A 101410-nucleotide genomic window follows, 5' to 3' on the forward strand; every position below is an offset into this window, starting at 1 on the left:
TTGTTGTAGCTAATATTAGTAAATAAACAAACATGGGTTTAGAAATCAACACATCAATGGTGACTCCATCAGTCTGGCTAATTAAGCAATTAATCATCAGTTCATTAATTAGGAAAACCACCGGTTTGTGACGTCACAGACATTGTCTCATCACAAAATTGTGTCAAATTAAAATGCGTTCACAGAAAATGGTTGTCTGTGAAGTGGAATCCTGTTTTCCCAGTTTCCCTGTAACATTCCAGCATGTTTTCCTGACAGGAACCTGAACGCATCATCAAGGTCGTTTCCGCGGGAGTCTCCGCTGCTCCTGCGCTGCTCCTCCGTCTCCAACTTCGCTCTCGTGACTTTAGGCTCCTCTCAGAGGAGCTCACACCGGCGGGACCTCCCCCGGATGCCCGCCCGCCGCTGCGGCGCGCGCCTCTGAGAGGCAGAAGATGCCGCTCGCTCCTCCGAAAGAGGAGACGGAGGAGGAGGTGATGGAAACGAGCTCTTACCTCCTGCGGAGACGCTCCAGAGCAGCGCGAGCCACAGCAGCGCGGGGAGGAGGGCGCTTCGGGGCCGGGGCGGCATGGCGACGGAGAGCCGCGTCCACGGGGAGGGGTGGAGGCACGACCAAAGTCACAGAAGAGGAGCCCCCGGTCTGCGCGCGCGCTCCTTCTGCAAGGTGTAAGGAGCTCCGCGTGTCACAGCAGCATCCTCCGATCTGTCCTCCTTTCCTCCTCCGCGCGCTCTGCTGTCCCTCCCTCTCTCTCCCGCCCACCCCCTCTCGTGCACACGCACACGCACATTCTGACCTCAATGATAATGAAAGTTTTGTTGGCTCATAGATCAGGACTCCCTTACGTAAGACAAAGATCTGTGTGTGTGTGGGGGGGGGGGCTTACAAGCTCTAATCTGTGTAAATAGCTGTTTATTTTTTGCTGGGGGGGGGGGGGGTAAGGAGGAAGTGCCTCTCATTCCACAAACAGCGTGTCATCAGCATAGAGCATCTATAGAAAATAGAAAAGATCAAAGTTGGAAAAGAAAAAATGAGTCCTAGTCCTACCCCCTAGTGTTCAGAAGGCGGAACTGCAGGCGGTTACCTGAAGAAGTTCTTGTCCGTTTAAGTCAAAGTGGAACAATTTTTGAAAAGAAAAAAAACAACAAGACAAAAGATGCTAGCAGACATTTAAGAGACTGTGTTTACGCTGCGATGCGTAATCGTTTCCGACAGTTTTAGAGTCGCTGCTGTGCGCCAACGACGACCAAGCGGCATCATTATACCTCCACCACCGTGTTTTGACCTGTTAAACCAAAACTCTAGCCCCATTGCTGACGTTCATTGAAATATCTTAAATCTTTGCGCTAGATTGGCAAATTGGCCACAATGCTTGTGTCGCAACAATAATTTAAAAAAAAAGTATTTAAATGTAATTTTTAATAAACCATCAATGTTTTTTTTATCTTCAGATGACAGGGGACTCATAAATAATCGTCCCAAAACGCTCATATCAATGAGATTTTAACTTTGTGAAATCTATGACGTCATATCCGCCGTTAAAAAATAGAAAACAGTAGTGAGCGTGGCATCAGAATTGCATTTAAAATCCAGGGCATTACATCGTTTTTTTAGTAGTTAGGGGTTCGTTTGGGAATTCGGACACAGCCACGGTCTGTGAATTGCTGTGACTCTGCAACCGTTACTACCACAGACAGATTCACCATCTGTCTGATGCCGTAAACAGACGAAGAGTTGCATTATATCGTCATCACCAGAGCTAATGCGGGAGTTCCAGGTATCTGTGCTCAGGTGAACCCCCCCCCCCCCCCCCCCCCCGGTTAAAGGGCCAAAAAGGGTTTCTGACACCCGCACCTCTTCAGGATTGGGTTGGATGGTTCTCCCTCCTTCTGAGAGGCAGCGGTTCAGTCAAAGCCTTTTATGCCGCTCATCAGTCACCATGAGTGGAGGATTCAGAAGTGGGTTTTATTCAGGATGATTCATAACTGTTGCACCGTTTTAAGGTTTTTAGGGAGTTTCTACTTATGGTCAGATTTGAAGTTTGAAAAAATAAACTTCTCGACGTGTTGAAGTGCAGTTCCTCATGCTGAGCACTAGGGGGTGCCGTTTATCGCACGTATTTAAGACGCCGCTCCTTTGTGTTCCGTGAATAATGCAGCCTGTGTATAATATGTGAGATGTGAAAAGGATCCTCCGTAAAGGAACGTTGTCCAGTCTCTGACTCCTCGGTGGAACCGTCTCTGAAGTCCAGAAGCAGCTTTTTCTTTTTCAGCATCACAGCTGCAAACATGGCGGCTCGTCTACGCAGACAGCAAGACTTTCAGGTTTACCGGAATCTAACTGCCGTCATGTTTGGTATTTCCTAACGAAGGCCTCCTGATGAAAGGAGTCTTCCTCAGACCGGCGCGCCGTCCTTCATCTCTGCTTTGTTTTTATGTCTGCAGACTCCTGGGGTGGGTGGAGGGTGGGTGGGGGGCGGGGATGATGCTGCTGGACACAAACTGAGAATCTGCAGGCTGTGAAACCAAACAACAAAACACATGGAGGCAGCAGGTTTGGGCTCATCCGGGCCTTCGGGTTCCATCCGTCTGTAATGTGAAGGATCTTCATCTGTCACAGACGTGTGGGGGGGGGGGAGGGGGGGGCTGCTCCAGCTTCACTTTGCTGCAGATTCGTCTCCGAGTCTGAAATCCAATGCATCAGATGTCTGACCCCCCCCCCCTCATTAGCCGCTGCAGCAGCCGTCTCTCCTGCTGCAGGATTTTCACCTCCAACGGAAACATCCTGACATGCTGACAGGGAGGAAGAGGAGGATGGCAGGCATGTGCAGGAGCCTCAAACGGTGACATGACGCCTGTCTCAGGCCGGTCGGCGCTGAAGCCTGAGCGCGCTCAGACGGCGTGGAGCCAGTCAAGAGCCTCCGTCAGACGTCTGAGGGGACGAATCCCACTTTTTCTCTACTTTCAAGAGGAAGAACATTTTGGAAAAACACACCCAAACACTCGTGAATAAGTCTGTTGGATTCGTGGGTTTGTGCCCTCACCAAAGACTACGGAGCGAACCGAACCTTCTGCTGCCATATTAGAACTGGAAGGTTGCAGTTCCTCTAATGACCACTGGGGGCTGGTTTCAGGCTGGAGAATGTTCCCACTGACTGCTACGTTAAGACGTTGACCCGTCAGGACAATACTCAGGTTTTTCCTTAACATGTTTCTGATTTAGTCAGTTTGGTCTTTACACTTTTTGCTGTTTATATATGCCCCCCCTCCCCTTCATTTGGTTTCAAATGAGCTGTTTTAGGTCCCACTGCAGTCATCTTTGGATCTATTTTTGAATGGTTCCCATTGGTCTTTCACTTATGATGATGCCGTTTTTACCCTGGGACATAGTTTCTGCAGCTTACAGCCGCTCACACCCCCAACCGGACATCCGCGGAGCAACATCGTAACCATCCAGTTCTGATCCAGATCCCAGCTCAGACCAGGAGAAAAGACGTTCAGGGATCTGTTGGTCTGCAGGTGGAGGATCAGAAAGGGGCGGAGCTGGGAGCTGGTGGCCCCGCCCACAGTATTTTCTGCGGTGTTTTTTAGACAGCATTTTTTCGTCTGCGATTTGAATCCATAAATTCTCAGAAATGCAGTTTTTTCTTAATGTTCTTTGTCCTCCATCATCAGAAAGAACATGTTCAAAACACAAAAAGCAGCATCTCCGTCTAAATGAACCTTTAAAGGTGTCTGAGTTTACGCCTCAGGCCCACAAAAACCAACATTATTCATCAGTAAATTGTGATTTTGGAGTCATAAAAGAGACCTTTTTTCCTTGCATCGGTTGATCTTTAGGTTCGTCATGAAGGTCTAAGCTGAGGAAGAGGATCTGCCTTCCTCCTCCTGCTGGGATGAGAACCATCCGGCAGAGCGGCAAAGCCATCATTTTGGTGGTCGCTCGCTCCTCCTCCCTCACTTCTCTCCTCAAGGGTTGATCTCCATATCATGATAGCTCCACCGCCGCAGTGCAGTGAGGCACTGGTCTGTGACATCATCAGCGGTGGAGCCGCCGTTCTTGGCGTCTTTGCCCCCCCATGGAGGAGCTGGATCCAAACGCTTTGACCATCGCGTCCATGAAAGTCTTTTTGTTCCCTCGTTCTCCCCCCGATCCGGAAACTGTCGCCGTCCGGCGGCGGCGGACTGCAGAAGCAGCAGCTGAGGGGGGGCGAAGTGCAGACGGTGAAACGCTCCACCTCCTCCTCCACCCACACGCTCATGTTCTGCTGCTCCGGACATCGGTTCTGGTCGGTCAGCAGAACTTCTGAACCGCAGAGGTTCCTCGTGTGGAACCTGCTGACGCCCTCAGGAGACGAAGATCTGCCTGAAGGACGAGGGGAGCGGGGTCTGCGTGAGGACGGAGAAGACCGTGACGGATCGCAGACGGGAGGATTTGCTCATGGGCTCAGGCAGCATCCAAGAACCTGCCTTCAGTTCACTTGACTTCAGCTCATGAGGAGACCGTGGGGAACCCAGAGGCCGCCGTCTGCACACCGCACAGCGTTTAACCGGGCTTCAAAACCCAGAGAGGCTGCAGGACGTTTGGCAGCAGGGATGCAGATGTGCAGCGCCCTCTAGAGGACACAGCAGGAAGTAAAAAGAAGCAAAACTTCATCCTTCACCCACAGGGACGGAGGTGGTCCAAAGCCTTCACCTTCACCTTCATCTTCAGTTCTGAAGTTTGATGCAAACCAGGAGGAAGAAGCAGCTGCTGTTCCTAAACAGACTACAGCTTATAAAAGAGCTTCTGGTCTTTTGAGTCCAACTGTGTTTTAACAAGTTCTTGTTAAAGAAAATTCACCTCAAAATTGCTCTTCTGAGTATTCCTTTTACTCAAATCGTTGTGAATCAGGAGCAGATGAAAAAACGCTGTTTGTTGACATAGAAAATACGCTGGGCGGGGCCACAAGCCTCCTTTTTTCGTCCGGATGGCTCCAATATCGCTCGCCATTATCGCCGCACCTGTAATGTTAGGTCTGGGGTGTGAGGGGCTGTAAGTTAGCGGGCGAGCACATAAACAGAGAGCTCTCAGGAATGGGGAGGGGAAGAGGGGCGGGGTTTCTCAGACTCAACAGTCCCACCCACAACCCGGGGGTGAATTTCGAATGAAGCCGTGCCGCTCTGCAGAAACTATGTCCTGGAGATCGACACAGGTTTTTACGTTTTGGCCAAAAACAGCCTCGTCATCATTAAAAGACCCCCAGAAGATGTTCAGTTTGTGTAAAATTATATCCTATCTCCGTTTTTTTGTGTGAAAATATTTCTTTATTTATTTCTGCTTCGTTCTGTCGTTGACCTCGTTTGTGAAAATATTGTTGTTTTTTTGACGTTACAGTGGAAGTGAAACCACAGAGGAGTTCTGCAGACAAACAGAGAACGTACAGAGAACTGCTTTACTGTGTTCCTATACAAACATTAGAAAACGCCGCGGGGGCGGCGGCGGCTTGAACATCCCGGCGGTTGGAGGATCGCCTCGTCGGGACTCGCAGCGGGAGGCGGAAACACCGAGGAGCCTGGCGGGAGAGAAAAGGCGAAGAAGACGACGGTCAGAGCGGCGAGGAGGAGGACCGGGAGAGCGGCGCTCGAGTCAGAGGCTGCTCGCCTTCCGCAGACGGTCCGTCACCTCCTCCTCTGCTCCTCATCCAATCTCCCATTTCTCTGCTGACTCCATCAAAACCAGGAGTTCAGGACAAAAACTTCTGACACAAGCAGCACTTTTTCACAGCTTCACTCCAGAAAAAACAACAAAGAAACGTTTTCTACTTTAAATATCTAACATTTCCACTGAGCTGTAAAGACTTTAGATCCATTGATCTGGAAAACGTCACATTTCTGTTGATTGAGTTTTTCTTTACTTTATATCATATTTTTAATGATCAGAAGTTCATCTGTTTGTGGACTTTTTTAATCCAAAGAACATTTAGACAAATTGATCTTAGAAAACTACGTAAGATTTCAGAATTTCTTTACAGTTACAGTTACATTAACTGTTTTTTTCATTGAACATCCAAACCAAGCAGCTAAAAAAAGCTGTTCTGCCTTCATGGAAAATGATCAAAGACGAGAACTTTGTCTAAAGAAACACTAACTTCTGCCTGCTGTGACGAACGGCCGTAGAAAATACTATTTATTAATGCAAAAACAGGCCCCCATTGAAAAACGCTCCTTAAGAGGAAAAGAAATCAGAAAATGGCCTTAATTCAGGTTTTCAGTTCAATTCTGGTCATTTTCCCCAAAATAAGATTATTTTCAAATTGAGAAACATTCAACACAAGACAGAAAATAACAAAATATCACAAAGTATTTTGAATCATTTGAAGTTTGAAAACCTCCTTTTTTTAAATCAAAAACTCAAATAAAATGAGTTTTATGACTCAGAATTAACATGAAATTATGACAATTTTATCTTTCATGTGTAATTCTGTCACAATTCTGTGACATTCGGACTGTTGTAGCATTTCAAATAGAATAAACTTGTATGTATTTATATATGAATGTTAAAGATCTAAAACTTTAAGCATAAATGTTTATTTTATTACATGATATTAGTAACAGACCTAAATATGAGTTCAGAGCTCATTTCAGGAAGAAATTGTGTTTTTCAAAGTTTGATTGACAGATTTCTCTTCTTCTCCTCTTTAGGGAACAGCCTGAGGCTCAAAGCTCACCTGGGGGGCTTCAGTCGCTCTCCTTCTTCAGGTACTTCCTCATGACTGATGCCACGTCCCCCCCCTCACTGCCCTCTGCCTCCAGCCTTTCTCCCTGGGGGGTCTCCCCCCTGCCTCTGGGCCCGCCACCATGCGAGCTTCCCGAGCTGGACGACTCCGTGTCGGAGCTCCTCCTGCTGCGTGTGGAGGGGGGCAGCTCCCCAAAGTGGACGCTCAGCGCCCTCCGGCCCCCCCTGACTGAGCTGGCCAGGCTGCTGGTGGACTGAGACCTGCGGATGGCGGGCAGGATGTCTGACGCCGCGTCGTCACGATCTCCGGTCAGGCGGCGGTTTCGGAAGACCAGCGGTTCGGAGCCCAGAGGGCCCTCCCCCTCATCTGCGGGAAGCGGCTTCCTGTAACGGAGGGCCTGGGGGGAGCGCTGGGGGGGCGTGAGCGTGGAGCGGGTGGAGTCCTCCGAGTCCTCCTCTGGGATAGATAGCGAGGGAGGACGCCGGGACACAAGAGAGGAAGACAGCGAGGAGAGGCGGGGCAGCGCCGGGAGCGAGGACGGGGACTCGCCGGAGCTAAAGAGGGGGGGTTTGGCCCCCGCTGCAGGGCCTTCAGCCTCGCCATTGGAGCGTGAGGTGGCGGCGCGAGGCAGGAGTGGCGAGGGTGGTTTGAGGATGCTGGGTCTGGGACACGGCTCCTGGACGTCCTCGCCCCCCAGGGACAGCGCCGAGGACCTCCGCCTGAGGGTGGAGGCCCCGGTGGTCTGGTAAATGGGCAGAGACACGGTGCTCCCACCGCCGTCTGAGGCGTCCGCCGCTCGCCGTCTACGAAGTCCATCCAGCAGCTCGGACAGGGCTGAGGAGGACGGGGCCCGGCTCAGGTGTTTGGTACCGACCCCCCCAGGCTCAGAACCCTCATCGTCAGGTTCCACACAAGATCTGAAGAGGGAAAAACCAGAAACATCACGACGGTTAGGAACCTCCAGCTGTCCGGTTACCTCTGATGAATCTGCCCCTTTGCCCCGCCTCCCTTTGCCCCACCTCCCTTTTTTAAATTTTTTCTGAATTAGATTTGAGGGCATTTATGAAAGTTTTTCTGGCAAACTATAGAAACAAAAAAGGAAAATGCGGTGATCTCGTGTCACATTCAGGATAAAACCGAAAACGTTTAAATCAGGAATCTGTTCACCATCAGCAGAAACGATTCTCATTATCTTCTAATGAAAACAAAACATTCCAAAGACCCCAAAGGCCCCCGGACTGAGCCATGGGGGACACCTCTGTGACATGGAGATCACATTCTCCTCCTGGGCTCATCGCTGCAGCGCCGCACTGAGGGGAACTGTACCAGGGTTCCTCTGCAGGAGAACAGGGACGTTCCAGAGTTCTCCTGCTTGGTCTTAACCAGAGTTCAGGTGCAGAACCATCAGAGGAAACCAGTTCTGGATCAGACCCGGACCAGTTTACCGTCCCATACGATCAGCCCCCCATGATGACCAACACTTTTTCAGGCTTCATCCCTTAGATGATGGTGCTAGTTCTGTCGAGAACCACAAAGTCGCACACTGATGATGTCACAGCAGCGACCGGCGGGCCTTTGGTACAGAGACATTAGGCGTGTTCGACATGAACCGGCGCCTCGCCAGCGATCGTCGACTTCGCAGCAAAAAAACTACCCAGCATGCACTGGTGATCTGTGCAGCGCCGCGTCCGCCTGGGTGGTCTCAACCACGCTTACCGACGGCAAAGTGAGACGCATTTCAAACAGATGTTCTTGGGAGCAAATATTTTATATTTGAGAACAAAACAACAGCTGCAGATAAAAAAATTGATTTAATTTTTCTGCAATCAATGAACGTCGATTAACCCGATAATTTGACCTCCCTGATAAAAAGTGCTGTCTTGTTTTTGGACATAAATACAGCCTGTGGTGTCAAACGCCCCCTGGTGGCTGCCGGGTGAACTGACCTGGTTCCAGAATTCCTTTTAAATGTGGCCTCCGGGACTCACCTGAAGCTGTAGGTGCTCATGGTGTCGGTGACGGACTGACGGCCATCTTGACTGCTGTACGGAGACCCCCCGCCGCGGGATCCTCCTCTCCACTTCCGGACCCCCTCCCCCACGTCCTCGGTCCCCACGGAGCCGGCGCTGGACACGGAGTCGCTGCAGGGTCAGAAGGACACCTCAGCGAGGCGGGAACTCCTCAGCTGTTCTCAGCATGCGAGCAGAGAGCGCCGACCGGATGGCCGGCTCTGGTTCCGGTAGAGGAGCCAGAACCGGGTTTTCAGAGCCGCCGTTCGATGATTGTTTTTTCAGAACGTAATCATCTGTCATCTGCATTTATGTCCTGCATTTCCGGCCAAAGATCACAGACGGTTAGTCGCCATGCATGACTCCACTTAAAGGACAATTTCTTTTCGGGTTTTTGCTCCTTCTTTTGTTCAGAGAACAGTTTTGTACTCACCAAAGTAATGAACTATCTACTCTAACTTCATGGAAGCGTCTGTGACGGTTAGACTGAGGAGAAGAGCGGAGCTCTGGAGTTCTGGAGAACCTCCACTGAATGAATTTCAGGTGGTTCTGGGAAGACCTCAACTCAGCGGCATTGTGGTAGAGTGTCCGCCCTGTGACCGGAAGGTCGCGAGTTCAAATCCAGGCCGAGTCCCTCTAAAAATGGGACCGTGCTGGACACTCAGCATTGAGGGGGGGTTAAACGACCAAATGGTTCCCGACCTTGGCTGAGTCTGCAGCCCCCCCCCCCCCCCCTCCCAGGGGAGGGGTCAAATGCGGAGAACTAATTTTCACACAGCTGCCAGATAATTTACTTTAACTCAGAACCCAAACTTTCTAGAGGAATCCAGAGTTCTCAGAAGGTCAGGATGGATGGTTTAGCAGCTAAACCATCCATCCTGACCTTCTGAGACGGAGGCCTCATGCCGTATCTCCCCCTCCAAAGACAATTGGGTGTTTCCTCAAAAACCTGCTAACGTTCAGCCAGGAGTACAGAACGGGTTTTCTCCTAAACAAATCAGCAGGAGGAGTGTCCTCTGCTCCGAAGGTTTTGGTGAGTACAAACATGCATCATCCTTTAAGAGGCCTCTGCGTTTTACGTGACAAGCGTTCCAAATGTCCAGCCGCTGGACACCTGGACCTGCACATCACAGCAGCCCAACACCTCACTCAGAGTCGGGAGGTCCTTACAGGTCTTTCCGCCGGGTGAAGGACTCCACGGCGGTTTGAGCGCTGCGTTTAAGGGCAGAGCGTCAGAACGGCAGACGGGGGTCGATGCTTCACGAAGGGGGCGGGAGTGAAACTACCTTTCAGAGTCGCTGTCGTCGCTGGACTCCACCTCCTCCAGAGCGGCCTGCAGGTCTACGATGCGGCGGATGGACGTCTCCAGGTCGGCCTGCAGCGTCTGCCTGACGGCGGTGAGCTCCTCCACCTGCATCTCCTGTTAACAGAGGAGGGCGGAGCTGCTGCTCACCTTTAACCAGACAGCTGTTCTCCCCCCACACCCCCACCCTGAGACCTGTAGAGACCCGGGGGCTCAGTTCGCCTTCAGCGGAGCTCAATTAGCTCATCAGTCAAAGGCGAGCGCCTGACGGCGTGTCCTCTCAGGACGTGTGGCGCTCTGGCCGGGTCATTCACGGCTCAGTTGTGACATGCGCACGCCGCCGCCGCGGCAGGCGGCGTGATGGATTCATTCCATCTTTGCTTCCAGCGCTCAAAGTTATTGGCTCTGTGGGGTTGGAGGAGGCGGGCAGTTGTCATGGAGACGCGTGATCATGCCCGGGTGTGTGTGTGAGCGTGACCTTGAGGAGACGATGAGGATTAATAACTGTCAGAGTGTGAAGGAATTTGTTTTATTATTATCATTGTTTAAATGTATTTCTTTAAATGTTAACTTAGATTGACCTTTTTACCTCTTCTCAAAACAGTTGTGTGTTTGTTCATCTGCTTCTCATCCCAGCAAGGAAGAGAGGGGGGTTTACGACACACTGTCCTGAGCTGATAAGGGATACTGTTTGAAGTTAGAATCCACCAAATGGGTCATTATACAACACCCCCTAATGAACTTTTCCTCTTTGTTTTGAAACTGTTACCTCCTTCTTGTGTTCTTAATAAAAGGTGCACAGGGAGAGGCAGAACCTTTGAGAAGAGCAGCGTGTTGGTTGTCTTCTGTCACACTGGCTTCTTCTCCCTCGTGCATGAGAAACTTGATTCTTGCTGTGGTCTATTATTTCTAATTGTGTTTTTCTTTAATGTTTAGATGCATTTATCTGACATTCTTTGGTCCATTCGAGCCGGATGACAACATATCTGCGTCCTTGGGGGGAGGACCACGCCGATTGAAGTCTGTCGACAGCCCGTGAGACTAGGTCTGCGGAGGAAAGTCCGTCGTAGTGACTTCTACGCCGGCCAATCGACTGGTCTGATCCCTGGGTCCGGATTGACGTTATTCGTTAACCAGTCAGACCACAACAACAAGGCAAGTAAAGCGCTTTTACAGGGGTTCGAGTCCCCGAAGTGGCCCAGAATTCTGAGGGACAGGTTCAAGTCCTGTTGCCTGAAACACGTGTGGATTTGAAGTCCCGAAAAGGTCCAGAATTCTGTATAAAGGTGTAGGTTCGAGTCCTGCAGCCTAAAACGCGTTAGAGGGTTCAAGTCCCTAAAAGGCCTATTAAAATTTAAAAATAAATAAAAATAAAAACTTTTTTTTGGTGTGAATGTGTGTGCCTGTGTGAAAGGAGTGAACTTGTTCGAAACAGTGGGCAGCTGGAAACCTTGCGGTGTTAACACAAGGCTGCTTGTTGAAGTAGAACAAGATTTCATCTCATTTGGCTTTAGGTGAAAGGAACCCAGAGTCTAAAACGTGTTTTGCTCCTGGGAGGACCCTAAACGTGTGACCGGATCAGACAATAGGTCTGACCTAGAAGCTTGTTGCACGGGGAGTGAAATTCGGTCCTGAGAGAAATTCTCTGTTGGTTCTGATCGCACTCTGTGACTAACGTAAATAATAGAAAAATAAAAAAAACAAAAAACAAATGGGGAATTCAAATAGAAAAGTAGAATTAACAGGGGATTCAAAATACATGGAAAGAGCTCATCCAGGCTCAACTACGTTCTTGAGAAAATGGGATAAAAACTACGATTTTAAGGGGAATCTTGGAGTACAGGCATGTACTGAATTAGTTCAAAGGTTACAAATTAAAAACAATATAAAAAATAAAAAAGAAACAAAAAGTAGTGAAGAATTAATTTGTGCTAAACTGTGGTTAAATGAAGCAACAAAAAGAAAGAATGGCATTCAGAAAAGTAAAACTAGGGAAGCATGTCTGATTGCTAAAAAAGAGGATGATGAATCAGTTGTGATAAGACCAAGACCCCTGCAGCAGGCTGCAGCTGAGCTGCAGGGTGAGCAGGGACGTGATGAAGAAGGGGGGGAACAGAATCCAGCTGTTTTCTCACCCCCTCCCTATGAGGGGCCAACTGCTCCTTCCTTGACGGGTCTTTACCCACCACTGACTGATTTAAATAAACCAGAAAAAGAAAAAATGACGTTAAGAGGAAAAGGGAAAAAACTTGAATGGAGTAAAACTATGGGGGTTGGTTTGGAAGAAGCTGGAGGGTCATCTGAAATTGCTGAGACATTTCCAATGATTGAAGTGCCCAATCCCAGAGCTGGAGAAGATGGCCAGAGACCTACACTTCTTGTGTTTAGGACCTGGACAGTGGAGGATGTTAAGAAGGCAGTAGAGGGAGTTATCTCTCACAGGGAAAATCCACATGATTTTCATGAGCAAATGATGGAAGTTCAGAGAGCTTATCATCTGAATGGCATTGAATGTCAACAAGCATGGATGACTGCTATGAAAGCAGACTGGGCAAAAGTAAAGGGAAATTGGAATCCTATGAATGATGACGATCCACCCAGACCTCTTCCACATAACAGTCAAGAGTTAAATCAAAGTCTTACACTTTTAGGACAAAGAATTAGAGAAGCCTTTCCAATGAGACCTGACTATGGAAAGATTGGTCACACTAAACAAAAAGATGGAGAGTTAGTGTCTGATTTTACAGTCAGATTTGAAGAAGTTTTTAAAGCTAACAGTGGACTCAGAGATGATGATAATGATGATGGTGCCTATAGACAGCAGCTGAAACAAGCCTTACTGCAAGCTATGAGACCAGAGATTGCAGACTGGATAAGGAAGCATTACATTGATCTACCTACAGGAGCACTACAACAGTTTATGAATTTTGCTGTTCATGCAGAAAAAGTGATGGTGAATAAGAAGAAATTTAGAAATCAAAGTGTAGATACATTTTGGCAGGAGGAAAGTAGTGATGTGTTTTTTGGAAGGAACATGAACAGAGGAAGAAATCGTGGACGTGGCCAAGGGCGTGGTCGTGGAAAAGGAAATTTTAAAGGAAGTTTTAGAGGAAGGTTTAGAGAAAGTAGCAACAGAGGGTCAGAGCAGGTTGATGATAGATGTTGGATTTGTGGACAGAGAGATCATTGGCTGAGAGATTGTCCTGAAAGAAAGAAATCAGATTGACTAGATGGTAGAAGTAATGTCAAGATTAACAATGAATCTGAACCAGAAATTCAACCAATTTGTGATGAATTTTTAGATCTCACTGAAGTTTGTCTTATGGAAAAGCCAGAAATAACTCTTTATGTTCAGGGACAACCGTTTGTTTTTCTTTGTGATTCAGGGGCTTGTAGAACTGTGATAAGAAGTTATTACAATGATTTTCCTAAGTCAAATAAAACAATACAAATGAGATCTGCAGATGGTCAAATTGAAACTAAACATTTGAGTAAACCAGTTTGTTTTGAAAATCCTGACACTAATGAAACAACAAGCATTCCTGTGGTTTTAGCACCAAACTGTCCTTTTAATCTTTTAGGGAGAGATGTCATGATAAGATTAAAGTTAGGAATTTACCCCACAAGAGAAGGGGGGATGCAAGCACGACGTTGCCCAGATACAGACATCTGTGTGCTAGAAGGCAGAGGTGAACCATACTATTATTGGACTTTAGATCTACCGAAAACTGATCTTGGACAGACTGCAAAAAACTTAATGGAAAAAGCAAAAGCCAGAGTGTCACCCCATGCAGATTTTATGTCTCCAGAAAATCTGTATGTCATGTTAAGATGCAAAAAGTCTCCTGGCCCTGACAGGAGATATGACGAAGCAGTGAGTAAACTAGGTTATCAAAAATGTACAATAAATGATTTTTATTGGAAAGATGAAACTAGTTTCTGTACTGTGACGGTTACACCAGAAGCAAAAAATTTAATGTATACAGAAAGAGTGACAAGTTGGAAACAAATGGCAGATGCAGTTCCATTTATTTCTTGTACTAAAGGTTCACGAGAAAAATGGGAAGAAATGAAAGAACATGTGCAGGAAGTGACCTATACTTTGGACTGGCAGACTGATCCGGAAACTGGAATTTCTACCAATCCTGAAACTAAGTTTAAAAGGATTGCATTAAACTGGGTAGTGATTACACAGGCTAATGCGCATCTGACTGACAGAAGAAGCTGAGTGAAAATTATGTTGACAGAGGAAGAGGAAGATTCTCTTAAAGATCTTCCACAGTCACTTTGGACTAAAGGGCCAGCAGATGTAGGGTTAATTAAAGGATGCCCACCAGTGGTCATTAGAGGGAAGACAGAATATACTCCACGGAAAAAACAATATCCTTTAAAGGATGATGCAAAAGAGGGAATAAGGCCTGTGATAGATGAACTGTACAAAGCAGGAGTGTTAGTACAGTGCCCAGAGTCACCTTGTAACACACCAATTTTCCCAGTTAAAAAGGCTCCTCCTTCTACATCTTGGAGGATGGTTCAAGATCTGAGACCAGTAAATGATGCAGTTGTACAAAGAGCACCTAATGTACCAGATCCACACACTTTGTTAAATACCTTAGATCCAAGAGCAGAATGGTTCTCAGTAATCGATCTAAGCAATGCATTTTTTTCAGTCCCCTTACACCCAGATAGTCAATATTGGTTTGCATTTACTTTTGAAGGAAAGAAGTACACTTATACAAGACTACCTCAGGGCTATGCAGAAAGTCCTACCATTTTTTCTGATGCTATTTCAAACTGTTTAGCGGGATTTGAGCCACCTATGAAAAGTCAAATCATAACTTATGTAGATGACATTCTCATAGCATCAACCTCACAGGAGTTTTGTAAAAAAGACACCATAGCTTTATTGACTTATTTGGCAGAGACTGGAAACAAAGTAAACAAAGATAAATTACAGCTATGGACCCCACAAGTTAAATATTTAGGCCATACTTTAACATCTCAGGGTAGAAAATTAAATGAAGACAGAAAAGTGGCGATTTTATCAGCACCACAACCCTTAACAAAGAAACAAATGATGTCATTTTTAGGGTTATGTAATTACTGTCGCATGTGGATTCCAAACTATGCTGAAATAGCAGCCCCACTACAAGAGTTGATTTATGAAGCACCTATGGCAGCTTATGATAAAATTAAATGGACAGAACAAGGTGTAAAAGCATTTTGTGAATTAAAACAAGCATTAGCCAGAACAACAGTGTTAGCTCTTCCAGATTACAGTAAACCTTTCAGTCAAACTGTAGACTGTAGAGATGGATTTATGACGTCTGTTTTGTTACAAAAATATGGAGATAAACAGAGACCTGTGGCATTTTATTCTTCAAAATTAGATCCTGTAGCAAGAGCAACACCTCCTTGTGTTCAAGCAGTGATAGCAGCAGCAATGGCAGTGGAAAGCTCAGCTGAAGTAGTGCTTTTCCACAAGCTTACTCTGTATGTGCCGCATGCAGATGCAACAGCAAAGCAAGCTGCAACAAAAGATGTAGAAATATGCACAAATGAGGATGTGACTGCTGATGTTTTAAAGGAAATGCAACACAGCGCACCGAAACAAGAAAAAGATTTTTGGTTGAAAAAGGGAGCAAAGTTGGAACAAGGTCTTTATATCAGCACAGAAGGTAAACCTATTTTACCAAAATCCATGTACAAATGGGCAGCAATTTTGAGTCATGGTCCTTGCCATGTCTCAACAGGGGGGATGATGAACTTATTAGAGAAATATTATACAACTTATGGATTTATTCTCTATTCAAAAAATTTTTGTAAACAATGTGTAACATGTATGCGTCATAATCCCCAAGGCAATGTTAGACCTAAGAGAGGAAAATTTCCTGAACCACCTTTTCCTTTCCATACAATCCATATGGATTTTATTGAATTGAATAAAAGCAAGGGATTGAAATATTGTTTAGTGATTATTGATGCATTTTCCAAATGGGTTGAAATTTTTCCATGTGCAACACAAGATGCTATTACAGTAGCTAAAGCTATTTGTAAAAGAATAATCCCAACTTTTGGCATACCACAAGTGATAAGAAGTGATAATGGTACACATTTTGTAAATCAAGTGATAGACAAAATGGCTCAACATCTTTGTATTGATTTAAAGAGACATTGTAGTTATCACCCACAGAGTGCAGGATTAGTTGAGAGAACTAATGGCACTATCAAATCAAAGTTAAAGAAATGCATGTAAGAGACAAACAGACAGCGGCCTGACTGCATAGACATAGTTTAACTAAGCATGCGTATCACACGCACAGCAGGTCAACCTTTAACGCCTTTTGAAATGTTGTATGGACGTTCTTATAGGTTACCAGACCTTGATCCTACACAGCAACATTCTCCAGATGATGATGCAAATTTAGTGGATTATTTGAGAAAAATGTTTACCACTAAAGATGTGCAAAGGACAAATCAAGTGCCAGATTCCTTTTTATCTCCACAGGACACTTCACCAGTGCAGGTTGGTGACTGGGTGTTTGTGAAGGCCATAAAAAGGAAGTGTTGGTCCAGCCCACGGCGGGAAGGGCCATTCCAAGTCCTGCTGACTACACCAACAGCTGTAAAGATTGCTGAAAGGACGTCTTGGATCCATCTATCACACTGCAAAAAAAAGCATCTGGGTGAGGCTAATTCCAACTGCTAGGTGGGGAAGTCTGACTACAAAGGGAGGCAGCTGTATAGAAGCTGCTTGTCTCAACGTCAGCGAAGCCGAGACATCCACCTAGTCTTAGGGAAGAAAGCACACCAGATCTCTTTTGCACTACACGGATCCTACACTGTTAGAGGACTTGAGGAGGTGATGTGCTAGTAACCTCTCCCTCCCGAAGATAGGTACATATCCATCATGGCGTGTCCAACTGGGCTAAGAGACAGTTTATTTTGTTTACTGTTCCTGCCATTCCTGACAGGAGCCACCACATGGATTTGGTTCTTTTGGAATCATTATCCACCTGCAAGAAGAACCACCAACGAGGAAAGACTAAATGTTTCTCGACGATGGCTGAGTATTGATGAACATGATGTTTTGAATAGTCCAAAAATGAACATAACTCACCTGTATATGACAAATTCTTGGTATAGGTATGTTATGTTACTGGCTAAAGAAAGGAATAGATCTGATTGCTATGTTTGTTCTGTAATTCCAGCTTCATCCCTACATCCTAATTTGCAGGCAAAGCAATTTTCTGAGTGGAAAAGCGACTGTGTTATTGAATATAGTACCAGAGGGTATATTAGTACTGGAGCCGTCACCACTTCAAATGGTACGCTTGTAAGACCGAGTTGCAAGAGTTTGTATCAGTTTAAAAAACTGAAATTGACAAAATCATTAGCTCCATATGCTTGTGTAGAACCAGGAACTGTGTTTCCACATTGTGTAACTAACAACGGCACAGAATTTTTAGGAACTTTACCGACAAAGATGTGTCATGAACTTCTTGTTCCCTTCACAGTCCAGATAATCAATGACAGAGTTTCCCATGGTTATGCAGTTCCCTGCCCTGGAGGACGTTGTGTTGGATCTAATCCAGATTTGATGCCAGGTAACAATGGTACTTATGTGGTTGATCAAATGTTTTGGTTATGTGGGCAGGCCCTCTACCTCAGTCTGCCTAGAGACTGGAGTGGGATTTGTGTTTCTGTAAAGGTCACAGGTCACACTTTCATAGTTTCTGCAGTCCATGAGCCTCACCTCCGCCACAGACGTAACCTTATTGATGTCAAGCCACATGATTCCATTTGGGGATCAGATGTACCTGAAGACCATAAACTCTGGAATACGGGGCAAAAGGTAACTATGGCATTGTTTCCCTGGGTAGGAACTGCTAAAAACGCTCTCAGAATTGAGACGATTGATTATAGATTAGGTTTATTTTTGAACGCTACAATTAAAGCATTTAAAGGCTATAGTGAAGAAATGTCAAGCATGAGACTTATGGTTCTACAGAACAGATTGGTTTTGGACTTATTGGTTGCTCAGGAGGGAGGTGTTTGTAAAATGTTAAATGATACCTGTTGTACATTTATTCCTGACAACACCGATGAAGGTCACAGCGTCACTGAAGCATTACATCAACTTGAAAAGGTTCAGCAGGCAATGCAGGATGACAGGAAACCCCAATCTTGGGATTTCTTCTCCTGGTTTGCTTTTGGTTCCTGGTGGCAACTTTTGTTAAAAATAGTGATACCTATTCTTATGGTACTGATCATATGTTGTGTGTTCACTATGTGCATTTTTCCTTGTATTCAATCTATGATTTCCAGAGCAGTGAATGGTGGAGTACAGAGTGTTCTTCTGATTCAAGAATACAACTTGTTATTAAAGGGAGAACAAGATGACTGTAATGATTTTGAAATTGAAATGACTTGAAAAAAAAAAAGAACTTCTCATCTGAGTGTAAATTGAAAGTGTTATGAAAATGAAGATGTCACAGAAAACTGAAAAGAGATGTGATATTGGATGTGAGATTTTGACATTTATCAATGATAAACAGGTGGGAGTATGTGAAGGAATTTGTTTTATTATTATCATTGTTTAAATGTATTTCTTTAAATGTTAACTTAGATTGACCTTTTTACCTCTTCTCAAAACAGTTGTGTGTTTGTTCATCTGCTTCTCATCCCAGCAAGGAAGAGAGGGGGGTTTACGACACACTGTCCTGAGCTGATAAGGGATACTGTTTGAAGTTAGAATCCACCAAATGGGTCATTATACAACACCCCCTAATGAACTTTTCCTCTTTGTTTTGAAACTGTTACCTCCTTCTTGTGTTCTTAATAAAAGGTGCACAGGGAGAGGCAGAACCTTTGAGAAGAGCAGCGTGTTGGTTGTCTTCTGTCACACTGGCTTCTTCTCCCTCGTGCATGAGAAACTTGATTCTTGCTGTGGTCTATTATTTCTAATTGTGTTTTTCTTTAATGTTTAGATGCATTTATCTGACACAGAGGGAGGAAGGAGGATGAGGAGGCGTCATGAGCGTGTTCCTAAAACGCGGCCTTCAGCTCATCGTCATTATCGGTTTATGAGAACACGCCGTCCTGGACGCAGAGACGGACGAGTCTGAGCGCGGAGAAACCCGGAGAACGGCAGGAGATCAGCCGTGGAGACGTCTGCCGCCGACCCCCACCGCTGACGGAGGACCGGATGGACGATCCCTCACCTGTGGCTGCGGTTCTGTCTCACATCTGTTCAGAACTTTAGCAAAATTCTAGAAGGGTCCAAAAACACATGATTTGACAATGACGCCGTTTCCATTAAATGATGATTATGCGAATAAACACAAACCAGCCGACGCCATCATTCCATCAGAAACACGGTTGTGATCAGAGATTTGATTGACAGCACATACATTCACATCTCCACCACGGCGCTAGCGCTCATCATCATCATCGATAAATGACGTCGGTCAGCGTCTTCTTCAGGCCGTGGAGCGGCGAATTCCTAACAGCATCACAGCTTTTGATGAGCTGTGATGCTGTGGGACGTCTGGTGGCGCCGCTGTGCAGCGCCAGTTCCTACCAAGGCGTCCATCGCCACCCGGTTGTTGGTCACGTGACTCATTTAACTTAAAAAGTGTTTCCATTGGCGCTTTGTGAAACGTGTCCATTTGATCCTCCTCAAAAACCACCTCCTCTAAGCACAAAAACCTTTTTTCACATGTTTTTAAAATGTCTTTAGGCACATTTATGATCACAAATCCAGTTTGCACATTTTCATAGTCGGAGGAAACGCGGCGGATGTCTACAACATCGCAAAGGTTTCATCCATTTGCCCCATGGGGGGCGATAAAAGGCCGCTTCCTGCCTAAAGTCACAGCGTTCCCAGAAGTCCTTTCATTTCGATGATGCTGTGTTTTTTTTTTAGAAAAACTCAAAAATTTGTGTCGTTTTTTAGGACAAAGTTTCTCATTCAGAAAAACATCAACGTGAAAAAAAACAAAGCTACTTTGGAAAATATGGATTTTGAAAGCAGAGTTTCTGAAAAAAAGCCATAGAATTATAATAATGATTTAAATGAATATTTCAAATATTTCATTATTTTAAAATAATAAAGAGGTTTTTAAAGCAAAATGAAATATATTTAATAATATAATGGCTAATTTAAAATCTGTGTGCAGGTTTTTCACAATTTCATGATATCTTACTATATTTAGGAGAGATTTATTGGTTGATAATGTGATTGATTGCATGAGGTCATATTTACTGACTTCATTCTGAACAGTTTGGGACTCCGTAGTTCTGGTCTTAGATGTCCTCAGGAGCAGAAATGCAGATTATTTTTGGGATGAAATTTTCACTATTCAGCCTTTTTAAATCACCTTAAACTCAAAGATGTAAAAATAATAAGTAATTAATAATTAAACTAATAATAACAAATAAGAAAATAAAAAAAGTAATACAAAATAAATAAATAAAAAAGATGCTCCGCCTCTTAGCACGGATGGGACCGTTTCACGGTGGGTTGACATAAAGCGCCTTCTGCACACGGTTCTGTCTGCCAAAATCATTTTCTAGGACATAGTTTCTGCAGAGCAGCAGGACCCCGCCCCCTCTTCCCGTTACTGATTGACCTTGTGGCCCACACAGTGTGTGTTCTCTGTTTTTAAATACGATCTTTTTCAAATGTCTGCATCTGATTCACAAGGATTTGAATAAAGAAATACTCAGACGTGGGATTTTCAGCTCAGTTTACTTCATGTAAGAAAAATTACCCCAAGAACACGTTAAAAAAAAACATTAAAAACACCTTTTTTTGGTTCCTTTAGTGTGTGAATGTTTCCTGAAACAGGATCCGTTCAGTTTAGGAGCATCTTCTGAAAACCCTCATCCATAGATTTATCGTCAAAGAACGTCACAAACTGACTTCCTGAAGGTCCAGAAAAGGATCCTGCAGTCCTGAACGCAGCGCTTTTGAGTCTCACTGTTCATTGGAAACGTTTGCTGTGTTTTCTGCTCTAAGGTTGTTTGGGTTCCTGGTTCTGATCCAGTAGAACCTCCGTCTTTGGAGAAGAACCTCCCCCACTGACGGATCCTGAACCCTGATCCAGAAAATGTGTTTCCTGTCCTGTGGATGTGTGTGTGTGTGTGTGCATGCGTGTGTGGTTGTGTGTGCGTGCGTGTGCGTCTGTGTGTGTGTGTGCGTCTGTGTGTGTGCGTCTGTGTGTGTGTGTGTGGTTGTGTGTGCGTGCGTGTGCGTCTGTGTGTGTGCGTGCGTCTGTGTGTGCGTGCGTGTGCGTCTGTGTGCGTACGTGCGTGTGCGTCTGTGTGTGTGTGTGCGTCTGTGTGTGTGCGTCTGTGTGTGTGTGTGTGGTTGTGTGTGCGTGCGTGTGCGTCTGTGCGTGCGTCTGTGTGTGCGTGCGTGTGCGTCTGTGTGCGTACGTGCGTGTGTGTCTGTGTGTGTGTGTGTGTGTGCGTGCGTGTGCGTCTGTGTGTGTGCGTGTGTGTGTGCGTGCGTCTGTGCGAGTGTGTGTGTGTGCGTGCGTGTGCGTCTGTGTGCGTGCGTGCATGTGTGCGTGCGTGTGCGTCTGTGTGTACCAGCTCCATCCTCCTGCGGCTGCTCTCCTGCTCCCTCTGGCTCAGCTCCTCCATCTCCACCCTCATCTCCTGCAGCCTCTGCTGGCAGTACCGGGCGTTCTCCTTCTCGCGGGCTTCGGCCTGGGCGCTCCGCTCCAGCTCCTCCCCCAAACGGACCACGCTGTCCCTCAAACGCAGCACCAGCACCTGAACCCAGACGGAGGTGAGCGTGGACGGAGACCCGGTGCCGGAGCTCCAGCACCTTCCTCTCACCTCAAACCTCTTGACTTGTCCTCTTTGGAACTCCAGCTTGTTCTCCAGGTCACAGATGCGAGCCTCCTGTTTGCTGACGATGCTGCGCCCCACGGTGGACGCCTCCAGGAACTGCAGCCTGGACGCTCGCTGCTGCAGCTGCAGGGAAGGAGGACGGCGGGTGACGACGGGACTCGGGGAAGCTGGCGCTCCTCAGGGACTCACCTGCTCCTGCAGGGCGTGTCTGTGCCTCTTCACCTCCTCCAGCTCCGCCTGCAGCTCCCTGATCTGACTGATGTCACTGGAGGACTGAGGAGGAGAAGCCCGGTGAGGATCTTCACCTGCGGCGGCGTGATAGGAGCGCGCGGGGACGCACCTGAGCGATGAGAGCTTTGTGTTTCTTCATGAGCTCGTTCAGGTCCTCCTGGTCCTCCTCCACCCGCTTCAGCAGGTCCGCCTTCTCGTGCTGCAGCAGCGTCACCTGTTCATCCACCTGGACTCACACAGAGGCTCCACCCTCACTTTTGCAGACAGGAGAACCAGGAGCCCCCCCTCGTGGTTCCACAGTGAAGCCACTCATTCCATTTAAAAAATGCTTTGAGGTTTCCGACGCATCAGAGCGTCATCCTCGAGTCTGTGAAGGAACTCCTGGACGAGCAGCCTGACATGGGCGGAGCTAACGCGTGCTGTCACATCTGCCCGTCAGGAGGCCACGCCCACCACCTTTCTGATTTTCATCAAAGCGTTTAAAACTTCCAGGTGGTTCTGTTTTTTATAGATACCTGGCTAAGGGGGAGGGGCTTATTAGTCTGAAAGGACTCCTAACGATAGCAGACTCCAGCCGTGCTCTGGCAGCGTCGGCGGATGAACGAACGCCGCCTTTGATGCTTCCTGATGCGCTGATGAAAGCAGGGGAGGGCGGAGCTCCGACTCACCAGGCTCTTCTGCTTGCAGAGGTTCTCCAGCTCCAGCTGGGCGTTCTCCAGCTCCTGCGACAGCATCTTCTGGACTTTCTCGGCCTCCAGCCGCCTGGCCTCGCCCTCCTCCAGCTGGACACACAGACCTGGTGACCGTCCCGCACACGGACCGGCGGGCGACCTGGCGGGCGACCCGGCGGGGAGCGAAGGCGCCGGCTTACCTGGCAGTGCAGCCGCTCGATCTGCTCTTTGCTCCCGTTGGGCTGGTTGGAACCCGAGGCGTCGATGGCGGCGAGCAGCAGCTGGGAGTCGGCCAGCAGAGCCCGAGTTCTCCTCAGGTCTGTCCTCAGCTTCTTCTCCACATCAAAGTCTCGGTGTCCCACCTGCAGGACCACAGCATGTTGGTTTTTTTTTACCGTTTTCTCGTGACGAGGTCATGTGGTTATCAGGAGAAAACGAGTCTTCTGATAAAAGACCCAAGAGGCCACAGTCCCTCCATCCTGCAGCTCTCATGCATACTTCTTTACCCGTGTAAACGGCCTGATCCCCCCAGCTGATCACTACTGAGCTGCAGTCGCCTGCGCAGCTGCAGCCGCACTGATTTGAATGTTGTTAATGACGGACAACGGTAGACCGCCATTTTAATCGATCCGTTCTTCTGGCGTTTGACGTTTTCTCTGACAAACTGCTTTGTTTGGCTGTGGATTGTAGGAAAACCAACAGAGCATTGAAGCGGACCGAGATGGGCTGGGTGACTGTCTAGAGGTCAGTGAACGCACCACGCAGAGACCAGCTTCTGTTGTTGGGGGGTTTGGGCTCATGGGGTTCAGTTTTTGGCTGAAAAGGTAAATAGGGGGAGGGGCTGATGCATGAGACAGTATCAAGTTATTTTAAGGAGCGCATCTCCACCAATAAATCAAAAATGGCCTGAGAAAACCACTTTAGAGGAGCGTAGGAATCATTTAGAAAATGTTTTTTTTTTACAGGTTTGAAATCAGTGACTGGACGTACGACTGCGTGTGAACTACTTTCCTGTTCTTTAAGACCTAAGAAAGCCTCTGGATAAAAGACATCTGCAACTTCAAATAAAACAAAAAAAGCATCAAAAATCATAAAAAAATGTACATTTGAGGTAAAATCCTTGCAGTTGGTGAAATGTTACAGTTTTTACACAAAATAATTCATGTTAGAAATTGTTTACTGCAGCTTTACTAAATAAAGTCTCATCTTTATTTGAATATTTGTCTCAGTTCGAATCAGTGAAGAAACTTTCAAAGTAAAAGCAGAGAGAACTCACAGGAAAAATGAGGCATTCTTTCCAAAATAAAACGATTTTAAACCAAAACTTTTAGATGAAATAAATGAAAAACAGAAGCAAAGGTTTCTGAACGCCTGCTCAAAGGGGCGGGGCTTACCTGCTCACACAGAGTGGCTATGAGGCCCTCCAGGTCGTGTTTCTCGTGGACCACCATCTGCTTCTCCTCGTACTCCTGCTCCAGCTGCATCTCCAGCTGCCGGAGCTGTGCGGCGAGAACAGCGGTGAGCGCCAAACTCTGGAAGAAAGTCTAGACGCTCAGCAGTGAGGAGGGTTGGGCCAAAACGGCCGGAGCTCAGACCGGAGACAATTCTGGGTAATCCGGCATAGATCCCAGAGGGAGTGTAGCGGATTCTTCCCTCTTTGTGGGCAGCAGCTCCCATCAAACATGGCCTCACCCGTCTCTGAGAGGACTTGTGGACGTCCTCCAGCTCCTCCTCTTTGTCCTCCAGCTCCTTCTGATGCATCTGCTTCATCCTCTCCATCTCCATCTCAAAGCGCATGTGGACCTGTGGGAGGAGGCGGGGTTATGAGCGGCGGGCTGACGACTTGCAGCACTGGAGCGCCACAGCCACGCAGACCTGCTGCTGCTGCTGGATCTGAGCGGCCAGTTTGGCCATTTCCTCCGTCTGCTCGCCGGCCTGGCTCTCCAGGAGGCGGAGCTGCCTCTTCAGGTCCGGCAGCGAATCCGTGGCGAGGTGGAGCGGCAGGCTGAGGTCCCGGATCTGAGCGCACAACTCCTCCTTCTGCTTCTGCAGACGGGTCGCCTCGGCTTGGCTCTCCTGCAACAAACATCAGAGCTTCTTTAGGAGAGGACCGCCGAAGAAGACGCCGCCGCCGGACCGCCGTGACATCATCACAGCTAGAAACTGAACGAAGAACTTTCCTAAAGCAGGGAGGAGCTCCGACATCAACAATGATGTAAACATCAACACAAAGATCAAAGTAAGCATGAAAATAAACATAATTTGAGTTAACATCAACATAAACAACTATACAAATGTCAACATAAGCATTTATGTAAACATCTACGCAAAAAGAATGCAACAACACAAACGTCAACAAAATTATCAACACAAAATGCAAAAAAAACAGATAAATGTAAGTTTAAACATAAACATCACTGTAAACTTCAACAAACAACATTGTAAACACTGACATGAACATCAACACAAACATCAAAGTAAACATTTCCGTGAACATGGACACAAGCATCGTCACAAACACCGGCGTTCATTGCTCCGCCCCCCACAGACCTGCAGACTGCGGCGGAGGTTGAAGATCTCCGTTCCCAGGGCGGCGTTCTCCTGAGAGGCTTTCTCCTTCTGCTCCCTCTGGTTCTCCGCCTCCTCCAGCGCCTGAGCCAGCTCGCTGTCGAACCTGCGCTCACAGAATCGGCGGGTTTGACACGACAACTGAACACTCTGGACTCACAGAGGAAGGTTCTGTCGCTGCGGCGGCGGCGGGACGTTTTCTGCAGACGCACCATCACTCATTTATTCTAAATAAAGGAAGATGACCTCCCGTTAACTGACTGGGAGTCTCTCAGCCGTGATGATGTCACGACGCTGAAGTTGGCTTCCGATTCACAGCTTCCGATTCGCGAAGGCACTAAAGAAACATTCCGCTGCATTTTTCGCATTAAGATCACCTAAAACCGGGTCCTGTTCAAAAACCGCTGGACCTGGACTGCTCAAACCTGGATTAAATTATGCATTAGATACCAAAGAACACATTAAACATAGTTTCTGATTTGTGAAACCTTCCTCTGATTTGTGAAATAAGTTGATTTTTATCGCTTTTTCTCAGACCAGGTCCTGTTCATGAAATTTGGGTGGAAATGTATTTTTTTATTCCTTAACACTTTTATTTTTTATACTGCATTGTACTATTGTATTTGTTCACACAGGTACGAGCCGGTGGCCCTAACATATCACCTGGGTGACCAAAATCACTTTGTTACAATCCACAGACTTCTGCCCAGACAAAAGCTGGCACTTTTACGATGCACTACAGGAATCCAAGAAGGCTAGACGAGGCGACATCTAAATCTCAACATACAAAAGAAACTGGGAAACAGATGTCAGATTGGACAAATAGTTATGGTCATGGTTAGCATGTTCCCCTGACTTCCGCGTTTCTTCTTGGTTTGTTTTCTGATTTACTTTAAAGTTCCTGTTATGGTGTTTTCTTTAAAGTTGTCCTTCCCTTGTCCCCATTATCCTTACATTGCATAAAATGTGATAAAATGATACTATTTCCCACAGCGGTTTTTGAACAGGACCTGGTCTGAAGTGGACCAAGTGTGTAAAATGTGATAAAAATCAACCTATTTCACATTTTCACAAATCAGAGGAAGGTTTCACAAATCAGAAGCTATGTTAAATGTGTTCTTTAGTATCTAATGCATAATTTAATCCAGGTTTGAGCAGTCCAGGTCCAGCGGTTTTTGAACAGGACCCGGTTTTAGGGTGCGAAAAATGCAGCGGAATGTTTCTTTAGTGCCTTAGCGAATCGGAAGCTGTGAATCGGAAGCTAACTTCAGCGTCGTGATGATGTCCGTAAATCCGTCTGTTATGCGCTCAGTGCACGGCTGTACGTGTGGCTGTGCACGTGCAGCCGTGCACGTACAGCCGTGCACGTAGTTTTCTATGTTTTAGAGCCACGAAGGTGCTTGATGACCACGGGTGGCGCTCAGAAACACACCTCCTCTGCTTGCGCTCCAGATCGTGCGAGCGGCCCTGCAGACTGTCCATCTGGACCCGGGCGTCCTGCAGGTCAGAGGTCACGCGCCGACAGTGGCGCTTCAGCTCCACCGCCCCCCGCCTGGACTGCTCCAGCTGCGCCTGCAGCGCCGCCACCTGCAGGGCAGACAGTTTTGCAGTCAGAGGGGGAGCTGCCGCCCCACCCAACCCCCACCCCCGGCCACGCACGCCTCACCTTGGCGTCCAGCTCCTGCCGGCTCCGTCGCTCCGCCTCCAGTTTCTCCTCCGTCTGCTTCAGCCGCCGGCGGACGAACTCCACCTCCGTCTGGCAGCAGTCCAGCTGCACGGACAGCTCGCTTCCTGACAGACGGACGGAGAGGTGAGACGTTTCCGCACAGCTCCGTCATTCAGCCGCTGCTGAAATCCATGTTTCCGCTGACGAACGCGTCGCTGTTTGTCCAGAAAATCTTCTTCCGTTTCAGATTTTTCACATTTTGTAAGAAACCCCAGAAAGCTGGACCTTCTCCGTTTTTTTGCAGATGACGAGGATTCGGTGAAGGAAACGTGTTTCTGATATGCAAAAATTCTATAAAAGCAACATTCCAGTTTGTTCTTTTTTTCTTTTTTCATAGAATATTATTATAACACTGAGAACTCAGAGTCCCAGTCTCACTTTCAGAGCCAAAAGATTCTTTATATTTTGTTTTTCCATAAATCCTGAATTATTAACAGATGGACATTTTCTGTGCTAAGGTTTCTTAACAGATGCCTAATTTACCATTAATCTCCATTTTAACAGGTTTCCTCAGACCAGAAACATCTTCAGGTGGACAACATTGATGGACTGAATCTTCCTTCTCTGTCAAATGTTTGCTGCTGGTTTAAACTTAGACTTTGTGATGAAGATGAAGACGTCAAACCTGATGCTAACAACCCGACGCTAACTTCAACCACGTCAGACTTTCAAGGTGTGATGAATGAATAAAGCAAAATAAAATGACACAACCGTCGTGAAACTGGTGTTTTCTAAATAAAATAATAAATATTATCTTCTGTGTGTGAAACATTGGAGACCCAATCACCGCAGCTTCTGGTCCGTGAGAACAACTGTCTCCATAAATCTGTTATGGGAGGAAAACTCCTGGTTTTGTCCGTAAACAGCAGCTTCATGTTTCTTGAAAGTCTTCTTCAGGTTCTTCTTTTCTCCCCAAAGAGAAGCTTTGAGTTCCTAACTTTGCTTTCCGAGCAGCTGCTTAAAGTCACGCGACGCGTTAAGACGCACATACAAAATAAAACTTCCGTCATTATCGGAGAAAAAAAAAAAAAACAGAAATAATCAAAGTTAACGCGTGCATTTGTTTTCTGTCTGCGGCCCGGTACCAAGTGGCCCACGGACCGGTACCGGGGCGTTAAGGACCACTGTTCAGAAGTCTGACAGCCAGTGAAGGTGTCTTGCATCCCTCCCTTTACCCCCCAGTAAAGTCTGGGTACAGGCAGGTGTGCAGGAAGGCATCTACCTGAGGCGGCCTCTCTCTGACCCGCAGCCCCCCGCGCTTTCTGCCTCTCCTCCTCCAGCGTCCTCTCCAGCGTTTCCATGGTAACTCTGCACTGATCCAGCCGCGTCTGCGGGGGAAGGACGCCACGTTTCAAACTCGACAGGTGAGAAGCCGAAAGGCTGGTGTTTCCAAGCGGGCCGACCTGCAGGTCTCTGTTTTCCCGGCTGAGTCGGAGCCTCTCGGCCCTCTCCACATCCAGAGCCTGGCCCACCGCGTCGCCGCGGAAACGCTCATCACTCAGCTCAGAGGTCACAGCAGTGACCTGCACAGGTGGATAGGCCATCATATGTGTGTGTGTGTGTTTGTGTGTGTGCGTGTGTGCGTGCACAAACCCTGCTCTCCAGGCTGTCAGCAGTCTGCCTCAGTTCGTTCCTCTCCTTTTCGGATTTTTCCAGACGGCGTCTCAAAGCGGAAATTTCATCCTGGGGAGAGGAAGAAGTGAAGCGAAATTTGATCCGGAAACGCCGTTTAACGGCCTCAATGGCGTTAAAGTGAACTACCCTCAAATATTATATCATTATGTGATGTATCTCAACCTCAAAGATTCAGCTGGGTTCAGGTCAGAAACACTTTATTTAACAAAAAAACCCAAACAAAGTGACCTGACCCACACGAGTCACTTTATTCATTCATAGGATTTATTTCTGGTTGTGAATCCGGAGACGAAAAAATGCAGTTCCTATTTGTGACGTAGAAGGGGAAGAGGGGGCGGGGTTGCTCCACAACAACCGTCCTGCCTGCAACTCAGAGGTGAATTTTGAATTCAATCCTGCCGCTCTGCAGAAACTATGTCCCAGAAAACGACATCGTTTTTTTAGATTTTGGCTAAAAACGGCGTCATCAGAATTAACTGGGAACGCTTTGACAATAGGTCAGAAGGTGATCGGAGTGGATCCCTAAACTACAGATTCCTGATGTGGTTTGTGACCCTGAAAGCCTCAGGAGTTCAAGCATCCAGTGTCTGCGTCAGTCGGCAAACCTCTTTGGCCCGCAGCCTCTCGTTGTCCATGTTGACGTCCAGCAGAGGGCGCACTCTGCAGAACAGTCTCCACCAGCTCCAGTCCGACACCGACCTCAGGACCCGCAGGTTCCTCTGCAGACAGCGGACCGCCATCTGCTGCACCTGAACGCAACACGGGACGGAAACTCAGGAAACAAAGGTTTTTCCAGCTGAACAGGTTTGACTTTTCAAAGAAAATCTTTTAGGGAAATGATTATAAGAAGGTTTGACATTAAATCTGGACAAACTATTGTTACTTAACCCTTGTGCCACCGTGTGGGGTCAAAATGACCCCACCCTTCCATTGACGTGTTCTCCCTACCATGACAAAGGTGGAAAGATTTCATGTAATCCATGGACACCAGTGAAGATCACAAATCATTGAAGAAAAAAGGTTCAGAGCACTGTCTAGTGGGTCTAGATGACCCAACTCCCAACTAACAACATTGGGAGTTGGGTGATCTGGACCCCACAAGATAGCACAAGGGTTAGAAAAAGTAAATAAAAAGTGACCTAAATAAGGAACACAAAACTGAGATTTAGATCATAAGAAGGAGAACAAAACGACAAACACAGAACAACTGCGAGGAGCAACACTAGACAACGTGGATGCAAAACACAACAACCTGAAAGACAAACAAAAGCCGACACAAACATGGAAGTGAGAAGCAGGCGTCCTCGGACCGACCTTCAGTCTGCGGTATTTCTGACGGGCCAGGTGTCCCAGGCCGGCGGCCTGCAGGTGGACCAGCCAGCCGGTGACCTGCTGGTCCCTCTGCTGCTCCAGGTCCCGCAGCACGCCACGCCTCATGAAGACCTGAGACGCAGCAGAAGGCCCCCGTGAGCCGCGCCCGAGTCACCCGTGTTCCCCGTTCCCGCGGATGGCGTGCTCTCACCCTGCTGGAGCCCACCACGATCCTCTTCTTATCCACGTCCAGCTCCACCAGCAGCTCCTCCACCGCCTGACACACAGAGAACAGCGTTCACGCGGAGCCGAGGGCGCCGCCGAGGACGAGCGCCACTGACCTCACCTTCCTCTCGTCGTGGCTGACAAACATGGAGGCGTAGCGCTTCATGATCGGCGGGGAGAGAGCCTGGAAGTGACACCTGAAGTCGCTCAGACTCATGTGGTCAGGAAAACCTGCAGACCGGGTCAGAGTCGTCATCAGTGTAGAACTTTACACAGCAGAACATCCCGAACAGGCTCCGCCCACTGCTGCAGAAACCGCTCAGGAAGCTTCAAACCACAGTCACAACCGACCTGTGCGGTAGAGCTGCAGCGCCGACAGGATCTGGGTGGAGTTCAGCTGCACTCTGAGGGCCGGGACGTCGAACCCCCCCCCGTCCATCTTGGCGCTGACCCCCTGCAGGAAGACGGGGGCGGCCCTGCGGATGACGTTCTCCAGGGCGTCCTGCGGAGGAGAAGCCGACGCTCTGAAACCCGGACGGACGCCGGCGGCGTCCCGGTGGTCTACTCACGGCCTGCAGCTTTACGGCGATGCAGTGGGAGTGTCGGCGGACGGCCGCCATCCCGCCGCTGAACGTTTTCCTGATGGTTCCGTTCCTCTGCAGGGCGCGCTGGTTCCCCCCCTCCAGCCCGCCCAGACCTCGACAGAGAGGCGGCAGGGAGATTCTGGGGGTGAACATGGCCTTCACCTCTCCTCTGAGGAAGACCAACAGACGAAACGTGAGGAAGGGTCTTCAGAGACCCGCGCCCAAGAAAAGGAGGTTTTTGGTGTTTTAAAGTTTCTGATGATAGACGAAAATAAAGATTTAAATAGCAGAGGTGTGGACTCGAGTCACATGACTTGGACTCGACTCGAGTTTGACAACTTTAGACTCGACTTGTTCTTTAACATGAAAAACTCGACTCATCTTGGAAATAAACCTCTGACTCTTCTGAGTTCAACATCCAAAGACTAAAAAGAACGTCGACTTAAACCGTGCCTGTGTGTGGGTGTGTGTGTGTGTGTGCGTCTATACACATCTGTTTGCACAACAATCAAATCAGATGTAGGCAATCTGTCAATCAAAGAGCCAGTTCTGAATGGAAGCTAACGCTAACCGCTAGCTGCAGTCAAATCGCTGTCTGTTGACGTTACATTGTGAGGGCGGCCTCCTCACTCTTTTCTTTTCTTGATGAAGCTACATTTCATCGTTTATTTACATTTTAATTTGTGATTATTATGCGACACGCTGCAGTCCACTGATGGATTCAACTTCCCACTAAGATAAGTCAGTTTTACTTTATTCACTATGAAAACTTTCAGGGAAATATTTAAATGTTTTTAGAAAAGGACCAACAAAAGATGATGCTGAGCCCGTTCCTCCCTGCACTTCTAGGAACTATTTATCTGCTTTTTGTTTGTTTTACTTGTATTTTCAATGAACAAAGTTAACTGTTGATATTTACAATTCTACTGCAATTGAATATCCGCTCCACATATCTGTTGCCGGCCGTCTTGTCTATTCGTGTCGCCCTGAAAAGAACCGGCTGGTAGATCTCTACCTGCAGTTCCCGCCGGTTTGACTGACAGCTTCCGGCTTCAGCAGAAAACCCGGAGAAGACGCTCGCTCGCTCGCACGCACTCACACGGTGGAGTTCTGCAGCAGACTGACGGCGTTCAGCGCGGACGGGTTGTTCTGGATCAGACCGAACCACCCCGTCAGGTCGTAGCGGACAGGGTCGCAGCCCATCAGGTGGCGCACCTCGCACTGCAGCGGCTGCTCGCACTGACGCACTGCAGGGATACACATGCACCCTGCTGTAGCTCCACCTTCACACAGCTTTTCACTGCGTCTTATGAGGTTATTTTTGTTTTTTACCAGTGTTGCCGTAATGCTGGCAGACTCTCTCCAGAGCGGCGCTCTCACTGGATGCAGGCGTTACCATCTCCACATCCAGAGCCCACAGCAGACCCCTGAAGTCCCCGTCGGCCGTCCGGACCTGAAACACGAGCAGAGGGTTAGGGTTAGCAGCAACAGCTGCTGGAGATTCTTCTTGGTCTACCAAACGTTTTTTCAGCTCCTTATATTCTCCAGACGTACCTGTGGAGGCGGCTGGTCGATGGCAGAAACCACCTCAGCCGGACTGCTTTCTGGAGACTCAAAATCTACCAGAACCTTCTCCTGAAACGGCGAAAAGACACTTTAATGAAGGAATCAATGCTCTCCTAGTAAAACTATACGCTGATGATACCCTAAAGATGGCTCCAAGCAGCATCTAGGTATCATCTGCATAAATAAGCGATGATCTCGAAGTCTAAATGAAAATCAGGCGGGTGGAGCAAAGGCTGACGGTGGGGTCACCTGGGCGTATCTGTCCAGCGTCTGGGTGAAGGTGTGTCGGTGGTATCGCTCCAGCAGCCGCTCCTGCAGGTAGTTGTGGCAGAGTTCAGACCAGCCGGCCGCACGCTCGTCCCCCGAGTGCCGAGGGTTCCTGAAACCCGGCGGATCCACCACCATGACGGAGGCCAATGGCAGCTGCTCGCTGCTCAGAGCTCTGGGGGAACGGAGACGCCTTTAACGCCACCCTTACTGTCAGAGGTTACACATTTTAACCCTGTTACTTTTAACAGGATGTATTTTAAATATTATTATCCAGAAGTATTCCGATTTCAGTTTATCTCCTTGTTATAACAGTTAAGGGACAAAACATCGTTTTTCTGCTTTTTTTGTCTGTTTTGTATTATTTCAGGAATAAAAACCTGAGATAACCTCCCACCTGTTGATGAGCGACACCACGGCGGTGAACAGCTCCTCATAGAGTCCTGCAGCCATTCCCTCCACACACTGAGCGGCAGTCAGACGGGGACCTGAACGCACCACCAGCACACCTGAGTCTTGGTGGACAGGTGAGGAGCGGTTCTGCTGGACACGCTTTGACCTCCGAGGTTAACCTCTAGGACGGACAGACTCACCCTCCTCTGACTCCGGCCTCTCTCTGCTGCCCCCGGTGGCCCTCTGCAGCAGCTGCCGCAGGTGATGTTTGAAGACGGCGGTGTGAAGCTCCTCCCCCCCGCAGCCGAGCACGCTGCCGGCCGTGTGGGCGCTGTCGAAGTCTAAAAACTGCCTTCTGCCCACTGAGACAAAACAAACCATGAGACGGTCCGCAGCGGAACCGCTCCGGGTCTCCAAAGACCCGTGAAGCAGCTGCAGAGACGAACCTGGAGCTGATGGAGCGGAGAGAGCGGGAAGAACCGTTTCTCTGCTAGAATCTAAAGATTTAGTGCTGATCGGGCCAAACAGGCATTTGAAGACGTCATACTTCAATACAGGTCGCATCCACAGTTCTAAAAAAGTCTTTTTTTAAAGTTGGGGTTTGATCCAAATAGGGGTGAATAGCAACGATCGCCAAGATGAAAAAACGTGCTTCCTGCCGGAAGAACCTCCTGGAGCCTCCTTGATGTGGTTCTGGTCTTCGGGATCCAATACCCGTCTCTGCTTCAGAGGGTTTTTCACACTGAACTATCAGATTCCCCTCAGGGATGGTTTCCTCCGGCGGTCTGCTCTGTAAAAGCTCACCTGAACTCCGAACTGTGGGAAAGCGAGGGCCGCAGTTTGCTTGCAAATGAACCCTGGTGCGGTTCACTGCAGTGGGAATCTACAGTTGTTCCTGTTTAGCTTACCAGGATGAGGATCATTGCTCTGATGGAAGTTATGGACTTAAAAGTACTAAAAGTACAATGGAGGCCGTAAATTAAAACTGCGTCTTTATGTTTGTCTTTTTCATGTCTTCCTGTCTTTTATTCTTTTTCTTCCCAGTGATCTGGACTTTTTGACCCTCTAGACATCCTAATATACTTATTGATCATTTCTAGTATTATTCCTTCTTTTAAGTTAAATCAATGATAACTTTTAGCTCTGATCTGACAGTGCTGATTATTTTTATTGGTTTTGTGGCGCCCCCTGGAGGCCACACCCCCCCTTAGCATGTAACTAAGTTAAAATGGACCAGCCTGCTTTCCCCAGAATTCCATTTCCCATTTCCATTTTCAGCAGATCTGTTGATCGGTGGCTCACCTTTACAAGCCCCGGCAGCTCCCAGATGGTAGATCCCAGCCAGAACATGCCAGATGGCTTTCTGTTCACTGGGGGAGAAGCCCAGCGTTTCCATGGCAACCAGCAGCTTTGTGAAACCGACGGACGCTCGTTGTTTCTCCTCAACCTGGGAGCAGACAGACAGGGCTGCGGTGAACACCAGGGCTCCACTCCCGGCTCCAAACGACTCCACGTTTGCTTGTGACGTTATCAGGAAACAACATGAAAGTCCACTTCTATGCTGATGACACTGATTTTTCATGCTGAGACGTTTCCTTGGTTCTTGTGATGTTCCTCTGTCACAGTCCCACCAGGTTTGAAAGGGTTTTGGTTCCCCGCTGATTCTGCCAAGCCTGTTTCCTCGGCCGTCCTCTGAGCTTTTTGGTTTCTGGTTGCTTAGTCGTCTATGTTGTCACCTTTTTTTTTAATGCTCCTTCTTTCCACAAATTCTTTATTTTTTTTCTTCCCGTTTAACCCTTCAGGCTTCAAAGGTCAAGTACCGGTAGTCACAGGTTGTTGCCGCATGTTTACAACAGCTTTTCCCGTAATTTAGCCGATCACAATCAAGAAATGATAGTTCTTAGACAGAGCTGAGGACCACATAATATTGATTATATGACAGGAGCCCGCAGGAAGGGTAGAAATTTGAACGAGGGTCACATCTGACACACAGGCCGGACTTTGGACATGCCTAGAGGGACACACTGTTGTTCTTTTTTCTTTTATAAGGAAATATTAGGTTTCACAGCTGTTTGGTTTGGTCCTATGTAGAAGAAACCAAGTGAAGCTGCACCATCATTCAGGGGTCAACCCAACTCTACCCGACCGTCCTGCTGCTTCACACAAAGAAAAGTCGAGACTTTGTCGCAAAAAAATCCTGTGACACTAAAAAAACACCAACATTATTGGAGCTTAAGGGAAAGTGGTGAACGTTTATGGCTTGTGTTTGAAAAATGAGTTTTTAACAAAACACACATAAGCCTTCGGTTCCATGTGGAGGTGCAGGTGCACGACTCACCTGTGAGCACACAAAAAGCACACGCCGTCACCGTACCTTGGTGGGATGAACAATCCCAAAGGAGTTGGATCCGGGCAGTTGGTGCAGCTGCAGCTCTGTCCTGCAGAGGAACATTTTCACTTCAGACTGGAGCTCCAAAAGGCCAGAGCACGATGGTCATGTACCTCTGTAGATAGATGATCAGGAACCGAAAGCAGCTAACCCCAACATCCATACGGTCTCAGTCACTTCATGCAGGAGTTAAGAACCAAAAAAGGACAGTGTTTGGGTTGGGATGAAAGTCTGAATTGGCATAACTGGAACAAATGGAGGAGTTTCTCTGGATAGAAAGATGCAGAAGGTCCTCAGGTGGACCAGAGCATCAACCTAAAAGATGAGGATCTAAAAGATGAAGAAAGCTTGGCTTCAGCTCAGCGATTGGGTCAATAAATTAGTCAAATGGACGATAGTTGGAATTTTGGACAATAATATTTTAACTTAAAGATGAAAAAAAGTGTTTTTGGTGTTTTTAATCAGCTCTTCTAGCCTTTTTCATGATGAGGGAGGACATATGTAAAGAAAATGTAGCTGAAAATGTGCATTTATGAGTATTTCTGTACTCAAATCACTGTGAAACAGGAGCAGATGAAAAAATGCTGTTTGAAAAAGATGTTATTTGCGACGCAGAAAATACGGCGGAAGCTCCATTCTGACACATCCACTTGCAGACAAATAGATAGAATAGAGGAACTACTTCTAGAGCAGCTTCCACAGAAAGAATTCACCAAAAGACGACATCAAATAAACCAAAACGCAGCGACAACGGCAGGAAGATCCAAAGACGAGGAGGGGCGGCTTGAAAGGGGAGCCCTCTTCTGGTCCTAAAGCTGGGTTTTTGGTTGGAAGACCTCAAGGACCGGGCCGACGGGGTTCAAAGGTCAAAGGTCAGAGATGCACGCCGGGGGTTGCCCATGCAAAGTCAAAGGTAAACTTTTAAAATCAATTGGAAATTTAACAGGCAACCAATGTAAAGCAGGCAGCAGAGGAGCGATGCGTGTCCGGTTACCGGATCCGCTTCAAAGCCTTTTGACGCGTTTTGGACGAGCCGAAGACGATTTAGGGAACGTTTGGTCAAAAAAAGTCAAAAGAGAGAGTTCCAGAAATCTAAACGAGAACAAATAAAAGCATGAATGATTATTTTCAGACTTCTTCATTTTAAATCCATGAGCGTCTGAATCAGCCGGAATCAGGATCAGAACTGGACGGCTGGACAGCTCTGACATGTTAGGCAGGAGCTGTGAGCATGAATACTAGAGCATGTAAACAGAGAGCTCTCAGCTACGGTGAGGGCAAGTGGGGGCGGGGATGCTCTGTGCAATTCATTCCCGCTCTGCAGAAACTGCGTCCTAGAAAACGACACAGGTTTTATGACTTTATGACGAGAAACAGCATCATAATGAAGGAATCCAGGTGACGTCCTCACAGATCTGAAGAACTTCTATTTTGGTTTGATTTACTGAAGAAACATGGGATTCCTTCACGGACAGATCACAACCACAGACAGAAAGACATGAAACTGTGCAGGTAGAGGAAGAGGAGGGTGGAAGGTCTGGACTCTACCTCATCTCTGTGCTCAGACCCGCCAGCATCTGGCTGAAAACCAGGAAGTTGCTCTCGCCTGGAGTTTTCCGACACACCTTCCATTTGTCCAACATCATGGTCTGTGGTAGAAGAAGCAGAAACAGTGACTGTGCGCGCCTCGGCATCGGACCGACGGGAAGGTGCGCGGCGCGTGCCTGCAGGTGTCCCGCCGCGGCCTGTCCCGCGTGGTTGAAGTCCAGAGAGAAGACCGTGGCGAAGCGGGAGGAGGCGTCGCTCTGCTGCGAGCTGACGCAGCCGAAGGAGCGCAGGACGGTGAACATGGCCTGGACGCGCTCGGCTGGGGGCGGAGAACACCGGGCCGTCAGCAGAGGCCGCCGTGCGACCGCTGGGTTTGGGGGAGGGACTCACCGCTGAAGCTCCCGGCCGCCGTCCCGGCCTGTTTGAGGAGCGCGAGCGTGAAGGCTTGGCACGCCGCGGTCTTTCCTGTCCCGCTGCGTCCCAGCGCGCACACGCAGTGATCCCTCCTGGTGCCAACCATGGAGATGTACAGCCGCCGGACCAAAGCCGCCAGGGCGGGGGGCGCGTCCCACGCCGACTCCCCGCGCCGTAGCTTTGGAGTCTGAAACAGGAAACCGTCATCAAGCAGACGTTTGGGTCTTCAGGCCCGGCGGGGGTCTGACGTCACCTTGCTGTGGCTCTGGATCGGGGGCCAGAGGTTGACCAGGTTGGGTCCGGCGCGCGTGAGCGGCATGTTGGCCTTGGCCCGGCTGGTCAGGGTGTGCAGGACGCCGCTCTCGTTCACGCACTGGAGGTCACTCAGATCCTCGCACAGGTCGAGCTCCGCGGGGTTACACTGCGGAGGAAGAGGAGCAGAAGATGCAGACGACCTTCGTCGCACGACGGGAAGCTCAGATCTCTGAGGCTCCAGATGTGTGTGTGTGTGGGGGGGGGGGTCTGGACCTCAACCCAGAGTGTTCACCACTGCCAGGTTACCAAAGATTGGCCTGTTTGGTTGGTAGAGCAGAGAACTTCTTCATTTTCCTCCAAAATTTGGCTTTTTGTTTGAGGAAGGACAAAAAAAAACTAGATAAACACAGAAAAATTCATGAAAGCTAAAGATGAACTGCTGATAAACTGCTGAGTCAGCAAGGAAATCGTGCTCTGAAGCACAGAAGTTTACATTTAAATGTCATATTAAATTTAAATGTGATGATTTTTCCATAACTCTCTGCTTGGAGGGTTATTAGTGACTCATCTTTAAGATGTAAAGACGTCTTTTAAGACATTAAATCAGGAACATCTTGTTGAGTCACTTCATCACAAACTGCTCTTATTTTATGCAAAATCTCTAACAAAACGAGTTAGAGAAACGGTCGTCGTCCTTAAAACTCTCAGATTTAACACATTTTTTACCAAACTCGCCTACTTTAAGACAGAATGTTTCCAATTATCAGAGCAATAGAATATGATTGTTTACAGAAGAACTTATTTGCAGAAATCTCACTAAAACAGTTTTTTAACGTCTCACTAGAAAAATCCTTTTTTCAACTCGTTTTGACATTTTTCCCGTCTAATGAGTTGATTTTTCCAGCGGTGCTGGTTTTCGGGTTTACCTTCTCCACCTCCAGCTCGGCCACGTCGTGCAGCGAGCCGTCCGTCTCCAGGCGGACCCTCACCCGGCCCTCCGGCAGGTCGGGGGTGCCTTCATCCGGCTTCAGCTGAGTGGCTGAAAAGACGGAGACACAGAGACGTATTTGAATTATTGTAGTTATTCATTAGAAAACACTTCTGAGGTTTTGCTTCTTAATATTATGAACCTCATTTATAATTTGAATGTGTCTGTAAGATAACTAACAAATAATTTTGACTATTTTGATTCATTCAGATGTTTTCTGTTAAATTTTTAGGCCTCACTAGAAAGAAATCTGCCTTTTTTCATCATTTTTTTTTTCTTTCAAGTGAAAAAAGCTCAAAAACTTGTTTAAATAAAGTAGAAAAGTGAGAATAAATGTTATATTAAACCAATGAACCACACATTTCCATCCTAAAGCATAACACACACGAGGACAATCCTGTTTTCAGTTCTTCAGGATTTGGTTTGACACTGGTTTCCTCTGAGGAAGACTCTGGTGTCCGTTTGGAGCTCACCTCGGGTGAAACCGTCCTTGTGGACGAACCAAACGGTTCCAGCTTCGTACCAAACGTCCTTCACCTGTTGGAGATAAAGAACGCCAGAAACATCCTGCAGGTTCTGCTGAGGCGGGTTTGTGAGGAGACCCTCGCTGAAAAAAACAGGTTAGACCATGACTGTATGTGGGAACTGGACTGAGGTGTGTTCCAAACAGGAAATGGCTCCAAGAAGCCAAACAGTCCTGCTGATACTTCGTCAGAAGAACCGTTCTGGCTCTGTGACCGCCTTCTTGATGATCCTATTTTTGTTTTCAAGATATTTTTTCTCTAGTTCAAGTTATAAACTGACCAATGAGAAACCTCAATAAAAGTAGGTGGAGCCAGTTGGCCCCCACGTCCAGAACGTTGGACAGATTTCGTGTAGGGTAGGGGTGTGGCCTTCCGACAAGCTCACTCCTGAGTGGTCGCCATAGAAACGCCTACTGACGACGTCTGGCTCCAACATGGCGGTGTCCTTAGCGTGAAAATAATGGCCACTGAGCTGACTTCGTTCAGTTGGAGCCGGAAGTGAGGCGTAACACCGACTCAGTCCAGGTGTCAGATCCAGTCAGCGGGTCACACTCACCTCCTTCCTGCTGGTTTCTGTGACGGTCTCATCTGCCTGCCTTCCCTCTGGCTCCTGCCTCTGCTCCACCACCTCCTTCTTCTTCTTCACCTCCTCCATCCTCTCTTTCTTCTGCTCCGCCTGCGGCGTCTTCCTGTCTTTCTTCACCTCCTGCTCTGGGGTTCCCGCCTGCCTGCTTCCCGGTTTCCAGTCGGAGTCGGGGGTCAGGATGCGGCGCTCGGAGGACGACCGGCCATCCGGCTGGGCCGAGCCGCACCTCCTCTGCTTGCCGTCGTTGACGAGTTTCTCGGCGCGCAGGGCCATCTCTGCCTCCAGGATGGGGGGGGTCTGATCTGGGGCGAGGAACTGTTGCACCAGGTTGTCGCTCAGTTTCTGCGGCTGAAACAGAAAGGAAGGGGGTCGCCACAGCAAATCAGCTCTTACTCACGTGGAGGTTTGGCAGAGAGTCTTTAGATGGGGGGGGGGGGGGGGTATTACCAAACGTTTCCAGAATTGAGCCATTTTTCTTATCTAAGACACCATCAGCTTTGACACAAAGGTTAGCCAGGCATCAGCATCAACCCCCTTATTTATACATCAGACCTAGTTACGATAATACTTCAGAAATTGATTGGAACTTTCCACCTAAGAAAAGTTCATTTTTAGGTGGAAGTATAGTGATATGGTGGAATGAAATGTAACTTCCACGTTAGAAGAGCTGTTGGGTAAACTTCAGCTCATGTCTCTTTATTTACATTCAAATAAAGCAGAAGTCAAATGTGTTCATCTTGGGGGGGGGGCAGCACTCACAGGTTTCTCCTCTTTGACCTCGGGCTCTTTGTGTTTGGTCTCCTTCTCTGAATCCCGGACGAGCTGTTTGAGGAGGCCGCCCGGCAGGACCGACAGGGGCGGGGGCGGGACGGACGTGGTCACCGGCTTCTTCTCCTGCTGAATCTGTTTTTTAATAAATAAAACATGAAAAAAAGCAGGCAGAATTTCACAGGCGCAAGCATAGAACTCCTTCTGTTGGTTAGAGAATCCCAAAAGTCAAACTTCATGAAGGAAAAAACGAGCAGAAGTCAAGTTAAAAAACAGCTACAGGTGATATTTGAAGGATTTACCTTACCTTTACCTTTACTCCACAAGCTAACACTTCGCTCCAAATGCCAACGATTAGCTCCACATGCTAACGCTTAGCCCCAAACGCTAATGCTTAGCTAAACACGCTAACACTTTGCTCCACACGCTAACGCTTAGCCCCACATGCTAATGCTTAACTCCACATGCTAACGCTTAGGCTCACATACCAACGCTTAGCTCCACATGCTAAGGCTTAGCTCCACATGCTACGGCTTAGCTCCACATGCTAGCTTCAAGGATGCAACCATTCATTCAGTTTCCCCCGGATTCAGCTCAAACCTCGATTTTTGGGTCAGGATTTTGTTTTTGTTTGATTTGTTTATCAAAAAAACAACAACAAATACAGAAAATGACTTTGAACTATTTTCATTGAGCAATATTGTTATGAAAGCACTTTTTAGAGTTTATGCCAAATTCTGTTTAAAAAACAATTCGACCTGCTGTTTGTAAATTCAATAAAATTTTGGATCAGATTAGAAATGTTTCTTTATTTCTTTGTATTATTTATTTATTATCTAATGGGAACAGCGCAGATTAACAGCATTGATGCGCCAGAATTAGTCCAAAGGCTATTTTTAAGTTTAGACTGCGGTTGTGTCTGAATCCCCGCCCTAACCTCTAAGTACTAAAAAAAACGATATAGTATATGCACTATGTAGTGCACTGAGTTTTAGAAGCAATGCGGCCGCCACGCTCACTACTTCTTTCTTTTTTTTAAAAAAAGCACATATTAAGTCATCTATTCCAAAAAGTTAGAATGCAATTAATATGAGCGTTTTGCAACAATTATTTATGAGTCCACCGTCTTCTGAAGATAAAAACGTTGGTTTATTAAAAAAATAGCACTTAAATACATTTTTTGGTAAAAATTGTTCCTGCACAATGGTCTATAGTCGCCAACCTAGTGAGCGTTGATGCAGACTGGTTTTTCACAGAGACTTCTGGGAAATTTCTAGGGCCCTGGATTTTGGAATTGTGGATTCAGACAGCACTACTTAATGGTGAACGCGCAATATAGTGCACTATATAGTGCACTAAAGGGGTTGGGGTGGGAAATTGGACACAGCCTGTAACTTCTGCGAGAAAATAGGGATGACCGTATTAGCATACAAAAATGTTAACCATCAGAATTTTGGATAAACTGTCCGTTATGGAGGTTATAAGTCGTCTAGTTTTGTTTATTAAGCACTGTATTTTTCGGATTCTAAATGAATTCAGTGTATAAGTCGCAGCAACCACAAAATATGCAACAAAGAAGAAAAAATTATATACGGTAACAAGAACAGTCTATTGTTATCTATTCCATTCAATACTAATCAATATTTCACTAACGTAACTGTGTTTAGCCTTATAAAACATAGAAGGATCTACTATATTAGTGCTAAATATTAACAATAAAGAACATAAAGAAAATGCTAACAAGTCAAACGTTCATTTCCCTTTAAATCACTAAATCCGTTCAATTCTTGCTTGTTTTTTTCTTTAACAATTCTGCTGAGTCGGCGTCAGACTGAGTCGGTGTCAGACTGAGCGGCGCTTCTTCTGCGTTGCTGTCAGTAACATATACTGATACACTCATCGACACGCCTACAGTGCCCTCTAGTGGCTGTGGCTTTTTCCTTTCTTTTTCGAAAATCACATACGAGTCGCACCGGACATTTCTTATACTCAGAAAAAAACGGTGTTTGGGCAAATGAAACTTTTTTTTTTGATCTACGAGAAACTAAGTGTTTGTGTAATAGAAAACGTTGGCACTAAAGTATATTTTTTTTATAAATTAGGCACTTGTGAAAATGTTTTACCATTGAAAAAGTTCAAACGAAATGTGATTTGTTTTGAGGTTTGATCCTTATGGGGTCAAATCAGGATCAGCTGATCAGATTTTACACTTTAAAAAAGTTCTAATTGTAATTGTTTTCTTAATTTTCTATGTTTCAATTCAAGTTTACCTTTGAGATAAAAACTGTTTTAGTCATGTTTTTTTGAATTTACAGTTAGCGTGAAGCCGATCCCGGTTTGACCCCATACGTCCTAACGGGGAGATGACTCATCCGTCCAGATGGACGCTCGATGACATCACACACGGCCGCTCGCCACCTCCCTTCTGCTCCCACAGCTTCAAGCGTGAAGACAGCGCCATGGTTGCAGTCAAGGTGGGGGTTGAGGTTGTGGTGGTCGTGAGGGGAGGGGGGGTCTGTCAGCTGGTGGGGGCGGGGGTTGCAGGGAGGAAACCTAACAAAGAAAGGGGCAGGTAAAGGTGAGGAGGCGGTTTGAGAGCAGCTCGTTCTGACTTTTGACAGCTTCCTCAGGAGGTGCAGGTCAAAGGTCACTGCAGTCGTCCTCTCCATTCACTCTGATGATCCATTTCAGCGTTAAAGCTGACACCAGGCGGAACATCTGGCCCCAGAATGATTGAAGCAGCCCAGACCATAAGCGAGCCTCCTCCGTGTTTCACAGTCTTCTTTTCTCAGCCTCTTTGGCCTTCAGAGGTTCTTCTGGGTTCTGTGGTTCGTCTTCCGTCCTGTGGACCGTCACCGTCTGCGGTCGTCAAGCTGCTTGGAGATGATCTCACAGCTTCAACAGTTCTGGAGAAACTCTGTCAGGCCGTGGTTCATGTCCGGGGTCGGACGCTCCACCACAACAGCACAGACAGATGACTCACCTGAGTCTCATCCAAATCTCACCTGTTCCATTATTTCCATCCATCAGTTTTCTGCTGTTTGAAGGAAAATGGAAAAACTCCAAATCCTTTAAAAACGTTAGCAAACCTTTAGCTCCAGAGACGATTCCAGCCTGGAAAAACCCACCAACAACCTTGGAAGCAAATGTATGTAACTGTAACCACTTTAGGCCTCATTTCTATCCATATTATTGAAATATATTTAGAGTTTTGCAAATCTTGTTTTTGTGTTTTTTAATTCCATTTCCAGTATAATGTTAAAATGTATTTTTCTCTTTTCTACCCTCAGTTAGTTTCCTCCCCAGCTTTGGCTTTTCCTGGCAGCTTCTGTGTTTAAACTCAGTTTCTTCCTTCCTTGTTTGACTTTCTCCCACATTAAAGATCAGACGGTCAGAAATGACCTCCAGACTGGAAACGTTTCCTTTCTAAAGAACTTTTCTTTCCTCCGTCTTCATCGAAACGCCGCAGATAAAACGTTCGGAACATTTGGGTTGTTTTTCTGCCTCTGAAGTTCAGAACCGCTCGGATCAAAGCAGAACTTCACCTTCAGGCGCTTCCAGGTCGGTTCTGGATCCGCGGGGTTCTGGTTCCTCTGGATCTCCTGGACTCTCAGGGCCCACTTCAGGACCGAAGCCACACACTGGAGCTTCGGCTCGGCTCTTTCAGTTCCAAATGGGATCCTGGGTGAAACAGACCCAACCAGAACCTGACCTCGGACCGCTCTGACCCCCCCAGAACCTGACTGACCACAGAAGACACTGAAACTAAAGGATCAGATCAATGAAGGAGAGTTTTTTTACCCGACAGAGTCCGGCAGGACGACGGTCGACTCTCATGGGCCTGCAGGCAGAAATAGACCCTCATGCAGATAAGCAGCACAGACCCTCTAAAAATATCTGGGGGGGGGGCGCACGACCCTGTTTGGAGAACTGTGGGAGAGAACCTGCAGACGTCTGAACAACCGGGATCACGTCTGTAATCTGGATTAATCTGGATGAATCCGTTTCAGAGAAAAGGATCATAAACTCAGTTTTAATGTCTGAAAGTTTTATGGATCAAAGTTTGGAAAAACTCTGAAGGAGGGGGGGGGTCTGCTCCCCACACAACTGCACATGCGCAGACCTGCCGGCAGCGCGTCAGCTGTCCCTTTGATTGACAGCTGCAGCTGAGGAAGGGGGAGGAGCCTCGGTGGGTTGACGAGCACGTGCAAAATCCGGCTGGAGTTTCTTAGATCTGAGCTTCTTTTGTTGCGAAGGAAACCTCCTTTCGGTCCTTTAAATGCCGACACGGAGACGGCGCGTCTCACCGGCAAAGGTTCGATTCCCCCCAGAAATGTAAAGGCTTAAAGTCAAAAAGATAACAGGTTTATAAAGTAAAGGAGGAAAGAGGAAAAAACAAGTAGAGCAACTAGAGCAACTCCTCCTCCTCCTCCTCATCAGTCTACATGGATGGGGGCTCTTGACCCCCCCCCCCCCCCCCCACACACACACACACACACACATTTAATGGATTAAAGACACGTTTCAGCTTTTGTTCTGTTGGACATTAAATTGTCTTTTCTTTTTCTTCAGACATTCGATGGAATTTGGATTTTTCTAGAAGGTCTCATATTTGTCCTCCTTTCATGTGACGTACAGAGAACAGAAATAGCTTTGCTGCTCCTCGATCCCGGTGTTTGGAGACCAAATGTGTTCTTTATCAAGCAGTGAATAGTCCTGACAGGTCAAAGGTCACCACAACAATCCATAAAGTTAGTTTCATGATAAAGAACATTTTCTTAACTTTTTCAGTTAACTAACTCTACGGTTTTCTGTTGTTTGTTTTTTTTGTGCTGATTCACCTTTAACCTTTCAGGACTTTTCTTAGTCAGGCTCCAGGCCTGGGGGGCCTCGTGTTCTGTTTTGGTTTTTTGAACACACCTGATCCAGGTAATCAGCAGATTGGGACGTCCGTGTCACTGTGGTTTCCTCTCCTGTGACCCTCGTCCCTCAGACTGGAGCTTTAGCATCTTTGTTTGGATTGGTTGGACGGTTCAAGGCTGGTTTTTTCTTTTCCATATGTCAGTCATGTTTTTTTTTGTTTGTTTTTTTGAGTGTGAGCAGCATTTCTGTGATTTTTTTTCTCCACGTAAGACGACAAAAACATCCTCCGATATTTTCTTTTCTTACCTTTTGTTCGACGTTTTCATTTTCCCTCCGGCTGAAAAAGGTTTTCCGATCAGAATCAAATCAATTCAGTGTCAAAACTTTTCAAAGCGTCCGTCTTCCCTCCATCACATCCTGGGTTACCTCTGGATGCAGGCGGAGGTGAACGGACGGTGAAGCTCCTCCTCTTCCTCAGCAGCTCCTGTGGACCACAGAGGAACAGGACGTCCCGCTGCATCGTCGCATCATTTGTAGCTCCTGATCAAAAGGAGTTTTTCTAAAACACGTGTAGAGCGTTTACACCTTTAAACCGTTTCATTTATTTCTGTGGAATTCTCCTGAAACACAAACCAAACATGGAAAACGATTATTTATGCAACGTTGTCCAGGAAATCCCGCTTTTTTTTTGGAAAACAAACATTTTTAATCCTCATTTTAAAAAATAAATCTAATGCGGAGAAGTTCTTTTTTTTAATATCTTTTAGAAATTTCCCAGGAAATTGTCAAACACTTTCAACGTTATAATTCAGATTTCATTAAAAAAATAAATCCGGTTTTGAGCTGAATTCTTCAGGGTTTCACATTTCTGTTTTATAAAACCAGAGATCAATAGTCTAAGTTCATTACTTGAGCTGTAAAAATCCAGTCAACGCTCACACAAATCCCGCCTCTGTGGCTCCTCCCTCCAGCGCAGCGCCAACGCTGCAGAAAACCTCGGATCCTCTGGAGAAAATCTGGAAGTTTCGGTGGTCTTCAGTACATCCATAAGGAAAACCTGCTTTTTCTTCTCATTTTAACAGATGTATTCGGACGCATGTGGTCACATGACCTGTTGCTGGCGGAAAACCGACCTTTTGGCTCTAAAGGAGATTCCTTGGCCGGACACCAAAAGTCAAACTTTCCACAAAACCCCCCAGAAAGATTCGAATTAAATGGATGGAGTTTGACCTGACTTGTGTTTGGCGCCACCTGGTGGTCACGTGGTGAACTGATTTTCTCAGGTGAATCAAACTGAAGCCGTTTGGCGTTGAGCTTGTGCTGCGTTCAAGTGCTCAGAAACTGATCCGTACGTCTCAATTTACTGAAAAATAAGCTAAACCCGTTGCCATGGTGACTTTAAAAACGGTTCCAACTGTGGGACAGATCTAGAGGGGTCTTCTCCTCCTTTAAAACTCCGCCCCTTTACACTCTGACCAATCACAGGAATAGAACTTGACCCTTTGTGTTGCGGAAACACCAAAGCAGATTAAATGGAGTCTCTCCAGCACAGCCTACAAAAAAAATCCCCCAAAATAAAAGTAGGAATTTTCTGAATCGTCCTCTCATCATAGTCCAACTGTCCAAAGAAAACCATACACTTAAGCCCCGCCCCCAGGTTTCTCTACATCATTGAAGTTTGGGGGCGGTTCCTAGACTCGATTTAAAATTGAGCGACCACAGGGTCATTTTTTGATCCACCTTCCAGAGAAAAAACACATTTTAAAATGTAAAAATAAGAAAACAAACTGCAGAGGAAGTCATCTTCTATTGGCTGTTTTATTTTGGCGGGATGTTCTGATCGCCATTTATAACCTCCACTGCGAAGACGACCACGGAAGTGGAAAAAGAATTGATGATAAAAAACAAAAACAAAATAATCGATGATGTCACGCAGCTCATTAAAGATGACCGTAGACCTCAACCAATGAGAAATCATCAGTCTGGAGCTCCGCCCCCAACCTCCAACTCCTGCAAATTTAGTAAGAAAAACAGATTTTTCTGATCACGTGATTAGAAAGCCCCGCCCCCCCGCAGCAGACAATGACCGCAGACAGAAGGCGACACGGAAAAAGGATTTTATTCATGAACAGTTTGTACGAGCAGCCCGACACGTGACGTCCCACCGGCGTCCGCAACAAAACCGTCCAAATCAAAGAAACGCTGTGGTCATCACGGAATAACATAGTCGATCAAACATCAGCGCCATCGTGAGCTTCATCTCAAAAACCCAAAGCAGTAGTATCCGTGTTTGTGGCGTGACAAAGACGTCGGCGATGGATCCTCTACGGCGAGCGCCGCCGGCTCGCTCCAATAAATATCAAAGAGTCCGAACAAAAATGGTCGTCCGGGACGGGCAGAGACCAGGTCTCTAACGGGTCTTCACCACAAGCAGTTAAGGTCACACGGACAGCCCCGCCCCCCACCAGCTCATCTCCTCCTCTACGTTAAATCTTTTAAATAAGCCTAAAGCGTTTCGTCATTTCATATACACATATATTTATATATACTTCGATTTTTTTACTCTAAATGCCGTCCTCTGAGCCGGAGCGCGTGTGACGACCGCGGGAGTCCGGGGATGAGCGAGCGGGAAATGGCGTTCCAGGAACCAGGGTCTGGCACGCGCCACATTTGGTCACAGTTTGGAGCTCCTCGCCAAAAACCACCGGGCGGGCGGACGGACGGCGTGACAAGCTCCGGTTGGCCCCGCCCACTCTCTGCGACAGTTTTTTGGCACATCGACAATATTAAGTAACACATCGGGCTAAAAAGGTGCAACGACAGACGAAAACCATAAAAACCATTTTGGTTTACAAAAATAAAAGACACCTGCAGAGGTGACCGCATTTCTCTAAGACGAAAAGACCCCCCCCCCGACAGAAAAGGCTAAAACCCAAACGAACCCGATGTCGCCACCCGCCGCTCCGGAAATGCACGGACGCCACAGACGAGGACGCACTACTGCATGGAAAATGAAAAAACCCTGAAATAAATCAATGTTACTGCGTAACGCCGCCGCCCACTTCCTGTCCTTCTGAACGAACATCATCGAGGTTCTAGTGCGGCCGTAAACGCCCCGACGAAAACCATAAAAAAAAAGCTCTGCACCGAGTCACCACGGGTAAAAGCGCCAGAAAAGAAACGTCTACGGGAAACACTGAAAAGGAAGCGTTTGGCTGCGCAGGCGGGAAATATTCAGCAGACGTCCAGAAACAGAAGACGGGCGGCGAGGATTTCCTGAATCTGTTCCGAAACCAAAGAGAACGCAGTAGAAACCTGAGCGGCACGCCCAGCAGGTGGCGCCGCGCTCAGAGCAGCAGGCCACAGGTGTGAATGGCGGTCTCCACGCCGCTTCATCTTCAGCGTCCTCGCCAACGTCGCCGTGGATTTGTCTGAACAGCTGATCGTCTACATGATTGACGGCGTCTATCGGGAAAATGTCAGGCTTTTAAGTTGCAGCGTGGCCTTCTGGGTAACGTAGGAGACAAAAGAAGAGTTGGATCTGTGACTTCAAACGGCGATCGTTGAATCCTAAACCGAAGCTCCGCCCTTCCCCCTCCCCCACAGGTACAGGCGGACAAACACTGAACTGAAAAACACAGAGATGGCTGTTTATATACACCCCCCCAACCCACCCCGCCTGCTCTTCACACACACAGTTGCACCGTCCACCATGGCTGTCCAGGGTTGCCATGGCGACCGGCTGCTGTTCGACAGCCAATGCGGTTGCTGTCTCCATGGGAACTGGCTGCTGGGCAGCCAATCAGAAGCAGTATGGAATGATCACAGTCCCCGCCCACAAACAATGTCCAAGGGAGGGGGGGGGGGGTGTTTGGCAGGAGGCCCCCCTCCCCCCAGCCCCACTAAAATGTCCACATTGGCACTTTATGCACTTCAGTGTGTGAGGGAGGAACACGTGGAGGGGGGGGGTGGGGTGGGGGGGGGGGGGGTGTGTGTCCATTCTCCCCCCTCCAGGGACAAAGGTGGAGGGATGGGGGGGGGGGGGGGGGGGGGGCATGCAAAAGTTCTACACATGCGGACCGGTCCTCCCTTCATCCTCTCCGGGTCGGAAAGACAGAGTGAGCTTCACCACTGGCTGGCTGGCGTATTAGGTGGGCGTGGCCGGTGTGCAGAGTGGGCGTGGCCGGCGCATGGTGTCAGTCCTGCAGTGGTGAGGGGGTGCGTCGTGTGTGTGTGTGTGTGGGTGGGGGGTCTCTGGGTGCGCGTGTGCGTTCACAGGCCGTTGCTGTTGCGGTGTGTGAGGGGGGGTTTGGGCTGGTCCATAACGCCGGCCCGGCTCTTCCCGATCACCTTGGGGGCGCGGCGCAGCAGCTTCTGGGCCTCCGTGAACGCCTCCGTCAGCTCCTTCTTCCACTGCACGAACTCTGGGTCGCTCTGCAAGGACAGCACAGACATGAGCGCCCCGACCGGACCCGACTGGACCGGACTGGACCGGACCTGCCGCGGCGCCGACAGCCCCCACCTCGCACTGCAGCACGAACTGCTTCCCTCCTTTGATGCGCAGCAGGATGCACTTCTTGTCTTTGATCTGCGTCTCCTCCACCGTCACGATCTGCTCCATGGTCAGCAGGTTTTGCTGTGAACACAACCCACCAATCAGCTTTCAGCTATCGGAGTGGGGCGGGGTTCCAGCTGCAGCTAAACGTCCGTCTGCTCCGGAACCGGAGAAGAAAGCGGTTCTGGAGCAGACAGAACCGTGGTTCTGTGGAGTTTGCTGCTGTCTGGACTCGTGACGTCGTCAATCTGCATGGTGGGGGGGCACAGACCAACACGGACCCCCCGGATCGCAGCGCTCCGTTTCTAACAGCAGGTCTGAGCGAAGCTTTTTTATTTCAGTTTCTACGGTCAGTGTTCCTCTAATTGCTCACAGCAGGGGGAGGACGGAGGAACCCGACGTCTGCAGGCAGGGCTCCAGACTAACCTTTTTCACTAGGAGCACTGTGGCCCCCAAAAACTTACTGGTAGCACATTCTCAGATTTTGGTCTCAGTCTGGAGCCCTGGCAGAACCTCTGACAGGAAGGGTTGGTAGTTTTCCCTCAGCATCACCGTTGTGCTCCATCAAGACTTTTGTCTAAGTCACTTCTCTGACGTCTGCAGCAGCGGGTGGGGGGTGGGGGACAGAAGCGGGGAGCTGCTCTGCATCTACCTATGCAGACAGCAGCAGGACTGCGCAGACAGCAGCTGCAGACTCACCGTGTCTCTGTGCTTCTGAAAGTGTCTGAGCCAGCCCTCCTTCGGCGAGGCGGACACACACACAGACACCCGCTCAGCGCGTCCCGTGTGATCATGTGACTCCGCCTGCCCCCGCCCGGCACCGGCGGCCCGACTCACCCGCGACTCGCCCTCGCCCCTCCACTCCACCCGGTTGGGGAACAGGTAGAAGTAGCGGCGCTGCCACTGAGTGAGGAAGGGATTCCCGAGCTTCAGCATGTAGCCGTGCATGATGCAGTCCTTCCCCAGGGCGTAGTCTGCGCTCGCACACACACACACACACACAGGGGTCAGCAGCTGCAGGCACTCGTACCCGTGCACGTGAAGCCGGCCCTCACCTTCCTCGTGGCCCAGCTGCTTGTTCTTGGCCCGTTTGCGAGCTTCGATCTTGTCCGTGTCCGAGTTGACGGCCTCGTAAACCGTCTCCGCCACTTCCTGCTGCCAGCGCTCCGATATGACCAGCGGGAAGTTCTTGTACAGCTCCTGGTCGCTGTCCAGCAGCTGCGGGACATGGACCGGGTTCAGGCGGGGGCAGCTGGGCTCACAGCCGGCCCCCTCCCCATTCACTGACAGCCCACACCAACCTTTGTGCACCTAACCCCAGTCAGCCTGGGACACGCCCACCTCAGGTCTGATTCTGGAGGCTCCTCCCACTTATTAACCCCAAACAACTTCCTGTTTAACCCCTTTCAGTTCATAAAATCAGTTCTGCTTAAAAATAAATACGTCTGAGGAAGTCTTCCACACGTGCGCTCACACGTGCACGGCGATGCCCTCACCTTGATGCCCTTGGTGTCCTCCTCGTCGAACGAGCCGATGTCGAATGCGTCTGCAGCGTTCACCTCCCCCCTGGGGGGGATCAGAGGTGGGGAGTACTGTGGATGGAGGGGGGGGGGGCAAAAGGACAGGAAGACACTGGTCAGAGTGGAGTGGAGGCGACGACCACCTCCCATGAGTGATGTGGTAACCACGGCAACAGCGGCTGCAGCAGCTTTAGACAAACAGCGGACTGGAAAACCTCAAACTGTTGCGTTCATGAACCGTCAGGAGAAAGCAGCTCTCAGCAGACGCTCAGATGCTCTGAACCTGTCAGTACGTTACTCTCACTGCTTTAGTGACAGATGTAGCGCGGTTCTCGAGCACCCGCCTTCTTCTGTCCTGATGCGTACCGTGAATTGATGACATTTTATGACAGGGTCACAGAGGTCAGAGGTCAGCCTCACCTTCTGCAGGTAAACCTGCTGCCAGTCGATGCCCTTGAAGAAGGGATGCTCCTTCACCTCCGCGGCTCTGCAACAGAGACGGACGTTACAGCAGCTCAGTCACAGTTACCGTTTGATCAACGCCATCCGACCACAGGGGGGCGTCGTTGATCAAAGCGTGCGGCGCCGTACCCTCGGCCCTGGCAGCCCAGCCTCTTGGCCACGTCCCGCTGCAGGAGCCCCTCCAGCAGGTCTTTGAGTTCGGCCGTGAACGAGTCGGGCAGCTCCACGTTCTGTGAGGAGGAGGGACACACGTATGAGTGACAGTCACGCCCCTCGTGTCAGTCCACGGGGAAAAGGTCGCCGTTGCCGTGGAGGCAGAGTGGAGGCGGCACACAGCCTTTCATCTTTCATGATCGTAGAATCCCGTCCAGGCGGGTCAACGACAGAATCCTTTTAGCAGATCTGCAGCTGCGGTTGTGTTCAGGTCCTCAAAACAGCACATAAACAATCATGTGTGTGTACTACAGCTCACAAACATCACAGATGGAAAAATGACCCCAAACTGATCGACCAATCAGCACCCGTCTGCTCTCAGCAGCCAATCAGGGCACAGATCGTTGGATCTAACGGATCTCTTTTCTTAATTTTTTTAAGTGTTTTTTTTGTCTGTGGATCTTTGTGTTTTTGTTTATGTGCTGTTCTGAGGACCTGAAAACCTTTTTCCAGCTGCAGATCTTCCAGAAGCTTCCAGATGCTCCACCGTCCCCCTTAAACCCAAGCGCTTGAAAAGGAAGAACCCCTCCAGGAGGGGACGATGCTCCAGTTCAGATTCCTTCTTACAGCATCTTTTCAGACAAAAAAATATAAATATATTTATTAATCTGCAGATAAGTTTAAACTCTATCCTTTGAGTTTCTTGGTGGTGTAAAAATCTCATATTTTCTTTGCATCATTCCTTCGTTTAGTTACGTTAGTAACTCCTCACTGCACACTTTAGCCACTTTTCTCTCTTTTTTAAAACCTCAGAGTTCAAACCTTCATAGAAGACTACGGTCAGTTTGATGGAAGGAAAAAGATCAAAGGTTGTTGTACGTGTAGTAAACTACGAATGGCAGGCTTACAGCCAATCAGGACGGAGAACACAAAAACGACCTGGGCAAAGTGTTTCTTGTGAAAATGCTGACTCAGCAGGTCACTAAAGATGCTGGAATTTGACTCCACTGCAAGAAATGATTTCTGCTGAAAATGTTTCACAAATAAAAATCGGATCTGATTTTTCCAGCTTTTTTTTATCCATGTTTTTTTCCCTGACGACTTCAGGAGGGTGGAGCGGGTGGAGGAAGCTCTCAGGTGTGGAGCGGCCGGGTGGAGGTGATGCTAGGACCTCGGGTGTGTTCTCACCATGGTCAGCGTCATGCGGTCGATCTCGTGTTTGTCTTTGGTCTTGTGCTGCCTGAAGGGGCTGTGCCTGCAGAAAGGGGAGGGGGGGGGGGTTAGACAGATACTCCACATGGTCCAGACAACGAGAGACCCCCCCCCCCCCCCCACACACACACACACAGTCTCCCTTCAGAGTTAACCCAAAAACACCCAGTTTGAGGTACGATGCTTCGGTCCTGCGTCTGCAGATCCTCAGGTTTTACACATCGACTGTATATGAGAACTGGACCGAGCGACTCCTCCACCCTGGTGTTCTATGTACCAACAGCACATCAACAATGAATCCTAGAAAAACTCCAGGTGGCCCATCCGTGCTCCTGGACCTGTAGTCTGCTATCAAGTGGCGGGGGTGTGGCCTTCCAAAAGGCTCACGCCTGATTGGTCTTCCAAAGAAAACCGGACTCAGACCAATCACTGCTTACTGCCTACGTCTGGCTCCAACATGGCGGCGTCCGTGTGGCGACTGAATTGACTTCACTTGGTTGGAGCCGGAGGGAAACGCTTTTCCGTGGACGACGTCGCTCAGTCCAGTTCTCGCATACGGTCACCGGCTGGACGACCCAGATCTGCAGGATCCGCTGCGGCGAGTCGGTTCTGGGGGGTTCTGACTAGGTCTGCTGGTTCTGACAGATTCTGCCGGGTTTGCTGCTGGGAGTGGGCTCTGGTCAACTGTGAAAATGTGTGTGTGTGTGTGTGTGTGGGGGGGGGGGGGGGGGGGGTTAAACTGAAAAAGAAAATCCACTAAAACTGAATCTGAATTTGATCTGGAAACAGAATATGATGTAAAAAAGATTCTGGGAATAAAACCAACATTTCCTTCGTTTATTCCACGTCTTTTTTCATAGAGTGAGATTTATCCTCCAAAAACGACTTCAGAAAATTCTACTTAGTTCCACTTCATCTATTGATTTCATTTTGCTTAGGAATAGAAAAAAACGGTTTGACATTTCCAGTAGAAGATCATTTGATTTGATTAAAAGTTTAAAGTATTTAGAAAGAATTTAAACGTTTAGCAGAGAGTGAACGACGGCGTTCACGTCCCCGAATTGGACCCCATAATCCAGTTTGATTATTTCATCTAGATTATGCTTTTAATCCAGATTAGCTGTGAGAATTAGGTAGATTTAAATCTGCATATTCCATCATAGAGGCACTGTGACGGCGTGCTGGCTCGGCCTCGCCGTGCACGCCCACACGCAGGCGAGGCGCGTTTTCACGGCAGATCAAACAGCTGCACTCACTCGCGGGTCAAACCCACGGGAGGCCGGAGCGCCGCGCTGCGCCGCGCCGCGCCGCGCCATAAGAGGTTTTGGAGCAGACAGTCAGGATGAAGAGGCCTCTGAGGAAGAGGAGGGGGCGGAGCTTACCCTCGGAGGAGCTTGAACAGCATACAGCCTAAAGAGAACCAGTCTGCGCTGCTGTCGTACGCCGTCCCCTTCTGCAGAACCTCCGGCGCCATGTAACCATGAGTGCCGCTGCGGAATGAAAGACAGCTTCATCGCCTTCATCCTCATCCTCACTGAAAGTCTGCAGCCGGATGAAGACTTACACGCTGGCGTGCGGCTTTTTCTTGGAGAAGTCGCAGGCCAGGCCGAGGTCGGAGATCCGGACGTGGCCGTGCTCGTCCAGAAGGATGTTGGCGGGCTGCACACACACACACACACACACACACACACACACACACACACACACACACACACACCCACACACACACACACACACGTGAGGGGAGGCTGACACTCAGGATGACAAACGTCACAGGATCGAGTCCCTGATGAAGATGTGGAGTGGAGGAGGGGGAGGGGCGCGCAGACGGAGCGTCTGTATGCTGCTCCACTGTTTATTCAAACCTTCAGACCTTTGCAGCAAAATGAATCCATTATTATGGCAACCAGTCCAAACAGAGCAGGAGCAGAGTCAGCCTGAAAACGTGCACGTGCCTTCACGTGCACATGCATGGGAAGAAGAGTGTTCTGCGCTTGTAGCCGGCGTTCAGTTCCCTACAGCATTTCATGACGCCATTAATGTGAGCAGCAGTTTAGAGATCAGACCTGCTCTGAGCTGCAGTGCCTGCAGGCGGCCACCAGGTGTCGCTTTTCTCTGTCGAGCAGAAAAACTCAAGAAACTTTGGCGTCTTTAGACTCAACTGGTTTGGTTTCCTCTCTGCTCCATGTTACCTGTTAGGAACATGCTAGCCGCCGTTCTTACAGAAAACTATCAATGGAATTCCTGCTACAGGTTTAATACCTGATGCAGAATTCTAGATTTAGATCCTTCTAGAACCTCTGAACTGGTAAAGGAGGAGGACATAAAAAGCCTCTGACTGCATTTAAGGACCTGGTTTCTCCTTAAATCTAGAAGCTTCTTCCTCAAAGATCTAGCGGATCTGGATCAGGCTCTACCTTCAGGTCTCTGTAGACCACGAAGCGGTTGTGCATGTGTTCCAGTCCCAGGATGATCTCGGCGGCGTAGAAACGCATCTCCTTCTCGCTGAAGACGCCGTGCTGAGACAGATGGTAGTGCAGGTCCCCTCCTGCACACAAACGCACACACAGAGACACAAACATAGAGACACACACACAGAGATACGCACACAGAGACATACACAGAGACACGCACACACAGAAACACGCACACACAGAGACACGCACACAGAGACACACACAAAAACACACACACAGAGACACGCACACAGAGACATACACAGAGAGACACACAAGAGACAGACACACACACAGAGACATACACAGAGACACACAGAAACACACACACAGAGACATACACACAGAGAGACACACAGAGACAGACACACACACAGAGACACACAGAAACAGACACACAGAGATACGCACACAGAGACATACACAGAGACACACACACAGAGACACGCACACACAGAAACACACACACACAGAGACACGCACACAGAAACACACAAAAACACACACACAGAGACACGCACACAGAGACATACACAGAGAGACACACAGAGACAGACACACACACAGAGACATACACAGAGACACGCACACACAGAAACACACACACACAGAGACACGCACACAGAGACACGCACACAGAGACATACACAGAGAGACACACAGAGACAGACACACACAAAGACACACACACAGAGACATACACAGAGACACACAGAGAGACACACAGAGACAGACACACACAAAGACACACACACAGAGACATACACAGAGACACACAGAAACAGACACACAGAGACACACACACAGAGACACGCACACACAGAAACACACACACACACACACAGACACGCACACAGAGACACACACAAAAACACACACACAGAGACACGCACACAGAGACATACACAGAGAGACACACAGAGACAGACACACACACAGAGACACACACACAGAGACATACACAGAGAGACACACAGAGACAGACACACACAAAGACACACACACAGAGACACACACACAGAGACATACACAGAGAGACACACAGAGACAGACACACACAAAGACACACACACAGAGACATACACAGAGACACACAGAGAGACACACAGAAACAGACACACAGAGACACACACACAGAGAGGCACACAGGGTCATCACTGAAAACCACTGGACAGAAAAAAGGCGGAGCTTGCATGTGGGGGCGGGGCTTGTCCTACCGTTCATGAGGTCCAGGATGAAGCAGAGCTTGTCGGGGGTGTGGAAGGCGTACGTCATGCAGACGATGAAGGGGCAGTCCTGCAGAGACAAACACAGACTCACTTCAACGGACATCAGAACCTGGATCCGTGTTCAGACAGGTTAAAGGTCGGTGGATTTAAAAGGGATGCGTGGGGGCGGGGCTAGAGCCGGACTCACCCCGGTGCTGACCAGCGACAGCATAATCCTCTCGTTGAGCGCCAGAGTCTCCCCCTGCTTCATCTTGATCCTCTTCTTGTCCAAACACTTCATGGCGTACCTGCAGCAGAACGCCACCCGTCACAAACACGTCCGTCTAAAGTTTGGCGTCGATCCGCCGCCACCTCCTTACATCTTCCCCGTGTCGGCCTTCCTACAGCCGTACACCTCCCCGAAGCCGCCGCGGCCGATGATCCGGTGAACGCTGAAGTCGTTCATGGTCAGCTGGGGTGGGAAGGGGGGACACGTCAGGTTTGTGAAAGACGCTCTGACACATGAATCAGTTTGTGACCTCAGCGGCGCCCTGAACCCCAGAGGGCGTGGGGCGGGGACTCACGTGGATGTTTAGCTCCACGTTCTTCCACTGGCAGAACCGCGTGAACTTGTCACTGCGGGGGGGGGGGGGGGGGGAGCAGAGAGACAGAGGGGGTCATGGGTGGGGTCGTCATGGGGGGGTTGTCACGGCAGAGCCGGGGAGAGCTGCACACCTCACCTCTCAATGAACTTCTGGAAGATCTTCCCTCTCAAGCTGTCGCAGATCTCCACGATGTACGGCTGCAGAGGAGCAGAGAAAGCGTCAGCAGGTTCCCGCACTGCAGGATGAGAACGCCAGGAACTCGACCGGAACCGCAGCTCCATTCCCTTCCAGCAGCAGAACTGCAGCTGCCGTCACCTCAGACAGAAAGACTCTGGACGCCGAAGCTCCAAACGTCACGAAGTCGCCTCGACGTTTGTTCAGGTAAAAGCGACTCTAAATGCGCCGTGTGGGAACCTCAGCAGAACCGGCAGTTCCGTTTCATCAATCCTGACTACCAGAGGCGGAGCATGAAGCACTGATGCTCCTCCTCACGCGTGGATAGTTGGAGAATTTACGGACAAAAGCCTATGACCTCCCGCGACCCCCGTTAGTGTCACATGAACCCGGGAGCGCGGCCCCAAACACCTCTCACGAGAATGCAAGGAACCCGAGGGACCGGGAACTCTGACGGGATTCATAGAACTGTAGTTAAAAACGTTTGATTTTCAGCTTCAAATAGACCTGCAGTTTTTAGAACAACCTCTAGTGGGCGACAGCTCTGAAAAAGATCCTAAAGAAGCAGTAATTCTGAAATGAATGAGAAAAAAAAAAGATGTTCGGACCCGCAAGATCCTGGAATCTCTTCCAGTCTGCAAAATGTTTAAATGTCTGGATGCTCACAGGCACAGCTGTGTAGGAACACCAGCGAACAGCGGGTGGCAGCACGGCGGCGTCTCATTTCACCAGATTAAGACGCTTCTCTTAAGTCTTTTCTCGACTTTCCCTCATTCTCATGGAGATTCACGGTTTCTCCAGAAACGGAACCGCCGGCCGTCCAGAACCTCTGGAGGACAAATTCCTTCATTTATTGGAGGTTAAGGGTCACGTCTGTCTGGAGACTCACTTTTATCATCGTTTTCCTGTTTCTCTTTCTTTATGCTAGCATCTTTTTGTCGCTTAACTCCTCCTACATTTTTTCATCTATTTCAACCGTTCAACTGTTCAAATGTTCAGCTCTTTCAGCTTTTTCCAGCTGTGACTTTTGGTCCTTTAAATCCTTGAACTTTTCAAGATATCCCAGGAGTTTTGCCTCCATTGAAATACATGGAGAATCCTTGGTGCAGAGGCTCACCGGTTCGATACCCGGCTCTGGCATTTTTCACAAAGATATCTTTGTAGTTATTGTGCTGTTTTCACTTTTATGGTCAACTTTGATCTTTTCACTCTTTAACCCTTTAAGTTTCATTTTCATTCAGCAATAAAGCATCAGTCCTGCATTTTCATTCTGGTTTTTAAACAGGATTCTGTTTTATGTGAATAAATGTTGTGTAAACTTTGTTCTCTTTGGAAGCTAAAAAAACATCTCCCGTTTCTACCTACCGTGTATTTGTTTTTTTATTTCTTTTCTTTTGGGGGAACTTTGATGCAAACCGTCGTTTTGCGAGTCGTTTGGCGTTTTTACGTGACCCTGCTGAGCAGCCTGGATCCTCAGAGGCCGCTTGGCTTTTATTGAGGAAGTTTCTCCAACAGAACTTTTGATTTTCTTCCCCTCGTTTCCATAAGCAGGAATATTTCTCTCCGGAGTCTCGATAAATCGTAGCTCCTCAAATTAAAGCGCCGGTAACTTTTGGCTGGAATCATAAACGGCCGGTTAACGCGCCCCCAGAGGATTGTGGAATTGAAATTCCTCCCTCCTTTCATAAAGCGGCAGCCCACAGAGGGACCATCAGACGCCCTCTCCTGTGCGACCGTCCGGATCGAAGGAGATGCTTCCTCTGTGGGGGGGTCTGGGGGGGCCCTCAGCTAAACTCTAGCTTTGCCTGCAGCACAGGAGCTGAAGGGAAACAAAGAAATCCTTTCCGGATTGATTTCAGATGTTCTGGTTTGTTTTTAGAGTCAGACGGGTGCACCCCCCTTCAGTTTCTCTGGACGTTTGTGGTTTTAGCTCCGTCCAGGACCTCAGCAGACCTTCAGCAGACCTTCATTCAGTTTAAAGTCAGAGTGACGCGTCAGAGAAGGAAAAGCAGCTGACTAGATGAAGATCCAATAACGTGGAAACACCCAGCAGATCATTTCTGACGAGTTAAAAATGAAGCTTTGAACTTCAGTTTTAGTCTGAACGAGCCTGAAACGGTCGACGAAGATTCAACTTGAAGCCAAATTCTGAATGTAGAAGCAGCATTAAGAGAAATGTCCAAACATTTGTTATTAAAGCTCATTTCTTCGCCTCACAAACCGATTTACTGCTTCCTTCCATCCGAATTCAAATGTCAGTTTTTCATGTCAAAACAAACGACAGATTGTTGAAGAACTGCTGCCAACGACGGAGTATTAAGGTCACCCTAACAGAAATAAATATACAAAATTATGAGAAAAAGCCGTAAAATTATGAGGAAAATGAAACAAAAAAATGAAGTGAAAAATTTAAATCTTACAAGAATAAAGTTATAAGGGATTTTAAAAGAAAGGAGCAAAGATATTAGGAAAAAAGTCAAACTTTTATCAGAATAAAGTTGGATTTTATGCTTTAAATAGTCTCATCTTCCATTTATAATAGAAAAACTTGTGCTTTATTAAATCTAAGCTTCTACATTTAGCTTTAAAATGTTTAAACAAAGACAACGAAACGTTACCTCTTTTTTGTGGTCAAACCTTGAATCCGCTCTTTCCTCGTAACGTTAGGACTTTACATCATAAATGAATGGGTTTTATTTTCTTAAAATGTCGACTTCTTTCTCAAATTTATTTCTTCGTTCATGGTAACAGAGCGACGCTGCTGATGGCTTCAAACTAAACTTTAACAGACAAGAAATCAGGTTTTCCAGCGGAGAACAACTAAATCTTCGCTGCCTCCATTTTTCCTTCAGCGTTTTCACTTGATCCGATGTTTGGAAGGAAGTGGATCGGTGCCGCGTGAAGGAGACGACGGGAGGAAGCTCGCCACGTGTGAAACTCTTCATTAACGGACGTCATCAGGTCCGTGCATGTGCTCGTGCATGTGTGTCATTTACACCCGGGAACGTGAGACCTCGGTCATCACGGATTCCTGTCCCGACTCGCAGGCTTTCATCTGAGCCCCGTGACGGGCGTGCGAGCGTGTGCACCGGCGGCGGCGGTTACCTGGAACAGGCTTGGGGGAACCTGCTTCTTGGCCAGGTGGCTCTGCACGTGGTCCACGGCCTTCTTGGAAAAGGGCTGCAGACACAGAGGAAACGAGAAGACGGCGTTTCGCTTCTGCTTTCTCTGAGCGTCCCCCCCCCCCCCCCCCCCCCACTCAAGCTGCATCAGCTGGGTGTGAGTGTGTCGCATCACTTCCCCTTCAAACCCCCCACCTCTGGAACAGCAATGTGCTAAAGCTTCTGTGACATGTGAATTATTCAGCTTTCATGCAGCTTGCTGTAAATAAATCAAGACTTTAAACAAAAAGCAGAGAGCCGTTGGTTTTACAGAGGAACCCAAACTATTCCCCCTGATGTCACCTCACACCCCCACTATAAAACTGAGGACCGAGGAAGTGGATAAAAAGACGGCGTTGATTAAAACGTGACATGAAAGTCTGGATCGGGCGAGCGGGACAGGATCTTCAGGCGGCGGCGGCGGCTCCTCACGTGAGAGCAGGACAGCAGCTCCTTCATGATGTAGACGTCATAAATCTGCCGGCTGCGGCTCAGACGCTCCTCCTCCGAGTCCAGCTTCTCGTACTCCTTAATCTGAAAGACAGAGGCCAGAGGGGGGGCTCTCACTGCGCTTCCTGGGAGGAAGAAGGTGGATTACCTAATCCCTGACCTAATCCCGCCTGTCAGACGTACCTCTTCGTAGAACTTGAGCTGCGGCACGGCTTCGTCGATCTCGTTAAAGCAGAAGTCCTTGAACAGCAGGAAGCCTGGAAGGACGACATGAGGAGAAGTTATGGAGGACACAAACACATCAGCTGCTGGCAGATGTGTTCAGCAAACACACAGACCAGTCTGATGACTTCCAAACAAGACGGCCCAACTTCAAAGTCCAAATCTGATCGTTTTGACTAAAGTTACTTTTTCAGAGATTTATCAAAGAAATGAGGAAAATGTTCAGATCAAACCTGAAACCAGAAGCATCACGTGACCCAACCTACATCCACCAATCAGGACACGTCATGGAAAGACGTTTATCGCGAGGTCGTTGACCCACAAACCCCAGAGCTGCAGCTCCGGCTGTGCACGAGGCGGCGTGGAGGTGTCCACGTGCACACACACACGCACAGACCATAATTAACCAGAACAGAGCCGGGTATTGATCCTGCTAAGAATTACTGGGAGTGGGATCCTCAAAGTCGCTGCAGACGGATAACTGTGCTGCAGCGGGTCGCCTCTGAGGAGGGGGGGGAGGGCTATGATGCCTGCAGAGATGAGACGCTCTGTCGCCATGGTAACTGCATCCGTGGCTGCTAGCTATGTGTGAACACGAGTGGAGACACGGATGAGACGTTCAGGGGGTTTAAGGGTGCTGCCCCGCCCCCCAGCTGCTGCATGACATCATTCCAGCATCAAAGGCGTCACAGCTGCTGCCGTTGTCAGGGCCTGCATGTTGCGTGCAGCTGAAGCAGCTCCGCACTGATCTTCCCCTGATGAGCAGATTTAAAGTCTGATGGGATTGTCGGCGACCTTCTGAGCGTCACGTAACGCCGCCAGGCCCTAACGGCAGAACACGGGGGCCACGTCTGCTGAACATCGGTCACAGACGGTTCCCTCCGACAGCAGTGTGTCATCGGGATAATTTAAACATCAATAAAGTTGAATTGGAATTGAGCATGAAGAGTTCAAGCGGCTCTAACCGCTGCATCACAGCTGCATCTGTGACTAAGGGTGTATTCAGACTGGAAGAATCCATCCAGACTGAGTCCTGAACCTTGCCTTTGGTCTGCAGTCAGACTGCTGCCAAGCGGAGATTTCTGTTCCGGACCAAAGATTGTAAACAAAACCGCATGACTAAAGACCTCTTCAATCATTGGCCAGGAATTGAGGGGGCGGGGAAGAAACAACAAGAGGCAGAAATCATGGAAGTCCAGTGCTTTGCAGGCCTTGTCCTATAGTTCAAACTTTAAATTTCAGACCAGTTTTTATCGTCTGCATCGTCAGGTTGAACTCTTTTTACTGCTGCAAGGCGGTTACTATGGAGACGTCAGCTATGAAGGTTTGCTGACACGTGTGTACGACATACAGGATTTAAGAAGCCATGTTTATCACGTTAGAAGTGAATTCATCCGATCACATTTAAATGAGTTGCTGTGTCTCATCTTTGTGGTTTATGGCATTGTTTAAAAAGACTTCATAAGGAACTACAAGGTCGCTGTTAGGATGACGTCACAGCGGCGACAGCCGCATAACCAGACACAGAAAAGCGGGTAAGAAGCGTTTTGTGTCTGATAACACGCCCAGTGTTGCTTTATATCTGGCGCGGCTCATCTGATGCGTCATTCCTATTCTGTTAAAGTCGCCTACGGTGGCCCTTTTGGTCCAGTTGCTCCGCTCCGAGGACGGATTGTATTCAGACTGAGGAATGTCAGAGCAAACAGAGAGCGGTTCCCGGTCCCGGACCAGGATCAGTTTGGGTGTATTCAGACTAGGCCTGCACAATAAATCACAAATTTATAGTTATCGCGATTTCAATCTGTGCAATATCCAAAAGTCTGCAAAAATCGCAATAAATGGTAAACCTCAAATGTTTTAAGACAATCTTATGGCAGCTTGAACTATTTAACGAATCACGTAAGTCCCTTTGACCAATCAGATGGAGCTTTTATGTTAGACGCTACCCTCCTGATTAGACGAGGGTCATTTGGAGAACAATTTAAGGTTGTTTGACTCCTACTCAAATTAAGCTTTTGCAGTGAAATGTAAACTTTTTTTCTGTTGCTATTCATTCATTTTTCCCAAGTTATACAGTCATCGCAATATTGAACACAAATATCGCGAGTTTTCCTCATATCGTGCAGCCCTCATTCAGACTGAAAAGTTGTTCCGGATTATCGGGGGAAACGATCTGGTTCACTTTTAGGAAACCAAATGTGTCCCGTCTGAATCCACCCAAACCGTTTTAAGAAAAGAACGTGTTCATTTATATAAATCTTTGATCACCATAAGATCTTTGTTTTCCTTCTGTAAAACTGTTTTCTATAAAGGCTTAAAGTTTGAGAATTTCAACAGAAGAGAAAAGTGTGAAAATGTTCATGTGTGCCAAAGAAAAGTCTATAAAGTGTGTAGTGAGGAGTTTTACAGCCTTAAAAACATCCATCAATATGAAAATAAAGATGAATTCTTTGTGGATTTCATTCTCACAGGTTTATTTTTAAGTGAGGGAACACTGTAAAGAGGCATGTTTCTGTTACTGTCCTGCCCGTTTGTAGTGGGTTTTTTTTTTTTAAACACCAGGGTTTGATGACATCACATCCTGTTTAAATAGCAAACACTTAAAAAAACATTCAAAGCTGAGCTGAGAGTGTTTAGAGGACTCTAAAGAAAATATAACAAGGAGTCACTTTAATTAACGTGCAGTAAAAGCTATGCAGGACTGTACAGGTGCTGACATTTCTGTCCAAATGTGACATCTTAACATGTTGCAGTTGGACGCCAACATGAGCGGGTTCCTCTGAGTCTGGGGGAGGTTAGACGGCCGCTATCGTGGGTTCGCACTCCTTCCCGTGGGCTCTATCGCGGCTGCAGACGGGACGCATCACTTCCCCTTTGCTCCGCTGCAGACGCTCAGGCCCGTCCTCGCATGTCGAGCGCGCAGCAGGGCGTCCGTGTTTGCAGAAGGGTGCCACTGAGCTGACAAATCCCCCCCGCCCACCCGCCTGCTAATGAACGAGAACAAACAGGTTTTAACGGCGAGGACTGAACATGCCAGCGAGGCGTCAAAGGGGGGGGGCAAAAGGCGATCCTTACATCACCCAGGATTAAGCGTAATCTCTGAACACTTCAACACTGCCCAGCTAATTCAACACACGGCCTCTCTCCCTGAGAACACACACACACCTGGAGCAGACATGTGTTCCTCGGAGATTCACCTCATTAGTGAGATCACCTGAAGGCTCTAAAAAACACCAGGCGGCTCTGTGTTCTGTCACCGGGTCCAACTGACAAACACGGGCGCGCGCCGCGGCGTGCATGCACCCCTAACACAGGTCTGGGATCAGCGAAACCACCTTCAAAACTAGTACAGCACGTTCCTGAAAACCTGTCAGGAATGATCCTCCAGACGACAGCGTCTGTGTAACCGGAACGTTCCGACAAAAAAAAAAAAAAAAAACTCTACCGCAAAACTTTTTCCACCTTTAGCTCAGTAGATTCAGTTGGAGTGGGCGGGGCTTTTCCCACACCTTTATTTGGTTTGTTTTGTTTTCACTGGAACAGACCAAACCCCCTGAAAGTGCCCCTTAAGGGGGTGGTACCTCCTAAAGCAGTAGGTACTGAGAGACCCGTTTGGTCCACGCCAGGAGGGTTCGTCACATAACTCATGTCAGCACCACGTTCTGGACCTCAACAGAACCAAACCATCACAGGAAACACCAGCCGCAGTCCGGACCGGTTCCTTCTGAGAGCGCCCCGTTACTTGGACTAATCTAACCTCTGGTCAGATTTCTGCTGTGCCGTGAGCGTCTGCGCCTCACCTGGGTTTGACCCCGCGTGTCTGGAGATAAGATCTGAGCTGGGAATAAAACACGGCTGGCTGCCTTCCTCCTGACACATAACAGTGATGGAGCGGACAGAGGACGCTGCAGCGTCAACCTTCACTCTGCAGGGACGCCGCCACGTCACTCCAAGCAAACACCGGAGGCAGAGAAAGCCGATTACAGAAGAGGCTTCCTGCAGGTTTCACATTTGACTCCAAGTCTGTTTAGTCTGATTGTAATCAGCTTAAAGTAGATCTTTAAGACTCACAGAGTCCTGATAAAGTTGAGCAGACCAATCACTACAAGAGTTGGAGTTAAATAAGCAGAGCAGAGGTCACATGATGGTGTGATTCTATGTAGAGTCTATTTCATGACCATTGACTGTATCTGAGGTCTGGAACTGAAGCTAGAGTCCCACAGACTTCTATAGAGAAACAAACAGCTGTTACTCTGCCATTCTATTGGTCATTCTTGTGGCTCCGATAACTGAAGTACTTCTGAAGTACTTCAAGTTACAAACTAACCAATCAGATTGCCTCAGTAAAAGTAGGTGGAACCTGCTGGTCACCACGTCCAATGTCCAAAACGTTTGATTTCGTGCAGCCTGCTGTCAAGTAGTAGCAAGTGGTGGCCTTCCAACAAGCCCACTTCTGATTGGTTTGCCACAGTAACGTCGACTCAGACCGACTTCCTGCTTACGTGGCTCTAAAATGGCGCCATCCGTATCACAAAAAAATGGCCACTGAATTGACTACATTTAGCTGGAGGCGATTTTCTATGGGTGACATCCCAGCCAGTTGCTCCAGGTCTCAGGTACAGTCAATGGTCATTACAAAAAAAAGAAATGTGTCGTCTGCATAGACTCCAACCTTTTTAGGGAAATATCTCCTTAGAAACAGCGAATGAACATGTGCACCTCTGCAGTTCGTGTGTTGTATGGTTGTCCTGAAGGCAAATTGTTTTACTGAAAGAAATGGATTTAAATAGAGTTCAATTCCGTTCAAAGCAGACCTAAACTTTCTCAAATGCAGAGTCCGTGTGTGTTAGTAGTATTAGTAGACATGGGGCTGGGTTAATAAAAATCGATCAAATTTGAATCAATTCAAGCTCAATAAAACAATAATCTATCCATAAAAATAAGATATTCATCTTTTGTGCCTTTCCTTTTCCGCAAACCTAAAGCTTAACAGCAGTAAAGCGAACGTCCGCTAGCTTGATGCTAACGTATAATGGAATGTCCCATAGGACGGCTAATGCTAACAATTGTTCAACCTAAACAAACATTTCTGACAGCTTTAGAGACTCATAGGCAGGAATTTTCCAAACTGTCTTAAGGAGGGAAAATATTTTACAGTAACCTTTTGTGGCTTTTTGCTCAAATCTTGTGGAATAAAGTGTAATGCTATAGCGCAAGCTAGAATATTATTGTATTTCTATACCAATATTTTTAAATGTGTAAACCGTGTAAATTCATAATTGTATCGAATCAAATTGAGATGATTGAAAGAATCGTTCCAGACCGGGGAATCGAATCGGTTCTGGAAGTTATTGGTGATATTCAGTCCTGTGGTAGACAGTGCAGTAAAACTGTTTAAAGAAACATTGTTAGCTTACTACATTACAGAAAAAGTAACTACCAAATCTTTTATTTTTTAAAACGCTGTTACTGACTCTTGAACGTTATGCAGCACTTTGAGTTGATTTAATGAACTGTTCAAACCAAAAACAGTGATTATGGACCCCAACGATGGAAAATGATCGTTTTTCAGGTTGTGAGACACGAGACTTACTTCAAACTCCTTAATGTCAATGGCAGGAATGCCATGTAGAGAGAACATTATGACCAGAAGAGAAGAATTTGTGGAAATCCATAACACAAGTATGGGTGTTTACCAAACCAAACATGGGGAAAAAAGAGCGTTTTCTTTCATGTGACGCGGCCGTCGTCATGCTTCGAGTCCTGGCGGGTGGTTCCACTAAGCTCTTCTTCTCAAATGTAAATGTGAACTTGTTTCACTGCTGCTCCGTCTGAGGTGACAACGGCGTTAACATGAAGACAGAAAAGGTTTCTTATGGAGGGTCGGGTGAGTCAGACGATGACTTGACTGTTGCATTAAACATTTGCTGACCTTTACAGAGCAGCAGAGAGACGGCGTCTGTGCATGCATGATGGGACAGAAGTGCATCCCATTTAAGATTAGTAAACAGTGTTCCGTCTTCTCTGGGCCGGGCCGCTCTCCGGCGCTGTTTATCAAGTGCAGAGGCGACGTTGGCTGCAGGAATGCAAATTGAAGAGCTTTGACAACTTGTTTCATGCGTCCACGAGGTGAGTAATAGAGACAGGATGAAAGCATGCTGAATAAATCCACCATCAATCAGCTACAGGGTGCGGCGCCATGAGTTTTCACTGCTTGGTGTTGCTTGACAGCTCGCTCTTGTACATCAGAACGACAGCGGCAGCTCCTGCGTCCGCTTGGCTCCAACAACAGATCGTTTCTGTGTTTACGCGGCGGATGCCGGCAAACATCCCGGAGCAAACTCTTTGTTGAGTTAAAGCCAATTGTTGAAAGCAGGCATGATGCTGGTTTGAACGTGAGCTGCCCGTTCCCAGCGGGCAGTGAACGCCTCTTACAGTGACATCAAGAAAAGACAAAAGAATTCCTATTGCACATTTTGTGTGCTTTAAGAGAAACATTAAAAACGTTACAACAAAAATACGATAAACATTTGAGGAGTTAACATAAAAACTAAGGCTGTCATGAGTAACTGAGTACTCAGGTATTCGCAATCTGTCCCAAAAGTACAAGTATGAATACTTGTGACGTCAGATATCGCGAATTCGCAATCTTCATAAATCTAATAGTTTTATGGCCTCTAGAGGTCACCATAGTTAATGTTTAAGGGGCGCCCACCTATTATGGCCACTAAGGGCCACCGTAGTTTGTGTTTACGGGGCGCCGCCATTTTTGAGTTGCGGTTTTAGAATCTTGCTAAAAGTTTCTTGCCTTTTTTTTTTGACGTGGTGCAGACAGAAAGTGAAAATGAAAGAATTTGTGATCGTCTCCCCAGCGTGGAAAGAGTTAGTTCTGCTGTTATTGGAGGATGAGTGGACTGAGTGCAGGATTCACAGTTTGTCCACGTGTGTATTTTTGTCAATAGTGTAGATGAATGAAGATGTGCATGTGGAGTTTAATATCGGTTATGTCTGCACAATGGAATACTTTGGACAATAGTTCAGTAGTTTGATGCATTTTCTCCCCCAAAACATTCTGTATCGACAGTTTGACCGTTCCATTGGAACGACCAACAGCTACACCAAGGGACATTAAACTAAACAACAACCACGTTAATGCAGTGACTTTTATTGCTACAAATAGAGCGTAGTAAAAATACACTTCAGATAATGTAATTATCGCTCTAAAGTGCAAAATAATTTTGGATTTTTAGTACTTAACATGAACCACGATGTACTTTGGTTTCTAAACCAGCAACAGAACGTCCAGTTAAAGGCCTCAGAACTGGACTGAGGGGACCCAGTGTTTTGGTCCTAGTCAGAACTTGAGCCGCAGAGTTCTGAATAAGTAGATTTCTGGGGGGGAGACCAGTAAAAACAAAGTTACAGTAGTCAAGTCAACTGAAGATGAAGACACGAACTAGTTTTTCCAGATATCAGATGTTGTTCATGTTCAAGGATTAAGTGTCACTAAACCCTCCAGATGTAAGCAGAGAAGCACAGGCTGCTGTTGTGTTAGCTAATCTAGACAATATGTCGACACTATAGACACAAGCAAAGGTCAATTCTAATGGTTTTTACTAAGAAACACAAAGAGGTCAAAGTGCAGCGTCTTCTCTTTGCTTGTAAGTTTGCTAAAACAAACAGAGATTGTGCATCAGTTTCTTTTTGGTGTGTGTTTAAGCACAAACACAATGATAAACATTTGTTTACGTTAGACAGCTGACGGTCCGGTCTAATAACCAGGAAAATCCGCCCGTTTCGATCTGGGACAGTTGATACGGGTTTGTGCACATTCCAGACACCTGAGGGCGTCTACGCCTCCCCCAGGGCTGGAAAACGCCGCGTCAGCACTACCATCTCTCAGTGATAACAGCATGTTTGCATCAATACTTGATGGTATTACAGTAGAGCTACTATTGGCAAAACATCTAAGAAGATGTTAAAAATGACTTTTTCTGTTTGAGATTCATTTTACCCTCCAAGATGGAAAAGAACAAAAATCTTCTGCGTTTATTTCAGTCAAATTTCTTCCATAGAAACTGTTTTTTGTCTTCACGTAGCAAGTCAAAATCCCGCGGCACACCAGCATCCAAAAAAAAAAAAAAAAAAAAAAGCAAAAATTCATGGTCTGTATTGATCGACAGCCCCCCCCCCCCCCCCCCCCCCCGCAATCTCACGTGGATTTTTGTGATAATTGTGGCAGAAAAAGCAGGAAGTTGCAGCTGTTTTTTTCTAAGAAATGAACCACCAGCTAAAGATGAGCTTTAGCTGGTATTTTTGTTAGAACTGAGCGACTTTATCAGCAGGATTAAGAACAAGGAAGTGAAGACTTTAACCACTTCTGATTGGTCAGACTGATGACATGTGATTAAACCTTCAAGAATGATTGGCGGAGACAGTTAAAGGGGCGGGACTTTTTCTTACACAGTTATAGCTGCAGCTAAATCGCGGTACCGTGATTCTTATCAAAATGTCTTTAATAGAATTAAATAAACACAAAGAAAAAGTAATTTTAAGATCTTTTATATTCCTAACTACTCAGTGTTTTATCAGGGCCTGTTTGGATGAGCAAAGAGCTGATTTCCTGGAGATGGGAAATGTTTTTAGATCAGTGAATGAGGGCAATTTCTCCACGGCACACTGGTTGAAAAACACTGCTCTAGAAGACCGGAGTTCATCTGTTTGGTCCAGACCAGAGTTCAGGTGAAGTCTCACAACTGCAGAAAGACCTGGACCAGACCAGGACCAGACCAGAACAAAACCCGCCAAAGTGGATGGGTCCCAAAAGACACAAAGTAGCCAAAAATCTTCCAGACTGAGCTGAAACATTTTAATTTATTAAGATAAATTTCAATTAACCCAATAAAGTGCTTTTTCTGGATGTTTTTGTTTTGAAAGAAGTCTCAATTTGTTTTTATTGAAGGATCATAAATGTATCAACCCTGTTTCAATCATCTATTTAGGTTTTTAAAATGTATTTTCCAGATCCTGTGGCCTTAAAACCAACAGCTATCTTCCTTTTTAAAGTAAAGTTTAGATCCAGATTTAGATCCAGACAATCATGGATCTGTTTGTCTAAAAGTGGATCCATCAGAATGGAGCGATTTCACAATGATTTGAAAAACCAAATACTGGGAAATGTAACTTGAGCTTCATTTTCTTTATAAATGTTAGAGAAACTTTCTACTGAATGAGTTCATGGGTTTAAAATGCTCAGGCGTCAATCATCTGCAGCTGAAAATCTCTTGCTCAGAGGCAGATGGAGAACTTTTTCTCCAGCTTGGAGGCCGAGCGTCTCTGCAGTCACTAATGTGTGAAAACACAACAATCGCTCTTCATGCAGGCGGCAGCAGCTTCTGCCTTCAGGGTCAAGTGGAACTTAAGTGCTGTAACTTAATGGAGTTGTCGTATGGATCTCCATCCATTAGGCAACCACACACTTGTGTAGTAAACACATTACACAGCAGCGACGAGGAGATCAGTCGGCAGAGGAGATGGTTCTGATGATAATAATAATAATAATAATAATGGATTGGATTTATCGGCCCTTTTCCAGATGCTCAGAGCGCTTACAGTGAATGTCCATTATTCATTCACACTTGGTGATGGTGAGCTAGTGAAGTAGCCACCGCTGCCCTGGGGCAGGCTGGCAGAGGCGGGGCTGCCAGTACGACCTCTCTGACCATCACCGGGACATCCAGACGCATTCACACACCAGTGGAGGCAGGGAGGGGGAAGTCTCGCCCAAGGACACGACGACGGTTGACCGAGGGGGAGCGGGGCTCGAACCGCTAACCCTTCGATCACTGGCCGACCCGCTCCACCACTGCCGGGGTGAGTCGGCTGAGGAAACTATCAGGACATCAGGATTCCCATTCATCTGCTGTGCGCCACGTTTCTACGGCAATAAAAGCAGATTCATTGAAAGGTCTTCACGCTGGAAACACGGCGGCAGAAACGCTGCATGATGGGATCTGTAGTTCATTTGTTTCCAGCATTGCATATCGCCGGGCCATTAATACCAACAATATAAAATGACATTGCGTGCCGGATATAATGGCCCGCGGGCCTAGAGTTTGACACATGCGACGGGGGGACATCCGGGGTGGAGGGGGTTGCCCATGAGGCCCTATGGGGCTAAAATGGTCATGTGATCACAGGTTGTACATCTCTGACAGTTAAAGTGGCTGGGTCAAAGGTCACATCTGGACCCCTCTTTAATCACTGGTTATAAAAGAACAACTGGATGTACCGCAAATTTATCGTTATCGCAATATCCAGCTCTGCAATATGTATATCGCAGAAGATGGCGGAAATCGCAATAAATTGTAAACCTGAAATGTGTTCAAACAACCTTATGGCAGCTTGAAGCATTTAACGAATCAAATGAATCTCCTTATGGATTTGACCAATCAGATGGAGGCCTATTACGTTAGATGTTTGTCACCTATGTCGACGAGGGTCATTTGGAGTATAATTTTTAAACTCTTATGTTTTTACTTATTTTGCTATTTGTTTATTTACCGCAAATTATATCGTTAATCTCTAATCTCTAATATCGCGAGTTTTCCCCGTATCGTGCAGCCCTAAAATCCCCTGAACGTGTGCCGCCGGAGCACGCCGGTGATGGGGGGAGGTTCCTGTAAAGCAGCGCTCGCCGTCCTGTTCGGGTGTCACTGCGTTCGGCGCCTGCAGAGCTGCTGTCATCCGCCCGGCACAGCAGATGAACAAACGGGCAGGTGGCCGCGCGCAGAGATAAACATGGCGGCGGTTTTCCGTGAGCGCACAGAGGCCGTTTCATGTTATTGCTCGTCTTCAGCAACCCCCCACCCCCGCTTCGCACACACCTCCAATTCTCATCACCTTTTTTATTTCTCCTTTAATCAGTTTCATTTCTCCCTGTTGACAGCACACCCCCCTCCAAAAAAAAAAAAAAAAAAAAAAAAAAAAGAGAAAGGATGGCAGCAATTTTGCTGAGGTTGCCACAGCAACCGCAGTTGCCAGGCAACGCACAACTCCCCATCTTCCATTCCAGAAGTCTGACAGATGGAGAGAGAATAACGAGGCAAGAGTGACAGAGCCAGAGAGGAGACGAGGCCACGTTGGGAGAAGAGGAGGAAGGAGAGAAGAATGGAAGGAGAGGAAGAGCTGCGAGGCGGACAGGCGTGCATGATGCAATCCCAATCGACTCGTCGATGACCCTCTCTGCGGATGAAGCCGTTCTCCGCCTGCAGCTCCCGCAGCCCTCCGCTTCACGCTTTCTGCTGGTTTGTCTTTGTTAATAAGCCGCTGTGAAATCGGCGGAGTCGGATTATGAATCAAAGGTCGCGTCAGACTGTGAAGGAGAGCAGGTGCGGGTCGGATCCAAAACAGAACCGTCTCCAGATCCATTCGGGGCCATCTTTTTCTCTGACAGGACGCCTGGCAACCACGTCATCATCACACAATAATACACACCTCCATAACCTGCTTCATGTCGCCTGCAGGGCGCAAAGCTCTGGACACGCGTGTGTCGGCTAACAGGCGATGTGAACATTTTTACCCGGGTGGAAACGGCAGAGAGCGGGTTTCAGAGTGGATGCCACTTCCACTGAAGCTGATGAGAGATGTGAGGCCCGAATCCAGCAGGCCCACGGCAAAGCGGAACCGAACCAATCAGCTAAAGAGGCGGAGCGGGCCGTGACTCAGGGCGGGACCGAACAGAGCCCACAGGTTTCACATGGACATGATCTGACAGACACGGAGGCCTCGGACACACATTCTGAGCACCAAGGCCTTCCAACAGAAGCTGATCACTTTGTTCAAATCCAGCATGGAGCCAGCATCAGTCGGTTCTGCAGCATCAAACACTTTGCTGATGATCAAATGTTTTTAACCTTTAAACAACTTGAGCAGCATCTTGTTGCTGCTGCAGGACAGACGAAGCGTCTGCAGGGTTTTGATGGTTTTCCACTTTTTTCTGAAGTTTCAGATGGAATGAGCTTGGTTCTGCTGAAGTCCTTTTCTCTGCCAAATATAACCATTAGCTCAAAATTGCATTTCTGAACATTCCTTTAATCAAATCGTTGCGAAAAAGACAAACATGTTTTGGAAGCTACGGCCACAAGCGGCCTGCTCCACTCCATTCTGATGCATCATCCACTAGCAGCAGCTTCAAACCGACCCGGGTTACGATCATGGCTCAAAACGTCATAACGGAGGAAAACGGATCAAAGGATGATCGGAGTGGGACTTTGAACTTCATTACTTCTGGTTTCATTAAACCACAATTGAAGCTGGTCAACAGAAACATGTTTAAACAGAAACAGTCCATTTCTTACGAGTTTATGTCAAAGTTAAAACAATTAAAGCCCCACTCCCAGCATCCTCTGATCTGTTTCCAAAGCGTTCCCAGTGGCTCTTTTAATTATGATTATGCTTTTCCAGCCAGAGTCAACTAACGTGTCGTTTTTATTAGGACTTAGTTTCTGCAGAGCCGAAGAAGTTCATCGGAAATTCCCCTCTGAGTTGTGGGCGGGACTGCTGGCGGGCAGAAATCCCACTCCTTCCACTCCTCGTAGCAGAGAGTTCTTTGTTTACACGCTCTCCCGATAGCTTACAGCCCCTCACTCCCCCCACCTAACATTATCGGTGCAACAAAAATGGTTTATCCAGCTCTATCCATCCGTACAGTTTAGATCCAGATTCCAGCTCGGACGAGGAAAACAAAGACATTCCTGGATCTGTTCGTCTGCAAGTGGATGCATCGGAATGGAGCGGAGCTGGGAGCTTGTGGCCCCGCCCAGCATGTTTTCTACAACACAAATACAAGCTTTTTCCAACTGCTCCTGATTCACAACAATTTGAATAAAGAAATATCCAGAAATGCAGTTTTAAGCCTAACTTTCTTTATATTTTGTCTCCACTATCTGAGAATTGCCCCGAGAACATGTTAAAAACCCTATTTTCATGAGAGTGGGTCTTAGGTCAACAGTGGAGTCGTTCTGCAGTGGAGTCTGGTCTGGTCGGTCTGGTCGAACTTCTCTCAGTTGATCCCCGAGGATCTGGACCTGCATGCAGATGTTTCTCCTCCTAAACTGTAGGGGGCAGTATCCCTTCCTCTCCATCCACCAACAAATGGTCTTCTAGAGCCACAACTGTTTTATATTTTTGTCTATGGTCTGTCTTTATAGCACAATGACAACACAAACTGTTACATAACTGACTTTGCTTTAGAGCAGAACCTCACGGCGCCACTGTGCTCTGGATCTCCTCTGCAGCCACAATCGGCCCCTAAACTTTCACTTTCCCTTTTTTTTTTAAATGGTCTGGTTTGTTCATTGAGTTTCCTGATCTGGATTCCTACACTAAACCTAAGAAAACCTCGGTTCTGGAGGATGAAAGCATTCCAGCAGCAGCCTCTCCCTCCTGACCTTGGTTGCCATGACAGTCAGCGAGGCTCGTCGAGCCCAAGGACGAGCTGCTGTGAGGGATAGAAACCTGCTGCAGGTTGATTCTGCTGTGAACAAACTGTAAAAAAAAAAAGTAGGAGCCATGGACTAGAGAGGCAACAACAAACGTCAGCGCAGAGAGAGGTTCTGATCCGGGATTTGGGCTGTGGAGTAACAGGAGAACGATTGTCCGCTCCTCCTTCTGCGTGTTTGCAAATGAACGGCTCCCAGGTTCTGCAGGCCGTGTTTGCATGATGTAAAGTGTGGCAGAAACAGCTACCTCTTGTCACTAAAGCCCCACATTTGACATTCAAATGCTGCCTGTCACGCTCCACACCTCTGCAGTCAGAGTTTCAGCTGACCCAGAACCGGTCTGAAAGCAGGCAAACAAATCCAAACGCAGCTTCTGAATCAGCTGTTTGAGCTGCAGCTGAAAATCCAGAGGAATCCAGAACAGGCCTGGTTTTTGACCGATCTGTCCTTGTTCTGACCCAGCTTCGATGGGATCACTCGCTTAGTAACCCCGAAAAGCCTCCACCACTGTGACGGACGGTTCTGGAGCGCCGTGTGGTCTTTGTTCTCACAGTTGGAGATGAATTTTGCAGCTGGTTCAGACAGAAAAGCCTTTCTGAGCCCGGCAGAACCCGGCGGCCTCACAGACGTGCTCACACCACCGCATCAGCAGGACTCAGCTGCTGGTTTCACTCTCATCACACTCTACAAAACAACTTCAACACCATGTGTTCCCGCTGACCCGAGGTGACCTTCGTCAGACTTTAGGGGATGTGAGGAACCACAAAGAGGATCCAGTTCTGGTTCAGAGCTGAAGTTCTGCACGAGCTGTTCCGGATGGACTTTACAGATTCACACATCAGGAACGTTTCAGGAAAAGCAGAAGATCCAGTAAACGCTCTGGTTCTGATCAGGACCGTTAAGGTTTTCACCTGCAGTCTATTGATCAGTGATCAATAGACTGCAGGTGAAAACATAAAAAGCTAATATTTGATATAGTTTTTTTTAATAAACGTGTTCATTTATTGATTACTGCTCCTCACTTCATTGAAAACTGAAGTGAGGTCAAGTTCTGACCTGCAGACAACCTGACCTCAGCTTATTCAGCTGCAGAAGGACGAGGACCCGAAACGACGTCTGCAGACCTTACAGCACACGGAACTGATAAAGATTGACAGCTGTCAATCAGGCAGCAGAAGCAGGAAGGCCGACCTTGGCCAACGGACAGAATCTTTTTATTTCACAGCATTACCATATCATTATAATATTAAAATCAATTATTGACGATGGCTAAAGTGATTGGTCTCTAATCATATCGCTTCATTTTGTTTCCCATAAACTGATTTACATTCATGATTTTTCTGATGGAAAATAATCTGCACATATTTTTGATACTTGATCTGCTGTAATGATTTCTGAAATGACATAATTATGAAGTACTTCATCTTTGTCCTGGGATTTGATATTTAAGGATTCTTAATGACCTGAAACTGTGTTGGTAAGGTATACAATTCAGATTAATGATAATTCATGAAAAGAAACTGGTATAATTATATAAATTTGCTTGCTTCCACTTCTTTCAATCAGCCTATGGTTTAATAACTAATTATCGTATTGTTTTGTAGATTCTTGCAGATATTGCTTGCAATAAACCATTTCCTAATGTCCGAAAATCATAGATAAGTGCCCATATTAAATGCTCAGAAGCACTGCATCATGGGAGAATGATTACATTTCACTGAGGAGTTGAACCTGCACTCCATAGGGAGACAGAGCAGCGCACAGCCAAGGGAACGGAGAAAATGAAGAGAGCGGCACAGAGGAGAGCTGCAAACGAAGACGAGGAGACAATTAATGCTGGCAATCCTCACGGGGACGAAGAGCGCAGAAAAGTAAGTAAACCTGCCGCAGCCCCCCCCCCCCCCGAGACGTCTCTGAGTAAGGAGGAAGCTGCTGCTAACCAGGACACACAGCAAACCCGCCACGGGTCACGCGGGTCAACCGAGCCAGGCCAAAGAACCGAGCAGCATCCTGCAGGACTTCAGTGATCAAACTGATAAAAAACATCCGAACCGCAACGTTCAGGCCTCCGTGCTTCTGAATCTGACAAAGTTAAAGGCAAAAACATTTCCTTCCTGCTGTGCAGAGCGTGACGACTCAAACGCAGCGATGTGGAAACCTTCAGCGAGGACAACGAGGAGCAGATTCACAGAGTTGCAGTGTTGGTGTTTGTCCTGTGGGGGCGCTGTGCTTCAATAGGGATAATGAAAACTGCTGACTTACCAATTTTCTGGTTGAAGATTTTGTCAAACGTCAGTTCGTCTCTCTCCTCCAGGTACTTCTGCATCACGCTGCGGATGCTGCGGACACACAGGAGCAGGAAGAACAAGATGAATGACCGTCCGCACAGACGCTCGGACCGCTTCCAGGATCCCGGTGGGATTCTGGACCAGGTTTGGGACTGACCGAGTGGAGTGGTGGGGGACCTGGAAACATTTGCGCCACCACGGGAACCGGAAAGAATCAATTACCACCCCCATCCGACCCCCAGAGTCCCATTAACACTCCATCAGCACCGACACACATGGCACTGAACTCCACCTGCACCCACACCTGGGCAGGCACTCACTGAGCATGTGCAAAACTGAGCCATGAACTGAGGGAGCGGTCCTTCTGTGCACGTCCTCCTGATGGAAAACTCTATCCGATCAAAAACAGCTGTTTTTACAGGAAACTAAACATTAAAATGTCAAGATTTTATCTGGTTTACCATTTAAAAAGCAAAATAAACAAACAACTACGTCTCTTAGCAGCAAAAGTCTTTTTCTCCCTCTTGGAGAGCTGTTGCCGTGGAAACCATCAGAGTCTAGATAAAAAGTCCTACTTAGTGTCTGTGATCCAAAACTGTCATAACGTAGAGGTTTAGTAAGGTGAAGGAGGGTTTAGAAATTCATTGAATCCAATGATTCACTTCGTCAGATCGATTCCTGAAATCCTCAGACGACCTCTGATCATTCTGACGAGAAAAGGTTTCGCTGTTGGTTCTTCATAAAAGCAGTCGGCGTCAAACGCCTCGACTCAAACCTAACATAAAAACCAAACCAGTCCAAAACCTCTCAAACCTGTGACGTCTCCCTGAACCGTTCTGATAGAGCACAGACCCGGCCCGTCTGTGCACACAGAACTCAGAGGACACACCCTCCATCTAGACTCCGCCTCTGCTGACGGATGTGCAGTATATACTGGAAATATAGATTTATTGCGACAATTGCGTAAGATTCACGTAATAATCGAGTAGGAACTATGATTTCATCTCAACCGATAAAAAATTATGAAACGATTCACGTCAAGACCAGTCGGCCAAAACGTCTACGCACATCGACGAACGCAAGAAATGCTTATGAATTACGTGCATCAGGCACGGATACCAAAAGAACGACATTTCATAGGTGGAAAATGTACGGCTGTGTGACACGGGTTTCAGGAAAGCCGTCGTTGTTTTCGGATAGCTTTCATCTCCAGCACATTGCCATGGCCCCGCCCCTAAACCTTCATCTAGGTTGGGTCTGTGCTTCCACCAAAGACGGACTCGGTCTCAAACGTGTGAGCATTCGCAAATTTGTGGTTTCCCACAACCGTTCCACGCATGTCATGTACCACGGATGGATAACTTTTATGTTGCTTATGCGGCGCACATTTCACCTTCAAATTACAGAATAAAAGCACGACTCAATAATGAATTGTGGTTAATTTGTACTTCCTGCATGGTTCTAATGTAGTTCATTTGTGGTACATCTGTGGAAATTTCACGTAAAGACCACAACTTTTCTCACTTTTTCCATGCACATTATCAGATCTTTTCGTACAGTTTGAGATCCTCTGGCTCTGGTCTGTTAACCATTCAGACTATAAAAACCAAAACCTATGGAGAGGCTGCGTTTCAGCACTATGGCCCCCGTTTCTGCCAGAGGACCTGAGAGCCGCAGAGAGCATTAATGCTTTTAAGAAAAGACTCAAGACCCATCTTTTTAACCTGGCTTTAAGCTAATTTTTTATCACTTTTATTTATTTAGTTATTTACGTATATATTTATCCATTTTATCTTGTTTTATGAACTTAAACTAGATTTTTAACGCGTTATTTTAATTTACCTTATTTCCGTGTTTTATTGTTTTTATCATTATGTTGACTTTTTCATTCTCATTTTTATTTCCAGTGCCTCCTCAGTTGGGACCCCTCCCTCTGGGTCGGCTGCCGTTCAGCCGCTGCGGCTCTGGATGGGGACCTGCATCACTGCCTAGCTGTGGTGGAGCGGTCCCCGCCTGTGATTCTGCATTTGGCTGGTTATGCTGCTGTTCACGGAGAGGGAGGTTCCAATTATTAGCGTTTCCAACATCTTGTTTTAGGGCTCAGCCTGTTCCTCACTGTCTTTCCCCATCAGTTAGGGGGTGGGAGGTGTGAAAGGAGTGGGGGGCTGTGTGTAGGTACGGGAGGGGGGTCTTATTTTTAAATGTTTGTGCTTGTTTTTTTTAATTGTCATGCTTGTTTTTATGTTTTGTTTTAATGTAAAGCACTTTGTTTTTTACCTATATATGAAAAGTGCTTTATAAATAAAGTTTTGATTTGACCCATTTCCATCTGTCCAGCATAGACAGAATCTATGGAATGTACATAGTGGCTGTAGGATTTACCATCTTCCTCCAAATTTGGCTGTTTTGTTTGTCAGACTCAGTTTTCGGTTGACGTTGATCCCACGTCTCTAATTTGATCTGAAAGTCTGAGCGCGGCGGCCACAGCTGCGACGGGCCGGAGCCTTAAGCTGGTGCTGATGCCAGACGACCACATGCGAGCGCCACGCATGAAGACAGCAGGAAACTGCTGGGGGGTCCAAACTTCCTGCTGGTATCGTCATCAGCTGAATATTGTCAGCTGGAACCAGCAGAAGAGTCTAGAGAACACAGATGGGACATCATTCAGGAGCAGAAAGACCCCCCCCCCCCAAACAAAACCTACAGTAAAGAGACAGCTGTCTGAAGGCGCCGTTGACCTTTATCTGGTTATCTGGTTTTTAAGTAAAGCGGGCTGCAGATGTGTGATATCAGGAAACTGCATCAGCTTGCAAAAATCAGCAGCCGAGTCGTCGGCGCTAAAAAAACAAAAGCAGCTTTCGCTCGGGGGGGCATATGACCGACATGGCAGAGACATCCCCCCCCCCCCCCCCAAAGACGCTCCCTGATAAGGCTGCGTCTTTTGGGGGGGGGGGGGGGGGGGGGCGCTGACAGTTTATGACGGGATGGGAGTCTGACTGCAGCAACAAGCCAGCGCTCACTTAAGGCGTTACGGGTCGCCTTCGGTCTCCAGAGGTGGTCACCCCAAACGGTGACCAGCTCCCAGTCTGAACGCTGGTGAACGCCTGACGTTAACCCCAGGATGCAACAACAAAAAACTGTGGGTCTGATGACCACAACCGCCAGAGGCAATGGAGCTAATGCACTTTATGAACCAAGAGCGCTGCAGGAATGAAGACAGAGCCGAGCGGTGGAGGCCAAGAAGAGCTGCCATCTTTCAAACTCCCACTCCAATGAAGCTGAAGTCTGAACTCCTGTTTGTTCAGGTCTGCATGCCAACACTTTAACGGACATCATTTTTAGCAGTTGAGTCATGGATGAGAACCATCAACAATTAGCCTTTAGATCAGAATTGTCAGCTCCTTTGAAATCTGCTAAGCTATTAGCTAACGCTTTTATATTTGTAATAGAGTTTCCTGCATTACTCAGACATCTGCAGCTTCTTAACCTGATCACAGAGAAGTTCGACATAAAAAGCAGCAGTTGCACTTTCTGCAAATTTAGCGTTAATTCATAGTAAGGATGTCCCGATCGGGTCTTTTGGGCCCCGATCCAATTCTGAATCATTGGATTTTTAAAATCTACCGATACCGACTCCTGACTTTGTTCAGTTTTTAAAATTGTGTTACATTTCAAAGGCAAAATGAACAGATTTCCCCCATATTTTTATTTTATCCGCCTTCTGTTATAATTTACCACTTAAACAGGGCACTTCTGTGAAGTAGCTCGAACAATCACGTATAAATAAAGCAACTATCAACTAGAAAAAAACGTAACTAGTAAAAATAGGTGATAATTAGTCACGTGAGAAAGTTTGGTGACTAAAGTTAATGTCTTCAGAACGAAACATTAGATCCATTTTGTCAAAGTCCTTCTTAGTCAATGAATTAAATAATAAGTCTCTGTGAAAAACCAGTGTGCACTGATGCTCAGTAGATCGGCAAATATAGACCACAATGCATTGCGTTGGTACAATTTTAGCCAAAAAAAAAAGTATTCCAATGTAATTTTTTGATAAACCAACGTTTTTATCTTCAGAAAACAGTGGATTCATAAATAATCGTCGCAAAACGCTCATCAATTAGATTTTAACTTTGTGAAATCGATGACGTCATATCCGCTGTTTGAAAAGAAAAAATCAAGTAGTGATCGTGGCGTCCGCGTTGCTTTTAAAATTCAGGGCACTAAGATAGAGTCGCTATATGGTTTTTTAGTAGTTAGAGGTTAGGGTGGGAATTTGGACTTTTTCTGAGTCTACTAGCCTTAACAGAAACTTGACTATGTCAGGCTTATTGACCCCCGCCAGGTTATAATAACTGTCAGAAATCCAGGATCTCAGGGGAAAGGAGGTGGTTAGGCAGTAATATCACAGTCTAGCTTACTCCTTAGAACTAAAGTCATGTTTATAACACCTTTGAGAACATTATATTGTCTATATTTATTGTCTTCTACTGTTTTAGATTCTGATCAAATTATAATACAGAGTACAGAATATTTCAGAGAGTTTCTTCTGGGTCAAACTCTGTAAGAAAGCAGTAAATGTTCTGATTCTGGTCTGTGCATCCATTTTCAAACTGCTGGCTCAAACTCAGACAAGTGCCCAGATGATCGCAGGTTCTGCAGAACAGGTTCTTACAGCTTAATTGAAAGAGTGCATGAGAGCGGGTCGATGCAGACTCATTCACAGACAGTTTGAAATACGCCTGTAGCAGCTGTCCAAACATCTTCCAGGAATTACAGAAAGCATCCGCCAGTGAGACATTCGAGTCCTGCCTGCGAGGAGTAAAACCTCGGTGCCAGCTGCTGGCTTTATGCTGACCGGATGATGGGATGCAGATCAGGCCTGCTTGAACTCATTTATCTTTCTCCTGGCTGCGTTTCACCACCGCGGCCTCGGCCGTCAGCTGAGGAGCTCAGCGGGAAAACATGCAAATCCTGGCCAGAAGCGTCCTGCTGCCTCCTGGATGACCTTCCCTGAAGCCGTCGGTTGTTTTTTCCAGCATGACGAAGCAGAACCCCGGCCGGCGCTGGGAGACCCCGCTGCTGACCCCATTCGCCGCCTCGCTGCCCTTCAGCGCATACTTAATCTGTCTGATTTATTCCAGACAGCACACTTGCGTAACACAATCAGCGGAGTCAGGTGCTGAAGTTTACATCTGTTCTTCGTCTTTTTGTTTTTTGTTTTTCATGTTCTGTTTCTAAAATTTACACTAACAGAAGAAAAGATGAATGTTTTCTGCTTACATAAGATCAGATCGTAACAACAGTTTAGTAAAGATCCTTTAGCTGCTCCACGTTTTTCCGTGAAGTCACACTTCATCAGTCCTGGAGTTGAACTTTCCTCAGATTTTTTTGAACATCTCAGTGTTCAGTAAAAAAACAAAACATTGACAGGATTCATTGCCAATCGAGTGCACATTCTAGATTAGATCTTATCCCGAATCACCTGTTCGGATACTTTTCAACATCATTATTCCTCCTTACACAGTTCCAAGCCTGTCCTGAGAAACAAAAACCCTGCAGCTGATGTAGAAGAGATGATGCGCATTGATTCACCGACAAACTTTCTTCCTGGCCTGGAAAACGCCCACAGCGGCATTTATTCTGGGATTATTTTGCATCATATTTTACTGCTGTGTTTTAGTTAAAAGAGTCAAACTTGTTTGGATTTGTTTCCCTGCTAACATGAAACCTATTAGCCTTTATTAGCACGGTCCATGTCCACATCTATCACTATCAATGTCACCAGATGTCGCAAAATAAAAAATAAAAAAGCAGTAACTGTTCCAGCTTGTCCTGCATTTCCAGTTCTTACCACTAGAGTGAGGTGTTCTAGAATAAAACTGCCACATAACACAAAGGACTATGTTTCTCGCTGTACCTGCTCATCTTAATAAATGGAACTGAAGCTTTTAGAGTCTGAGATGCACCTCATGGGTTTGGTTTCAGCTAAAACAGTTTTACCAACTGAATCAATTCTAGAACATGTTTTGCTGTTAAAAATGTTTGTTTTTTTTAAAGACTAGAGCAGGGGTGCTCATCACGTCGATCGCGATCGACCGGTAGATCTTCAAGGACATGAGGGTAGATCACAGGCCAGCAAAGATAAATATCCACAATTATAAAGGACTTCTAAAAAATCTATCAGCAAATCAGAATCCTCACCGCGAAGGACGGGACTTGATTGACATACAGAACGGCCAATCGGACATCCTCCGATACATACGTCACTGCACATGCGCGTTTAAATTCACTGAGCGCAAATTCTGTCTGTCATCAGAAAGTCGCTTTTTCCCCCGTGGCAGGTCAAGTCCCCGGCAGAAGACTTTGACTCTGGTCAACCGGAGTGTTTAATGAAGCCGCCCCACGTGTGTCCTCCTGGTCGATAAATACAAGCTCATTAAGGAAGCAGTGTTTTCCGTGACACGTGCTTCGTACGGAGCCAGCAGCGCCTTTGAAATGCCACGCTCCCCCCCATTGCATGGGTTTCAACAGAGCATGAGATACGATAGGCACTGCTTTCTGTCTTTGCAATAAAAATCTGTTAATACTAAAGTATCTTTGTGTAATCTTACTGTGTAGTTTTTTAATTATCAATGACATTAACAACAATGTACAAACAAACATGTAACTGACAAACATGTACTAATAGTGTGTGCGTGTGTGTGTATATATATATATATATATATATTCACACTCATACACACATCATCTGTGGAACAGCTTCCTCATAGTCTCATTTCAGTTCAGGTCCGGCTTTCATTTACGCTCCACACAGCACAAAGTATGTATGCATATATGAAAATATTGAGCTTGAACAGGAAGTGGATGCTGCATGAAGTGTGTCAATGAGCTACAACGTGGCTGGGTAAATAATCAACCCGGTCTTGAAGTTGTTTGGACTCGTCTCACACGTTGGTCTCTTATCTCCGCTGGCTGAATGTCCCTGCATCCGTACCGTGACGGTAAAAGGCTTGATCAGCTAACTGCTGGTTTATTTGACCTACTGAGGCTTTTAAAGGGATTTCCGTCACTTTTTATTTGAAACAAAAAGCTCTAAACTGTCTGAAATGATAAAGAAATAAAAGAAAAAATACTAACAAACACCAGAAACAGAGGGAAGAAGCATCCAGAGCAGAAACTTATGTTCATCATTACAGATCAACAACAGATTTGTAATTATTGATCAAAATGATTTTTTCGTGGACTACACATAAATTAAGGATATTACATCATCAAAGAATGTTGGGGATTGTCAAAGACTCTTAGACCAAGCCACAGCTCCTTTCTAGATTAGTTCATTTCTCATCTAATTTAATTTATCGGACCATTAAACTTTTATGTCTACAAGGTTTGATCTGAAGAAGTCAAACCAGCAGACCAAAAGTCAGCGTTTTTGGAGGTTGTAGACCCTGAGCAGTCATCAATGATGGAGAAGGGGACATCCAAATGTCCAAATTCATCATTTCTGCAAGACAACCACAAACACATTTGTGACCAACGCTTATTTGAAAAGATCGGCAAACATCTGAGCTGCTTGTGCTGCAGGGAAGTGATGGTTTTTAATAAAAAATAGACAATTCTATTTTTTATTAGGATGATAAAAATAAAAAAAAGCACACTGGGAAGAAGTGGTAAAAAGTCTGTGTCAGCCTCAGATATAAAGGTCTGTGAGGAACAAAACAAAGAAATAGAAAACATCTGTTTTTATTTTCTAAAAACCAGACTTTGATAACGCTCCGTCACAGGAATAATTTGCTCCAAAGGATGTTCTATCTCGCCGTCTGCTCACATGAGGAACGTTTGTGCTCCAGATTCTGACCAACACCTGAACAACTTCAGGACATTCTGAGGTAAAAACAAACTGTTGCTGTTGACGCTCAAAGCAGTTCTTCTGAACATGAAAAAAAGTTGCCTTTTTGCAAGATCTCACTTTTGCAATCAGTACAAACAGAAAAAACAAAAACCTTCACCTGTGTTGTAAGGGTGTGAGCTTATCAACCATCTCATCTACAAATGTTAACAGGAAGCTTTAACTGCTTCTCTCACAAAATATCTGAATTTAGGGATGGGCCAATATAATTTCTTCCGGCTGATCCAGATAACGGACATTTCCCCTGCATCTGTGGTTGATAGCCGACATTTGCAAATACCAATACTTAAGTGTCTACAGTGACACAAAGTTTAGATTTCCTTTTTGTTAGAAATGCACAACTTTTCTTTTACTGGACAATCACATTGTACTTTTGCTTTTTAACAGACAGCAAAGGATCTCATAGGAACAAGTATCCCTTTCAAACCTTCATATAAATATATCTGAAAGCATTCAGACCATGTATTGAATATTGGACATAACTAACCATAAGCTCCCCATTGATCTATTAGGAACAATGTCTATCTCTATCAAAAATAACATTTACCTGAAAACAGTCAATTACTGACTGGAAACATAAGCTTCCCAATCTATTAGGACCAAGTATTCATTTAAAAAATAAAGTGTTTCTAAAAACAGTCAGAAGAATATCTGTAGATTTTTTTAAATCTTTGACCAATACTGATAAACTCAAACTATGCAAATATCGTCCGATACCGATACTGGCACCAATATATCACCCATCCTATCTGAAATAGATTCCTGTCCTGTCAGGGATTTACCGATGGTGGGGCTCATGTTTGAGGGGTGGGTCAGCTGGACCCGTGTTTGACGTAATGAGAGGATGACGGATGGTCATCAGAAGCTCAGTTTTCTTCATGGAGTTTTGAGGCTGTGTGTCGGAGCGCTGGCCCTCAAAAGAGGAACTTAGCATGAGCAGGAGATGGTCATCGAACGGAAGAGACCACCAAGCTGCCGAGTAAGATTTAGAGTTTAAGCTCTGGAGAACTAAGAGACCGATCATCCAGGGGGCTGTGCACAGACCTGTCCTTGTTCAATTTTGATTTCACAATGATGTTTTAGATTTTAACAATGGTTCCTGTTTGTCCCAGTTGTCTTAATAGTGAACTTGAGGTCAAATTCAAAGTTCAGTATCAATGGAAGAACAACGGCGGGTTGCTTTTGGTAACTAGTTCCCTGGTTGTAGCCTACAGAGTATGACAACTAGTCAATGCTTTAACCTTTGAACAAATATTGTTCACAATGCTTTGCTTGAGTCCTTGTTTTGTTTTTAAATCCAGAAGCTTGACAGAAACTATATAAAAAAAACAATAATTTGATTTCTTTCCTGCTTTTTATTCCCTTACCTTTAAACTAACTGCTAAGAGCTGCAGTAAATGTGTGTGTGTGTGTGTGTGTGTGTGTGTGTGTGTGTGTGTGTGTGTGTGTGTGTGTGTGTGTGTGTGTGTGTGTGTGTGTGTGTGTGTGTGTGCTTGCTCGTTGCCTTGTATATTTTACGTTGTTCATTGTTTTGACATGTGTAAGGTTTGCTGAACTGTATCTGTCGGTATTTGCCTGTTTTGTTGTAAGTTGAGGACCCCCTTGAAAACGAGATGACACATCTCAAGGGGCTTAGCCTACAAACAAATACATTGAAATTGAAATTGTTTGGCTTCTATTGTCAGACAGTTTAGAATCGTCAGATAATTTGCAGACGACAGCATTTATTTCTGGGTGACTCTACATCTCTTTAAAGCTTTCTGGTTTGGCCCCCTCCACGACTCTCACCTCTCTGTCAGAGTAGCAAGGCCCGGCCCCCCTGAGAATGCGGCAGTGCCGGCTCTCACCAAAGTGCCACATTGAAGCACCACCCCCCCACCCTTAATGACAGCAGTGTGCACACAGCCTGCTGCAGCGAGCACACATCTGCTCCCCTCTCCTTTTGTAAAAGAAAACGCTGAAGTTAGCTCAGAAATGAAAGCGTCGTCTGCTTACATAGAGCAGCTGCTGCATTCACCAGCCTGCGGTATAACAGGAGTCTGGATGCTGATCTGCAGCCGCATCACTCAGCTTCTACCAAAGCCTTAGCTTAATGCTTTATGCACCTCTGAAACCACAAACCTCAGCTGCTCATTTCTGATAACCTGATGGGAACAACAGGTGATCAGAGGCCAACATGATGGTTAAAAATGGTGATTAGATGGTAAAAGCTGATAATATGAAGGTAACAACTGGTAACCTGATAACAACTCATAGTAACAGCTGGCCTCCTGGTATCACCTGGTGATCTGATAACAACTACTTACCGGATGTAATAGCTGGTAACCTGATGGTTAAAATAGTGATCAGGTGGTAAAATCTGGTGATCAGATGGTAACAGCTGATGATCTTAAGTTAACAACTGGTAACCTGATTACAATAATAACCTGATGGTAACAGCTGGCCTCCTGGTGGTATCAGCTGGTGATCTGACAAAAACTAATAACAGGATGTAATAGCTGGTATCCTGATGGTTACAAATGGTGATCTGATGGGTAAAGCTGGCGACCCAATGGTCACAACTAGTAACATGGTTGTAACAGCATCCCATAGAAGATTGAGGACCATCAACAATCTTTTCTGGATTTGGAAAAGGAGTGAGTGACTCCTCACTCTTCTCTCTAGGGGGGCATCCAGCCCCCCAGCCAAAAAAACCCTTTTAGCCGCTTCTAATTGGGATGTTATTTTGGTGAGGACTGAAAGGTCATGACCGGTGAGGGTAGGATCAAGAGCTGTGCCTTTCTGCTAAGCTCCTTTTTACTTTGAATACCACTGCAACTATTCACCTGTCAATCTCACAATCCAAATGAACAAAATCCAGGAACTACTCCCCTGAAGGTGGGTGCTGTCCACCAACCCGGAGAGGGCAAACCACCCTTTTCTAGACAAGAGCCTAGGCCTCCCACTTGGAGTTGCTAATTCCTGCTACACACTTGACTGCAAAACGCTCCAATGTTGATCAAACATCCTGGTTTGATTAAGCCAACAGAACATCATCTGCATAAACCAGAACTTGTCTTCTGACCCTCCAGTGCTAATGTTTGCGTAACTGTGGTTCCAAACTAGCACGGTTGGGTTCAGCTGACTTCTGTTTGTGACGGCAAACAAAGGAGTCCACACCTACTCCTGGGTGTAGACTCAGCTGTGGATTATTACATGAATTCGTACAAAGAGCTTCTGTAAAGGAAACTTTCCCATTCAAACCCGCCGGTTCTGAAAAGATGGACACCGGAGCAGCCGCCTAATTTCTCAAAGGTGCAACTGATAAAAATCTCACTCTGCAATTGTGCACCCAGCTGCTCTAAAGTAAAAAATAAAACCTGTGTGACACTGGAAGTTAACCTGCGGTTGGGGTAAGAACACAAAATAAGGCCACATCAGGGTCCAAATATTCCTGTAAGTGTGCAGAGTCGCACTGGCAAATGCTGCCATCACAGGGAGGCGAGTAGCTAGCAGTCCAATAAACAGAGTTTGTAGCCTCAGATGATGAGAGCAGAAAGGTTAAAAGAAAGATTAGAAACTTTTTTGTTAAGAATGATCCATAAAAAATGATTGAGACTTGGTCTGAGCACGTTTATACTCTGGTTGTGCGGTGGCGTGGACTAAGCGGTGGCACTTTCTGCTGCTTCATAAATGGAGATGACCGTTTACTTCCACAATAAAAAAGCTTTTATTGTGGAAATGCGGTTGTTGTATTTGAGCATCAATAAAACGGAGGGAACATTTGATAGCAAACAGTTTGAAGTGTAAACTTGATGACAGCTGAACAGGAGTCCATATGCGCTCAGTGGATACAAACGTTTTCAGGACAAATCCGTTTTTTCCTCGAATTAATTCTCTTCAGCATTTTACAAAAACAGAAACCGGTTCAGGTGAGGATGAACTGCTTTTAAAAATGTAACATTTCATTGTGCAGTAAGATGCCACATGGTGACAATTGTTTTTGACAAACTAGAGGAATGTTGAAAATAAAGAGAATGACAGTCTGAGGGTCTGGAAAATGGAGTTTATGATTTAATAACTGCTGAATTTGACTTTTTTTCCCTTGATTTTAATAAATTCCAGCTGTTGGTTTTAATGTGAATTTCATTGTGGTGTGAGGGAAGAAGCTGCAAGAGAGAGAAAAGGAAACATTCACACTTCAAAAGAGAAAGAGGTATTATCAATGAGGGCCTGATAATTACATAAAATCTAACGTTTTGTTGATAATATAGTGAACTATATGCAAGTGTTTGTGTGCTGGGGTTGTAAACCTGAAATCTCCTGTGATGTTTTCTGTTTTTTAATTTTATTTATATTTTTGACAGGGAATATCAACTTTTACATCATTGTTACATTGTTTCCAAGTTACACATCAATTTACATCAAATATATTTTCAGTCAGTAAATCAGAATGCGTGTTTTTGACCATTTTGTACTCTTCCCCTCTTTTTTATATGAACAAAAGAAAAACAGAACAGCTGTCAATCACACTCCTATCCAAAAAAAAAAGACGAATCAATAAAATAAACCCACATTATCTGTTATCTTGTAATAGAGAAGTATTTTATTGTTGGAATTAAAGAAGGTTTGGTCTATATATTTGACCCATTTTGCCCATCATCTCAAACCTTTATCTGTTTGCATCTTTATCGCAAAAGTTAGTCTTTCCATAACATAAATGTCATGTTTTGTTTTATACCAATGGCTGTAACCACTTTCTTGTCACTCCTGTGGTGTTTTCATGTCAAAGGCAGCGGCTTAACCAGTTTCCTGCCCGTACCATAACTCACTGCATTTATTGCAAAGACTGCAGGAGGACGGTGGCTGACAATCCAGCTTTAGCGACTGCTTCTAACATTTGAAAGGCGTTTCGTGCTGGTGTAAATGCGCTGCCTCTTCCTTTCAGCAGCAAACAGACAGAAGGATCAAAAGTGACTGTAAAACTGTGCAAAGAAATGCAATATGGGTAAAAATGTGTAGCTTTTGTCCCGCTGCAGTAAGAAAAAGTCAGTCTAAAGCTCTGGGAGGATCTCGAACTTGAAACTGGTTTAGGTTTTGATGAAGTTCGAGGCTTCCGTTCTCACAATCCGCTCCTGAAAAAAAACTGAATCGGTTTGTTGGCGCTTTATGTTCACTGTTGTGTTTTATTTTTTCCTTCTGCCCACACGGCAGGAACAAAAGCAGAGTCTGATGGTTGGTGTGTCTGTGCTTCATTGTAGTCTGTGTGAGTCATAAAAACACAACATAAATGTGAAGACGGTCTATCAAAGCAGCCTGATGAGCTGAATGGATCCCAGCAGAATCAGGTTGAGGGTTCACTCTTTTTAATCAGAAGGTCTGGATTTAGATTCATCAAAGCAGGAGCAGAATATTCTCACGCAGCTCACCTTCAGGTAAAACACCTGTCGGACTCTCAGTGGTTCAACGTCAGACAATATTTTCACGGGGCTGAAGTGGCCGTCTGAATTGCATATTTTTCTTATAGCTTCGTGTTTGTTTTGCCTTCTGAGGGTAGAGGTAATCTTCTTCAGTAAAATACCTGCAGTTGCTTTAAACATTATTTACTCACTAGATTTCATGTAGCTAAAAAGAAAAAGAAAAAACAGTCGCTAACACTAGGTTTGTCTGAACAATCATAAACATGCACAACTTCATTAGCAGCCTCCTCGTAACATTACAAAGCCAGTTCTGAATAATCTGCATTATTATTATTATTATTATGGTCTGTGGGAACAACTGTCACAATGAATCCATATTTGGAGGAAAGACTTCTGATTTATTTTGAAATCAAAGGCTCTTCTTCATCTCAGGATATTTTCTACAAAAAAAAAAAAAAAGAAAACTTTCTAAATACGTTTGTTTTTTGTTAACTTTGCTAGCTTGGGCGTTTGAATTTAGAAAATAGCGGATGGATTTTGGCCATGTGACCGAGCGGCTTGACATGTGGAGGGGAGACACCAGTAGTTTTACAAAATAAAACTTTCTTCAGACTCAGATTATATATAAAACAAAACAAAAAATGTAGGTTGTGTGTTGTTCTGTGCGGCCCGGTACCAACTGCCCCACGGAGCGGTACTGGGTCTCTGCTGAACCAGCAGAGAGGCCAGCCTGCTCCAATTCTCAGTAGATCCTTCTTCACGTGGAACCCAAGTCCCACTTTGACTCACCACCAGCTACAAACCATTGTTTGTGTGTTTTAACGGGGGTGTCTTCCATCCAGCTTCAAGTTTCTACAAGCTCATTTTGAAAGCAAACTGACGTAGAGTGAAAGCGCGAGCGGCCGGCCGGCCGGCCGGATGGAAACATTTATCAGCTTTCAGAGGATCACTAATGGTTTTCAGTTAATGCAATCACCGTTGAACGGGATAAATGATGTAAAACTCAGCTCCTAAACTGATTACACGCCGAATACGCAGCAGTTATGGAACAATAAAAAGCACTTGGAAGTAAATGCACATCAGCTACAACTGACATATCTGAGAACACGATCGGCTACTGCCGAGAACTGCGAGAGACATCGGAGACCCTCAGGGGAGGAAACTCGCACCGAGGAACCAGGGAGAGCTCCTTTTCATTCTGGAACCTGAAGCCACATCTGTAGGGGCTGGAAGGATGAAGGGGTGTGGGAAAAGTAAAGGGAACGTTAGGCATGTGACTGGACGGACCTCTGACTTCAGAAAGGATTGAGAGATTCTGCAGACTCTCTGTGCACATCAGGCTGCACCTCCGTTCTTTCTAACAAACTAACAGCACAGAACCAGAGCTTTATGGTTTGGTCCAGAGTTCAGGTCAAACCAAACACGCCTTTAGCGTACGGTGTTCACACTTGACCGTTGCTACCAGATACTAGCGCATGGACTCACGGATGGAAGAGGCTTGGCGTGAAGTGTCAAAGCGGTGCAAATCTCATGAATCTGCTCCAGGCTTTTTCCTTCACAGCTCTATCCCGATATGCACAAGACTGTCGAATAATTTCACCCAATTTCTCCTTCATGATCACTTTTTAAAACGCCAGAGTTTTAAACGCAGAAGCCCAAAACGGGGATATAGGTATGTTTACATTGACTTTTCTTAGAAAATTGTCACGTTTCCAAGCCTGGTGTGAACGTAGTATGAAGGAGAAATCCCTGCATGGACTCTTTAAGAATCACACGTGAAATATAAGTAAAGACTGGAAGGAAAATCCAGGTGTTGAAGCAACATCTGCTCCAGTCCAGACTCTGAAGAGGATGAGGAAGGGAGCTGCATCCTTCTGGACGGCAGCAGGTGATGCTGAACCGTTCTCCCCTCCCTATCACACACCTGAGCATGTTCCAAACACCTGCACATAGGTCTCTCCAACATTCGCCGTTTAGTTCATATGAGCCACAAACTGCAGAAAATGAGAGACGATCGAGTCTAACAGTGAAGCTTCGACAAAGCTGCAGACGTGGAGCTGGAGTCCTGAAGTGAACAAAAAACACAGCAAACATCTCCACACTCCAGCTTCACTGAGACCGTTTGGTAAAATTCTGATTCTACTGCTGTGAATGTGTAAATAAACAGGGATTCACACGTATTTCCCATGATTCAAAGCATCAGGACGATGTGACACCAGCGTTAAACCAGAGCAGTGAAGCGTCAGGGTTACTGCGGGTTAACTTCAGCCTCTGCTGAGTGAGCACGTTTCCAAACGCAGCAACCATCCAGATCTGCTGCACGGGGCTTCGACCTCAGTCATTTCTGCAGCTCTGACTGAGGCCTGCAGGTTCACAACGCCCCCCCCCCCCCCCCCCCCCCCAAAAAACAAAAACATTTTATGTATAAATTTATCTCCAAATTTCAGCCACATCCTGTTCAATCACTTGCAGTCTGACTCAGATCCTCAGATCAGAGGCGGTGGGGGGGGGGGGGGGGGGGGTATGTTTCCACAGAGATAAAGCTGCATCAGCACCACTGGAGCCCCCCCTGCCTGCAGGAAACGCTGACACTGTTCCCACACTTCCACGCAGGTGACAGGTGGAGGCGGAGCCAGTCACGTGGAGGAAAGCTTGTTTTCATGGCGGTTAAAGGAGGAAACGTTTGCACAAGACTGAGCACGCGGGGTGTGAGTGGGGGTGGGGGGGACAGACAGCAGAAGCGGCGCGCGCCTTACCTGGGCTCCGGAAGGATGATCTTCTTACTCGCTCGCGCCGCGGGGGTGGACTTGCTCTTCTCCATTGCCATCAGATAACTGACATCGGCGAGCACCGCTTCCAGGTCCGCCATCTTTCCACTCACAGGGGGGGGGGGGGGGTCCAAACAGCCGGGGTTGTTTTTTGGGGGAGGGGGGGGGTCCTTTTACTTTCGGGAACCAAGAAAAATCAGCGTCCTTGCAGCAGACCGGACCAACATCCAGGACCGGAACCGAGCCTCAAACAACCATCACGTGAACAGGGGGAGGGGGAGAAGAGGAGAGGGGGGGGTCATCCAGAGATCGATCGGTGTTCGGGCCCAAAAATCACCGGTTCTGTAATCCCATTTAACGCAAAGCTACGGGAGTCTCAGGGGGCGCGTTCGGAGGAAGGGGGGGGGGGGGGGGGGGGGTTGAGGCCGCGACTTCCTCGTTTCACCAGACCAGAAAACAGCTGTCAGGTCGTCTGCGTGTCCGGGGGCGTCCCTGCTGCAGATGATTCCAAACGTCCCCGGTTTGGCATGAGTTTCAGATGGGGGGGGGGGGGTCCTTCAAATGTAAACAGGCAGTATTTTCAGTAAAAAAAATCGTGGGCTGGGGGGCGGGCTCCTCCGGTGTGTCCGGTCCCGCTGGTGTCAAACCAGCAGTCAGAGAGGGGGGGTTAAAAGAAGAGTTTGTTTTGTTTTTTTTAGGGGGGGGGGCTCAGATTTGTGCCTCTAGTAGTCTTCGGTTAGGCATCAAATAACGCGAATGTCTCGCGTGGGCTTTGGCACAGATGAGCGCGTGCAGGTCTCAGGTGAAGCATGAGCCTGGACTCGTGTCTCACATAAATCCGAGCTCCGGGTCGGTTCGTCCTGACGTCGGTTCAGGCTTCCTGTTCAGGCTGAGGTGTTCCGCGTCCGCGCATCCATCAAGACCGGAAAAGATGCAGATTAACACCTTGGGAGGTCTCGGCACCAAAATCCAGTCGGGGCAGATCGGCGGGATTAACTAATCAGAACCCGATCCCGCTTCCTCCGCTCGCGGGCTGGCTCGGGTCCCGCTGGCTCGGTCGATATTTGGGTTCGCCTGCTAGTTAGCCACACAACGCTAGCTAGCTAAATGAACAGCACTAGCCAGAACTAGCTAACCAACAGTGAAGCAGTTTGCACCTAAAACTTTGATGTGGGGGGGCGCCCTCTATTGCCGCTTCAAATCGCGGGAGTGCTAAAATGCCCCCCCCCCCGCCCCGCCGCCGGTCCCAACCGTATCCACTCACTCACTGACAGACGGGCTTGAGCTGCGCGCTGACGGACGCCGAGGCTAACGGCTGCGGCTCCGCTGCCGCCTCGTTTATGGGGAAGTGCCGCTGCGTTTCTGGCGAAGCAGCCCTCGACGGTCCAGCAGGCCCGAAAACCATCAGCAGCGTCCGGCAACATAATCCATGGCTTCTCGCTGGGGTGTCCCGGGCTCGATACGGAGGAAGGGGGGCGCGCTTCCCATGAGGAGAGCCAGAGCAGGGCTCCGGACTGAGGGACGGCTGTGACGCGGACGGCGGAGGGAGATGAAGAGCGGTGGTTCGCCTCTGCAACTTTTCCTGAAGAAACTGAACAGACACGGATTCCCGCTCGTCTTTGGTGGGGGGTTAGCCGTACCGTGCCTCCAAACCCTCCTCAGAAATATGAATTAAATAAAAACCGGTATCGAACCCCGATGGGTCCTGCTTGTCGGGGTTCGGGGAGTCCTGGTTCAGTCAGAGCGGCTGCCTCTCCGAGTGTTGCCGAGCGGCGATGTCCGCTTCCTGCAGCCGAACTGTTCGTTTTCCCGCAGTAACACGGCTCACGGTCAGCGCGAGCCCGTCTTCACGTGCGTGTTTTCTGGGGTTTTTTCTTCAGAACGGCGGCACCGCTGGCTTTGTGGTTCGACTTCCTCCCACTGCGGCGGGGAGAGGCGGGTAAAACGCGGAGCGGCTCTTCCTTTGGGCCGGAGCGGCATTGGGCTGTTTTCTACCGAAAAAACCTGCTTGGCGTTGCGGCTCTACGGAGAAACTCCCGCCGTTTTCGGGGTTTTCACTCCGACCTTCGACGAGACGACGCGACGATTGGCCGAATAACGGCAGAGAACACAACCAGAAATTCGCGTTTTCCTCCCTGAAACTGCACAGTCACGAAGCAGCGCCTTCCTACATTTATGTTAGAACAGTTTCTGTCAGATTGACCCAAAGGCACGCGGAGTCTGGCGGACGCGCAGCGCCGCCGCCTGGCCGGCCGCAGTACTGCACCAACACCGCAGAGGCAGGCCTGCAGACGCAGAAAAACTGGTTTAGGGATAAATATTTAACAAGTTTCACCTGAGTGAACGCCTGCAGCGTTTAAAAGAAGGAAACAAAAATAAAAAACATCGCCAATTATAAAAAATATATGTATAAAAAATTCCATATACATATATGTAAACAAATGTATCCAAATTTTGAATTAACATTTAACAATTACCTACATTTTTACAGTATAACTAATTAAGTATTTTTCTCTATATTTGTTCACGCTCTACGTGATTCCCACATAAAAAAATATGTCTTAAAAGTATAATATTCCTCTCTTCCTTCAAAAACTGCACTCTCAAGGCAAACCTGCTTTTAATGGCAAAAAACAACATTTCCAACATTCTTATCCACCAATTTCATTGTATAAGATTTTTTTGTATAGTATAGTCATAGATTCCTGAAAACCATTCATTCATCCGTCTTTCTTAACCTCCCAGATACTGTTGGGCAAAGGCAGGGTATGGTCTGGACGGGTTAGGGACGCATGAGGGGCTGTAAGCTATGGCGAGAAAGCTCTCGGCAGGAGACTGGGAGCAAAAAGCACCTGAACATTCAGTGAGCTCATAAAACTATGCAACATGCACGTGAGCTACAGCGGCGTTCAACAGACAAAGGTCACTAAAATGCATTTTTATTTAGAGTTTAGTGTTTTCAAATGATCATAAAATTCTTGCTTTCATGTTGGAATTAAGAGCAGAATTATATTGTATTTTAAATATTCTGTTATAATCTCTAAATAAACATAATTTAAGCAAATAAATGTATATATATATATTTTGTTTCTATAATATTTTCTGCCTTAGAGTTTTATCCATATCAGTAGCTAAAGTTCCTGTAAAAATGTAAATGTTGACGTTTTGTGTCAAAAAACCCATAATCTGCTGTTTTGGCGAAATTAGAAACTTTTAAGCGCAGATCTTCGGTATCAGAATCAAAAATAAGCAGAAAAAAAATGGAACTTCCTCAATTTTACCTTTGGAAAATAAACAAAAAAACCTGATTGAAAATTTGTGTTAACTTTTGACAGTACAACATTCAAAATGTCCATATTTTTACTTTTAGAACGATATTTTGTATGAACTCTATTTTTTCCTGAACATTTTTTCAGTTACTTTTACGCCTTCCACGAAACTCCGCCTTCCTTATCACACATTCATTTAATCTTCTTCTTTTTTTTACAAATATAAACTAATTGCCTTCTGTATTTGATATTTTCTCGTAGATTTGACGGGAAAGAGCCACCCCCACCCCACCCCCCCCATGAAAAAGAATGTCTCATCCACTTGTCTCACTCTTTATTTTCAGCCCAATTTTTATTGGCGGGAAACCCGCGGACAGGAGCGATCCAGGAGCCTCACAGAAGCAGAAATGTTGGTGGAGGTCAGTCATGTTTAAGAAAAACAGTTTATTCAGCACTGGGTGGCAGCGGCGGGCGGGGGTGAAGGGTCACAGGGGAGAACGGGTTCTGGGTCAGCCGTTACTGCTGAATGCGGCGGATGGACTGGATCTGAGGGGTCTGGCAGTGGGACCCGAACTCCCTGAAGTGTTTGTACTCCCCACAGTGACGGTCGCACTCCATGATATACTGGTATCCACGGTAACCGGGGTACTGGTAGCACACAAATCTGAAAAGAGAGGAGGGAAAGTCAGAGGAGGAGGCAGGGGGTGGATGGAGAGGAGCTGGGTGGAGGTGGGGGGGGGGGGGGGGGCACTCACGCTCCAGACTGGATCCTGAGTGAGCCGACTTCGTTGTTGCACCATCCCATGGCCTGGAGGGAGGGGTAATCGTCGCTGAGCTCGCCCTTACGGCCCAGGAAGTTCTCACGCTCGTAGATAGTCATCCGACACTCTCTGTGGTTCTACGGGGGGGGGGGGGGGGGGGGGGGGGGGGGCACAGAGCAAAAGATCCGGTCTGACGGGTTCTGAACGAGTAAAGTCGTGTCACTTCCTGAGGGGGAGGGACTCACGGCACAGGCGATGGGTCTGAAGGAGGTCATCCTCTCGATGTGGTAGGCGTTGCTGCCCCCAAAGGCATTACACTGGGGGTACTCCCCCCTCTCCAGGATAAACTGCTGCCCCTGGTAGGAGGCGTGCTCATAGCCCACCCAGCTGGGACAAAAGCAGGGACAGAGGAGTTAGGGAAAAGGGGCCGCGGCCAGACCCGACCCGAGCACTACCGTGTGCGGATGGACTCACGCGCCGCTCTCCACCCTCAGGGAGCGCACCGTCTCAAAGCCGAACTCCATCACGTTGCAGCACTCGGAGGTGAACTCGTGGTGGCGGCCCTGGAAGCACTCCTCATCGTAGACGATGATCTGTGGAGGCAGAGGGGAGAGTCAGGTGCTGAAGGCCGCCCGGGTTCGGGTCTGGCGGCGGCCCGGGACACTCACCTTCCAGTGGCCAGAGAACTTGGTGCAGTGGTGAGTCATGTTGTCTGTGAAGAGAGGAGAGCAGCTCTTAGACGTTACTCAAGATAAAGACTGAAAAACCCAAACAGCCCAGCAGCTCAGCTCATGCTGGACCACAAGTGTCAGTGCGGGCAAGCCCCCCCGGCTAATGGACCATCCTGGATGTGATTCCCGAAAAAACGTTTTTAGTGTTTCCATGGAGATGACTCCTCTCCATCAGAATTCCTTTGGCTTCTTCCGTCCACTTGATCTCAGTTTTCCACCATCTCCTGTCCTGGTGTTTGTTTGGGGGGGATGTAAGTGGGGAGGGTGCATTCGACTAAAGGTATGTAAGTGCTGAGGGGGGGGGCGGCTCTACCCCGGTTGCTGTCCGGCCGAGGGACGGGGACTCACCTCGCATTGATGCCCTCAGGTTGTCCTGCCGTGAGAGTGAGAGGAGCCACGCGCCCCCACCCTTTTAAAGCCTCCCCTGGCAGGGGGCCACGCTGAAAGCCCCGGCTCAGCAGCAGGGAGGGGCCTTTTTTTTCTATCTTTGCCCCCCCCCACCCTCCCCACCCACCCACCGACAAAAGCAGTGTTAATCTGTGGAGGGGCAGAAGTGCAGACACCACATTATCACCGGGGTGGGGGGCACAGGGGAATATAAGAGAGAGAGGGGGAGGCGCCAGCTCCCAACCACTCGGGAAAACACCGCCGTCCTGAAAACATCAGAACACGGAAACAAAAGCATCACATCTCAGAATCTGACATTTTTAGATTCAGTTTTCCTCTATTAGAAAAACCCTCACTCCAAAAAGGGGCGGGTCAAAGCTAGACTCCACCCCCTAATTACAGATGCCATAACTGAGGCTGCTCAGAAAAAGATGGAAAACACTTTTACTAACAGACATGACATGTTCTATGCCATGGTTTTCCGTTTGCTCCGCCCACTTTTGCCTGTTGGGTTTTTCGGCGGTTATCTCGCCACTTCCCATATACGCCCGTATCAAAGAATAACACTGAATAAGAAAATTTCCCTTTATGCAAATGATGTGTTATTTATATCAAAAGCAGAGACATCTATTCCAATTCTACTTCATATTATTAAGCAATTCAGCCAAATTTCCGGGTAACCTTTCCACTGGGGAGCCACAGGGAGGGAAGGGACCCTCCTGCTAATTTTCCTTTTAGGTCGTCATATGAAGGCTTTTCATGCTCAGGTTCAAGGATATCTGCAAACACCTCAGAGATGTATAAGTTAAACTTTAAGATGGTTTTGAAGTCTTGACGGTGGTTCGACCTCCCCAGGTCACTGATCACTCACTTATTAACCCTTGTGCTATCCTATGGGGTCAAGATCACCATTGACGTGTTCTCCCTACCATGACAAAGGTGGATAAAGGTGGAAAGATTACATGTAATCCATGGACACCAGTGAGGAACACAATTTATTGAAGAAAAAGGTTCAGTGCACTGTCTTGTGGGTCTAGATGACCCAACTCCCAATGTTAAAGTGCCTAGGATAGCACAAGGGTTAAAAGCGTAGCCTTCTCCCCGGGCTTAGACTTTGGGACATTTAACAAATGGCATGATAAGGGATTAAAACATGTAAAACCTTTTCGAAAAAGGATATTTTCTGTCTTTTGGGCTAATTCAAGGCAGATTCAGAACATCCCACCAAGATTTGTTAGATTTCCTCCGGGTGAGACACTTTGTTCAGACTGACCCCTCTTTTCAAGGGTGACCAACCAATCTTACATTCAGTAGAAATTTTTCTTCTCAAATTCAATGAAAATGCCATCTCCAAGAAGACATTACTCTATATCTCTGTTATGCTCAATTAATGGCATTGAACCCTCTCACAAGTGAGAAATCTAAGCATCGTTGGAAGGCAGATTTGGGGATTGAACTTGATGTGGAAACTTGGTCAAATGCTTTTACAACTGCAAAAAAACAAAAACATGTTACAAACTCAGGGAAAACCAATATCGACTTTTCTCCAGGACTCAATATATTCCACAGGTTTTACATAGGATTCAACCACAGCACTCAGCTCTCTGTATAAAGTGTAGACACACTGTAGGAACTTACTAGCACCGTGTTCTCCAGTGTCAGTTGATCTCCAGATTTCTGCAATATGTAGCATCGGAGCTCCGCTCAATTTTTCATGGATCTTTTGCCCCAAACCCTATTTTGTTCCTTTTTGGCCAGTCGGGGAGGTTGCCTGTGTTACCTGGACAGATGAGGCTGTTCCAAAAACTTTTACTCCTGGCTAGGAGATATATACTACTACAATGGACACAAGTGCAACCTCCATCCATTACACAATGGTACAGAGAGACTTTTAAGGTTTTTCCAATGGAACGCCTCAGTGCCCCATTAAAAGGTAACTCCGACATTTTCTACAAGACGTGGTGGGCTGATCTGGATCACCTTCCTTGAGAAATAGCTGATATACTTTGTAAATACTTTGTAAAGGAGGCTCACATTTTGTATTTCAAAGTATTTAGTTAGTGCTTTAAGAAAACATCCCAACATGTTATTGGGACGTAGATTTTGTGTGCATCTTTTACTAGTTAGACATCTGCTGTGCTGTTTTGTGTTGTGTTCTTTTCTTGAAAAGATAATAAAGTACAATTACAAAAAAACAATGCTTAAATAAAGGCGGATTTTTGAGCTGTGAACTGCTGACAAGGCCTCTCCCAAGGTAAACTCATGCTTGCGTGTTCTGAGAATATCAAACTAACCATGTGGGGCGGGGCAAAAGCTAATAAAGTTTGATCAACCCTTGTGCTATCTTAGATGACCCCCCCTTACATTGCCGTGTTCTCCCTACCATGACAAAGGTGGATAAAGGTGGAAAGATTTCATGTAATCCATGGACACTAGTGAAGATCACAAATCATTGAAGAAAAAAGGTTCAGAGCACTGTCTAGTGGGTCTAGATGACCCAACTCCCAATGTCAAAGTGCCTAGGATAGCACAAGGGTTACAAGATAAATAATATAGAATATACTCAGACGGGCTTGACTCCAGCTGTTGTTGAATAAGAACTTCAATAGATCCAATGTATAAGAGAACCAGACTGAGTGACTCCTCCCCCCTGACGTTCTAAACAGGAAGTGGCTCCAAGAAGCCATAATCCCGTAGACTTCTGTAGAGAAATAAACCGCTGTAACTCAGTATTCTTATTGGTGAGAAGAACCATTCTGGCTCTGATACGTTTTATGTATCATGTTCTTGGTAATCGACATATTTGTCTG

The 101410-nt window shown here is 47.0% G+C and overlaps 4 protein-coding genes across 10 annotated transcripts in view; all 4 read right to left on the reverse strand.

Moving 5' to 3' along the window:
- sez6l (seizure related 6 homolog (mouse)-like) overlaps window positions 1-732 on the reverse strand; it is a 52755-nt gene extending 52023 nt beyond the window's left edge. For all 6 annotated transcript variants that reach the window (XM_023961138.2, XM_078956087.1, XM_023961136.2 and 3 more), the window contains exon 1: window positions 495-732. In XM_023961138.2, the coding sequence (XP_023816906.1) occupies window positions 495-570 (76 nt within the window). In that variant the 5' untranslated portion in view covers window positions 571-732. The remainder of the gene's footprint in view (window positions 1-494) is intronic.
- A 4549-nt stretch (window positions 733-5281) lies between these two features.
- On the reverse strand, window positions 5282-44389 carry myo18b (myosin XVIIIB). 2 transcript variants are annotated; one of them, XM_023960435.2, is made up of 45 exons: window positions 44344-44389; window positions 44088-44223; window positions 42965-43095; window positions 40534-40677; window positions 39745-40122; window positions 39138-39201; window positions 38603-38715; window positions 37675-37842; window positions 37398-37608; window positions 37184-37326; window positions 37008-37108; window positions 35445-35508; window positions 34373-34517; window positions 33271-33432; window positions 33075-33165; window positions 32660-32852; window positions 32399-32479; window positions 32177-32297; window positions 31944-32091; window positions 30830-31013; window positions 30612-30762; window positions 30382-30491; window positions 30247-30312; window positions 30039-30167; window positions 29330-29473; window positions 28683-28772; window positions 28493-28612; window positions 28312-28417; window positions 27030-27154; window positions 26796-26950; window positions 25346-25469; window positions 24671-24871; window positions 24488-24598; window positions 24190-24294; window positions 22996-23157; window positions 22793-22906; window positions 22234-22350; window positions 22083-22166; window positions 21879-22016; window positions 21627-21812; window positions 10012-10145; window positions 9896-9937; window positions 8705-8857; window positions 6708-7633; window positions 5282-5552 (listed from the first exon to the last, which is right to left on the reverse strand). In XM_023960435.2, the coding sequence occupies exons 3-44, from the start codon at window positions 43001-43003 to the stop codon at window positions 6718-6720; spliced, it is 6333 nt and encodes a 2110-aa protein (XP_023816203.1). In that variant the 5' UTR covers window positions 43004-43095; window positions 44088-44223; window positions 44344-44389; the 3' UTR covers window positions 5282-5552; window positions 6708-6717. The 2 variants fall into 2 exon arrangements, with proteins under 2 accessions (XP_023816203.1, XP_023816204.1); XM_023960436.2 differs by lacking the exon at window positions 9896-9937.
- Window positions 44390-47506: 3117 nt separating this feature from the next.
- grk3 (G protein-coupled receptor kinase 3) lies at window positions 47507-95657 on the reverse strand. Its single transcript, XM_023960437.2, has 21 exons — window positions 93441-95657; window positions 77348-77424; window positions 61545-61618; window positions 61344-61445; window positions 60856-60930; window positions 57712-57773; window positions 57556-57607; window positions 57352-57443; window positions 57180-57279; window positions 56981-57059; window positions 55725-55855; window positions 54872-54966; window positions 54690-54797; window positions 53284-53350; window positions 52072-52172; window positions 51901-51967; window positions 51457-51552; window positions 51016-51178; window positions 50798-50934; window positions 49928-50041; window positions 47507-49839 (listed from the first exon to the last, which is right to left on the reverse strand). Exons 1-21 carry the CDS (start codon window positions 93551-93553, stop codon window positions 49678-49680), a joined length of 2067 nt encoding a protein of 688 aa, XP_023816205.1. The 5' UTR covers window positions 93554-95657; the 3' UTR covers window positions 47507-49677.
- Window positions 95658-97040: 1383 nt separating this feature from the next.
- Window positions 97041-98703, reverse strand: cryba4 (crystallin, beta A4). The gene is made up of 6 exons (XM_023960440.2): window positions 98562-98703; window positions 98151-98194; window positions 97957-98075; window positions 97728-97869; window positions 97477-97619; window positions 97041-97385 (listed from the first exon to the last, which is right to left on the reverse strand). Exons 1-6 carry the CDS (start codon window positions 98566-98568, stop codon window positions 97238-97240), a joined length of 603 nt encoding a protein of 200 aa, XP_023816208.1. The 5' UTR covers window positions 98569-98703; the 3' UTR covers window positions 97041-97237.
- Window positions 98704-101410: the final 2707 nt, after the last annotated feature.

Source organism: Oryzias latipes, chromosome 12 (genome assembly GCF_053564925.1).
Source record: "Oryzias latipes strain Hd-rR chromosome 12, Olatipes_Hd-rR_3.1".
Lineage (NCBI taxonomy): Eukaryota > Metazoa > Chordata > Actinopteri > Beloniformes > Adrianichthyidae > Oryzias > Oryzias latipes.

Excerpts from the sequence above, each read along its gene's own strand:
- myo18b (XM_023960435.2), bottom strand. The coding sequence starts at position 43,003 with ATGGCGCTGTCTTCACGCTTGAAGCTGTGGGAGCAGAAG. Across the intron at positions 32,853-33,074 it reads GTGGTGTCGCTCATCAACAG|AGCTCTGAGCAGCGAGCAGC; the intron begins GTGGGAGGTTAT and ends CCGTTCCCCCAG. Across the intron at positions 28,418-28,492 it reads GGGAAAACAGAGACCTGCAG|ACGCGGCTGGATCAGTGCAG; the intron begins GTCGGCCCGCTT and ends CTTCCCCCGCAG.
- grk3 (XM_023960437.2), bottom strand. The coding sequence starts at position 93,553 with ATGGCGGACCTGGAAGCGGTGCTCGCCGATGTCAGTTATCTGATGGCA. Across the intron at positions 57,280-57,351 it reads AAGGCCGACACGGGGAAGAT|GTACGCCATGAAGTGTTTGG; the intron begins GTAAGGAGGTGG and ends GTTCTGCTGCAG. Across the intron at positions 50,042-50,797 it reads GGGGCGAGGGCGAGTCGCGG|CAAAACCTGCTGACCATGGA; the intron begins GTGAGTCGGGCC and ends TTGTGTTCACAG.
- cryba4 (XM_023960440.2), bottom strand. Across the intron at positions 97,870-97,956 it reads CTGAGGGTGGAGAGCGGCGC|CTGGGTGGGCTATGAGCACG; the intron begins GTGAGTCCATCC and ends CTTTTGTCCCAG. Across the intron at positions 97,386-97,476 it reads CTCAGGATCCAGTCTGGAGC|ATTTGTGTGCTACCAGTACC; the intron begins GTGAGTGCCCCC and ends CTCTCTTTTCAG.